The following is a 144,179-nucleotide window of genomic DNA, read 5'->3' as shown; positions in this document are numbered from 1 at the left end:
GCGCACGTGTATATATACACACAAACATCCATACACATATATGCACCCAATGCTGGAGTACTCAGATATATAAAGTAAATATTATTAGACCTAAAGAGAGAGATAGACCCAATATAATAACAGCTAAAGACTTAATAACCCCACTTTCACGTTGGATACATCATCCAGGCAAAAGATCAAGAACAAAGACACCAGATTTAATCTGCACTATGGACCAAATAGACCTAAAAGGTATTTAAATAATATTTTCCCAAACAGTTACAGAATACACATTATTATTCTCAGCACATTATTCATTTTTAAGGGCAGACTATATGTTAAGCCACAAAAAAAAAAAAAAAAAACTTAAAAAATTCAAAAAAAGTATCTTCTCTGACTACAATGGGAAAAAACTAGAAATAAACAAGAAGAGACATTTTTGAAATTATACAAACACATGGAAATTAAACAATATGCTCCTGAATGACCAATGGGTTAATAATTAAATTAAGAAAAAAAAAAATTAAAACTTCTTGAAATAAATGAAAATGGAAAGAGAGCATATGAAAGCCTATGGGATACAGAGAAAGTGGTACTAATAGGAAAGTTTATAGCAATAAACACCTACATCAAAAAATTAGATAAATTTCAAATAAACAACCTAGGGATACATCTTACAGAACTAGAAAAGAAAGAGAAAGCCAAGCCCAAAATTAATAAAATAAAATAAATATTAAAAATATTAAAAATCAGAGCAGAAATAAATAAAATTGAAGCAAAAACAATACGAAAGATCAATGAAATGAAAAGGTTATTTTTTTAAAAAGATAAAACTGACAATACTTGAACCAGATTAACAAAAAAAGGTAAATAAATAAAATCAGGATGAAAAACAGGAAATTACAGCTGATATTGCAAAATTCAAGAGATCACTAGAGACTACTTTGAGCACCTATATGCCAATGAATGGGAAAACTTAGAAGAAATAGATATATCTCTAGCCACATACAATCTACCAGGATTGAAACATGAAAAATTCAAGACCTGAACAGACCAGTAAGTAATGAGATAGAAGTTGTAAAAATAAATAAATTAATTAATTAATCCCCCAGAAAAGAAAAGCCTAGGACCCGATTGTTTCACTGCCAAACTTTATCAAACATATGAAGTAGAAATAATGCCAGTTCAACCCAAATATTTTTTAAACTGGGGAGAATAAGTAGTTTCAAACTTATTCTATGAGACCAGTTTTATACTGATAACAAAACCAGACAAAGACACATCAGAAAAAGAAAACTACAAGCCAATGTCCCTAGTGAACATTGCAAAAATCTTCAACAAAATACTAGCAAATGAAATTCAACAATACTATAAAAAGAAGTTCATCATGACCAAGTGAGGTTTATTCCAGGAATGCAAATGGGGTTTACCGTGCACAAGTCAGTCAGCATGATACATAATAGCAATAGAATGAAGGACAAAAACCATATAACTGTTTTAATTGATACTGAAAAAGTATTTTATAAAATTAAACATCTCTTTATTATAAAAACTTAAAAATGGTTATGGAAGAAACATACTTCACCACAATAAAGCCATGTATGACAAACCCACAGCTAGTGTTATACCAAAAAGAAAAAAACCTGAAAGCCTTTCTGCTAAGATCTGGAGCAATACCAAGATGCGCATAGTCACCACTGTAGTTTAACACAGTAGTGGAAATCCTAGGAAGAGCAGTCAGAGGAGAGAGAAATAAAAGACATCCAAATTGAACATGAAGAAGTCATTTAAGATTTACTGAGTTATACTTCACAAGCACCAGGCAACCAAAGCCAAATTGAACAAAAGGGGTCATATCACGTCAGAAAGCCTCTGCATGGCAAAGAAAATAATCCACACGGTGAAGTGATAACTCACAGAAAGGGAGAAAACATTTGCAAACTATCTATCTACAAGGGATTAATAACCGGAATATATAAGCAGCTCAAAAAATTCAATAGGAAAAACTCCAGTAATCCAATTAAAAAATAAGCAGAAGATCTGAATAGACATTTATCGAAAGAAGACATACAAATGGCTAACACATGTGTGAAAATAGGCTCAACATCACTGATCATCAGAGAAATGCAAATCAAAATACAATGAGACATCATTTTACCCTAGTAAAAATGGTTTTAATTCAAAAAACAGGCAATAGCAAATTCTGGTTAGGATGTGAAGAAAAGAAAACACTCATACATATTTGATGAGAATGTAAATTAGTACAGTCACTATGAAGAACAGTATGGCATTCCCTCAAAAAACTGAAAATAGGACTACAATATGATCCAGCAATCCCACTGCTAGGTATATACCCCAAGGAAAGGAAATCAATATATTGAACAGATATCGGCACTCCCTATTTATAATAATCGTATTGAAGCCCTACTCATAATATCCAGCCCTACTGATATATCCATAATATAAAATCATAATAGTCCAGATTTGTGAGCAACTTAAGTGTTCATCAACAAATCAATCAATAAAAAACTGTGGTGTATATACACAATGGAATACTATTTAGCTATAATGAAGAATGAGATATTGTCATTTGCAACATTATGGATTGGATTAAAGGTCATTATGTTAAGTGAATCAAGCCAGGAAGAAAAAGACAAACTTCATGTGTTCTCACTCCTTTATGGGGGTTGCATATTGTTTTAATATTTAATATTACAGTCATGAGGACAGAGAGTAGAATGATGGTTACCAGTATCTGGGAAGGGTAGTGGACCTGGGAGGAGTTAGTGGGGTTGGTTAATGGGTACAAAAATATAGTTAGAATGAATAATATCTAGTATTTGATAGCACCACAGGGTAATTACAGGCAAAACATATTGTACAATTTAAAATAACTGAAAGAGTATAATTGGAATGTTTGTAACACCAAGAAAGTATAAATGCTTGTGGTGATGAATAACCCACTTATCCTGATGTGATTATTATGTATTATATGCTGGTATCAAAATATCTCTTGTACTCTATAAATATATACACCTACTATATAACTATAAACATTTTTTAAAGGGCTAGGTGAAACAGCAAGCAGTGATATGGAAGCTACAGAAAATAATCCGTAATATCTAACTAAGATCATTGATGAATGTGTCTATACTATTCAATGGAGACAAAAGTGCCTTCTATTGGAAGAAGGTGTCATATAGGACTTTCCTGGCCATAGAGGGGAAGTCAATGTCTGGCTTTAAAGCTTCAAAGTTACTTGACACATAAACCCTCCCAGGACTAAACCAGGAAGAAACTGAATTGCTGAATAGACCAATAACAGGTTCTGAAATTGAGGCAATAATTAATAGCCTACCAACCAAAAAACGTCCAGGACCAGATGGATTCAGAGCTGAATTCTACCAGGGTACAAAGAGGAGCTGGTATCATTCCTTCTGAAACTATTCCAATCAATAGAAAAAGAGGCAATCCTCCCTCGTTCATGTTATGAGGCCAGCATCATCCTGATACCAAAGCCTGACAGAGACACAACCGCGAAAAACAGAATTTTAGACCAATAGCCCTGATGAACATCAATGCAAAAATCCTAAATAAAATACTGGCAAACTGAATCCAGCAGCACATCAAAAAGCTTATCCACCAACATCAAGTTGGCCTCATGCCTGGGATGCAAGGCTGGTTCAACATATGCAAATGAATAAATGTAATCCATCACATAAACAGAACCAAAGACAAAAACCATATGATTATCTCAATAGATGCAGAAAAGGCCTTTGACAAAATTCAATAGCCCTTCCTGCTGAAAACTCTCAATAAACTAGGTATTGATAGAACATCTCTCAAATAATAAGAGCTATTTATGACAAACATATAGCAGTATGATACAGCCAGTATCATACTGAATGGGCAAAAACAGGAAGCATTCTCTTTGAAAACTGGCACAAGACAAGGATGCCCTCTATCACTACTCCTATTCAACATAGTGTTGGAAGTTCTGACCAGGGCAATCAGGCAAGAGAAAGAAATAAAGGGTATTCAATTAGGAAAAGAGGAAGTCAAATCGTCTCTGTTTGCAGATGACATGATTGTATATTTAGAAAACCATATCGTCTCAGCCCCAAATCTCCTTAAGCTGATAAGCAACTTCAGCAAAGTCTTAGGATACAAAATCAATGTGCAAAAAATCACAAGCATTCTTATACACCAATAACAGACCAACTGAGAGCCAAATCATGAGTGAACTCCCATTCACAATTGCTACAAAGAGAATAAAATACCTAGGAATCCAATTTACAAGGAATGTGAAGGACCTCTTCAAGGAAAACTACAAACCACTGCTCAACGAAATAAAAGAGGACACAAACAAATGGAAGAACATTCCATGCTCACGAATAGGAAGAATCAGTATCGTGAAAATGGCCTTACTGTCCAAGGTAATTTATAGATTCAATGCCTTCCTCATCAAGCTACCAATGACTTTCTTCACAGAATTGGAGAAAACTACTTTAAAGTTCATATGGAACCAAAAAAGATGCCGCATTGCCAAGACAATCCTAAGCCAAAAGAACAAAGCTGGAGACATCATGCTACCTGACTTCAAACTATACTACAAAGCTACAGTAACCAAAACAAGATGGTACTGGAACCAAAACAGAGATATAGACCAATGGAACAGAACAGAGGCCTCAGAAATAACACCACACATCTACAACCATCTGATCTTTGACAAATCTGACAAAAATAAGCAATGATGAAAGAATTCCCTATTTAATAAATGGTGCTGGGAAAACTGGCTAGCCATGTGTAGAAAACTGGTTCCCTTCCTTACACTTTATACAAATATTCATTCAAGATGGATTAAAGCCTTAAATGTTAGACCTAAAACCATAAAAATCCTAGAAGAAAACCTGGGTAATACCATTCAGGACATAAACATGGGCAAGGACTTCATGACTAAAACACCAAAAGCAATGACAACAAAAGCCAAAATAGACAAATGGGATCTAATTCAACTAAAGAGCTTCTGCGCAGCAAAAGAAACTACCATCAGAGTGAACAGGCAACCTACAGAATGGGAGAAACTTTTTGCAATCTACCCATCCGACAAAGGACTAATAACCAGAATCTACAAAGAACTTAAACAAATTTACAAAAAAAAATCAAGTAACCCCATCAAAAAGTGGGAAATGATATGAACAGAGACTTTCCAAAAGAAGACATTTATGCAGCCAACGGACACATGAAAAAATGCTCATCATCACTGGTCATCAGAGAAATGCAAATCAAAGCCACAATGAGATATCATCTCACACCAGTTGGAATGGTGATCATTAAAAAGTCAGGAAACAACAGATGCTGGAGAGGATGTGGAGAAATAGGAATGCTTTTACCCTGTTGGTGGGAGTATAAACTAGTTCGACCGTTGTAGTGGTTCCTCAAGGATCTATAACTAGAAATAACTTTTGACCCAGCAATCCCATTACTGGGTATATATACCCAAACGATTATAAATCATGCAACTATAAAGACACATGCACACATATGTTTATTACAGCACTATTCACAATAGCAAAGACTTGGAACCAACCCAAATGTTCATCAATGATTGACTGGATTTAGGAAATGTGGCACATATACACCATGGAACACTATGCAGCCATAAAAAAGGATGAGTTCATGTCCTTTGTAGCAATATGGATGAAACTGGAAACCATCATTCTGAGCCAACTATCTCAAGAACCTAAAACACAACACCACATGTTCTCACTCATAGGTAGGAACTGAACAATGAGAACACTTGGACATAGGGTGGGGAATATCACACATGGGGACCTGTGATGGGGTGGGGTATTCGGGGAGGATAGCATTAGGAGAAATACCTAATGTAAATGATGAGTTAATGAGTGCAGCAAACTAACATGGCACATGTGTACATATGTAACAAACCAGCATGTTGTGCACATGTACCCTAGAATGTAAAGTATAATAATAATAAAAAAAGTTGACAAATCCAATCTTCATTTGACCCAAACTTTGGCCAGAAAACTGAAGGTTTGAGGATGGGTCATTTGGTCCATATGAAACAATAATATTTTATCATTTACTGTTGTTTTTTTTTTTTTATTCTTGTTTAGTCCTTTCATTAACTCTCCAATATTTTAGCATGAGGCCTAGAGGACTGTCAGGGGGAATTTTATTATCCCCTTGACCCTTTTTATCTCCTACTTTACCTCGAGTATTTTCTATTTTGAAAGCTGCAGAGGCCCAGTTCCTCATATTAGTGATTTCTTGCCCTCTCTTCTTTAGAGACTGTCTGAGGCTCAATCCCTCATATTAGGAATTTTCTGACTTCCCTTGTCTTAGAGGCTTAACCCACACAACTGGAGGTATCTTGCTGTCCCAAGCAAGGAATATTTTATTGCCCCCACGGCTTTTCTTGCCTTGAAACGTCCTGACCAAGGAATACTGCACAACCTCTGTGGCTTTTCTTACCTTGGTCCTCACCAATAAATATTGCACCACTCCTGTGGCTTTTCTTACCTTCATCTGTGCATAGAGTTACCAGGTCACTATGTTATATTTGTAGGCCTTCTCTTCCTGTGTTGCTGAGAGTCTGGGTTTATTTGTCATGCAGTTGGGTCTTGATCTCTTACCCCTATAGCCACCACAATGAGGCAGTGGGATGTGTCTCCTCATGAGAGATGATCAAAGATCCCACCCCAGAGGATAATGGGCTCCCAGGCAGGCCCCCAAAGTTGTTGGAAATAAAGCTCAGAGTCGCAAAGGAAACAAGCACTTAAATGAATTTCTCAGCAAGACAAATTTACTTCTGCAGAAGTGTGCTTCTCGCAGATCTGGTCACCCCAAGAGCACACCAAACAAAGGAGGGAAGGGGCTTTTATTTTTAATGCAGCTTGTCCCTTCTCCTGTGTCCTGCGTCCATTGGCTGGAGTTGGACTGTACAATTTAAGCTAAACTCGGTTGGCTAACTTGAAAACTGCAGGAATGTGGTTACATTGGTGTGAAGGACAGTTTCATGAGGGAAGGGCTATTGTGATAGAAAGGGTAATTTATAGCGTGGGTTGCAGATGTGGACTCCATAGATATGGACCGACGGAAGGGTCTTTTACTGAAACCAAGACAGGGAGGCACAAAAAGCAAGAACATTTTGCTTTGAAAGTAGAGAACAAATAACAAGAAAACTAAACAAGCTAAACCTTTGAAGAGGAACTTTTTCTTGTATCTGACAGGAGAGAAAAGAATAAAGCAGAATGAATGGATGTCCATAAACTATGAGACAACTTTAAAAGGTTTTACAGACCCATACCTAAAATACTAAAAAAAAAGAAGAAAGATTAAAAATGAAGCAATATTTTAAATAATATTAGGTAAAATTTTTTCAAAATTAATGACAGACAGCAAACTACAGATCTAAGAAGCTCCAAGGACACAAGCAGGTTAAAGAGATAATTTTGGCAAATTGATTATATCTATCCATCTATTAATATGTTTATATATTAATAATATTGGCAAAATATACTTCATACAGAATGAACAAGTTATTTTTTATGGTGAACTCAAGTGGTAGGAGACATCTTAGTTCCTAAGGAGACTCACTTAATATAAAACAGTGTGGTAATAGGAGTGTTTTTGTGACATTGAGGTCAAATTTGATTTGATTTAATTAGGACTTCTTGTTTGGTCAGTTAGTATAAAGAAAAATCTTTATAGTCACAAAAGCAAACAAACAAGTGTGCAATAAAACTTTTTAGTTTGCTGCTTTTTAATTTTATCTGTAACTTTTATCGTAACTTTTATGTATTATTTGAAAGCAAGCAAACTTGAAGATATTATGTCAAATGTTACACACTTTTATTCATCTATTAATACTTAAAAATAGACACTATTTAGTTTATAATCCTTTATATTTATACTATAAATAATTGTGTATAATTATTCAGATTTATACTACTTATAATACCACCTAAAACTATTTAAATACTAATAAAAATAAAACCAGTTAAGCCTTTGTACTGTGGCACGCACTTTTTAATCTCTTTGTCATTTTAAGAACAGAAGAGAATCAATTGTTCTCAGTGTTCACAGAAATCCGGGTAAAGTAAATCTTTACTTTTGACTTCACCCATGGGACATTTTTAAATTTCCCAGTTATTTTCATGTTTGCTAGTTACTCTGAAAGAAAACGAAGACTAATACATCTGAAACCCTTGTTGGGATGATTATTTCTCTTCCTGTGATTTCCAGCAATCCCTGTAGAGAGAACACACAGAATTATTTCATGCTTCACATGAAAGCCATTATCCACACCTAAATTGATATATTTTTTAAACTTCTTCATTCTGAGAAACACATTAGGGGAAACTGACATATTGAATAGTGTCAATAATTCCTTCTACTTTAATAGCTGTGATAACATGAGAGAAAGATGAAGCTTCTTTCCTTGAGGAAATAATAATTGAGTAAACATCTATTATTTTATTTTTCTCTATTTTTCATTGTCTTGTTTTCTCATTGGCTAAAACAAGTGCCAGCAGTAATTTTCACTAGTAGCAACTAGGGACACCAACAGGAATAAAAAAAAATATGAATAGCTGCCTAAAGGGCTTCCTTAGACTCCTTTCCACCTGGAAATCCGGATCCTGAGTATTCTGCCTCCAGGTTCCTTATCTTGATTCTTGTCATGAAGTGTTTCTGACATGAGACCATTTGAAACCTCACATGACCAATTAAAATAGCCTCAGCTGCCTATTTAGTGAGATTTGCTCAATATACTCAGAAGAGTTAATTCTGGTAACCAGAATAATACATTCTTTTGTCATATGCAATAGACAAGCCAGGACAGAGATGTGACAGTGCATATTGTCTGTAAAACTGACTTTTAGTTTTTATGTGTGAATTGTTCAGGCTCTAAAAGTGACACTGATACCACAAATAGGAGATAAGTGAAATGATTATGAAATAATATAATCAATAAGTAATGAACAGTAATTATTTATTGGACAGTAAATCAATAGAAACAGCTTGTGCACATTTTCATATTGTCACACACATAACAGATAACCAGGCATAATCAATAGAAAGCTAAATCCTATAGCACCAAATAAATGACTGATTTCATAAATATTTATGTGTTCAATGTATCAACTTGGCATGAACTCCTTCTGAATTAGTTAGTAATATCCTACATTGTCTATTCCTGATAATTTCCTATGGTCTATTTGTGAAGGTTTAAAAATTATACTATTTATTTCATACTAAATGTAAGCATCCTGGCATTGTTGTGAATATATCTTGTTCACTTATATGTGTTAAATTATTTACAGATTCAGAAAAACAATCAGTTGTCAGCAGACCTGCACGATCAGACATACCAGAAAAATCCTTCGGACTGGAAGAGAATTATTCCAAGTGAAAATTCAGATTTACAGGAAGATAAGACGAAAGGCAAAAATAATATGTGTGTATATGTAAAAACTATTTTTCTCTTTTTTGATTTCTTTAAAATCAAGAAATTGAGTTATTTAATAAAATATAATAAAAATGTGCTTTGAGATTTATAATAAACATTGACGTACAAGACAGTGGTAGAATAGAGATTGATGGATATCAACAGAGGTACTTGTTGTTTCTTATAAGTACATTATATGCATATGATAAGTAAAGTGGTATAATATTAATTCAAATTAGATTGGGAAAAGTTCATTTATATAGTGATTCCTAGAAAAGCAACTGATGGTGGGAGGCAAATAAATATAGTAGTATGTCCATACAAAGGATAAAAAAAATACTGAATTAGTTGAATTATTGATTTTTAAAACTTAATCATTCAAAATAAGCAGGAAAAGAGAACTGAAATTAAGTTAAGTATGTACCAAATACCATTATCCTCATTTTACAGATGAGGATACTGATACCAAGTGAAGTTAAAATATTTGCCCAAGATTAAATAATTATTTAGTATAAATTCTGTGATTTAGAGACCTGGCTTACCCCAATTATGCTTGATCCTTAAACTGAATAAACATTTTAATTACAATCATAACTGAAGAAAAATACAGGTTCTGAATGGATATGATTTGAGTGTAAAATTTCTGCTGAAAATAAAACTTGTATATAAAATGTGAAATAAAGTTGATTTAGGTAATCTCTTATTTTACTTTCTTTTTATTGCTGCCTTTTCTTTCGGATTGTTAATTTTAATTCAAAAAGCAGTCATTTAAACAGTATAATAAAGTCACATAACTATATGCCAATAGAAGAGAAAAAAATACCAAAAATTTTAAAATCATGCAAACCAAAAGTAATAGAAAATACAAGAAAACAAGGAATACAGGAAACAAGTAAAAAATAAATTACAGGAGTATAAATAGATCTAATCATATTAATAGTCACATTAAATGTAAATTTACTCCCAATTCAAAATTAGATGGCAAGATTGTCAGAGTAGATTAAAATATGCAAGACCCAACTCTGTGATATCTTCAACAGCTCCATTTTAAATATAAAGACACTGATACTTTAAAAGTAAAAGGATAGGGAAAATGTATGTAATAGAAACACTAGTTATAAAAAAGAAAATGTGACTATATTCATATTAGAAAAGGTATATTTAAAGACAAATGGTATCACTAGAGATAAAGAGAGTCATTTTCTTATTAAAGTGCCAATTTTTCTAAAAGACACAATAATCATGTAAGTAGATATGCCTAATAGAACTTTCAAACATAAAATAAAAAATGACAAAGTACAGGACTGAATAGATAAAACTTATAATTATCATTCAAGATTTTATCTTTCCATTTTAGGAATGAATAGTATAAGAGCAGATAAAATGTAAAGAGCATCTTTTTTCAGACATGACAGAATAATTATTATGCTAAATTTCCTACTAGCAACAACTACAAAAATAGCAAAATATATGAGGCACAGTGTTTAGTCATGGGAAACAGACATTTTAAGATGGCAATTGTTAAAAGAAAGCAAATTCATAAGGTGAATCCTATGATTACCCCAGTCAATGGCCTGTGAACAATTTCCCAAAGCAAAACTTTGCCATTCTGTTGAACTAAGGAGGCATGGATCAGAATTTGCGGCTGCTGAAGCGTTTGGAATTTGGGAGATAGGGCTCTTGGAAAACAACAAAGAATGAGACACAGGAAAGCAGTATGGGGGTTTCCCTCAATTCTTAGTTGAGGGGTAGGCTGTGTACTTGCAGAGCAAAACAATACAATGTTAATAAAAGCAGCTACTGTGAGGCTGTAAGCAGAAAAAATACCAGAGGGCACACATTATGAAACATTTGTTCTAGCAGGTAGTTACTACTCAAGATAGATCTCTTTGAATTACTTTTCTTACATTTCCAGTAGAGCTTGTCCACATTTCTTAGAGCAAATAATCAGACATGGAAAATGACTTAGTTTCTTTGCTGGCTTTTTTAAAAAAAATAACAAAGACCATAACTTCCTTGGGAATAAAATCAATTAAAGACACAGATGGCTTCTTCTAAAACTCGGTGTTTCTTGCAATCATCAGAGACAGTTGTCTTTTCAATGCATGCAGATTGTTCAGGAAGCAAACAACCCTTTGCATATTGCTATAGAAACACAATTAAATAAGGTTCTAGAGACACTTAAGATCTCCATCTACTGGGGCTTTTGAGATTAATTCCTCTGAAAAACTTTACATCTATGTTTCTTTAATGAGGTTTCTGTTACCACTAAAATGTAAGAGTTCTTTGACCATTCATAATCTAATACACTCATTACCATAGATTTGGCTTCTTCTCTTTGGCCCACATTCCCCCACTTCACGTCTAACAAAATGAGCATACAGACTAAATTCCTGTCTTAACAATCTGTAAAGCTTATTCTCTGATAGATAAATATTGTTACACGTAGTTGATCTCATTACTGCATACTTACTCCATTTATTATTCCCAGTTAAATCTCCCTTCCTTTTGGCAGATTCTTTACTCTGTGACTTCTCAGGACTGCTCCTAACCCACATTCCATGTACCTCAGTATCAATATGTGAGTTCACTCATACTCACTTTACAATACCACTCCATATAATCCTAATACTCTCTCTTTATATATATAATACTCTCTTTATAATCATGATACTCTCCATATATATATATAGTCTCTCTGTATATATATAGTCATCTAGTCATTATTGCTCCCTACCCAGCTTCAGACCTTTAGTTACAATCTGGTAGGCTGTAAATTAATTTAAATAAATTTATTTAATTTATCAAATATTTGTTCATTCTAATTTATTGAAAATATTGACACTGAACTCTTCCACACCAAGTCCTCCTATTATGATCAAGAATTTAAAATTGTAATGTGGATGAGCTAAGTAATAACTCATCATCTCTCTTTATTTACTCATGTTGGCCAGCCATCCGATTTCCATAGACATGTCTTGGAATTTATAGTTGGCTGTGTGTCATAACTATTTAACAGCCAGTTCTCAGAAAACAAACAAAAAAAATTCTGATTTGTAGATTTACATGTAATACATTCTTGCATTGAATGTAAGTTGGACGGAGATATACTTAATCTGCTCCAGCATCCCACTGTTTATAGCCCAGAACTTACATACTTTAAAATTTTCAGATAACAACTCACTAAATTTTACTTGCTTCCAACTTCGTCATTTGCAATTATACAACTTTCTTTATATATCTAATGTAGACTTCAAAATAAATCACCAGAACTTTTTCCTTACTGAAGTCACTACTTCCTTGGCCCATTATCCTATGTTTCAAAGTCTGGCAAAATTCTAACACTAGATCAGTCTATCTCCCTCTCTTTTCCGTATCTATTTTGAACTACTAAACAAAAATGGAAAATATAACTTTAGGCTTTACATCTTTATTTGGTATCAAGTTATCTGACCCCAGTTTAGCCCTCAACATTTTTCAGTTTTCTGTTTCCCTATACAATTAAGAATCTATTCTTATTTTTAGAGAAAGCGTCTCGTTATGTTGCTCAGGCGGGAATGTGGTACCTAGTCACAAGCGCAATCATAGGACACTACAGCCTCAAACTCCTGAGCTCAAGCAATCCTCCCACCTCAGCCTCCGGAGTGCTGGGACTATAGGTGCACACCACAGTGCCTGGTTTTAGAATGTCTTTTGGTCTACTTTACCTAAATTTCAAAATACACTGTCATCATTCTCATGTTTTGACAACCATCACAGAAATTTTTTCTCATACAGTCGATCAATGTAATTCCACCACTCTGGACCTCCTCATCCCTAGCTTTCTTAGAAACATAAATCTTACAATTTCTCCCTTTTTTGGCCAGTATTCCTACTCCCTCTCTGTGATCTTTTAATCTAGCATTAATATGTTTCAATGTCTCCTTTAAATAATTTTGAATCCTATGTTTTATAGGAATTCTTCCTGTAGCGGCTTGACGGAGAACTTATACTGTCTCTTCTTTCTGATGTAACACTTCTACCTCAATACATCGAAACTTGACCATGACCAGTATCACCCCAAAAAACTGGAAGGATTGTCATGCTAAAATCACTAGTAGACTGTTTTAGCATATGCTCTAAACAGCAGATGATATCATTGATCATTCTATACTCCTTATAATTATCTTTTCTGTTTTCTATTTCTTGATCCTTCACTGTCTTCCTCTTAGATGACTGTTTTTTGTTTTCCTCAAGAATGATCTGGCCGGGCACGGTGGTTCACGCCTGTAATTCCAGCACTTTGGGAGGTCGAGGCAGGTGGATCACGAGGTCAGGAGATTGAGACCATCCTGGCTAACAGGGTGAAACCCCGTCTCCACTAAAAATAAAAATTAGCCGGGCGTGGTGGCAGGCACCTGTGGTCCCAGCTACTCGGGAGGCTGAGGCAGGAGAATGGTGAGAACCCGGGAGGAGGAGCATGCAGTGAACTGAGATCACGCCACTGCACTCCAGCCTGTGGAGACTCCATCTCAAGAAAAAAAAAAAGCATGATCTTATGTGTTTTTCTTCTCGTTCATATCATTATTATTTTATTTATTCCTATGTACCGAATTAACATCAGAGTCTTTCAAATCTATATTTTCATAATAAGTTCCATAACCTGGATGATTATACATTTATGTGCCACAGACATGAAATTCAAAGTTAACATGTCTAAAGCTGAGCATATATTGTCTCCTCAAATATGCCTCTTCTGCCATGATCCCTTTTTGTGAGTAACTCCACCTCTACACATTTACCCGACTAGAAATTTGGTCAACACTCTTGAAATTGTATGTTTCTTTCCAATAATTTAATCCCAAATTTATTTTTGAATGTTCTATTTTTTAATCTATAAACTTCTTTTCCTTCCCACTGTATATCTCTTCTTTTAGAAACTCATCATTTTACTCAAGTTAGTATGAGAATATCCTTCCATCTGCAGTCTTACATACAGCAAATTTACACCATGGCCATAGCAAATTTTGTAAAATGCACAATTAGTAGTATAACTTTTCAAATTAAAATACTTCAATAGCTCAGTATTTTATTGAGGATAGGTAAATTTAAAAAAAAAGAAAAGATAAACATCACTTAAACTGACTTTTTTATTTGAGTGAGAAGTCTTTATACTTAGATTCTTTAAAATTTTGTTAAATGCTATAGTGATAAAGAAATTAACATACTGTATTAATTAATTAGCTATTACAAGAAGTCTCAAAATTTTAGTAACTTATACATACAATTTTCTTTATCATTAATTGTAAAATACGTGTTTCTAGTGGGTGGTAGAAAGTGTATTTCTAAACATTCAAGATCCAGGAGACTTCAGCATCTTCACTACATGACTTCTGAGTCACTTAGAGTCAACATCCAATGTCAGATGGAAAAATATAGTGGAGGGTGGTGTGCTGGCCAGTTCTGCAAACAAAACATATTACTTTATTTATTTAGGTCTGAGTTCATTTTAGAAATTCTAGAAAATAAGGTCAATGACCATCACGAAGATAAGGAATAGTTTATCAAATAGTAGCCTCTGTTTATGGTGTATAAGAAATAGCAGGATGGCACACCCAACCTATATATTCTTATGCTTGCCACTATTGTTGAGAATATGTTACCTAACCATTATCTCTCTCAATGTGCATGCCCATCTGTTCCAATTATTATTAGTGAACCATAACCCAAAGCTCCCTGGAATTTTTCTTATATCTTTTCCTTCCTCTTTTTTGTTAGATAGTTATATGATGGCTCAGTCTGTCCGAGCCATCTTACAACTCTGAAATTGATGCCGAAAGAATCACAGGTATGTTGTTTCTGATACCATTGCACTGTCAAACCAGTAAACCTCTACCTGTAGACTTGTAATACTAATAAATCCTAGAGAGTCCTATTTCTTTAAGAAAGTCTAGTCAGATGCTTCATAACTTGCAGCTAAAACATCCCTAATAGATACATCTAGCAACTAGCATCATGTAATTTAATATTTGTTTTGCTCATAGGCTCTATTATTTTGCCTCTTAATGTTCTACGTAAGAGGCAAATTCAGATTTCAGAGGGAAAAGGGGATGCATAAAAGAAATGTATTGCCTCATACGTTAATGTGCTTGCTACAAAATACAAGAAGTGTGGAACTAAGTCATACCTATCAAATTTATGGTTTAAAAATTGTAATCTCTAAAATTTGATACTATTGTTAGAAATTTAATGAATAACTTGAAGAAATTCATGTCTCAAATATAAAAGAACATTTTATTCTTCAAAGATTTCCTCTGAGTCCTTTTAAAATATTTATTTGTAAGAAATATTTTATATTTGTTGAATTTTAAAAACTTACTATCTTCCAGTGATTGATGCACAGTTACCTATTTATTGACAGAGGGAAATACATATATATATTTTTTTATATATATATGTATCTTTACTTTCAAACAGGTAATGTGTTGTTATATAAAATTAAGAAAGCACAAAATGAAGTGCACAATAAGTTTCCATTGTATCCTTTTAACTCTTTTACTCAAGCCACTTAATTCTCTTTCTCCAAGGCAAGCACTAATACTTGTTTTCTGTATTTTCTTCTTGAGTCTGCACAAATGCCAGGAATCTATACAAATTGTAAATGTATTATTATTCTGTCACTTTGGCAATTTTGTGTTTTCATCTGCATTACTATTTGTAGGCATTAGAAAATGTGTCAAGTTATTGTTTAAAAAAAATTTTCAAGCTTAGTCAGGCATTGATGTTTGCAAGTATGTAAATATGTGATATGTAAACAAATAAACTGGAAAGCAGGTGTTCTTTGGTTTTATTGTAACTGGTGATTGTAGAATGAAAACATCAAAGATACTTCATTCTGGTCTCATTATTTATTTTTAGACATAGTAAATCACCATTGTGGATCTCATAATTAAACATAATATTTTTATTTGCTTTCATAATTCTGATATGTTTATTTAAGAGGAAAAATAGCTTTACACATGGATACTTGAACTGTAATTGGTAACAGAGAATATAGTTTCATAATTTGACTGGGATGAGAAAAGTGGAATTCTGTAGCAGCTTGTTGTTCGTGATGTAGAAATTTAATGGACTCATAAATAGCCTTCAAGTAACCCCTGTTATTTTAGCCACCAATCCTTTATTGCCAGTTTCAAAGACACCTGTTTCTCATCCTCTTTAGGAATCTTTAGTTGGAATCATGAATTTTCTAATCTTTGCCCACTTTCGTTTAGGTTTCAGCTATCTCAGAGCTGCTTTCATTTATCTCTTTCCAACTGATAATTTTTTGTAGCTGTTGTCATATATCTCCTATAATCTCTATTATTGTAGTTAAAAGTTTAAAAATAGTATTCTTACAATAGCTGGAATAAACTTTCATAAGGACAAAAAAAAGTAAGTCTTTATCTTCTTAACCTGGAACCCCAAGTTAGGTTTTTTAAGGTACCTTCTGATTTCTAGTATTTAGGGTGGTACATGACCTCTATTTTTACAATAGTCACCAATAACTGAGAATTCGAAAGAAGTATCCTAACATTATGGATGTGAACATGGGTCTTTCCTTACATGAATTATAGGCCTAGCTATAAATATGTAAGCAAATAAATGAACTGAAAAGCAGATATCCTTTGGATTTATTGCAATTGATTTTAGTAGAATTTCAAAAACAACCAAAAATAAAATAAAATTATATTTTTATGCATGCAGCAAAGGGAACGAGAAAGAGAAATAAATTAGAAAATACAAGCACTTTGTTTTGAACAAATAATTAGTTTAATATATCCGTAACTTAATAAAATCTATATTTGAGTATAAAGTACTTGATCATTATATTGTTAAAATAGAAAAAAAAAAAACAATAAAATTGAGGGACATCTAATAAACCAAGATATTCAACTGGTTTGTGAATATGAAACACGATAGAAATACATCAAACAATGACATGTGTCTGTCAAATGATTTGAACTACATTAAAATCCTGTTTCCTAATATCCTGTTTTCTCTGGGTATTGGTGATTATGGAAACAGACATGCTATAACTGTCTTTTAAATGAATTTAAATGACACTAGTAACATCTATGAAGATAGTTAGCTCTTATTTTCGCCTGCTTGAGAAACTGAAAATGGGAACAACTTAAAATTATGGATGGCCTTTTTTTTTGGTCAAAGAGTAATTCAACTGAAAGAAAATTCTTGATAATTCATTAACTTTTGAGACTTTTTTGATTCTTCACTACTGATGAGCTTTGTGGGATTTCGTGAAGGGAAAAATACTACATATTTTAAACCTACTGCTATGAAATCATATCTCTATGAACTAAAATTTAAAGCCTTTTCAAGTGGACTTGTAAAAATCAAAGAGAAAAATGCAGTTTCCCAACTACATAATGTTTAATAAAGCATGTAATAAAATAATTCATTCAAAATCTAGCAGAAAGATCTCCTTTTAAATGTAAGAAAAAGCCACTTTTATAATAATTTAAAAAATAAAGAGTAAATCCATAGTGTGGCTTGTTTGGTAGAGTTTTAGGAATGTATGAGTGAGTAAAAGCCTTTGGAAATCAAAATCCTGCTAGTCATTATTATGAATTCTGCTTTTGGCCTAGCTAGTACCCTGTACTCTGTATTAAAGTTACTTGGGAAAGGCAACTATGCAAATTCTCCTATTTAATTTATCTCCAGGCAGAAATCTGCAGAAACTTGGAAACCCTGAAGAAAATTGTTGAAGGTTACTCTTGCTCAGATGACCTCAAAATTGAAACATAGATTTGTAATGCTTTTTTGGTTGACATGGACAGCAAATCAATGCAGCAGACCTTGCCAAAAATGACCTCACTGACTTAAGGACAAAGGGAATGATGCTTCATGAATTTTACTCAACAAGTCTTAGAGAAGTCTGTTGTTCTTTGACGCAAACTTACCCTTATTTATCACACTGAGCTATGTGCGTTTTGATTCTTTTTTCTATATGGATTTTTTATTGAGCATTTCAGCACTTATTGCCATAAAAATGGCAAGTGAAAAACTGATTGGAAATCAAAGACAGTCTTTGCTTTACAAAAAACTACTCAGTAATTTAAAATTATTTTTCAAGACAATCAAACATATTTTAATTATATATGTAAGTAGAAATAAATATGACTTTTTTATTGATGCTCACAATTGCCTTTTACCTAGAAGTGGAAGGCAGTTGATAGGCTGCTTCAACATCCTTAAAATCTTTTCTGGCTGTTCCCTGTAACGTTTAGCCTTAAAGCTGGTACTTCATTGGATTGCTTTCTTGAAATTGTCTCAAGCGGAATTTTGATACTTTATCAAATCCATATACAGTAACATGAGTGAAAATATCACTTTCCTCTTTATTTTCCTAAGCAATTTTTTTCTGAAAACGTTGTTCCTTCATGGTTTAAATTTAAAAATAAATAACTAAACACATAAAAATAAATAAGCAAGTCCATGTTACTCAAGCTTTATATATTTTGCTTATTTTGTCCTATAGCCACATTCATGTTTGCACATAGCAACATTCTGGTAAATCTCCATCATTCCTCAGTAACTTGGCAATTGCTTCACAATCCAGATTTTGACAAACTTTTTATCTTTGTGACTGATCCATTCAAAATCCTGGCCTCTTGCTTTCTTGACCAATTCTTCCAATGCTCTTCCTTTCCATTTTTTTTCAACCCTTTTTCTTTGGCCATATAATGACCTTTATTATTAATGTAAACTCTCCTGCCTTTGAATTGCAATTTCATAAATCCCAGTTACTCACCATTTCCAAATTTTTAGCTTTCTTATTTTGTAACACTTGCAATACATGTAATACAATTTTGTTGAATTGAATTACATTAAAAACTCAAGTGGCATAAGCATACTTCATTATCAAATATAGTATAAAATAGTTTAGCTAAAAAATTAGTTTACAAAACAAAAATCAAAATAGATCAAAATTTTATATAAATTTGATGTAATATTCAAATAATTCTGAAATGTAGTAATCTATTAAAATAACAGTCATTATTATGTGTATTATGTGTGTATACCTGTGTGTGTATGTATATACATATATTTATACGTATACCTACAGATAAATACAAACACGTATGCCACTATTTATAAATATGTTGATAATATAGATAAACACAAACATGTATGCCACTATTTATAAATATGTTGATAATTCCTTCAATTGAAAGTATAAAGGATATAAAATATTTATTCAAAGTATTGTTTCTTTCAGGTTTGTAATGATCAAGAGAGTAGGAGAGATTATTTCTGTTTTCCTGTATCCAACACATATCTATCCATAAAATACTCTATGCATAGAGTATTTTAGTTCTACTATAGCTCAATAGTAAAACTCCTAAATTTGTTTGCTTTACTTATTTTTTCTCCCCACTATGCAAATGTATATTTCATAAAGTTTGGTAAATTTGCTTATATTCTTCAACCTTATCCATAGCAACTGTGACACAGAATCCCAGGAGTACCTGTGGAACATTCAGCTTCTCGCATGTATAACAGAGCAAAACAGGGTAGATTCTGTTTAGCATCTATTCTACCATTAAAGTTGACATCACTAAATTTAAATATTTCTTTCTAGGTCCTACTTAGGTTTTGGAATGCAATATAATAAGCAATATAGGGAAAAAGGAAAAGTTTAGTCAATATATAATTATTTGAAGCAAAAAATAGCCCACCCGGCAATAACACTTGACAGCAAACAAGCAAAAGAATGTTTACCAGAGACAGTGAAAATAAAGGCAACAGCAGAAAGAGGAGAAAATATGAAATTGCCATAGTTAAAGTTGAAGAGAAAAATCAAGTCTTAACAAATTTCATGAAAGGTCTATTTGTGAGCCAGAAAAACATACAAGCAAACTAATGTTCATATAAAGCAGAGTTTCTTCATCTCTAGGCAATTATCATATTGGGATGGGTGATCCCTTGCTGTGGGGTCTGACCTGTGTATTACAAGATGCCTGGCCAGCATCCCCCAGTCCTCTACCCACTGTATATGCCAGTAACCACATCCTCCTGAAGTTGTAACAAAATTGTCTTTAGACATTTTTAAATATCCCCTGAGGGAGCAAAATCACCCTTACTGATTTAAGTAAGGGCACAATAAAGTATTTTGCACTTTGTGGTGGAATCCGACTTCTGTTTGTTGCTTCTGCTCTTGTGAAAAGAAGAGTAAAGTTCATATTTCCTTGGCTTTAATGTCCTATTGGGTGTCAGTGACACTTATGAGGCATAGGCCAGGAGATTTAAGGGAAAGATGTATAACACTAGCAATGAGAAAAAGAACAAATAAAGTAAAGAGAAAAAATGAAAATTTGTTTTTAATGAAGTAAATAATTGTTAAAATAAAAATCTACTATGAAATTATTGCACAGTATGACCCCCAAACTATAGAGGTACATTTATTTTATTTTATTCTTTTCATTTTCAAGTTAGTGCATACAATTTTAGTTGCTCCTCTTTTCAAGGAAAAAAAATCCTACCATTTTCTATAGTTTCTGAAATGTAAGGATTTATAGAAAGCATTACACAGCAAGCTTCACAATTTGCATTACAATGTATGATTGAGAATCATTGTATGACTCTGTTCCTGCTGTTTTGTATTGATTGTACACTGTATGTTTCATTAGACTACCTTCAAAACTATGCCAAATGTGTTACAGATTTGCTAATTTCAATAATCGCCCTGAGACTGTGACTATTGCTATAAGTGACTAAAAATATATGCTGCAGAAAGGCAATGCTAGTCATTCATTCAGGCCCTTTAACAGCTAAAATGTGAAGATTCAGTATGGTTTTAATGATTCATATTGATTGAGACCACTCTCTAAGTTGAACAATTGAGATAAAATTTTGGTTTGAATGTATGTTGGTTTACTTATTTTTTTCTCCCCACTATGCAAATGTATATTTCATAAAGTTTGGTAAATTTGCTTGTATTCTTCAACTTTATCCGTGGCAACTGTGACACAGAATCCCAGGAGTACATGTGGAACATTCAGCTTCTCGAGTGTATAACAGAGCAGAACAGGGTAGATTCTGTTTAGCGTCTATTCTACCATTAAAGTTGACATCACTCCCTTGTACGTTATGGAGTAATATTATTTGAATCCTTGAAAGAGGACCCAAAATAAAAACCTGAGTATAAGCCTGTAACAAGGCGTCATTTTTTTTCACAAATTTTAAGAAAAGAGAAAGACTTGCCTTGCCTCAGTTTTCAGGTTATTTTGTATTCTGTTTGATACATTTCTCATTCTGTCTTATATTTATAGACAGTCAAACTCTGATGTGAAAAACACATGTATTAATTATAATCTTATCACTTTATAAGTAAATATCACTTCCATATGGTGATATAATGGGTCTGTGGACTGACAGTTTGCAGTTTAAATATTACATCTTTAGTGATTTACATTCTATAATAATTTGCTTCACCTATTTAAAGCTGCAAATAGTTCAAATGTGTTTATTACTGCTTCCCTTTAAAAGTTACAAAATGGCATATTTCATTTCTGCTAACAAAGAAAGGGCAATTTTCTGACTGCCACATAATGAATGTAGCATAAAAATTCAGTGAAATCATTCAGAAGCAATTTGAAAAGAAGAAATCACAGAATTGTTTAGATTAATAATAATACATTTTGTTAAGTAGATAGTAATAGAATATCTAAAGCATCTCACACTTAAATTTCACAATCTTTTTCTATGTGAGTAGACTTCAAAATACAAAAATTAAGTTCACATTAGAAAATATTTTTTATTTAGCAATGATATATAATTGTAGTCTATATAATTTAGCCATTTAATTAAGCTATGAGTTCATTTAAATATCATAGAGAACACATGGATAATAAAATATTATCCAATAAGTTGAAGCTTTAGCTCAATTACTTTTCAGGTTGGTCACTTATATCAGCAGTCTCCCAACCTTTTTGGCACCAGTTTCCTGGAAGACAATTTTTCCATAGGACCAGCATGGGTGTTGGGGGTGGGCAATGATTTTGGAATGAAACTCTTTTACCTCAGATCATCAGGCATTAGATTCTCATAAGGAGCACACAACCTAGATCCCTTGCATGTGCAGTTCACAATAGGGTTTGCCCTCCTATGAGAATCTAATGGCATTGCTGATCTGACAGGAGGCAGAGCTCAGGTGATAATGCTTGCCCACTGCTCACCTCCTGCTGTGCAGCGTGGCTTCCAACAGGCCACAAACAACTGTCTGTGGCCTGGGGGTTGGGAACCCCAGGTGACATGATAGGGATTTGTATAAAATATATAATTACAAGAACTCTACCACATGAAATAATAGATTTCAAATTTTGTAGTCTTGTGAACATTGATGTGCCTCACTGCTAGCCATTATTTCTTTAATATTGGTTATGTTTTCAAATAAGTTTAATAGAAAAGAGAGAAAACTATGGGAGTTACTCTTCTAGTTACTTTAGTAGGTTAAGCTTCCTTGATTGAGCAGTTCTGTGTTTTTCATATGTAAATGGTAGAGAATGGTAAGCCACTGGCGTTCTTTTATGAATCTGATATCATACAGAGATTACAGTTTATGGATGCTTCCAGTGCTATTACTTAAAAAAGCTAATATGAGCTGTAAGAATAAGAATGTTGCAGATGACTGTAGACTATAGCTGGTAGCATCTCTGGTGTTTTCCTCCCCGATAATGCTTAGAAAGATAAGGTAGACGCAGTTTTCTGAGATTTCATATTAGTTTGAATTGAGTCATATAATTCACACATGCATTCTGAAAATACATTAATTAAATTATCTGTTCTGTATTATGGTTATGTCCTTCCCTAAATTGCTAATTGTTAAATTTGTCATATTTGAGGAGTTTTCTTTCTCTCCTGCTGTTTGTTTATGATCTCACAGTCTGTCGATTAAAGTGTCTACAGTATCAAAAGCAAGTATAGGCAAGACTTTCCAGAATAAACAAATAAGAAAAAATAGGGAAAAATAGCAAAAAAGGTAAGAATCTAGTTAATAGGCACACATATCTTATAATAACAAATTGCATTTATTACAACTGCTATTAATGTAAAACAGAATCAAGTTAACATTAACGCATTCAACAATGCATTGTTTACGTCAAATTTTCATAAAAGTTTTGGTTACAAGATAGTCAAGTTGCAGATATGTGAGACATAAACACTGGAGGAGATTGATTGAAGGATGTATTAGCTACTTTTGCAACTACTCTGTAAATCTAGCAGTAGATCAAAATTTTTTAAAAAATTAGAAGACAAGCATCTATGAGATTAGAACTTGTAGTCAACCAGTAGAATAATTATTTACCTAGAAAACTTTCCTGAATCTATCTAAAAATCACCCACAAAATTGCATAGGAATCAATGACGAGACCTACATTAATAGAACATTATTTCAGACTAGACCTATATTAATGAAACATTATCTCACGATATAAGTTACCAAATGGACAATGGAAGCATAATATTATATGCAATGAAATAGTTTTGTTATAAATATTTGTGTGTACACATATGTGAGTGTGTATATACACACAACTATTCATAAGTATGTTCATATGCATTAGTTGCCTTGGGCTTCCATAACAAAATATTATGGACTGAGTGTTTTAAAAAAATAACTCCTTGTCATTTTATAATGACAACATCGATCTGTTTTCAGTTATTTATTGTTTATTGGAGTCCATGATTAAATTGCTAGCAAATTTGATTTCTGGCGAGAGCCCTTTTTTGTTTGCAGACCGTTGCCTTCTTCCTGTGCCCTCACATAACCTTTCTTCTGTGTGTATTTGGCAAGCAGGAAACAACTCTTTAGTGTCTCTTCTTCTAATAAAGACACATTCCCATTAGGTAATGGTGTCTTTCTTATGACCTCATTTAACCTTCCTTACTTCTATTAAGGCTATATCACAAAATACAGTCATATTAAGGGTTAGAACTTCAACACATGAATTTTGGAGGGAGATAATTCAGTCCATAATATATATAAAATATATATTAACATATAATATACTAACATGTAATTAACGTTACTTTAATATTATATATTATATATGTTATATAGTTATATATTATTATATATAAATGTTATATATAGTATTTAAATATAGTTATTTATAATATATAATATATAAATTTATAACATATTTAATAATATATATTATAGTACAATTTAATATATAGCATATAAATTATAATATAACATAAATATATATTTATATGTTATATAAATTTTAATATATTGTATATGCTATATATTACTATTATGTTATATGTATTACTATTAGGTACTATTCATATATATGTTTTTATATATTACTATTGTTATATATGTGTATTATATATTACATATACATACACACACATACACACACACACACGTTCAACACAACTTTGAATGATGTCAGATGTAAAAAATAATCTCAGGACCAAAATAACTAAGCCAAGGGAAAATGTCAAGCTTGGTACTGCATCTGGCAAACCTGCCTCCATTTTATTTCTAAATAAGATTGCTGCAAAGATAAAAAAGCTACATACCTGCCTCACAATTTTCACCAAAGAAAATTTCCCATGGACAAAGGACAGAGAGAAGTGAATTCAGTCCTCTGTTCACCTGAGGCAAATGCGTTATCTGATTGCTTCATCTGCCCTTTTGTTTCACTAAACCAGACTAAGGCATAAGTGACTACTCCTCTGCCCTCCTGTCACATGTAAATTGTGTATTCAGTGAAAGGGTAATCAGAGACTCAAAAGAATGCAACCTTTGTTTCCTGTGACCTGGAAGCCCCCTCCCTTGCTTCAAGTAGTCCTGCCTTTCGGGACCAATGTACATCTTAAACATGCAGATTGATGTCTTATGTCTCCCTAAAATGTATAAAACTGACCTGTGCCCCGACCACCTTGGGCACATGTTGTCAGAACCTCCTGAGTCTGTGTCATAGGTGCATCCTTACACTTGGCAAAGTAAAGTTTCTAAATTGATTGAGACCTGCCTGTCTCAGATATTCTGTGTTCACACAACAAATTGGTACATAATTCAATCTCACACAGTTTTGGAGATGCCTCTAACGGTTGAGAAAGGGCTTTGGGACTTATACTGTGGAAATCTGTTAAGTAATCTACCTATCACTTATTCATGTTCACTATGTTCAGTTGTCCGTCAGGCCCGTGTCCCTTCAGTTAAAGATCAGTTCATTCTAGGTCACATCCGGAACACAGGACTCAAGGAGGGGCAAGGTGTTTTGTTTTGTTTTTATTTGTCCTTTATCCCCATCTGGAGCTCAGACTTTAAGCAAGTAGACATTAGAATGGAAAATGTCTCATATGCATATTCTGAGTTTTGCCCAGAGAGAGAAATTTGAACACTAAAAGAAGTCACAGAAAGGCTACAGTTCAGCAGCCACCTCTGATTCCTTCACGGATAGTCAAATAAGGAAACATAAAGACCTAGTATCCCTAATGAGTTCATATCCCCTCTCCCATCCTGAACCACCTACTTTTAATGTATGAGAAAAAAATGAAACTTTTGCCTTGAGCCATTGTTATTTTTTTTTTTTTCTGTTAGAGAAGAATTTAATCTTAACAAAAAGGGGAAAAAATACAGTGTCAAAAAGTGTGCAAAGCTGTGATAAGACATTCTCTTCTTAAAAGCTGTTGTATTTTACATTAATAATTGAATAGATTCAGGTCAGGTGTGGTGGCTCACACCTCTAATCCCAGCATTTTGGGAGGCCAAGGTGGGCAGATCATGAGGGCAGGAGTTTGAGACCAGCCTGACCAACACAGTGAAACCCATCGCTACTAAAAATACAAAAATTAGCTAGGCTTGGTGGCGCGTGCCTGTAATCCCAGTTACCCAGGAGGCTGAGGCAGGAGAATGACTTGAACCCAGGAGGCAGAGGTTGCAGTGAGCCAAGATTGTGCCACTGAACTCCAGCCTGGGCAACAGAGTGAGACTTCGTCTCAAAAAAAAAAAAAGAGAGAGAGAGAGAATTTCTGTAGATTCATTCCCAAATAATTCTGAAAAAAAAAAACCAAAAACAAAAAAACCATGAATAAACAAGCAAACATGAGTTTACTTGAGCACTTAAAAATAGCTTTTCATAGTATATTATTCAATATGAATTAGGGAGAAAAGACCAACTCTTCTTTTATGGCATTTTCTCAAATTAAGAGAGCTTTGAGGAAAAAAATACACCTGCACACATATCACAATAAGAATAGCAAAAATTTAAAGCATTTGTCACCTAACTTCCTATTTTGTGGAGCTAAGATATTTCTAACTTTAGAAGGATGTAATCTTGATAATGTTACATTAAATTTTCTTCATAAATACACATATTAGCATAGCATAGCATAGTGAAGCATATAAGTTAAGCTTAATTGTATCACCATTGTCTTATTTACAGCGAATGGAAAAAAATATTTTGAGTAACTAAAAAGTCATTATCTTTATTTTTAATTTCCCACCTCACATATTCTCAAAAGTATGCTTCTAAAGTAAGTGAATATATGCCTTGAGAAAATAAACAAACAAATAAAAGGGGAAACAAAAAACAAAAAGAAAAGAAAAGCAAGAAAAAAGAAGAAAAGAAGGAAATTTACATCACAGTTCTTCAGCTTTGTCTCCTGTAACATCTCGGTGTTATATATAGTACAAATGTTGTATGATTCTATTTTCTTACTATTTGATGTTTCATGGACAGATAATATGTTTTAAAATCCAGTACATTTGTGTACTTTGTATATGTGTCTGACTTTCTAACACTGCTGCCTAATATACTTTTATGCTCTGTTACTTGGTTCATAAAATTTTATAACTATGATATTTTCATTGTGCATAGTATCTTGCATCCATATGATAGGATGTTTTCTGTAACTTTGAATGCTTTTGGCCCTAATACTTTTTTCTTAAATTAATAGAGTCCAACCTTTAATTTTACTTATTTCTTTTTACATATTTGCCCATTCTTATGCCTTAAAACATCTTTATCAATTTGTTTTAGATATGTTTTAGGGAGTAGCAAATAATTTGTATTGTTTTATTATTATTATTATTTATTTTTATTTATTTATTTTTTTTTTGAGAAGGAGTCTTGCTGTGTCTCCCAGACTGGAGTGCAGTGGCGCGATCTCGGCTCACTGTAAACTCTGCCCGCCGGGTTCACACCATTCTCCTGCCTCAGCCTCCCAAGTAGCTGGGACTACAGGCACCCGCCACCACGCCCTGCTAATTTTTTGTATTTTTAGTAGAGACAGGGTTTCACCGTGTTAACCAGGATGGTCTCGATCTGCTGACCTCGTGATACACCCGCCTCGGCCTCCCAAAGTGCTGGGATTACAGGCGTGAGACACCACGTCCGGCCGTATTGTTCTATTATTATTAATTATTTCAATGAATCCTAATTTTCTTTCCATTTTAATAGAAGTAAAATACTGATATAATTTGTTATAACTGATATGGTTCATACTACTTGTTTGGTTTTTCATGATTTTATTTTGTTTATCTGCTATGTATTTTATGTTTCTTGTTATATGATTGTTTTTGTTTGAGTTTTGGGGGGTTTATTGGTTTCCTATTTGTTTTCCTTATAAACGAGTGATTTATACACTAGCTACATAGAAATAGGACATTCTCTTTTAATTTCATAAGCTCTCTTTATTATTATTTATCCTAGTTACTTTGCCACACATTTACTGTTGACTTTTCCATGCCCTGAGATACACTGCAAAGAATTATAGTGTATATATTCAACCTAATTTCACAATGTCTATGTTTAAGTAGAGATAATTGTTCCTATGCATTGCTTGTAACTGCAACTATATTTGAATTTATTTCTACCATTATAATTTACACTTTTGATTTACACGGTTTCTTTCTGTGCTTCATTTGTTTTACTCTCCTGCCTTCTTTCAGTATTTTCTTTTTTATTAGTATAGAAATTATTCTATACTAATATATTGTTAATATGTTATACTTACCACACCCCCAAAGAATATAGAAAAAAATGTTTCATCACAATTTCATCAACATTATGTTAATTTGAAACAAGATGACCTGAAAACAAATATACCATATAATTTTATTTATATAAAATGATAAAAGAGTATAATTTATTATTATAGGAATAATAATGAGGCTGACTGTGAAAATGCAAATGGACTAGAAAAGTGCAGAAGAGACACTTGTTTTCTAGATAATAGAAACACTATCTCATCCTATGTGTTGATTACACTGTGTATACAATACTCAGAAGCCATTGAACTGGACACATAAAACCTGTCTATTGTATTGTATTTACATTACATTCTCTTATTGTATTATGTCATATCATATTCCTAAACAAATTTTTTTTAAAAAGCAGCCCCACACTAGTAGAAAGTATACAAATCTGTGCCCAGATTATATAAGAAATATATACAAATCAATAATAAATTTAAAAGTTCTATAAAATATAGGCAAAATATTTAAAGGAATATTTCACACACAAAAAAGGCACCTTGAGCATTGAAAAGATGTTCAAGGCTAGGCGCGGTGGCTCACTCTTGTAATCCCAGCACTTTGGGAGGCCAAGGAGGGTGGTCACGAGGTCAGGAGACCAAGAATATCCTGGCTAACACGGTGAAACCGTGTCTCTACTGAAAATACAAAAAAAAAAAAAAAAAAAATTAGCGGGGCTTGGTGGTACATGCCTGCAGTCCCAGCTACTAAGGAGGCTGAGCAGGAGAATTGCTTGAACTTGGAAGGCGGAGCTTGCAGTGAGCCGAGATTATGCCACTGTACTCAAACCTGGGTGACAGAGCAAGGCTCTGTCTTAAAAAAAAAAAAAAAAAGAAAAAGAGAAAAGATACTCAAAATCATTAATCTCTGAGAAAGACAAATTACAAAAAGAATTCTTTTCACATGCACTAAAATGCTGAAATTAAATAGCCTGACAATATATAATATTGGCCAAGATGCAGAGGAGCTGGAATTTACCTTCGTTGTTATAGAAGTGTAAAATAGTACAAACACATTGGAATATTATTTTGCACATTTTAAAAAGTAAAATACTCATTTAATCTATGTTCTAGCAATTACACAATATTTACCAAGAAAAATGAAAATTTACAATCCACAATAGGTGGGTAAATTCATAATTATTTGCCCCAAACTAGAAACCATCCAAATGTCCATCAAATAATGAACAAATTGTGTTATATCCCTACAATAAAATATTAATAACAAAAGGGGAGAAGTTTGCTGATACAGTAAAAACATATTTGGAATCTCAATTTTATTTTGTTGAAAAAAAGAAGGCAAACCAAAGATAGTATATATTGCATGATTTCATAACATACAATTCTAAAACAAGCATAACTTATCTATCATGACTGAAAGCAGATTGGTGGTTGCATATTGCCAAGAGTTGGGAGGAGTCGACTAGAAAGAAGCTGAGATAACTTCCTGGAGTGACAGAAAATTCCACATATTATTTGAAGTAATGATTGCAAGGTTCATGAGTGTATTGGATTACCTGAGGTCAGGAGTTCTAGACCAGCCTGGCCAACATGTCAAAACCCCATCTCTACTAAAAATACAAAAAATGTGCTGGGTATAGTGGCGGGCACCTGTAACCCAGGCTACTTGGGAGGCTGAGGTAGGAGAATAGCTTGGACCCAGGAGGTGGAGGTTGCAGTGAGCTGAGATCACGCAAATGCACTCCAGCCTGGGCAACGAGAGCAAAACTCAGTCTATAAAAAAAAAAAAAAAAAGCTCATCCAATTTAAACATTGAAAGTTTGCATTTCACTATTTAATTTTAATTTATTAAAAATTGTCTGGAACAAGATGTTTTGACATTTTATAATTTATTGTTTATGGTAAACTGTATTGTATTGCATAGTAATAAAAGTTGCTTTTTACATAATATTTAGTCCTTTTGATGAAATTATTTTAATAAAAGTAGTGTAAATATTTGTGGTAAGTCAGTATACACTAATAAGAATAAGTATTTGCTGTTTGCTGATATGAGCCACTTAATCTTAACCTACTTAAATATATCAGTATAAAATGTATAAAAATCTGAATTCAACAATTTACTTTAAATATTTTCCATAAAACATAAAATCTGCTTGGAAGATATACATTTGTGTGAGTTTTTAAAGCTAATTATGTTAGTTTAGTAGTCTAGATAATGTATTTTATTACTTCATTAAGTAAAAAATACTTACAAATCAATTTTTTTGGCATTCATATTTCAATAATGGTGATGTATGTGATTGTATAACAAGTTGTTTTCAAAATTACCTAACATAGAAATATCTAATAGAAAACTATTGTCTAAAAAATAAAACAATATAATACAGTTGAAATTTCAACATAATCAAATGTAAGAGCTTCAAAATGAGAATGCATTTTTTAGCCAAATTAACCTAATTATAGTTGCCTGGAATGTAATCTTGCTGCCATCAAGATATGCATTACCTCAGGTTAGCTTTCTTCCAACTCTTCATAAGTATTAAACAGTATATTTTGGTAGCATTCACAGAGTTGTGAGTTTGATTTGGAGTTGGACCTAGCACTGTTTTAGCCATGTGCTAGATCCGTGTTTCAGTGACTCCAAAGGGACTTGAGGATATGCTGGAATAAGCTGTCACACAACAATCCGTCCTCATAGATGTACTCTATTAAAAGTTAAAGGTTTTAAATTGTATCCCAAATCGACACTTTGTAGTTGTATTATTTAATTGTCATTGAAAATGTGTCTCTTATAGGTGATTTTTCCTCTTCAAAAATGTAGTAAAAGTACATTAAGAACAAAGGATTTTATTTTGTGTAACTTCTAGTAATCCCTCAACTAACTTAAATAAAAATTTTGTTCTGAATGCTTTATTAGAAAATTCATATAATATAAATAATTGTTTTCACTTTTGATTAATAAGTACATTGCTAAAGAAGATAAACACTGCTGATTAACTTACACATACATAATATATTGTGTACTACATTAAATTACCCACATAAAAGGAAATAATAAATCTCAGCATTTAACATTATAAAAATATTACTCAATATTAATTTTAAGGTAAGTTAATAAAATGAGCTAGGTAATAAAACAGAGCCTATTGTTTGCCATTGTCATTTTTAGCAATGAAGTAGACTGATTATAGATTACAAGCTTAGCCGTTAGGATAATTTGTCATTTTTCAATTATGGAAAATATAGCAATATCATTAACATTCTTGGCATTCTGTTTGGCACAACATTAAAGAACTCATAAAAGGAGATTTCAAAATTCTTCAAAGATGAATGGAAAACATTTTTGGTATGAACAAAAGCCAAGGGTCAATATGCAATAAGGTAAGTATTTTGTGCTGAAAGCTAAAACCAAAATAGATCAACTTTGTATAAAACTAGAGTGTCAGCTAGATAGGAATTTGTCTGTGCATGTGTGTGTGTTTCCATCTGTGTGAGTCTTCACATATTTTCTGTGTATATGCTGAAAGTGGCATTACATTTCCTAGCCAAAGATATAAAAATGTTATATTCTATACTGATTCAAAAATATAAAATTTGTTATAATAGTAATGTGCCATTGATTTAATACAAAAATAGGTACTACAGTAACTTTTGTAACTATTATTAAATTCATTTGTCTAAGGTGTATTTTTGCTAACCAGGATGATTTAGGATGACCATAAGAATGAAAGAATACTCATCAATGGGAAATTCTGCATTTATTTTCAAAGTTAAGGAAGAAAAGGAAGTACCATGAGTACATTATTTTATAGTGCTTAACAAAAAATATTGTAAGAAATAAAGTAGGAAATAAAATTTGAGATAGGATAAAAGGATAAGCATTCCCATCTTCTGTGTTATCAGAAGAAAAATAATTCCTTTTATTGTGTGGTGGTATATGTCACTTGAGAAAGATTTCATATCAATATGGACATTGATTTGCCACATTTGATGTAATTTGGAGTGGATAGAATTCTAATACACAAAAGCTAAAATAAATAGGAAAAGAAAACATTAGTGTTAAAAGAGACTTTAGGAATTTTTTTTTTTGAGGTGGAGATGAAATGATTATTTTTAAATACTCTAGCATTAGTAACTTTTTCTTGCATATCTTTTATTAAATCAAAGAGAAGTTTTTGAATCTTTTAAAAACTGTCTTGATGGTAAAAGACAGGGTCAGATTTTGGGAATATCAGTTACTAAAGTTGCTCCTTTTGTTTTGTTTTCATTATAGAACTGGTACAAGTATACAATCAAGCTATAATTTTCTTTTCAAGTTATCCAGATATACCTCTGGCATCTCAGTATTTTTTCCAGAAGGGCTCTCAATGTCAAAATATGAAATGCAGCAAGAAATACCAATAGAAATGTGTGTATATTTTAGTAACTTTCAGTTTATGACAGTGTCCTCTTTCTCAATGCACTTGGTCCCTGAGGAAGCAAGAAGTGTTGGTGAATATTTTAACGAAGTAGCAAAGAGTGTGCAAAGTGCTAATCACTGTGGATGGAGGAAAGAGAATAAATTCGTATTTCAAACTAAATCTTAAAATGTGAATAAGGGAAATAAAATGCTGAGTAAAGTACATTAATCCTTTGGCATTTATGGTATATAGTGCTATAGGAAATCCTGCACTCAAACATAGGAAAGATAAGATAGTTTGGAATGAATGATCTTGATAACAAAATGCTATAAATTATAACCTACCTATAACCTTTAGTTGTTCCAAATGATAATTATTCTAGTTTTCTGAAATATACTAACATATTCAAACTCTATGAACAAACTCTAGAGATATTCAAATATAAGCCATACATATGTATATATAGATATATTTAAAAGATAGAAGAATAAACTAATTTGAATTTTCAGCATTTGATTTATTTCAGTAGCAATATATGTTTAAGGAAAGAACATGTAAGTTGATCTTAGATTCATTCTACATGAGTTAATTAAAACTTGCTATACATGTAGATGATGCCATTCAATGTACATGAGAGGAATTTATAGCATTCACATTATTTTATTTTGTTATTGATTATATTAACACTTTCAAATAGTATTCACCATATCTACAAATTTTTAGCTAGGACTGTATTTTTCTAATCTGTATTTGTATCTGTATTTGCAGTATTCTATCTGTTAACCTGGGTGATGATCTCCAAGATTAAAGACTGTAGTCCGTTAGTCATTCAGAATGTCTTTTGGTTAGTCAGAAGACAACTAATCATAAATATGTCTGAGCTTCCCCAATGGTTTCTTACCACTCAAAACTCTCAAAACGCAGTGAAACTCACTTAAATCCAGTGGGAAACCTAAGAGAATTACCATTAAAAGAAAAATGAGGATTACAGGAGTAACGGTGTTGGAGTTTGCTAATTGATGAGGGCAGGATGGCGATCACTGCTAAAGTGCAAAATTTCAAAATAATATTTTAAAAATATTGACAGGTGTACTAGTCAGTGTTCTCTAGAGGAAAGAACTAATCGGATAGATGTATATACAAAGGGGAATTTACTAAGGAGTATTAACTCACATGATCAAAGGTGAGGTCCCACAATAGAGCATCTGCAGGCTGACCAGCAAGAAAGCCAGTTCGTCATGAAGCTAAAGAACCTGGAGTCTGATGTTCGAAGGCAGGAAGCACACAGTACAGCAGAAATATGTAGGCTGGTAGATTAAACCAGTGTAGTCTTTCCAACATTCTTCTGCCTGCTTTTATTCTGGTTGCACTGGCAGCTGATTAGATAGTGTCCACCCAGATTGAGGGTAGGTCTGCCTTTCCCAGTCCACTGACTCAAATGTTAATCTTCCTTGGAAACACCATCACAGACACATCCAGGAACAATAGTTTGCATCTTTTAATCCAATTAAATTGACACTCAGTATTAACCATCACACCAGGCATGGCAGTTACTGCCTATGATTCCAGCCACTCCAGAGGCTGGTGCAAGAGGATCCCTTGGACTTAGGAGCTGGAGACCATCCTAGGCAATAAAGTGAGACCCCATTTCAAAATAAGTAAAAAAAAAAATCAATAATCTCACTGTTCATACCACTGCTTGGGCAAGTAATCATTGCTCTGAAAACTGATTTAAAAGAATGGAGGAGTACCAATTATTTATCCAAGATTTTCCGTAAATATTTTATCTTAATGACCAAATGTGCCAATGAAGGAAATTTCCACTTTGTAAAACAATTATAGCTAAAAGATGTGGAAAAATTATGCAAAAAAAACCTCATTAGTTTATATTTCCTAAATAAATAATAAGTCTAGGAAACACTCATCAATCTCTACCAAAGTGATTAGGTGAAAAATTGATGGGGAATTTAATAATGGATGGATTGAATCAAATAACATGGGAAGCCACTTATCATCTAGTAAGAGTAATAGTTACAGGAGACAGACAAATTCCTAGGCACACAGGGGCAGGTCCCCAGTGAAACCCAACCTTCAAGACAAAGACAGTTCAAATCCTGAAAACTGAGCTGTCAGTTCCAGTAGAGTCCTCGACCAGAGTGAGAACTTCCTCAATGTCTTTTAGCCAATCAAAAGATGCTTTCTTCAGGTCCACTCATGAACCAACCAGCACACACTCCCCCATTCTGAACCCATAAAATCCCCAGACTCAGCCTCACAAACTGCAACCTGCTTCGGGCCCCCTGTGACACAGAAAACTACCCGCTCTTGAGTCCCCTCTCCACTGAAAGCTTTCCTTCTGTCACCAATAAAATTATTATCTGCCCTACTCACTCTCTGGTGTCCACACACCTTTGTCCTCTTGGTTATGGGACAAGAACCTGGAACTCATGAAGCTTCAGGTGACAAGAATGAGCTGTATCATGCCCTTTTTCACTGAACTGCAGACAGGAATAAGAGAAAGCTGTAACATTTCTTGGGGGCTCAGACCTTGAGACTCCCCAGAAAAGAGCTATAAAACCCCTGGGGGCTCTGTGGTGGGTGGCATCTCTGAGTTTTTAGGCATCACCAATCTGAAGTAACTGTCTAGATGTCAGTGCCCAACATGGAAGCCACTCATGGCATGCCTGGTTCAGCTGTGGGGTAAGCACAGACCCTACAGTGGTTGCAAGATCTGGGCCATGGTATAAGCAGAGAGCAGCCTGCCAGGCTGAGTGGGTGGAGTGAGCCTGGTTGGCCCAAGCAAGTTCCCAGGCAGAGGTCACAGCAGCCAAACAGATTTCCAGCTGATGAAATGGCACTGAATGAATCCTGTAACACTGTAACCCTACCTCCCACAATGAAGGAGAAAAAGGAAAACCTACTGGGTGCCATTCCCTACCTCTCACCAAACTACAAAAGCTACAACAAGAGTAGGGCACTTAGGCATTATATGCCTCTGAATAAGTAACTGCCCTGAGACTGTTACTATTTCTACAAGTAACTAAAGTACAAAATAACAGCTAAGTCAGTAAGCCTCTGAGTCAAATGATTGATTTACAGGGAATACATAAGACAACAGAGCAAATAGTACAAAGATGCAATCAACTCAACCAAATATAGACAAGACAAAGCTTTATTTGTTTATTTTTGAGACAAGCTCTCACTTTGTTGCTCAGGCTATAGTGTAGAGGTGTCATCATATGTTATTGCGCCCTTGACCTGCTGGGCTCAAGCGATCCTCCCACCTCACTTGCCCACAAAGCTAGGATTACAAGTGTGTAAAATCAACACAGCTAATTTATTTTTTATTTTTTATTTTTTATTTTTTATTTTTGTAGATATAGGTTTTTGCCATGTTGCCCAGACTGGTCTCCAATTATTAAGTTTAAATAACCTGCCCTCCTCAGCTTCCTAAAGTGCTGGGATCACAGGCATGACCCATGGTGCCCAGCCTAAAATATAAAACATTTCAGAGGATAAACGACTGGGTTTCTCTTTCATCATATATGTTACAATGGAAAAAAGAGAGTAATGAGATAATAGTTATAGATTGAAAAGACTTATGAAACATATCAATCAAATGCTATGTGAAGACATTTTTGGAATACTTATTTTTACTAAACAATTCTAAAAATTCATATTTAGGACAATCAAGGGAACTTGGAAACAATAGATTATATTAAGGAAGGATTGCTAATTTTGCTGTACTAGTTGAATGGTGTTTATATAAAAAATAAAATTTTTTGGTTAGAGTTGCATTTATTTTAAGATACGCTAGACAGTAACAGCCAACAGATGGGGAAGAAGAAACAGAGAGAGAGAGAGAGAGAGAGAGAGAGAGAGAGAGAGAGAATATGTGTGAGATAATAGATGAGACAAGAATAGCAAAATAATAATAACTACTGAAGCTTTCTGAAGGATGAGTGAGAGCTTCTTATACTATCCTATCCTGTGCATGCTTAGAAATTAAAAATTCACTAATAACAATAATCTAGCATGATATTAGTCCTTTAAAAACATTTACCAAAAAAATTTAGAAATGAAGTTAATTTCAAACTTTAAAATTTTTCATGTTATACATAAAGAAGCCTTTACATTATAATGTCTGTTTGTCTTAGTCTGTTTGTCTCACAAAATTTATACACCACAGTGTTTTAACATGCTCTATATAAACTATTATGAATACCTTGTGAAATATGATCACATGATTTTTAATTTATTTATTTTAAAAAATATTTCCATACTCCCATTTGATAGTTTAGTTTAGAATTATAATTAGGAGCACTGAAGTTTAAGCTAGATTCAGAAGCTCATTTCTCCCTGCCAACTCCAAATTTGCCATGGAATTCTGCTTCCAATTTTATATGGAATTCAGCTTTAACTTTACATGTAAAACAAATGTTCAAGCAGCAATTAAGACTCAGGCATCTACATTAAGCTAATGCCTTATTCAATAAAATTCCCACTGATTTGTTTTTGGGTATTGTATATTGAGGGGAGGAGGAAATAATGTCTTTCTATAATAGAGTAACTGCCCCCTCTCCATGTCATATAAACATGTAAAGTGTTGTAAATTCTCAATAGATGTGCTTATTTCAGTGACTTCTTTAAAATTGTTGACAAGACATACATACCAGTAATTGAAGATGATTATAGAGTGACATTTCCAGCACTATAAAATAAATGCAATTCAAACAGCTGAAATGCACATGAAGATGCCTCTATAATAATTTTATCATATATATGTGTGTGTATATATGTATGTGTATATATGTATATATAGATTATATATATATTTGTTTGTTTGTTTGTTTGTTTGTTTGTTTTGTTTTGTTTTTGAGATAGAGTCTCAGTCTGTCACCCAGGCTGGAGTGTAGTGGTGCGATCTCAGCTCACTGCAGCGTCTGCCTCCCGATTCAAGAGATTCTCCTGCCTCAGCCTTCTGAATAAGTGGGAGCGTGCCATCACACCCAGCTATTTGTATGTGTGTGTGTGTGTGTGTGTGTGTGTGTGTGTGTGTGTGTTTAGTAGAGACGGGGTTTTACCGTGTTAGCCAGGATGTTCTTGATCTCTTGATCTTGTGATCTGCCCGCTTCGGCTTCCTAAAGTGTTGAAATTACAGACATGAGCTATAGTGCTCAGCCTATCATATTTTTTGTTGGCTTAAATTATGATATGTAAGAAAAAAAAAGCTCACCTGGCTTTTTAAAATAAAATTAAATAAATCTCTTATTCTTCAAAATGTTTTGTATATGGACTCTTCCAATCAACTTTGTTGTAATCTTCCAACTCCTTGATGTCCCAATGAATATCTCCTGAACCCCCATTAACAATAGAGGAAAATGTTATCGACTTTCAAAATACTCAACAGTATTAATTTTTATTAGCATTAACTAACACCATATAAAATACAATCATTTCATAAGAAAGCCGACTACTATCAAGATTTTGATTTAGGATTTTCATTCACTTAAAGGATCACTTAATGACTGTGGAGCAATATATATTTTTAAAATTATCATTATATACCCTGGGATGACTGTTAAAGTCAAATGGTGCAGGCCATCACATTCTTAAAATACCCCAATGCATCATTTCAGATCCTTTGTAACAAGGGCTTTGATTACTATGGGTCATTATATAATTAAATTTTGAGATCATTATTATCTGCCATTCACTCTGCACAAAAAGGTCATATCTCCATTGACAGCTTGGATACCCTTAAATCATTTCAAAGATTCTCTTATTTCAGTTGCTTTATATTTAAGGCTCTGTATGGTGATCATACTTATATAACTCTTACAGCTGACTTTTCTGTGATTATTTCAATGTGAATAGTCCCAGCATGACAAAATCTCTTTAAAGTTTAGGAATTTGTAATAGCTCCAGAATCAGAGATTTATTGCCTAAAAAAACTAATCAAACTATCTGGAAACCCCTGAAAAAAAATGGAAATTAAAGATATATTTTTAGTTTAAAACTGGGAAACTAAGACATACAGAATGCTTCTAAGCAAAGCCAGAAGACAAATTTTCTTTGCATTATTACAAATAATTTTGTGGGCCTGAACCTGTCTTCATCATGAGTAAGTTACCATGCCTTGAGAGAGATTTAAAAAGTTTAGAAGAATATTCCTTTATATCAGATTCTGTAGCTTGATATCTTTACAACTTTATTCAAATCACTTCTCTCAGTTCCTCTTCTACATCAAGGTGAAATAAGTTTTCTTGCACAGAAATAGACCATACAGCACACCCTTTGAAGAAAATCACATTGCCTTATGTTCTGGCCTTGCAGTTGACAAATAGCTTTCAGTTGGCCACAGAGACTGCCTCAATTTCAGCAAGATGGTTTACATGGGATCACCGTATTGGGGATGGCTCACATCTATGGAGAGACAGATACAAGAGGATAAAGGCCTTATTTTAATTGCAGTGTACTTGGAATGCTTCTAATGAGCTGTTTTAGCTCTTGAGCTTTCTGTAGGGTCAACTGAGAGTGTTACTGGTGACTGAACAACAACTAGACTTCTCACTTAGCCCAGTCTCCCTCCACCATGCTCCAAACCAGAGCTGGTGCCAGGAGTACTCTCACATAAACATAATAATAAGTGTAACACTCTTTGCTGAAAGACTCTTCCCAGTGGATTCAACCTGCAACAACAGTGAAAATCAATGAAGAAATCCTGTTTTACAGCTTTGATAAAGTAGGTACCACAGAAAACTAAGAAAAATTCTGACAAATCATCTCTCAATATGGTCTTTTGCCTCTGACTGGGAGCACATAAAGGAGTCATTTAAACATCTTCATGTTATTTTAATGGTATTTATAAAACTTAAAGGTTCGTTATATTTTCAAAGAAAATTTGTTTAATTTTCCCTGGTCATTTTACATGTTTAAAAATTTCAAAATAAAGTAATATATTTATCAATGAAGACAGCAATTTATTTTATTGTCAAAAAAATGGATTTGTGTCTATGAATATTATTATCATAATGCTTCATACCACTACAAATACACTACTGAAACATATCACTACTCGTATTTTTTGCAAATGTTTCATACTTTATAATAAAAGGAAATATAATTGTGATTATGATATATTCAGAAAGCAGATGAGGGAGGGTCTCCAGAGAACCTCTGACCTAACCCACAAGTGTTTACATCAAATGTGTTTGTGCAAATGAGGGAACCTGCCCAGGCCCTTGTTTGGGAATGCCTTCAATAAACAAGGGGGCCTGCTATACCCTGGGAGAATGAGGTAGAGTCACTAGGAAGTTTGTGCCTCATGCAGCAGGGAGGAACCTGGTCTCCTCAGCTTGTGTGGTGGCCTGGTATTCAATCTGTGAGGTGGGAGACTGTTGGTAGGACTCCTTTTTTTTCAGTGAGTGCTATCTTTTAATAAATTTTGCCCTCCTAACCTTTCAACAAGTCTGTATGTGTATTAGTCCATTTTCACACTGTTGATAAAGATATACCTGAGAATCAGTAATTTGTAAAGAAAAAGAAGTTTAATGGACTCACAGTTTAATATGGTTGGGGAGGTCTCACAGTCATGGTAGAAGGCAAAAGGCACATCTTACATGGTGGCAAGCAAGAGAGAATGAGAGCCAAGCAGAAGGGGAAAATCCTTATAAAAACCACTAGATCTCATGAAACTTATTAACTACGATGAGAACAGTATGGGAAAAACCACTCCAATGATTCAATTATCTTCAACTGGGTACCCCCCACAACATGTGGGAATTACGGGAGCTACAATTTGAAATGAGATTTGGGTGTGGACACAGCCAAACCATGTCATTCTGCCCCTGGCCCTTCCAAAATATCACATCTTCACATTTCAAAACCAATCATGCCACCCCAACAGTCACCCAAATTCTTAACTCATTTCATCATTATCTAAAAAGTCCAAAAATCCTCACCTGAGATAAGGCAAGTCCCTCCTGCTTATGCGCCTGTAAAATCAAAAGCAAGTTAGCTACTTTCTAGATACAATGGGGGTAGAGACAGTGGGTAAATATGGCCATTCCAAATGAATAAAATTGGTCAAAGCAAAGGGATTACAGGTCTCACACAAGTCCAGAATCAATCAGAGCAGTCATATCTTAAAGCTCCAAAATGATCTCCTTTGACTCCACGTCTCACATTCAAGCTGTGCTGATCAAGAGGTAGGTTCCCATGGCCTTGAACAGCTCTGCCCCTGTGGCTTTGCAGGATACAGTTCCCATATCTGCAGCCTTCATAGGCTGGCATGAGTGTCTGTGGCATTTCTGGGTGCATGGTGTAAGCTGTAGGTGGATCTACCATTCTGGGCTCTGGAGGACAGTGGGCCTCTTCTCATGGCTCCGCTATGCAGTGCTCCAGTAGGGACTCTGTATGAGGACTTCAACCCCACATTTCCCTTCTGCACTGCCCTAGCAGAGGTTCTCCATGAGGACTCAGTCCCTTCAGCAAACCTCTGCCTGAAAATCCAGGTCTTCCATACATCCTCTGAAATCTAGGTGGAGGTTCCAAAACCTCCATTTTTTACTTCTGTGCACCCACAGGCTCAACACCACATGGAAGCTGCCAAGGCTTGGGGCTTGCACTCTGAAGTCATGGCCCAAGCCTTACCTTGGTCCCTTTAAGCCATGGCTAGAGTGGCTGGGACATAGGGCACCAAGTCCCCAGGCTGCACATAGCAGGAAGGTCCTGGGCCTGATCTAAGAAACCACTTTTTCCTCCTAGGCCTCTGAGCCTGTGATGGGAGGGACTGCCCCAAGGTCTCCGACATGCCCTGGAGACATTTTCCCCATTGTCTTGGCAATTAACATTTGGCTCCCTGTTACTTTCGCAAATTTCTACAGCCAGCTTGAATTTTTTCTCAGAAAATGGGATCTTCTTTTCCATTGCACTGTCAGGCTGCAAATTTTCTGAATTATAAAAGTGAATGCTTTTGACAGCACCAAAGTCATGTCTTGAATGCTTTGTTGCTTAGAAATTTCTTTCACCAAAACCTTACATCATCTCTCTCCAGTTCAAAGTTCCACCATCTCTAGGGCAGGGGATAAATGCCTCCAGTCTCTTTGCTAAAACACAGTAAGACTCACCTTTACTGCACTTTCCAACAGGCTTCTCATCTCCATCTGAAACCACCTCGGCCTGAATTTTATTGTCCATATCATCATCAGCATTTTGGTCAAATCCATTCAAAAAATCTCTAGGAAGTTCTAAACTTTCCCATGTTATTCTGTATTCTTCTGAGACCTCAAAACTTTTCCAACCTCTGTCTGTTTGTTACCCAGTTCCAAAGTTGCTTCCACATTTTAAGGTGTCTCAGAGAAGCTCCCCACTCTGCAGTGCCAATTTACTTGATTAGATCATTTTCATGCTGCTGGTAAAGACATACCAAAGACTGGATAATTTATAAAGAAAAAGAGGTTTAATGGACTTACAGTTCCATGTGGCTGGGGAGGCCTCACGATCATGGCAGAAAGTGAAAAGCATATCTTACATGGTTGCAGGCAAGACAGAATGAGAGCCAAATGAAAGGGGGAACATCTTATAAAATCACCAGATCTCATGAGACTTACTCATTATCAGGAGAACAGTATGGGGAAAACTGCCCCCATGATTCAATTATCTCCCACCAAGACCCTTCCACAACACATGGGAATTATGAGAGCTACAATTCAACATGAGATTTGGGTGGGGTAACAGCCAAACCATATTGTCACATGTGTTAGTGTGAAGAGACCACCAATGGGCTTTGTGTGAGCAACAAGGCTGTTTATTTCACCTGCATGCAGGTGGGCTGAGTCCAAATTAGGAGTTCAGCAAAGAGTGGTGGGATTATCATTAGTTCTTATGGGTTTGGGATAGGTGTACAAAGTGCATTCTCAAGGGTGGGGAGAATATTACAAAGTACCTTCTTAAGGGTCAGGGAGACTATATGGTATCAGTTACAGTGGGATAGAAACAAATCACAATGGTGGAATGTCATCAATTAAGGCTATTTTCACTTCATTTGTGGATCTTCAGTTGCTTCAGGCCATCTGGATGTATATGTACAAGTCATGGGGATATGATGGCTTAGTTTGGGCTCAGAGACCTGACATTCCTGTCTTCTTATATTAATAAGAAAAACAAACCAAATAGTGATGAAGTGTTGGGAGGGTGAAAACTTTGGGGGGTGGTATGGAGAGATAATGGGTGATGTTTCTCAGGGCTGCTTTGGGCGGGATTGGGGTGGCATGGGAACCTACAGTGGAAGAGATTAAACTGAGGAAAGATTTTGGGGTAAGGGGTGATATAGTGGGAGTATTAGAAGGATCATTTGTCATATAGAATTATTGGTGATGACCTGGATGCAGTTTTGTATGAATTGAGAAATTAAATGGAAGACACAAGGTCCGAATAAAAGAAGGAGAAAAATAGGTATTAAAGGGCTAAGAATTGGGAGAACCCAGGGCATCCAATTAAACAGTGTCTAAGGGGGTCCAACATAATTATTCACTTGGTTGGTGAGTTTTTGGGCTCTACCCTTGAGTTGCTTTTTTTTTTTTTTTTTTTAATGTTGTCATATGCCAGGCCAGATTGACTTAGATAAAAACAACACTCTTCATTTAAAAATATACAGAGTCCCCCTTTTTTTAGCAATGAGTAAATTGGGGCCTTGGTGATTTGGGAGGAAAGAGAAATGCAAAGTCAGCAATTGTTTGTGAAAGAAGGATTAGAAATGGCTAGGAGAGAGTGAGTGAGATTGATAGCATGGTGGAGATAGCTGGGGAGAGATAGAGGGTGGCATAAGAATGGGAACGAGAATAAGAGTGAGTATTAAAGTAGAGAATAGGACTTCATTAGGGTGAAAGTATTGGAGTGTGTCCTGTCAGCAAAAATCACTTACCCACTTCAAGAGGGAGTCAAAAGGAGCGGTTTGAGGATAGATTTTCATGATGGAAAGGAAATGAGAGGTTTTAGGAGGTGTGCTAATGGCTTGTAACCTACATGGAAGAGGTTATGAAATGATGACAGAATAGAATAATAGAATGGGCCTTTGAGACTGGAAGGATTTTTTTTTTTTTTTTTTTTTTTTTTGGTCTAAGAACCATCTCCCTTGAGTGGAGAGGGATTGATAGGTGGAAACTTCGGTTGGAGAGTAAATAGTAGTGATCAACGAGGAGAAAAACTGGCCATGAGGGACAGAAGTTGGAATACTAGCTGCCTCTTTAGCTACCTTATCAGCATAAGCGTTGCCCTGAGCAATGGAATCTGATGCCTTTTGATGGCCCTTGCTGTGAAAGACTCCAGCTTCCTTTGGAAGTAAAGCAGCCTTGAGAAGAGTTTTTATTAAAGAGGCATTAATGATGGAGGACCCTTGCATAGTGAGGAAACCTCTTTCAGCCCATATAACAGCATGGTGGTGTAGGATATGGAAGGCATATTTAGAGTAAGTATAAATATTGACATGTAGTCCTTTTGCAAGAGTGAAGGCCTGAGTTAAGGCAATGAGTTTGGCTTTCTGAGAGGTAGTGGAGGACGGTAGAGCGGTAGCCTCAATGATAGATGTGGAAGATACTATAGTATAGCCTGCCTTTGCTGGTGAATGGCGATTAGGCCTGGAGGAACTGCCATCAATAAACCAAGTGTGATCAGGGTGAGGAACAGGAAAGAAAGAAATATGGGGAAATGGAATGAATGTCAGGTGGATCAGAGAGATACAGTCATGGGAGTCAGGTGTGGTATCCGGAATAATGTGGTGTCCAGCCTAAAACAGTAAGGTCAAGTTGTTTGAATAGAAAGGCTACAGGGCACGGTCCCTGCTCTTGTACAAGAATTCCAACCACACAGCCCTGCACTTCGGCTGTGTGTAATAAAAAAGGTTGGGAGAGCTAGTGTGGGAGCAGCTTTCAGGGTTTTTTTTTAAGGAATGGAAAGGGGAGTGGGGAAAGGATTTAGGATTTATGGGGTCAGTTAGGTTTATCTAACTGCATCCCTGCAGTGATCAGACACCAATGGAGCGTGGGTGAATAATCAGGCAGGCATCCTCGCAGTGATTAAACACCAAGGGAAGACTGTCTTCCTGAGTCCGTGACCGGTGCCGGAGTTTTGGGTCCACAGATAAAATGTGTCTCCTTGTCTCTACTAGAGAGGAAAAAGAACTGGAATTGGAAGGAAAGGGAGACTGAAGAAGAGCGAGAGAGGAAGATTGAAGGGTAGCAAGAGAGGCTGGAGAACAGTGAAAAGACCGCTTACCCAATTTGAAATTGGTGAGATGTTCCTTGGGTTGGTTGGTCTGAGGACCCAAGGTCTTAGGTGGATCTCCTCATAGAGTGAGGGCAAGGACAGGGGACGGGTCTCCTGAAAGAGTCCTCCTGTCCTGGGTCTTTGGCACCAAATGTCATGTGTGTCCATGTGAAGAGACCACCAACAGGCTTTGTGTGAGCAACAGGGCTGTTTATTTCACCTGCGTGCAGGTGGGCTGAGTCCGAAAAAGGAGTCAGCAAAGAGTGGTGGGATTATCATTAGTTCTTATAGGTTTGGGATAGGCATACAAAGTACATTCTTAAGGGCAGGGGAGGAAATTACAAAGTACCTTCTTAAGGGTGGGGGAGATTATATTGTATCAGTTAGGGTGGGGCAGGAACAAATCACAACGGTGGAATGTCATCAGTTAAGGCTATTTTCACTTCTTTTGTGGATCTTCCGTTGCTTCAGGCCATCTGGATGTATATGTGCAGGTCACAGGGGATATGATAGCTTAGCTTAGGCTCAGAGACCTGACACATATATCAGTTTTCTCAATGTTTTTCCGGCCATGGGACAATAACTGAGTTTTTGCTGAGCTAAGGAGCAAAAATCCTGCATCATTTTGTTAGCTTTTATGGGAACACGAGGAAAGGTGCATAAGACGCAGACCAAAAAGTCTTTTTCCCTTTCATTTCTGAGTCTTTCTGTTTGTGGACATTTTCTGAGGGTAGAGGAAATTGTGCCTCCAACCCAGTTGCTCTTGGGGGTTGTGAATGTCAGCCTCAGTCCAACCCAACCTTTATATGGACTTTTCCTTCTTCTTCTTCTTCTTCTTTTTTTTTTTTTTTTTTTTGAAACTAACAGGTGAGCAGCAGCTCTCCTCTCACATCCCCTCCCTGCTGAGACTGGGGCACATGGCCAAAAGGTCCCACAGAGCAGTCTGCAGGTGTTATCAGCCATGCCTCCACAGTATCTCCGCCTCTCATGGCCAAGGGGTCAAGCTCTGTCCAAGCCCCAGGGAATAAACAGCAATTAAAGGTTTCTCTCCCTGTTGAAATAATCCATTTACATATGAAGAAGTTCTTTCCAATTCTGCACTTTAAGCTCTTTTTTTGTTTTTTGTTTTTTTCTTTTCTCCACCTTGTCAGCTGTTAACACAGTCCTGCACTCTCATTTTTTTTTTTTCTTTACTCCACTAGGTTAGAAATTAACTATTAAGAAAGACACTTCTTTTCCTTTTACAAGATGTTTTACTAGACCAGGACCACAATTACCACTGTTCATATTTTTTGTAAAGTTTTCATTTCGAAAAATAATTTGTGCGGCTGGTCTTCAGCTGTAGCCAATTTGGTGTGCTTCGCATGGCTTTCTGTATGGTCAGTAGCAAACTTTGCTGCAGGCCTTCATTTTGTTTTACATCTCTGAGAGTGTGACCTGTAACCACATGGAAGTGTTTTTTTTTTTTTTAGCCTCTACCATTTTACAATGGCTGCTGGGGCTCAATTCTGGCTTAGTGAATGAGTTCTTTCTTGTTTGATATCTGTGAGACCTTTGCCATTTGTAGATTCTCTTCCCCGCATTGAACCACCTTGTATTTTCTTTTCTCTGAGACTCTAGTAAAGTCTAAAAAACAGAAATATTAGCCACTTTGCATGACTAAATTTGGGTAATAAAGGATTTAAAATTATTTTCTTAAAGAGTTCTCAGCTTAACTAAAAGTGGATATCCAAGTTGTAGGTATATTTAAAAGGCCTTTATATTTTTCCCTTCTTGGATCTTGTTTTGCTGGAAAATTATTTTTCTTCATTTTGCCTTGCTACACTTAATGCATACATATGAGGTCCTAAGATAATTTCTGATGGCTTGGAAAACCTTGAGAAAGACAGAAGAGGTGAGGAGAGAGAAAGGTGAGGGAGAGACAGTGAGTAGTTCATGCTAGTATCCATGGCATAAATGAGGTCAAGGGAATTTGAAGACTACTGACAACAGGGGAGATAAGGTGTATGTGGGTAAAAGTGGATATTTCCAACTGCTAGGGCCCCCTGTTAACATGGGTGAAAGTCATTTTGACACCCATGGGCAGTACCTTGTTGCGGTTGCTGGGATTCAGGGATATAAGGATGGAGGAAAGAACGAGATGCCTCACGTTCTCTCCCTCACTTACCTGGGCTATTTGCCAGGAAGGGAAGGGAATCTGGGATGCCTGCTTGCCTCCATATAGATAGGTAGCCACTCAACTTCAATCTGTACCCATTTTAAATGCATCCTGAAACCCTGGGACTCCTTTGGGAAAAAATTATCCTTTTTTTTCCTTTTTTCTCCTCTGTCCTCTCTTCAATGAGAGGTAATTATGTCTATGTATCATGAGACACTCCCCTTGGATGCATCGTCCAAACTGGGAAAAGTTTATTTTCCCAAACCTTTAACTATTTGGCTTAGGAAAGGGCTTGGAGGAAGGAAACCCAGAAGCTTGACGTGCTGGAAAAATGGTAGTGTTTTTTTTGTTTTTGTTTTTGTTTTTGTTTTTTACCAGTTTGGCTTTTGCCCTCCCTCTCCCTGTGTAAACTGGTAAAAATCCTCGGGATTTATGAGCTGCCCCAACCCTCCTCCTTCTTTTGATACATATTTTCTAATAACCCATTTTGTCTCTTCTCACCTTCAGGCAATTAAATTCCAAACGGTCATGCAACCAGCGCCTCGGAGGATAGTCCTTTTTGTTGGGAATCATTAGAGAGACCTCTCAGGGAGATCTGACTGTCATTTTCCCAAAACAGTATCCCATGTCAGCAGAAAGCAGCTAACATCAGGCTTTGTCCTCATTCCTATCCTTATTCTAATGGCAGTTAGATGTACTTCTTTAGAGAGAGGAATGATACATGTAGGAGACAGTTAAGGGGGAGGGTCCCTGAAGAATCTCTGACCTGCATCGCAAGTGTTTACATCAGATGCTTTTGTCTAGATGAGGGAACCCACCCAGGGCCTTGTTTGGGCACGCCCACAACGAACTGGGGGACCCACCTGCACACTGGGAGAGTGGGGTGGAGACACTGGGGAGATGGTACCTTGTGCAGTGGGAAGGAGTGTGGTCTCTTCAGCACGCGTGTGTGGTGACCTGGTATTCAATCTGGAAGGTGAGACCCTGTTGGCAGGACTCTTTTTTCACTAAGAGCTTTCTTTTAATAAATTTTGCTCTCCTCACCTTTTAATGTTTCTGTGTGCCTTTTTCTGCTCGTGCGACAAGAATCCCGGTTTTAGCTGAGCTAAGGAGCAAAAATCCTGCATCAATTATAAGAAAATATAGTATAATAATGATTTTAGTTATCTTAAGATTAAAAGGAAGATAATGAATTATGGTTCTTAGAACTGATCCCTCGTGAAATATAATTATGACAATAGACTCTATGGTAAGGCATTGATAAATACTGAGTTAAAATTTGAGACATAAAGAGATAATCAACAACAACAACCTGAGCAATTCAACTTTGCTACCTCAAGAATAAAATCAGAGACTGTCCATTATTTCTGGCTTCTACCCTCTGTGTATGATGTCCTCTGGGAACCATATTTCTGACGGTGCAGAAGATTTCAGGTTCGTCATCCATAAGTTACTTCTCCCTAAGGTTACCTCTCTATGTTGACAGGTAGAAGAGATTTTTTTTTTTTATTCTAGGAGGTTCAGTTTTCTTACTGACACAGAATTCCCATAGACTCAGTGATGTCTTCGGCAAGCTGCTGCCTGGATGTTAATATTTTGGTGAAGTGAAATAGTCAAAACTTTATAGTCAAATATGTCTGTACTAGAAACCTGGCTTTGCCACTTCTACAAACCCACATTACCTTGTCTGTAATGGGGGAGCTTAATGTCTATGTCTCGGGGCTATTAATTTAATTAATGGTGAGTTATATAAAGCATCAACATTTGAAGTGCACTAGAAAAATATTATTTACTCTCTCCCTCATTGGTCCTTGTTTGTTTCTGGTCTTGTTTCCAAGTCTTGAAATGCTGAGTGAATTCTGCTGTAAGACCTTTTCATCCTTTTTTCCTTTGAGAATGATTTCTTCTCCCTTTTCCCATCCTCTTAATCTATGATTATGGAGGAAATCTGAAAATAAGAGAGAAGATATGTAAGTGCCTTTAACACTTGCTGCATAACAAACCTGCTGAGACTTTAGTGGCATACAACAAAAAATATTTTATCTTCATGAATTCACAGGTGCAGAATTCAGAGAGAGCACAGTAGAGATGTTCATCTTTGGTTTAGTTACTTGAATATGGTTTCTTTTGTTTCTAGGAGAAAAGAGGCTGATAATCTTTCCCATACACATTTAACATACAATGGTAATCTGGGTATACAATAACTGTAATAGACACCTCTAAACTTGAAGGGGAAAAGCAAGCATTCAATCACCAGTCCTTCACATTCTAAAATAGTTGGGCATGTATTCCCAGTTTGTTCATTAGGGCCCCATCCCTAATGATAATTGTCCTTAGCTCTAAATTTCTTATCTGTAGGTTTATATTTCATTCCATTAGACAGAATCTATACCCACAATTATCTTGAAGATATGTCGTCTTCTTTTAGACCCCTGTAAAGAAGTGGAGTAACAATGCTTTTAAGAATTTAGAAGCATTGTTGTCTAGCCAAGAGAGTCAATGGGGCATGCTCTTAGATTCTTAGAGAATTTTTTTGCTGAACTTAAAAGGCATTTGAGAAACTGCTTCATATCTTTCTGAGGTCTTAACAAAGGCCTTTCTGCCATACTCTGGATTCCCACAGGCCATGTTTTACTGGCAGTATTCCGGATTTCTTTGATCTTTGTCCTGAGACCATCTATTACTTTGAAAATGTTTCCTTAGCAGAAAAGACTGCCCTAGTCCCAGATAGTTCCTAAAAATTCTAACTAAAACTAAAAAGTTATTTCTTTAAATCATCTATCTCTTTCCAAACTTTATCTAGAACAAAGGTTGTCAAGAGACTGGGATTCCATTTTTCTTTAATGGATATAGCAGCTTCCAAGGGAAGGGTTGAGGGGTACAGCTCACAAGAAACAGCATTATTACAGAAAGATGACTAGGGAAAAAGAGTGGAAAGAGGAGGACGTCCACAACAATGTACAGTAATAATAAAATATGCTCAGAAGGCACTGGACTCTAGTGTGACACACAGCATTCCATTCTCTTCTGTCTCGGGTTAATTTTTATGCTGATATTTATGCAAAATGTTAAGCTGTCTAAAATAGTCTGCAATTAAGTCTCTTTTCATGCATGGCTCATCAAAACATAAGTGCATTTTTATTATAGTACTCAGTATTAGATCCCAGGAAAAAATAAAATAAAATCCCCCTAAATTTTAAGTCTGTCTGAGAGACAATATTTTAGAAGCTGGCAGAATAAGAGAAACAGAAAAATATACAGAGCAGGAGTGTTTCCAGAATAAAAGAGTAACACAAAAAAGAAAAAAAATTATAAAAAACAAGTGTTTTTAAAAAATATATAGTTATTGGCATTACATTCGATAAAGAGATTGAATAAAATGTACATTCAAAAGAAACAATTGAATTTTGAATTCAGAAATTATTAAAGATTTAAAGGACCAGATAAAGTATAATACAGGGTTGATTGTCAGAAATGAGAATTCAACCGGTTAAGAACTGAATATTTTCAGAGGAAGAAGAGCAGTAAGTGTAGAAGAAAACCAAGGATGAAAAGTGATGGGTATCAGCGTGCTGGAGAAACAAGATTAAGTGAAGCATTTTGCTTTTGTTTTTATTCTGTTGGGGATCAACACTAAAAGACTGAAGATCAAAACAGAGAAAGTCAGGGAGACCAAAAGAATGCATATAAGTTCAGCTGCTCCCTGCTTGATGATATTCAAGTCATGATACTATAATATATATTAAAAAATGCCGTTTCTATTCTTTCAAGTAAAAAACATTTAATGAAAACGTTTTAGGCCATTTGGAACATGAACTTACTTTATTCCATTTCTTTAAGTTATAAGAAGTCCTTCCTACCATTTTGGAGTTTGGTAAAGGATTCATAAATACATGTAGAGATTATGAACAAGGTTCTAAATCAATATAGCTACAGGACAATGCACATAACAAAGGTTACATGTTCTTGTTTGCTAATTGTAGTAATGTTCAATGAGCTTTAGCTAAACCTTGTTTGATCTTCATGCAATAAAATACTCCAAGTTGCTAGTAGGACACCCAGCTGGTAGTACCCAACAGGAAATTGAAAATGCAGAATTAGTGAGGGAGTTGTTTAGACTAGACATGTATATTTGAAAGATATTTTCATAAAATTGAAAGCTGACACACTGGGAGCAGTTGTTATTGCCACAGAACATGAAAGAGAATAGCTTGGCAAAAAGAAATGGGAAATGCTTATATTTGTGGCATGATAGTAGGAAGAGGGTTTCTACTGTGGATATTAAGCAGAGAAAGTGATTAAAATAACGTGATTTATTTTTTTAAATTTAAAAGATTTAGAAATCCCAAAAATATCAAAAATATAACCAACATCAGTGGTCAAATCACTTGGCTTATTATTCACATATTTGTGTTTATATTTTATACAGTCAATATATATTAATATATTTCAAAAATAGGAATATTTACACACATTTAATTTTATACAATGGGTGTTTTGCTCTCTGTTTTTCTTTGTACATATGTATGTATGCATTTAGATATCCATTATGTTGTGAGAGTCATCCTGGCTGATAAACGTAGCTAATATTTACTTATTTTTGGATGTAAATGTGGCTAACATTTACTTATGCTGTCAGATTTATCCAGGTTGAAAAACGTAGTTAACATTTACTTATTTTCAATGCTGGATAGTATTCTGTTGTCTAAAATAAATCATTATCCTCTCATCAACAGACTTTTGGAATTTTTTCTAACATTTTTGCTAATATAGACACAGTCCAATGAACATTCTTTTGCAGGTGTTACTCAAGACTTATGAATAGAAACCTTTATGTTTATATGGTATGTGTATATTCATTTTCAACTTCACCTCATATTGCCAAATAGCACTCCATAAACCAAGGGCATAAATCTACTTGGCTATATTTGTTTCTAAAATTGAAAATTTAGCTTTTCACATATAATTTTTTACCTTATTTCAAAATACTTTTTGTGCATGGCTAGAAGTTAAGTTTTACATTTTGTTTTGTCATGTAATTGACCAATTTCTGCACCTGCATCTGCTGTTCATGTATTAAGCATTCGTCGGTGATTTTCATGTCACCTCAGATGTATTTCTTCTACAGAGTACTTAATTGTCTTTTATTGACCATTTGTTTATCCCCTCCTAATCCTTCCTGGTATTATTTATTATAACTTTACAATAAGGCTTGTTACCTGGTACAGTAAGTCCCTCCATTTGGCTCTTCTTTTAAGATGTCCTAATTTTAGTCCTTTATTCTTTTTCTTTTTCTTTTTCTTTTTTTTTTTTTTTTTTTTTTTGATGGAGTCTTGCACCGTTGCCTGGACTGGAGTGCAATGGCATGATCTTGGCTCAATGAACCTCTGCCTCCTGGGTTCAAGCGATTCTCCTGCCTCAGCCTCCTTAGTAGCTGGGATTACAGGTGCCTGTCACCATGTCCAGCTAATTTTTTGTATTTTTAGTAGATACAGTGTTTCACTATGTTGGCCAGGCTGGTCTCGAACTCCTGACCTCGTGGTCCGCCTGCCTTGGCCTTCCAAAGTGCTGGGATTACAGGCGTGAGCCACCGCACCTGGTCTATTCTTCTTTATAAAACTTAAGATCAATGTTGAAATTCTATGAAGGGCTCTATTGAAGTTTTCAATGGAATTGAATCAAATGTAAAGATTAATACGGAGGCAGCTGACATTAATCATATTTATTCTTCTTATTGATAAACACATTAGTTTTCTATTTCAGTCTTCTTAAAGTCATTCAATAAAGTATTAGAATTTATTTTGTTAGATCTTTATACAGTCCTTCCTTCTTTCCCTCCTTCCTTCCTTCCTTCCTTCCTTCCTTCCTTCCTTCCTTCCTTCCTTCCTTCCTTCCTTCCTTCCTTCCTTTTCTTCCTTTCTTTCTTCCTCCTTTCTTGCTTCTTTTTTCTTTATTTAGCTAGTATAAATCATACCACTTGCACCTTTTTCTCTCTTTCGCTTTAGAAAAGTTTTGAATTAGGACAACTCTTTCATGAGTCTAGGTAAGAGTCATTAACTTCACTGTGAGGATAATGATGACTAGGTCAAAAGCTAAGGCAAGAAACTTGGAAAATCTGAAACCTCCCGAATCAAATCTTCACATTCAAGCTCAATTATAATTTTCCTTACTCTTTTATTCTTATCTTTTCTCCCTATTTCATCCTTCCCTCCATTCTTCTTTTCTTCTTTAGTTCAATTAATTTCCAGGTTATCAATTTCACAGGCAGATGGAAACATACACGTTAATTCCAAATCAAAGGATCTTATAACTAAATTGTTATTTAATTTTTAAGTGTCATTCTGTCGGAATTTTTCCATTTGCACAAAAATCTGAACATATTTGAATGTTTTCATATTCACTTGAGATATTTATAAAATCAATTTCCAGGAATGTGAGTTGCCCAATGATCATAAGATTTTCATTGTTTTAAACATTTTACCATTTCAAAGGAAATAAGTCTTTATCTTCAATGGTCCATATCTTTTTAAAGCATATTGAATTTGTTTTACAATCTTTGATGAACATGTGAAGACATAATTAGAATGGAGCTTTACTCTAAAACTGATATTGGCAAACTATAGTGCACAAGCTAAATCTTACCCCCTTGCAGGACAAACATAATTCTGTCCATAAATTACATATTGTCTATGCCTATTTTCATCCTGCAATAGCAAATGTGACTACTAGCAACAGATACTGTATCTCCCACAAAGCTGCAGATCTTTACTATCTGGCCCTTTACAGAAATAATTTTCCATGATCTTCGTTGGCATACAATTTAGAAAAGAGCAGAGGTAGATTTACAAATTTTATTTAAACCAACTTCGAAAAATTGTAAACCTGAAATGGCTATGATTTCACACAGAAAAATATCTGTACCAATTTTTAAACACTTAGATTCACAACAGCATACATTATGAATTAGACATTGAAACAATGATGATCTAAACTTTTTTCTGATTTTATATATGGATATGGTGATTTTGGGTCCAACCTGAAAATTATGGTGATTTTAGGTCCAACCTGAAAATTCTTTTTTTTTTTTTTTTTTTGAGACGGAGTCTCACGCTGTTGCCCAGGCTGGAGTGCAGTGGCGCGATCTCGGCTCACTGCAAGCTCCGCCTCCCGGGTTCCCGCCATTCTCCTGCCTCAGCCTCCTGAGTAGCTGGGACTACAGGCGCCAGCCACCGCGCCCGGCCAATTTTTTGTATTTTTAGTAGAGACGGGGTTTCACTGTGGTCTCGATCTCCTGACCTTGTGATCCGCCCGCCTCGGCCTCCCAAAGTGCTGGGATTACAGGCTTGAGCCACCGCGCCCGGCCAACCTGAAAATTCTTACTTTCCTGGTTTGAACTTCAGTCAGTCAGGTATCCAGGAAGTCTCCAGCTTCCTGAGGAGTGGCTCAGAATCCTGGCTTCAGGCAAACAGTCTCCTCAGTTGTATCCTTCTAGGGTTGTGTGTGGAGAAGGCAGAGGCTTCTTGTTCTTGCCACAGTCTGGTTTGCCTCACCTTCCTGTGTGGATTCCAATTTTGACATTCTCTAAATAACTAACTCCTCATCTAGCATTTATTTATTTTAAGAGAAATCTCTGTCCTTTGTTGTTTAATTTTAGAAATTGGTTGTTTACTGATATACTTTGGGGGAAAATCTGAAAATGGTTTTGAACCAGTATGTGTGTTGAGGAGGTGTTGGCTACCTGCCAGGCAAAAGATAATTGGAAGTGGCAGTGAGTTATTATTGAAGTGGTCATGCCATTCTGGTGAGGAGTTATTTTCTCTCACCACCATGAAAATACCATTCCACTGGCTTTTTGCTAAGAAGTCTGATGTTAATCTCAGAGACTTTTTTTAAAAAAATGCATTTTTCCATGACTTGCTTTTGAGATCTTTGTTTTTCTTTAGTGGTCTACAGCTGTACTACAATATTTGAAGGTAAGTTTCTATCTATTAATCCTAATGAGAGAAGCTGTAGTTTCTGAATATAAATCTTCACATCATTCATCAATTAAACAAAAATCTCAATTCAATTATATGCATTCATTCTTTTATTCACATTCCCCACTCTCTGCATGAAGCAAAAGAACTGAAGAACTATTCATACATTTCAAAATGTATTATTCTTTTTGGTCAATATAAGGAACCTTTCTTGTTTCTTCTTGCTTTAATTATCCCTAATTATTCAGTTTGCAATAACATTTTTATAAAATAAAAGTCTAAATCATATTTTATATAAAAATATCTTTCTAATATATAAACTATTTTTTGTATATGCAGATAATTTATCTGCAAGGAATCTTTACTTATATAAATGACATTAAATTATATAACCTTATTTTTTTTTTTAGTTTTCATTCACTCTTTAAATTACCCTTATATGTGATCTAGATAGTTCATTTATTTCTGATACATTATAGTTTTCCAGATATGCATATATCACATTGTACTTAGACAATCTCCTTGTGATTGTCTTCAATGAATAATTTCTACAAAATATTTACTCAATATCTATTTTATATTCTCCTAATAGACCTCTGAGAAATTTTTTTTTAAATAATGTACACTCAGAGTACCAGATTGCACTCTTACAGTTTAGAGCAGGCGGCACTGCTACCAAAACTGCATGAAGCTTTCTATTTCCCTGTATTTCCACAAAATTTTGGCATTATCAGGTTTTTGAATGTTTTCCAGGAAAAAATATGTCAAGTTGTTATTTTATTGTTGTTTCAATTTGCATTTTAAAATTAATAATGTCTGAGAACTTATTCCTACCTTTGTGAGTCTTTGGGGTTTCCTTTTGTGCTAATTTCTAACTAATATTATTTTTTGACTTTTGAGATTGTTGGCTTTTTCTTGTGGCTATTCTGAAGTGTTTTATTATTTATATATTAAATGTATTATTAGGAAAATGTAGGCCTAAGATAAAACTTATCTCTACAGTTTAGGCCTTGGCATTTAGGTGGTGGCCTAGACAGATTCAAATGCTATTTCAAAAACCCAGATGCTTTGACTTTAGAATACTTAGGTCGAAAGTAAGATTTAAATAGCTATTTGTTTTTTAAAGTAAATATTGTTACTAATGTTTGGCTGATTACTGAAGTGTATAAATAGATTGATATAGTTTTGGTTCCATTTGGACTTTAGGACTTTACTTTCTTTTATTTATATGCAGCTATTATTAATCTCATAATGTGGTAAGGAGGAACCATAATTTAAAAGGAATGATCATGATATTAAGTTTCCTTACTAATTATTATGATGGTAATTCTCAATTACAGGCTTATGAAAATGGAGCCAGAGGGAAATATTCAGAAATCACATACACACAAATAAGCACAAATATAAACATAATGTTTAATCTTGTCTTATTTTCATTTTTAATTTTGTAATTTTGAAGTTTGGATAGTTTCCTTAAATTTAAAAAAAAATATTGAACCACTGTACTTGGTCTAATTTGGAGAGAAGCATATGATGACAAACTCAGCAACTATTTGTACTCAAGTATGTCAACAAACTGTTCAGAGAAATATAATATTTTATGTAATTTAGATATAGCATAAATATATTTCAAAATTAACGTATGGCTTTGGTTTTAAATAGAAACATTTTAACAGATCTCACAATTATTTTTAAATTACATTTTGCCTCCTTGATTAAATTTTCAAATTCCATGCAATCCTGTGAAAAATATTCTACATTTGCCAGAAGCGGTGGCTCATGCTTGTAATCCTAGCACTGTGGTAGGCCGAGGCGAGTGGATCACCTGAGATCAGGAGTTCGAGACCAGCCTGGCCAACACGGTGAAGCCTGGTCTCTACTAAAAATACAAAAATTAGCCAGGCATGTTGGCAAGTGCCTGTAATCCCAGGTACTCAGGAGTCTGAGGCACAAGAATCGCTTGAACCTGGGGGTAGAGGTTGCAGTGAGCCAAGATCCTGCCACTTCACTGGAATTCCAGCCTGGGCGAAAAAGTGAAATTCTGTCTCAAAAAAAAAAATAAAAATAAATAAAAATAAATAAATAAATAAATAAATAAAATAGTACAAAATAAAAAGAAAAGATGAGCAAGTGGCCGTAGGAAAATTATATTACAAAACTACACATAAAAAGGATTTATTCATAAAGATAGTGATCCCATGATTACTAGTCCTAGGAGAGAGTGAAAACTTGACATAGCTAGTATTATTTAACATAATAAAATGGGCAAACTACATAAAGTTTGTATGCTACAATTGCCATTATTTTTCAAGATACCATTTATCTACTATGAGACTCAGTGCTCTACTTGCTCTTTATGATTTTCAGTAATAATTGTGAAAACAATTATGAGATAATCATTCTATAGCATTTTCCACATGTCATGTCTCTGTAATCAAATCATAAAATATATTTATTTTTAGGTAGAAGATTTGGCATAAACTTGTTCTCTTCAGCTTGAACAAAGTTTTAGAGAACGTAACTGCATTATCTATCCATCAGTAAGTCTTTAATGCCAACATGGAAATAGTAACAGGAACATTTAGGCAAATGTTAAGACAGTAAACCTGGATAATATTGAATACTTCATAAGTCAAATTAAAATAAATGGATTCCATTATTCATTTTTGGTATTCAATTTTCCAAATTCAATGTTTCTCATAGCCTAAAAGATATTTCCAGATTGATCCAAAAGGCAAATATAAAATTTTAGAAATAATGCCATTAAATTTGTTTTATAGATTTGCTCTTCTTATGCATGTGTGATATTTTTGAGAGCTGGTTATAATCATATTTGAATGAATTTTTAGAAATATCAAAACCATTTGCAATATGTATTAGAAAGGGAGAAGATATTATGCTTTTAAAGGCTTCAAATATTTTATTGCTTCAAATACAAGACAGGTATAGCCATTTAAAAATAACATTTGTCTTTTTCATGACAGTGTGGTGGCTCACACCTAATTCCAACATTTTGGGATGCCGAGGCAGGTGGATCATCTGAGCTCAGGAATTTGAGACCTGCCTGTGAAACATGGTGAAACCCCATCTTTATCAAAAATACAAAAAATTGGCCATGTGTGGTGGTGCACACTTGTGGTCCCAGCTACTTGGGAGGCTGAGGTCAGAGGATCTCCTGAGCCTGTGAGGCAGAGGTTGCAGTGGGCCGAGATCACGCCACTGAACTCCAACCTGGGTGACAGAGTGTGACCCTGTCTCAAAATAATGATAATAATAATAACAATAACAGTTGACTTTTAAAAAAGTAGTTTAAATTTAAACTATGAATGGACAATAACAAATGTCTTAGAATAGTAAAAAAATGTTATTCTTTAAAAATGTGAAGAGACATGATGTATTGTTACATTTTATAACCTATAAACTTTCATCAAGTAAAACTCACTCATCTTTGTATCAACTAAAAAATTCTGTTAATAGGCATCTTCATGACCCTATAGCACAATAAAATTCATCTGTATAGCTACAAGCATAAAGACATAAAACAATTCTGATTTCACATCCTTCCAGTTACTTATTGGAATAACTTGGGCAATTCAATAAACATTTGAGCTTCCACGGTTTTGAATGAAGTTCACCTAATCAGCAAGCACCTTACATCCTGCTAAAAACTCAAGGCTAATTCCAAGTTAAATCTTATTCCTGAACCTGTCTGGACAGGCAAAGGAGAGAGAGAGAAGAATGAGAATGAAGAGAGAACTGAAAAATGTACAAATATGGGCAGTATATGTAAAGTCCAGTAACCCAAACAGCTGCCTAGACAAATAAAGCAAGCCTGCCTCTCCTTGTCCATTATAGGCAGAAGAAGAGCTGAGAATAACTCAGTTGTATGCCCCATGCCTAGCTAAAAGTTGACCTAGGACATTCAGTTAATTGGTTAGTAATCGTAACAGAATCCTGACACAGGCTGCCACTCTGTGGTGCCCAGACATCCTTAAACCCTCAAAAAGCTTTGGCTCTCTTCCTGAATCAGGGAATAGAAGCCTGTGCATTTCTCTCTGACTGCCAACAAACAGATCCTAGCACATAATAAACGCAACCTTGATGAATATCAAGCTTGCAAATATTTGATTGCCAAATCCTCTCCCCTTGGATAAAAGATAGCATGAAGGAGCAAAAATATAATATCCAAGGTTCTCTTGAAAACTTAAAAAAAAAAAAAAAAAAAAAAAATTGTATTTGTTGAAGTTCTCTCCTTAGTTCTCTCTGCAAGAGTTCTCCCCCTTGTTGGTGGATATTTAGGTTTTTTCCCATGTTGGCTATTAAAAGAATGTTGTTAATGAACATTCATATATGATGTTTTGTATCAGCATATGTTTTTATTTATCCTGTGTAAACACTTAGTGGTAGAAGAGTTGAATCACATGGTAAATATACCATTAACATTATAAGAAATGAACAGTTTCCCAAAACGTGATGCTATTCTGCATTCCCACTAGGAATGCACAAGACTTTCATTTGCTCCACTTTCTTGTCAATGATCTGTCTTTTTAAAAACATTTTAATAAAATATACTGTGATTTTAATTTACATTGACATTCACCTAATAGGTAATGATATTAGCAACTTTTTATGCAGGTATTTGTGATCTGCATATTTTCTTAGAAAAGTATCTGCTCAAATCTGCCCATTCTGTTCATGGTTTTTGTTTTCTTATTATTGTTTTGAGAATGTGTTATAAATTCTGGATAGAAGTTCTTTATTAGATATATTATAAATCTCCCGGTCTGTGACTTGTATTTTGATTCTCTTAACAGAGTTTTTGGAAGAGCCCAAGTTTTTAATAGTGCTTATTTATTTAATTTTTGTAATGAATTATGCCAGAGTCACAAAGATTTTTTTCCTATGTTTTGTTATAAACTTTTTCGGTTTTAGGCTTTACATTTAGGCCTATGACCTATTTTCAGATACTTTTTGTTATGCTGTGACATATGGATTTAAGATTCTTAATTGTTTAGTATATAGATATATCTATTTCAGTACCATTTATTGAGAAATATTTTATTTTCCCACTGAATTCCTTTTGTACTTTTGTCAAAAATCAATTGATTCAGTATGCATGGGTATAAGAAATACACCTTCCAGACTATTCCATTGATTTATTTGTACATATTGAGGTCAATATCACACTGTATTAATTACTGTAATTTTATAATAATGTTTTAAGTAGTGTAAGTCTTTAACTTTGTTCTTTTTTTTCAAAGCTGTTCTGGATATTCTAAGTTTTTTCATTTTCATAAAAATTTTTAAATCAGCTGATTATACAAAAAAAAAAGGGGGCTTCTGAGATTTTTTCATTGGTATTTTGTTGAATTTATAGATCAGTTTTGGAAGAACTGACATTAACCATATTATGAACATAGTATATTTGTACATGAATTTAGGCCTGACAATCTCTTTCTGTGCAATAGCTATTTAAATCATTTAAATTTAATGTGACTTTCTTATGAATGGATTTATTTACATCATGCATTTTGGTATTGGTTTTATATTTGTTTCTTCCATTTTTTGTCCTTTTCTTCCTCTTTTACTACCTACTTCTAAATTAATTTATTTTTTTATCATTATTATTATTATTATATTGTGAGACAGGGTCTCACCCTGTTGCCCAGGTTGGAGTGCTGTAGTGTGATCACAGCTCACTGTAGCTTCTACCTCCCAGGATCAGTTGATCCTCCCACTTCAGCCTACCAAGTAGCTGGGACTATAGGCATGCCATTATGCTTGGCTAAGTTTTGTATTTTTGGTAGAGCTGGAATTTTGTCTGTTGCCCAGACTGGTCTGAAAGTCCTGGGCTCAAGTAATCCATCTGCCTTGGCCTCTCAAAATGTTGAGATCACAGGCATGAACCAACACATCTGACCCAATTTAATATTTTTATTATCTCATATTATCTCTTTTTTGATTAATTAGCTGTGCAATAATTTATGTAATGTAAGCACTTGTTTTAGGATTTACCATATATACTTATAATTTGTTAGTCTGCTGGCAAATGATATTATATCATTTCAACTAGGTCAAGTCTTACAATATTATATTTCATCTTTACCTTCCCGGTTTTAGGAGGTGGGTATCATACATTTTATTACTAATGTGTTACGAACTCCACAAGATATTGTTTTTATTATTGCTTTAAACATAAATTATATTTTAAAGAGATTCAAAGAGTAAGACAAAATATCTTTTTTGTTACCCTGCGTTATCATTTCTTGTACTTAATACCATTTTCTTTCTCTTTGAGAACACAAAGTTTATTCTCCAAATTCCACTGCTATTGTTTGCCTTTGCCTCCATAACAAATATAACATCTTTAATATTGCATATTCTCCTGACCTTGCTCAGGTTTCAGATAGTTTTTATTGTTCTCTGATCATAGATATATATTTTCCTTAAGTTTTCTAGCTCCAATCATATCTTTGAAGCAATGTGATTTTTTTAAATTGTTGTATTTTTGTGGGTTGCTCTATTGCAGTGGAATGGAATATTTGTTTTTATCTTGTTTTCATCATTAGTTTATTCAAGATCTAGTTGAATTATACCAGAAAGTCCCATAATGGTGAAAACAAACACAAAGCAGGATTTACAATTGCATAATTTATATATTTTTTCTTTGTACTTAAAATTTATAATATAATTGATCTTTAGTTTTGTATGAATGTAACTCGTTTGTCTGAGCATAGATTTGTGCTTTTCAATAGTTCTCAGTCATGCTATTTCAGATGTTTGCCCATTATATAGAATTTCAGTTTTTCTTTGGATTCTCCCCTAGAATAGTTTGGTTATTTTCTAACCTATTTATCTTAATTGGTGAGTTTATGATACATAATCATCTAACATAAATGTTCAATTTTAATTGTATTATTGTATTCTGGATTTTTATTAACTCTTTTCTCTTTGCTATATGTATAGCCTGTGTTGAATTTTCATTTTGTTAACCCTTAAAAGACTAGATATTAACTGAACATTACTGAATTAAGCTATAATAGAACATACCTTGTATCTTCAAATGTCTTTGAAAATGCCTAGCATATTTAAGTTCTTATAGATATTAATTTTCTAATGTAATTATTAGTTTTGCTACCATTGTTAATTAGATTCTGTGTTAAGGCATTTTCTTACTTTGCCTGTCAAACTGTTGGTTCTATACTATAAGGTAAATACATGTTAAACTCTTTCAAAAAAATTGAATAAGCCTAGGCAATAACAAACAATTGGCCATATAATGCTTTTTAATTTTATGGAGTCAACATACATGACTATAAAAATAAAATGATTTCTGAGAATATATTGAGTGTTTATTTTGCATAATATTTATATGACATGGGGGCAATGTAGGGAATTTTTAACTACATGCTTTACATCAATACTCTAGCATATTTCTCTAAAGATAGAGGAGGAGGTGTTTGACACATTACAGATTTTTTTGTGGATGATTATTCTTTCTGTACTTTCAGAAACATTGTCTTTCAGTTTACAATGAATTAGGCAGTGGCAAAAATTTGAAATACAAAAATTTTTAAATTCATCTACATGCAATAAAAATTGACTAAAGAAGGAAAATAGAAATACATATTACTATTATATGCCATTGGTTCTACATGAGCTTATTAATCTAACTTTCTGTTTTTTAAGAAGGAGAAAAATACACTTCTACAGATATAAAAATAGTGTTATCATTGACAATATGAATTAAAACATAAATATATTAGTACATTTATTAGACAAGACTATTTGATATTTTTCTCTAACAAATCTATATTCTTTTTTTACTAGCTTAATATCATTGGCATGCTATTTTGTTGTACAGTTTAAGAAGATAAAAGCCAGTAAAAGCTATGTGTAAATAAAACCACTGTTATGGCATATGTCAAGTCACAAAAGGTGTATTTACTCCCAGCAGTGATATTTATGTGCTATAATATAGAAATCTCTCAACATTAACTCTGTATGTAGAACTCCAGGTACTTTGCATGTCTCACGACATTAAGAATAGATCACCGAATCTCCCAACTTAAAAGGCTTTGTGGAATTCATACTCTATAAGAACAAAACATTAGCATTTGACATTTTAGACTAATGATTTTGGAAGAGAAGTGTACAATTATTTGATATTTCTTTATGTATTCTCCAATTCAGCAATCACATGGCCTTCAGTCACAAGATTCTGGTTTTATGGGGATAGAAATATTGAAAGGAACAATTTTAAAAAATACTAGATGCCATAATCTGAAAGTAATCTTCATAACTCTTATAGTAATAATCATTAAGTATTTACAGTGAACTGCTTCTTTTACCATTCTTTGTTGGTGTTTTCTTTTTCTTTTTTTTATTTTTTTTTTAATGACTCTGGAAGTTTGCCAAGCATAGCAAATGGACAAGCAACAGGAGATTGTTGTCAACACATGACCCGGCGGAGATACTAATACCTTTGAGCCAATGCCAACTGTCTTGCCATGAACACCGTTGGTTTTCTAATATATGAGAATAAATAAAAGTTACTGATAGATCTGTTTTAAATGTCACTTTGGATCTTCAGCATACACTTAGATCATTTAAACTATTATCTGAAAGCAAAAATGTTACCATTCAACTCTTCTTCTGTAACTAATATTTCAATCCTTTAAATTGAATTCTGTTAAAAAATCCTGTACTCTAAATGAGATATGCTAAGTTTGGGTTAAAAGCTTGCAATTTTTTTTCAGTTCTTAGATGTGATATTTACAGTGATGTTTTGTGTTTCAATCTGTTTGGGCAGTTATAATTGAATAGATTAGGTGACTTATAAACAAAAAAATATTAATTTTACAGGTTGAGGTGTTGGGAAGTCCCAGACCAAAGTGCTGGTGGATTCGTTGTCTGTCGAGGATCAACTCCCTGATTCATAGATGGCTTTATTCTTCCTTTAACTTTGATGGGAGGGAGAATGAACTCTCTGGGGTTCTTTTATATGGGCACCAATGCAATTTATGAGGGTTATGCCATCATGACTTAATCACCTCTCAAAGGCCCCACATCCTAATACCATCACCTTGAGAGTTAGGATTTCAACATTAATTTTGGTGGGACAAAAATATTCAGTACATAGCAGTTTATAAAACACTGATGATAGTAGATAAATGGTGATTTATATTTTGTCCCTTTTTATTCACTAGCTAGCTAACTTTTTATAACTACAGTAACTTAAATCAAGTTTTCACCTAGAAATGCCTTTTACAATTAAATGAAAATTTTAATTATCAGTTAGTATTTATTTTTAACTTATACTTAATATTATCTAGTGTTAGAAATTAGAAATCTAGCTGGTTCTTCCTTAACTGATGCCTAAATAATTTCTATAATGTCCGGAATAGAGTATTACATAGAAAAACAAAACAAATTAGTGGTTGCTTGAAGGCTGTGAAGTAGAGTGAGAGGATAAGGAGGTGATAACTAATGTGTATGGGGTTTATTTTTGTAGCCATAAAAAGAGTTATAACATTGACTAGCATGATGACTGCACATGTCTATGATACACTAAAAATTATTAAATTCAATGCCATAAATAGGTGTTATATGGCATTTGAATAATAGCTCAATAAAGCTGTAAAAACAAACAAGCAACTATTTCTTGGCCATATTTGAATAAAGAATGGTTACATAATCTTCAACATTTTCTTAGTCTATTTTGTGCTGCTATAACAAAATTTGTGAGACTGGGTAATTTGTAAAGAATAGAAATGTACTTCTTACAGTTGTGAAGTCTGGAACATCCAAGATTGAGATGCCAGCATATGGTGTCCAATGAAGGATTTTGGCAGATGGCAGAAGATCAAAAAGGGTGATAACCTTTCTGCAAGCCCTCCCATTCATAGGGGTGGAGCCCTCATTACTCAGTCACCTTCCAAAGGCCACACTTCTCAATTCTGTTGCAATAGGAATTAAATTTCAACATGAATTATAGAGGGAAAAAAACATTCAAACGATAGCAACTATAAGCTCAACTAGATCATTCAGTAGATCAGAAGTTGGGTGGTGTCCTCCTATTGGGACATTAGTTCAATGATGAAAGTTAAATGCTTTGAGAGAAAAGAGAGAAACAAGGAACTCCCAAATGGAAATGTGCCAGAAAATAAGACATTGTGTTAAATTTATTTATTTTTTATGATGCAAATAGATTTGTACAATATCTTAATGTATATTTGTTCAGAGTGTTTTGTAAAATTAATATTATTTGGAGGGTGAGATGGAGGATGAGAAGAAGTTTTAAGAGAGGAAACAGAGAGGTTGATGATAAATTGACAATACTTATTATTTTTAGTTTAGAATAGAACAGAATATTTTATATACAACATTTTACTATTGTAGTTTTTTCTAAGTGGTGAGATTACAGAAAACTTTGTTTTTTAGTTTGGTTTATCTGTGATTTTAATGATTTTTCTAATGAATACGTGTAAATTGGGAAATGAAAATAAACACACTTAATACTTATTTTGTATTAAACTCCCTAATAGTTTTTAAACATATTACCTTCTTTAGACTACAGAAGTAGAAAAATCCCTAGGGGAAATGATTTTTTGGAAAGAGGTGACATGGAATGCCATACTTAACTCAGAGTAAGGAACCATAATGTGGATTGTAATAATGTGGATTGTAATTTGACTAGTGATAAAATGAAGGGTGATTAAGCCTTTCTGTGCCTCCTCTTTGTCTTCTAAAAGCATTATCTACCTTATAGGGTAGAAATACATGACGTGATTCAGATAAAGCCCTAGGAATCATGCCTGACATTTAGTAAGTACTCAGTATTAGCTATTATTTTGAACAGCAATTTTCAAATATGTGATGGGGCTGTCATGTAAAAAAGAAAATACTTACTCTATTTGGATTGGAGAAAGAAAATTATCAGAAACATACCATGTTAGAACCGTACAAAAATATTAATATCTAACTATATCAGCACCAAATTAGTATTTGATGTCTCAGTATCTTAATGTGATGGTATTAAGACGTTCAAGAGATTATTGTAGTAAATTTGTGTCAGATAAATTTTAGGCTTGATAAATTCTAAGATTCCTTGTAAATCTTGAGTTTTTTGCAGATACTATTCTCCAGTATCTTGCCTTCTATTCTATAGATGTTTGGTTAAAGGCATTTTCATTCCAGACTGATTTGATTTTAGGAAATTAGATCTCCTAGCTTGATAAATGGAGTGTGAGCAAGAAACTTGACCTATTACACATATTCACAGTATGTAAGATATTTCTGCTATATTGTAAAATATTTAATAGTAATTCATCTGTTACACCTGTAAAAGGTTTCCTTGTGGGAGTGGGTGTTCAGTTTAAACCAGATTCTAATTAACTTTAAAAAATCCATTAAGTCTTTAGTTCAACTGTTTTAGAATAAGGGGGTCAATAAAGAGTCAAGATTTTAAATTCAAATTAAATTAACTGTGTTCTGTGAAAAGATTTCTATTCATAACCTCCTACAAGATGTGAAAAGGCTTCACCTTCCTTGAATTATTCCCCCACTGCTTGATAACTGTTTAGGGAAATTAATTTTTAAATTTCTGATTACTTTCTGATTACTACTATACACCTTAGACAGGAAACACATTTAGGAGACATTGTACGTATTAGCTTAACAATAATTAGTGTACTGTTTTGTATTTAAGGGAGAAGGACTCAAATTTACATTGGGGTCAAATAAAATGGTTTTGAGAAAAATGCTAATATTTATTTTGTTAATTCAAGAAATTATATGTATTGCACAACACACACACACACACACACACACACACACACATTCTTTATATGTACAATTGACCCTTGAACAATGGAGGGGTATGAAAACTGACTCCCATGCAGTCAAAAATCTGCACTTAACTTTTGACTCCTCAGAAATATAACTATGAATAGTCTTTTATTTGGCCAGAATCCCTACTGATAACATAAATAATTGCTTAACACATATTTTGTATGTGTATTACATTCTGTGTTCACAAGACAACATATGCTAGAGAAAAATGTTTTAAGAAAAATCAGAAGTACTAGTACTAGTTGGCTTTAAGAAAAATGCTAGTTAGCTTTAAGAAATGTGTTTTAATTTTTATTTTTATCTCAATAAAACCCAAGTAGATTAAAAATACATAAAGCACTATTAAAAATATGGATAACTATTTATCTGATCCTACTGTTAGCAAAACCTTTATCAACTTTAAAACAAAGAAAGTGTTCAGAATTAACATTGGTGAGGACCAGGGTTAGGAAGCTCCATAGACTGATGGAGTCATTACTCCAGGAATGTCACAGAACATTTGTATAAATAAAATGGCTATATGGTTAGGGAGAGAAGAGAATTCACTACTACAATAGATCTAAAGAGGGAAAAGTTGCGACATATTGTAGTGAATACAATAGTCTTTTCTCAGAAAAAAATTTTCCAAGAAAATTAGTTTTCTTAGTTCATATTCTCTAGAAAAATATGTCCTGAGGCAAGAGTTACATGCTATAACTTTATTGGGAAGTGAGGTCACAAGGAAACAATATAAGGGGATTAGGGAAGTGAGGCCAGAAAGGAAATTGGGAAAATACAAGGATACAAAGAGATGCATTGCTGAAATAGCTTCAGTTCCTGACAAGCACAGTTGGTGGTTCACACAGTTCTCACTAGGAAACCTCAGAGAACTGTATGAAATAGTGAGTCTCTGAACAAATCTGTTGTGCAAGGAAAGAGATGAGACTTCATCTGCCTGAACCTCGCCTGTACTTTTATTTCCCACTGATCCAAAGTTCATGCCATAGGCTATCAACTCTTCCCTAAATTTGAGTGTAGCTGCTGGGACTGTCTGGGATGCTATCACATAGTTAGAAGCCAAGAGAGCAGTAGCAGCATCATGGTGCAGACCACACACAGTGCAAGAAGGTCACCAAATCCCTGCCTGTCCTCCTGTAGTCACACAGCCAATGAATCCATGTGTATGTTATAGCTATAAAATTTGAACAGCTTAAAAAAAATAGCTGCTATCAGCACATGTCAGTTGTAGACTCTATGGGATACATACTAAACATCAATCAACATCTTTTCTTAAAAATAACTAGCAGTTTAGTTATAACTGCAAGAAACAGAAAGCCTTAATGTTGCCTCTTAGAAAATCAAGGTGCTTTTTTTAATAAATAATACAATCAGGCAAAACCAGTGGCTGCTACTGATTGAGTAACTCGACGATATTGTGGCTAACATTTCTATGATTATTTTCCTCATATTTGCTATCTCCTTGTTTCCTAAAAGCTGCTTCAGTCAGGCATCAGGTTTACCTTAAGTTAGAAAGGGGAGAGGATAAGGGAAAATTCATGTCATTTCCTTTCTATCAGGAAAACACAGCTTAAGAAGAAACCTCAGCAGATTTCTAACGGTGTGATGGCAATGTATACCGTATATGTAAGGCAATTAGAAAGGTGTACATAGCTCGTCTCTCAAACTCCGGGTTGTCAAGGAAAAAAGCAAGAAGGAACATTAAGATACCCAGATGACAGTGTGTGCCACAAAAATAGATTGATTTACATCTTTTTACATATCTTTTTAAGATAAATGAATATCCATGCTTAATCATGTATTTTAAGACAAAGCTATATATTTTTAAATACTCATCATCCTTATAATTTAGAAAACATAGAACAAAGCAAATTATTAAGAATATTATTAATAGTCTTCAGGCTTAACATTCTCCAAGGACTCTAACACTATTTAAAGACGATAGGCATAAATCACTAGACCGTACAATACTAAGTTACTAGACTTATTTAATAAGCCTTAGATCAATAAAAGCAAGTAAATGTTAAGACTCCGATGGAAACAGCAATAACCCATTTGAACTCTATATTCCTCAGCTATTTTCCCTAAGAGCCTTGAGGGGCAGACTATTTTAACTGTAGCAGCCAGCATCAGTTCTCCATTTTAACAGCAATTTCCCCTTTCAAAGAAACAAGAGCTTCAAGAGAGATTGAATCAAATATTTCAATTGGCTGGCACGGATCACTTGTTCAGAAATACCCCTCAACGTCGTGTTCTCCATCTCCCTCTTCCTTCCACTCACTCTAATCGGGTAGGCACATGCCTATAAATGATTTAAATGTCCTATAAAATTTAAGCAAAAAAAGGCAGCTAAGTAAAATAAAGCTATTATGTCACTTTAGACAGAAATAAACTGGCATTCAATCTGTTTTCTTGAACTATAAAATATTTGTAAGTAATTGTTACTGTTTAAAAGATTTTGGCCTCTTACGTTACTCAAAATGGATAATGAGCAGAATGGCTATGAAACTAGAAAACACCTGGCTTAAGAAAATAATTTTAAGCACCTTTTGTTAAAATTCTATTATCATGTGTTTAGAGAGCAGTTATGGTTTTTTTTTTTTTTTTTTTTGAGACGGAGTCTCGCTCTGTCACCCGGGCTGGAGTGCAGTGGCCGGATCTCAGCTCACTGCAAGCTCCGCCTCCCAGGTTTACGCCATTCTCCTGCCTCAGCCTCCCGAGTAGCTGAGACTACAGGCGCCCGCCACCTCGCCCGGCTAGTTGTTTTTTTTTTTTTTTTGTATTTTTTAGTAGAGACGGGGTTTCACTGTGTTAGCCAGGATGGTCTCGATCACCTGACCTCGTGATCCACCCCTCTCGGCCTCCCAAAGTGCTGGGATTACAGGCTTGAGCCACCGCGCCCGGCCTAGTTATGGTTTTTAACCAGGCACATTTCTGAAAAAGAAGAAAAGAAACTCCTTAATGTATCCATAAACATAATGCTGAAGATTGGTAGCTCATGTTTAGAAAACATGTGTGGTCCACATGCTTCTGTGGTTGTCCATATTGCCAATCTTGAAAATGTAGACCAAGGTTACTTTTAACAAAATAGCATTTACTATCTGATTATGCTGTTTTTCTAAAAAAAAATTTATATATGCTTTCCTTTTAAGTGGGTACCAATGTAGCATTTCCTATTTTTCTACAAAACAATTCTAATCTGGATATATTGTTTGTTTTATTAAGTTATCGGTAAGGATTTCATTATGCTTCTTTATATATATTATATCCTGCATTATATTCAATTACTATTTAGCTGTCAAAGAAATTGGGTCTTAAATTAAGTTTACCTCAGTAAGTTTCTATTGCAAATGATTTTCTAAGAGGGGATTTCTTTTTTAAAATAGACATTTAATAATTTCTTCTTTTTATTGCAACGAGAATCTGTTTCTTTATTTTAGCAATGCAAATTTGAAGAGTTAGGTGGATTTTTAAGTTGGTATTTTAATATTCCTTGGATATTATGAAGTTCCAAAGAAAATAAGAAGACCAGAATTTGTATCTCATATTATTTAAAAATTGAATATAAAAGTGCTTTTGGTATACTCAGGACATATACACCTATGTATAGGTTCATATACAGCGTTACTGATGTTATTATTATGAACTTTAAAGGTATAAAATGAAGTATTTATATTCATGACAAGAGTTTTAAAGGAATCATAATGTAAAATGAAAATGTGATGTTCAACAATCTAGTTAAAAAATAAAGTAAATCAAGATCCTATATTATCTTTAAGTTCAAAGAAAAAGATCCCCTTTGAAATTTGACTTTCATTTTTTCCAGGTTTTTTAATACAAAAAAGCAAATAGTCACTGGGTTGTTTAATACCTTTTGGTGAATGGTCATATATTCACAAAAGTTATGAATATAAAAGATATTTCTTTCTGCTCTCATTTGAGATCTTTCCATCTTACTCCAAAATAAAATGTTATAATTTCTGTTTTGAAAATTAGTGAGAAAAAAATCTTAATTTTTACTCATAACTGATAAAATGTTCTTGTAAATTATCATTGAGTATAAGTGATCATGACAATGTTTGCTATAAATATTGGATACAATTTAATATATATGTACATATATAACACAGTGATTAATATTATAAGCACAAGCAGGACATTTTTTCCGCTTTAAAGTCTGGCTTCATCTTTTAGCTGTGTGTACTAAAATATGCTGCCTGACCTTTTTTGTGTCTTTGATTCCATATGTGTGAAATAAGGATAATAAGTGGACCCGCCTCATAAGATTATCATAAAAATCCAAGGATCTAATATATGTTAAGCATTTAGAACTATTTGTGACACCAATCACTCAACAAATATTTGCTATTAGTTTCCCCTGTGGCATAGAACATGCATATATGCTTTGACGAAATTACTGCTTAACGTTCGAATACTGGTATTAGTGCTTTTCATGTGTTCTGTTATATTCCACATGCCATCACCATTTCTGTGCAGATTGGAGGGCATCTTTAGAGCAGTGTCCTTTAGTTTCGTTCTGCTTTACTTGGCACAGCAGTAATCATTAACATATTAAATTCATCTCAACTGTTTTCTTACCCGCTTGTTTGTGCCAGCTTTATTGCAAATACAAACACAAATTCAAGTACCTCTTGATCTTGTAACAATAACATACTAAAGAAGTTTTGCTATCTCTATAGTCTATGTTGATGTCCTGTAAGATTGTCCCAAAATAAAACATAGTAATAAAATAAAATATCAGAGAATATTCTCTGAGGCTTCCAAAATTGTTTCATAAAATTCACTTCTGAAAAATATTTCAACAGGAATTTCTGTTTTGAAATGTTTGTACAGGTTGCCTAAGTCTGCATTATTTATTATTATTATTATTGCATGTCAAACTATTTAGATCATGGTATAACCAATTAACTTGTGTATGCTACACTTGAAATAAAGCAAATTGTTGACACCAAACTGACATAGTATCTCCACAACTGATAACTCAAACAAAATGTTTCTTTTTTGATGCTAAGTTTTTAATTCTGAGTATTTTGATAAAACATTGATTCTATATAAGAATTTCTATAATGATAATTGTTTCTGCAGCGATGGAGTCTTCCTGTGCTGCCCAGGCTGGTCCCAAACTCCTGGGCTTAAGCGATCCTCCCTCCTCAGCCTCCCAAAGTGTTGGAATTACAGGCATGAGCCACCATACCTGGCCAAAAATTTCCATAACTTTTCTCATTACTGCAATGATTTAAACAATTCACTTATATCTCATATATATGGCCCAGAATTTAAGTATTTTTAAAATTTTAACAGTAATACAAATATGAGAAAAAATAAGATCCAAAATGAAAATAATCACTTAAAATTTATTTAATAAATGTTATTTATAAGTACATAAGCTAAAATGTATTTACTTAATGACATATAATAACCTAGACTGCTTTAAATGAGATACTGTTTGTCAATCATTATATAAATGGTTGTCACTCCTTTAAGGATATCAAGAAGGGAATTTTTTTTTTTCTTTTTTTATTTTTTGAGATGGAGTTTTGCTCTTTTTGCCCAGGCTGGAGTGCAATGGCACAATCTTGGCTTACTGCAACCTTCGCCTCCCGTGTTCAAGTGATTCTCTTGCCTCAGCCTTGTGATTAGCTGGGATTACAGGCCTGCACCACTCTGCTAATTTTGTATTTTTAGTAAAGACAGCGTTTCACCATCTTGGCCAGGCTGGTCTCAAACTCCTGATCTCAGGTGATCCGCCCACCTTGGCATTCCAAAGTGCTGGGATTACAGGCGTGAGCCACTGCACCTGGTCAACATATTTTTATATAATGAAGCTTTAAGAGCTGGAGGAGAAATAGATTCACTACCTTTATTTGGCATAATGAAATAATCCTATATAAATGTATAATTATTTCTTCTTAATTATCTTGGCATAGAAAAAACAGAAGGTTATGTGCGTAATAAACTCCTGCATATTAAGTTGGAATCCACTGCTTATCTTGCTTGCTATCTCATCATCATTCTCTTACTCAGTTTCTGCCTTTCAGTCAACATTATCTGCTAGGAGTAAACTCTTCATTCTCAAGTAGAGTACTCTCAAAATGTTGTCTGTCTTTTTTACAAATAATATGCAATTTTTTAGAACTTAAAAGATAATCTAAATATCTGTGTTCTTTATTTGTTCTTAATCCCCCCCGCCAATAACCTACCATACAAAGTAACCTGTCAAAATTCTCAGTTCAAAAAGTAAAGTTCACTAGGTTTTTAAGAAGTTGTTTTTGATGCATTCGAGGCTTTCAAAAACTATTTTATTTCCCCCTTTCCCTCAGATGAATGGTTCCTTTACATTTTAGCTTTCTCAGAATCTCCCACAGAACTTATAAAAGCACAGATAATTGTTCCTCTATCTAGAAGTTCTAATTCAGTAGCTCTAGGACAGAGCCTGGTAACTTACCTTTCTAACAAGTTCCCAGGTGATATGAATGGTCTGGGTGCACACTTTTGAGAGACACTTCTCTAAACAAATTGTGAGTTACAACTAGTTTCTCTGAATTGTCACACTTAACATTCCTTTGTCCTAAAGCTATTTCAAGAGTTAAAAAATAATAATTTTATGTATGTGTTCCATATTTATACCTTTATAATCTTAGCGTTTAATTTTTAGGGCCAACTTTGTAAATATCTCTTATTGTTAGGATCAAAAAGTATCATACACAAATTAGATACAAAGCAAATAATTGCTATTCTTGTTAACGGTGGTGGTTATTGAGCTATTTAAAAATATTTGGCAGGCAAAATACAAATCTTTCAGCATTTTTACCTTACTAATATATCAAATTATTCTTCAAATGACTATAAAAATGTTTTCTAGAATATTTTATTTATTTCTAAAGCCAATGAATTTTTCATTAAAAATTAATCATGTTTTAATTTATTTCCGCTTATACTGTAAAACTGATGTTTTTAATAGCTTTTTGCTGTGTTAATGCCCTAATGCCAATGAAGCTCTGTGAAGCCTTTAACCTTTTGGACATCACAACTTCTAAGCAAAAGGAAAACAAAAGCAAATGGAAAACATGGGTTTCAAAAAATTGTTGTTAGCTTACATTAACTTGTGAATGGAATGGCTAAAATAAAATGCAAATTTTGAAAATTGCTTTCTCTATTATAAAGGCCTATGTAGTATTTGGGAGCACAGTTGATAAATGGATGCAAGAACTTAAATCTCTAAAACTAAGTAATGTAGACTAACAGATGAAATAAAGAGAAGCAGGTACAAACATCATCTCCGTCTCTTCACTAACACATTGTATAAGCCTGGAAAAGTCGATTAATTTTTCAGGGGCCCAGATTTATTTTGATAAAATGAGCTAGAGGGTGAGTTTCATAATAAGTTGATAGTACTAACTGAATCTTAAGATCTCTAGAATAAGATTAAAAAGTAGCTTAATATTTAGTAAGATTAATCTCTGAAATCATGGCATTTTTCTTAGTGGCATATAGTCAGAATAGGAAAAATTATACTTGTGAAATGTAAAATGAAAATGTGAATTATACTGCAAATTGCTCCATTACTTTAAGGAAGTAAATGAAGCTTGATATCTCTAAAAAATGCAATTAGTTAATTAATACCACAGGCTATAACTACAAATTCAAAACATGTCCGTTTGTAGTCATCACTATTTGTTAAATTTGCTTCCATAAATCTTATGGCAAATGACATAGGCAACCGATCAGTTTCCTTTGTATTCACAATGCGAATGGTTTGCTGACTCTTTATTAATATATTAACTTAAATAACACAATTAAAAGATTTTCTTTTTGTGATAGGTAGAATTCCTAAGATGCCTTTACCACTTTCAAGTTTCTCAACTGCGAGTTCTTCAATCAAACACAAATCTGGACTCTGTTATGAAGGGCCTTTGCAGATGTAATTTTATTTACCAATCAACTGACCTTAAATTTAGAGAAATTATTCTGAATTATCAGGTGTGCTCAATGTCATCACAGGAGCACTTAAAAGCAGAAAAGAAAGAAAATTTAAAGAGATGCAACAGAGGAGGAAGGCAGAAAATAGATGAGGTAGAAGAGGACATCATAGATTTTTCATGCATAAGGAGGAGCTGACTAATCATTGCTGCTATTAAAGCTGAAAGAATATCATAAACCTTGAAATGTAGGTTGCCTCTTAAAGCTTGGAGTGTTCCCAACCAGTAGCCAGTAACCAAGGGGCACTCTAGTCCCACAGCCAAAATGGGACTGAATCATGCAAACACCTCTAATGAGTCTGGAAGTAGATTCATGCCCAGATCTTCCAGAAAGAAACACAGGCTGCTGGCACCTTGAGGGCGTTGTGACAAATTACCAACTGAGAAATGATATCCCTGGATTTTTGATGTACCAGACTGTGGAATAATAAATGGGTGTTTTAAGCTGCTAAGTTTGTGATAATTTGTTGTGGCAGCAACAGGAAACTAATGCTCCATCCTATTTGCCTAGGGATTATTGTCAAGATTTTCATTGATAAGTATTTATCAATGATGTGTGCATATATATATATACACACACACACGCACGGACATACACATACACACACATACTTAAGTCCTCACTTAATGTCATTGATAGGTTCTTGGAAACTGTCACTTTAAGTGTAATGATGTATAATGAAACCAATTTTACCATAGGCTAATTGATATAAATGATAGTTAAATTCCTATCATATATTTCTGCACACAAAAACACCATCAAACTTTACAATAAACAACAAAATTCTTCTAATTTTAAACATTGAAATAAATGTGAGCTATGCATATGTTTTAAAACATTAATAAAAATAAGTAAGATAATTTACCCAATAATTCCAGTTCAGAGTCACAGGTGGATGAAGCCTATGCTGGCAGCTCAGGACATAAGGCAGGAACAAAGTCTCGACAGGATGCATCCCATCCAGGGTGCTCACACACACACTCACATGCAGACAATGTAGACAAGTCAATTCCCCTAATGTACACATCTTTGGGACGTGGGAGAAAACTGGTACATCCAAAGAAAAAACATTTGCAGAGATGGAGAGAACATCCAAGCTCTACACGGACAGTGGCACTGATGGGAATCTGTTGCTGTTGCTGTTGTTCTTTTTATTCCTCATCAATGTTGTGATGAAACTACATTGAAGAAAATGATGTTATTGAGTCACTTGCTCTGTCTCTCTCTCTCTGTGTGTTTTTTTTTAATTTTTTTATGTATTTATGTATTTTTTTGTGTTTATGTATTTCTACAGTTTTCTGATTTTTTTACTCAGATACTTAGAATAAGTAAGTGGAGACAATGAATATTAAATTATTATGACAATATTTTTCTATTAATTTAATATGTACTGCAAGCATGTTATAAAGATAATTCAATAAAAATAACTCACAGGAATATGGGTTTCTATAAGAGGTGTTATTAAATGACAAAATATAATTTACTACGAAAGTTACAACCACAAAAACTTGGTTATATATATATATATATACACACACACACATATATATATACATACACACACACACACACATATATTTGAAAGAATATTCAAGATCTCTGGATAATTATGAAATTATGAAAGACAAATATAGATGATACATGGATGACAAAATGTTGATAAGCTGAGAGAGTACTAAAAAATTATCAAATGAATCTTAAGCAACAACAAAGATTTCCATGAATTACAGAGCACTTACTTTGGCCAAGAATATGTAAGTATCACAACAGTTCCATGTTATTGATACTACTCACCTAATTTTTAACTGGTCAAATTTTGAACTAATTTTAAACTATTATTTCCATTGTGCTTCAGAGACTGAATGTTGATCCCCATGTGTCAAACACTACTAGTTATCCTCCAAAATTCACATATCCTCTTCCAGTCTAAGAACATCATAGCTGTGTACATGGTGTTCAATTGAAGATGACACAAAATACAATGTAGAATTGTACAAACCTACATATTGTCTCTAGAATATATATATAAAATATACATATATATATCTATACACATATATATAATATCATAGCAGTCTTAGCCTAAAATTATTATAATACAAGATAATCTAGTTTGAATTTCAGAGGTCTTGAAAATTATTTATGTTTTATAAGGATCCTTACTATCTTGGGCTATCAGGGAGTATCCAACAAATTTTAACCACTTTTTTTTTTTCCATGAAGCCATAAGAAAAAAATAAAAATCAACAGGTTACTGTGGGCTGATTCGGACTCCTTAAATTGAGCAGGAATTTTATGTTAAGTCATTAAGACAATTGACTATATAGTTTAAAACAAAGAGACAAGCAAACCTTAGTATGCACATCAACAAATATGCATAGTTATAGTAATATGGACACTTCTATATAAGTACTATTGTTTTACCCTCAACATGCGATTTTATTGCTCAATGATAAATACTTGATTTGGAAAAATATCAATTATAGATAATCAGTAACACAGCAGCTTTTTCACTGAACCTCAACAACAAAGAAAACATACCAAATAGCAACCAAATTGTTATGTGATTTTAAGCAGATGTTTTGCAATGTCAGTTTCTGAAACTATGCTATCTTTGCCCTAACCTTATCTTCCAATTCATGAACTCACTGATGAGAAAATAACTACCTCAAATATCTCTGTGTCTGACCTGGATCATTGCTGTTGTGCACACATACACAAAATACACGTACTAACACATACTACACCTCTCACAGCTCTCAAGATGTCAAAGAAGTTGTGCATTAAACAAATACCTAAATTTTTCCTGAAATCCCAAGACAGTATCACATTACTTACTACACACAGTAAAACAAGTAATGAGATATTTTCTATTTCTCCCTTTTTGTCAGCATATAATGCTTATTCATTTATGGTGATTCTGGGATGATAACAATAAACTATAATATGAACAGCAAAATTTTTACAGAAAACTCTTAAAATAAAATATAGACATGGATCTTAATCTAATTGAGGAAATATATCCCTTTCAATGTTTTCTCTCATCATCTATTTGAAAGTATTTTTATATAATGCTTGGGATTTCTCACTCCAGAATTATTTGGTCTCCTGTGAATCATGGAGAGATTTTATGCCAGAAGAACATAGACAGTAGGAAGACATTACTCCTGGGCCAAGTACCATTCTGAATCTTTCTCTTTGTTTCCTGGTAACAAAGCTGAGCCAAATGAGGCACAGAAGTCTTACACAAAATACTAAAATATCTTTCTCTTCAGTAACCAAAGACTAAAATTGAAGAAACAACCTCCAAAAAATCTCAATATTCCCTACTGTTAGACTTTCTATATGGAATAACATCTGACCTTCTCAGTTTACACACTCAATTAGCAATCAAAAATAGAAGGGGAGACTTGTTTTACTATGGCGGGCAAAAAGGTATGCTCAATGGACTAGATATTGTTTTCTTCATCGTGAAGTTTAAGAATCCATTATGGAACTTCTAAAGGTGCTATGTCTTCTTTTCAGTCTTTTCTACCAATATATTCTCTATTTTAAGGCTCAAGATTATTCCCAGAAGCATTAATGAGACAGAATATGAGTGTTCATTTGTAAGAAATAGTCATGCAAAAAAAGCAAAATTTTTAGTTTGGGAGGAAAAACACAATTTGATTATATGCTTATGTTTTCAGTATTCATTCTTCACTTTTTTTTTTTTAGTTATTTATTTTTTATTTGGGATGGAGTCTCACTCTGTCGCCCAGGCTGGAGTGCAGAGGCATGATCTCAGATCACTGAAACCTCCACCTCCCAGGTTCAAGTAATTCTCCTGCCTCAGCCTCCTGAGTAGCTGAGATTATAGGTGTACATCATCACGCCTGGCTAATTTTTGTATTTTTAGTAGAGACAGGGTTTCACCATGCTGACCAGGCTGGTCTCGAACTCCTGACCTTGTGATCCACCTGCCTCGGCCTCCCAAAGTGCTAGGAGTATAGGCATGAGCCACCACGCCCGACCTTTCACTTTTATAATCTGTATAGTTATTGAAATGATAATTTATCGAATAATTCTAGAGAGTCAATTTTTTTCATCAGCTAGTAATTCAAGCAAAACAAGCATTGTTCATTAGATTAGCAAAATGAATTATTCAGTATATACATTGACACCAAAGGAAGAAAGGTAAGAAATACTGATCTTAAATGTGCTCTCACATTTCCTTCATGCTACAATATATAATGTATTATAATGGCTTATTATTCTATAAAAAGTAATTCAGGTCAATGCCTATTTGTTTTATCCAAAAGTTTGCCAACTTTTGGAACAAATATACACCTAATATTTTTATCTACTTCAAATATACTCAATCTTATTTTAAAACATCAATTAAGAATTATATAAAAAAATCACTTGTTAATACATTTTCCTCACAAACAAAGATCAATTGTGACTAAAACTTCTGACTAATTAATACTCGACACATAGGGAGTGGCAATGAGCTGACAGATTAGTAGCATAGATATTCCCAATAACTATTCAATTTGAAGTATCTCAATTTATCTGCAGCAAATTCTCAATTTAAGAATACTGGACATATTATTAAAAACGAAAATCATATAATTGTTATACTCTGAACCACTTCATGTATCCATATATCATAAATCTTATTTGCCTTTTTTTAATGAAGAGTATTTGCTCTCAGTTCTTTAAAAAGTTATACTAAATAAAAATTTGTGTGCAAAATGACCTTCTATAAAATAGCATGGAAAGTGAATGGCTTATTGATGTTCTTATCAAATATACCTGCATTTTCCTCTATTTTCTAAATTACATGGGAATAACAATATTAAAATAGAATGAAAGTACATTAAAATTAAATACAAAGTAGTGCATAGTACAAGTAATAATATAAAGGTTATGTTGTTTAGTATAACCAGCAAAAGTGTTCTTGAAATATTATGGAAAAATAAAGACTTTCCAATACAAACAAAAACTGAGGCTACTACAAGAATTGCTAACCGGAGTTCTTTCATTTGAAATAGAAGAACACTAACGAGGAAATGAGCAATCATCTGAAGGTACAAAACTCAATGGTCATAGTAAGTCTAGAGAAAAAGACAGAATATTAAAAACTACTCTTATCTTGCAGAGAAAAACTAAAAGACGAAGTGATCAAAATAAAAGCTATACCAACTTTTCATGACACAAACAGTACAATAAGATAAATATAGAAACCACAGAACTTAAAATGCGGGAGGATAAAGTTAAAGTGCAGAGTTTTTATTAGTATTCTCTTTGCTTGTTTGCTAGGTTGTGTGTGGATGCAATCACTGTTAAGCTGTCATAAGTTTAAAATGGTGGGTTTTAAGATATCCATAAGCCTCACGGTAACATCAAATCAAAAAATATACAACAGATATCTAAAAAATAAGAAGCAACAAATTAAAACATACCATCAGAGAAAAATCACTTTAACTAAAAGAAAGAAAGGAAAAAATAATGGGAAAAGAAGACCACAAAACAACCAGAAAACAAATGAAATGATAGGAGTAAGTCCTTACTTATCAATTATACTTATAATACTGACTGTAAATGGATGAAAACCCTCCAACTGAAAGACATACAGTCGTTTAATGTATTTTAAAAGCAAGACACAATGATCTATTGCCTAAAATTGCCACACTTCACCTATAAAGACTCACTGAAACTGAAAATAAAAGGATGAAAAAATATATCATGGAAACCAAAAAGAGAGCAGGATTAGCTATACTTATATCACACAAAATAGATACTAATACAGAAACTATCAAAAGATCATCAAAACAGATAGACCACTAGCAAGACTAATAAAGAAGAAAAAAGAATCAAAGAGATGCAATAAAAAATGATAAAGGGGATATCACCACCGACCCCACAGAAATATAAACTACCATCAGAGAATATTATAAACACCTCTATGCAAATAAACTAGAAAACTTAGAAGAAATGGATAAATTCCTGGACACATACATTCTACCAAGATTAAACCAGGAAGAATTTGAATTCCTGAATAGACCAATAACAGGCTCTGAAATTGAGGCAATAATTAATAGTCTACCAACCAAAAAAAGACCAGGATCAGATGAATTCACAGCTGAATTCTACCAGAGGTATAAAGAGGAGCTGGCACCATTCCTTCTGAAACTATTCCAATCAATAGAAAAAGAGGGAATCCTCCCCAACTCATTTTATGAGGCCAGCATCATCCTGATACCAAAGCCTGACAGAGACACAACAAAAAAAAGAGAATTTTAGACCAATATCCCTGATGAACATCGATGCAAAAATGTTAAATAAAATACTGGCAAACCAAATCCAGCAGCACATCAAAAAGTTTACCCACCACGATCAAGTTGTCTTCATCCCTGGGATGCAAGGCTGGTTCAACATATGCAAATCAATAAATGTAATCTGTCACATAAACAGAACCAATGACAAAAACCACATGATTATCTCAATAGATGCAGAAAAGGCCTTCAACAAAATTCAACAGACCTTCATGCTAAAAACTCTCAATAAACTAGGTATTGAAGGAATGTATCTCAAAATAATAAGAGCTATTTATGATTAACCCACAGCCAATATCATACTGAATGGGCAAAAACTGGAAGCATTCCCTTTGAAAAGTGACAGAAGACAGGGATGCCTTCTCTCACCACTCCTATTCAACATAGTATTGGAAGTTCTGGCCAGGACAATCAGGCAAGAGAAAGAAATAAAGGGTAATCAATTAGAAAAAGATGAAGTCAAGTTATCCCTGTTTGCAGATGACATGATTGTATATTTAGAAAACCCCATCATCTCAGCCCAAAATCTCCTGAAGCTGATAAGCAACTTCAGCAAAGTCTCAGGATGCATAAATCAATGTGCAAAAATCACAAGCATTCCTGTACACTAATAACAGACAAACAGAGAACGAAATCATGAGTGAACTCCCATTCACAACTGGTACAAAGAGAATAAAATACCTAGCAATACAACTTAGAAGGGATGTGAAGGAGAACTACAAACCACTGCTCAACCAAATAAAAGAGGACACAAACAAATGGAAGAACATTCCAAGTTCATGGATAGGAAGACTCAGTATCATGAAAATGGTCATACTGCCCAAGGTAATTTATAGATTCAATGCTGTCCCTACCAAGCTACCAATGACTTTCTTCACAGAATTGGAAAAAAAACTACTTTAAAGTTCATATGGAACCAAAAAAAGAGCCTGCATTTCCAAGACAATCCTAAGAAAAAAAAAAAAAAAAGCTGGGGTCATCGCGCTACCTGACTTCAAACTATACTACAAGGTTACATTAACCAAAACAGCATGGTACTGGTACCAAAACAGAGATAGACCCAATGGAACACAACAGAGGCCTCAGAAATAACAGCACACATCTACAACCATCTGATCTTTGACAAACCTGACAAAAACAAGAAATGGGGAAAGGATTCCCTATTTAATAAATTGTGCTAGGAAAACTGACTAGCCATATGTAGAAAGCTGAAACCGGATCCCTTCCTTATGCCTTATACAAAAATTAATTCAAGATGGATTAAAGACTTAAATTGTAGACCAAAAACCATAAAAACCCTAGAAGAAAACCTAAGCAATACCATTCAGGATATAGGCATGGGTAAGGACTTCATGACTAAAACACCAAAAGCAATGGCAACAAAAGCCAAAATAGACATATGGGATCTAATTAAACTAAAGAGGTTCTGCACAGCAAAATAAACTATCATCACAATGAGCAGGCAACCTACAAAATGGGAGAAAATTTTTGCAATCTATCCATCTGACAAAGGGCTAACATCCAGAATCTACGGAGAACTTAAACAAATCTACAAGAAATAAAAACAACCCATCAAAAAGTGGGAAAAGAATATGAACAGACACTTCTCAAAAGAAGACATTTATATGCAGCCAATAGATACATTCCTAGACACATACAACCTACCAAGATTGAACTACGAGGAAATCTAAAACCTGAATAGACAATAACACTTAAACAGTTCAAAACCATAGTAAAGTCTCCCAACAACAAAAAAAACCCTGTACCAATAGCTTCACTGCTGAATTTTAACAAACATTTAAAGAAGAACTAATACCAATCTCACTCAAACTCTCTAAAACCTAGAAGAGGAGGGAATACATCCAAACTCATTCTATGATGCCTGTATTAGTACATTTTCATGCTGCTGATAAAGACATACCCAAGAATGGCAATTTGCAAAAAAAGAGGTTTAATGGACTTACAGTTCCATACGGCTGGGGAGGCTTCACAATCATCACAGAAGGCAAGGAGGAGGAAGTCACATCTAATGTGGATGGCAGCAGGCAAAGAGAGAACTTGTGCAGGGAAATTCCCATTTTTAAAACCATCAGAACTGCTGAGACTCATTCACTATCATGAGAACAGTGCAGGAAAGATCTGTCCCCATAATTAAATCACCTCTCACTGGGTTTCTCCCACAACACATGGGAATTGTGAGAATTACAATTCAAGATGAGATTTGGATGGGAACACAACCAAACCAAAGTCTTAACTCATTTCAGCATTAACTCAAAAGTTCACAGTCCAATGTCTCATCTGAGACAAGGCAAGTCGCTTCTGCCTATGAGCCTGTAAAATCAAAAGCAAGCTAGTTACTTCCTAGATTCAATGGGGGTACAGGCATTGGGTAAATACAGCCATTGGGATAAATTAAAAACAAAGGGGCTACAGCCCCCATGCAAGTCTAAAATCCAGTGGGGCAGTCAAATCTTAAAGCTCCAAAATGATCTCCTTTAACACCATGTCTAACATTTGGGTGATGCTGATGTAAGAGGTGGGTTCCTATGCTCTTGGTCATCTTTGCCTCTGTGACTTTGCATTGTACAGCCTCCCTCCTGGCTGCTTTCATGGGCTGGCATTGAGTGTCTGTGGCTTCTCCAGGTGCATGGTGCAAGCTGTCATGAATCTACCATGCTGGGGTGTGGAGGACAGTGGCCTTCTTCTCACAGTTCCACTAGGTGGTGCCTGAGTAGGCACTCTGTGTGGGGGCTCTCACCCTACATTTCCCTTCCACACTGCCCTAGCAAAGGTTCTCTATGAGAGCCCTGCTCCTGCAGCAAACTTATGCCTGGACATCAAGATGTTTCTATACATCCTCTGAAATCTTCTTATTTTTTATGTCCTCCTCAATTTCCTTCATTACTATTTTAAAACTTTTATGACAGAGATCTTTCTCTTCATTGGTTAACTTAAATCCTAGGTATTTTATTTTGTTTGTAGTATTGTATATGAGATTATTGTCTTGATTTTATTCTCAGATTCTAGTCTATTGGCATATAGAAATGCTACTGATTTTTGTTGCTGATTTTGTATCCTACAAGTTTACTAAATTTATCATGTGTAATAATTTTTTCATAGAGACTTTAGGTTTTTCCAAAAATAAAATTATATAACCTGCAAACAAGGATAATTTAACAACTTTCTTTCCAATTTGGATGACCTATATTTCTTTCTCTAGTGTGATTGCTCTAGCAATACTTCCAGTATTATGTTGAACAACAGCAGTGAAAGTGGGCATCCTTGTTGAGTTACCTATCTTAGAGGGAAGGCTTTCAGTTTTTGCGTTTTGTATGATACTAGCTGTGGGTCGGTTACATATGGCTTTATTGTGTAGAGGTATGTTCCTTCTACCCACAATTTTTTGAGCACTTTATACATGAAGGGACTTAGAATTTTACAAATACTTTTTCAACATCAATTGAAATGATTGTATGGTTTTTGTCCTTCATTCTCATTTATTAATTTATATTTGTTGATTATCCTTGAATTCCAGGGATAAATCCCACATGGTCATAATGAATGATCTTTCTAATGTGTTGCTGAATTCTGTTTGCTGGAACTTTGTTTAGAATTTTTGTGTCAAGGTACATCTGAGATATTGACTTGTAGTTTTTTGGGTTTTTTTTGTTTTTATGTGTCTCTGGTTTTGATATCGGGGTAATACTGGCATTGATATGGTTTGGGTGTGTTCCCACCGAAAGCTTATATTGAATTTAACTCCCACAATTCTCATGTGTCATGGGAGGAATCCAGTGGGAAATGACTGAATTATGGGGGTGGGTCTTTCCTGCACTGTTCCCCTGATAGTGAATGAGTCTCAGGAGATATGATGGTTTTAAAAATGGGAGTTTCCCTCCACAAGTTCTCTCTTTGCCTGCTCTCATCCACATAAAATGTGACTTGCTCCTCCTTGCCTTCCATGATAATTGTGAGACCTCCCCAGTTATGTAGAATTGTAAGTCCACTAAACCCCTTTCTTTTTTAGATTACCCACTTTGGGGTATGTCTTTATCAGCAGCATGAAAATGGACTAATTGAATAAATTAGTACCAATAGAGTGGGGCACTGCAGAATAAATGACTGAAAATGTGGAAACGACTTCACAATCGGGTTGAAACAATTTGGAAGGCCCAGAAGAAGACAGAAAATCATGGGAAAGTTTGAAACTACCTAGAGACTTCTTGAATGTATTTGATCAAAATGCTGATAATGATTTGGACAATGAAATCCAGGATGAGGTGGTCTCAGATGAAGATGAGGAACTTGTTGTGAACTGGAGCAAAGGTGACTATTGTTATATTTTAGCAAAGAGACTGGCAACGTTTTGCCTCTGCCCTAGAGGTTTGTGGAACTTTGAACTTGAGAAAGATGATTTAGGATATCTGGCAACTGCACACATTTGCACATGTAATGATGAGCTGAATGTTAATCTCCAAGACAATGGGAGAAATGTCTCCAGGGCATGTCAGAGGTCTTCATGGCAGCTCCTCCAAACACAGACCCAGAGGCCTAGGAGGAAAAAGTGGTTTTGTGGGCTGGGCCCAGGGTCCCTGTGCTGTATGCTGCAACTTAGTTTCTTGCTTCACATACCAGCCATGACTGAAAGAGGCAAGCATAGAGCTTGGGCCGTGGCATCAGAGGGTGCAAGCCTCAGGTGTTGGCAGCTTCCATGTGGTGATGATCCTGCGAGTGCACAGAAGTCAACAGTTGAGTTTTGGAAACCACCACCAGGATTTCAGAAGATGTATAGAAACACCTTGATGTCCAGGCATAAGTTTGCTGCAGGGGCAGGGCTCTCATAGAGAACCTTTGCTAGGGCAGTGTGGAAGGGAAATGTGGAGTGAGAGCCCCCACACAGAGTGCCTACTCAGGCACCACCTAGTGGAGCTGTGAGAGGAAGGCCACTGTCCTTCACACCCCAGCATGGTATTTATGGACTGGAGGAATATGTATGGTTAAAATGTCCGTACTGCCAAAAGTGGTCTGCACATTCAATGCAATCCTTATCAAAATACCCATTATATTATTCACAGAAATAGGAAAAAAAAAACTCTAAAATTTATGTGGAACCACAAAAGACCCAGAAAGAGTCAAAACTATTCTGAGCAAAAAGGAAGAAAAAAAATGAAAGAATCACATTACCTGACTTCAAATTATACTATGGAGCTATAGTAACCAAAACAGCATGGTATTGGCCTAAAATCAGACACACAGACCAATGGAACAGAATAGAGAATCCAGTGACAAATATATATATATAGATAGATAGATAGATAGATAGATAGATAGATAGATTTATATTATATATATTTATATTTATATATATTTATATTATATCATATATAAATATATAGTTATATATTATATATATTTATATTATATCATATATAAATATATAGTTATATATTATATATATTTATATTATACCATATATAAATATATATATTTATACAGTAAGCTTATTTTTGACAATGGTGCTAGTAACATACATTGGGAAAGGAACACTTCATTCAATAAATGGTATTGGGGAATCTGGATATACATATGCAAAAGAATGAAACTAGACCCCTGTCTTTCACCATATGCAAAAATAAAATCTAAATGAATTACAAAGACTTTAGTCTCAGACCTCAAACTAACTAAAGGAAAACATTGGGGGAACTCTACAGGACACTGAACTGGGCAACAGTTTCTTGAGTAATACCCCATGAGAACAGGTAACCAAAGCCAAAATGGACAAATGGGATTATATCAAGTTAATAAGCCTCTGCATGACAAAGGAAACAATTCACACAGTGAAGTGATAACCCACAGATTGGAAGAAAATTGCAAACTATTCATCTGATATGGGATTAATAATCAGAATATATACGGAGCTCAAAAAACTCAACTGGAAAAAATATAATAATCCCATTTAAAAATAGGCAAAATACCTGAATAGGCATTTCTCAAAAGAAGACATACAAATGACTAAAAGGTGTATGAAAAGGTGCTTAATATTATTCATCATCAGAGAAATGCAAATCAAAACCATAATGAGATATCATCCTACCCTAGTTGAAATGGCTTTTATCCAAAATAGTGGTGATCCCAAATGCTGTCAATGTCACTGAGAAAAGGGAATACTCATACACGTTGATGGGAGTATAAATTATTACAGCCACTAGGGAGAACACTTTGTGGGTTCCTCAAAAAGCTAAATATAGAGCTACCATATGATCCAGAAATCAAACTGTTAGGTATATACCCAAAGGAAAAGAAATCAGCATATAGAAGAGATATTTGCATTCCCATGGTTATTGCAGTGCTGTTCACAATAGCCAAGATTTGGAAGCAACGGACAGACAAACAAATAAATAAAATGTGTTACATATGCACAATGGAGTACAATTCGGCCGTATAAATGAATGAGATCCTGTCATTTGCAACAACATGAATGGAGTTGGAGATGATTATATTAAGTGAATTCAGCCTGGCATGGGAACACAAACTTTGCATGTTCTCACTTATTTGTGGGAGCTACAAATTAAAACAACTAAACTCCTGGAGATAAAGTGTAGAAGGGTGGTTACCAGAGGCTAGAAAGGGTTAGATGGGGTGGACATGGTGACAGTTAATGGGTACCAAAATAAAATTAGAGAGAGTGAATAATCTGATATTCACAGCAAGGTGACTATAGTGAACAATAATTTTTATACATTTAAAAATAATTAAAATAGTATAATTGAATTCTTTGTAACATAATGAAAGAATAAATGCTTGAGGTGACAGATATCTCATTTACCCTGATGTGGTTATTATATATTTTATTCCTGTATCAAAATATTTAGGTACCCCATAAATATGTACACATAAACATACTATGTACCCACAAAAATTTAAAATAAAAATATAATTTTCAATCCCATGTTTATGAAGACAAGCTTCCTAATTTTTTCTAAATTTGAATTATTTTACATTTACATGTAGTTTTGGCATTACTCTCAAATAGATATCTGCTCAATTCTGCTCAATTTTTTAAATGAAGGGAATGACTATAGTACTATTTATTAAAATGATTATCTAAATCCACTAAATTCTGGCCGAAGTGTTCATTTAATTAAAGTAACTATCTTTGTTTGCACTGCTATAGCAAAATACATGAGACTAGGTAAACTTTAAAGAGCAGTATCTTGTTTTCTAACAGTTATGAAAGTTGGGAAGCCCAAGATCAAAGTGCCAGCAGGCTCAGTGTCTGGTGAAATCCTGTTTCTCATAGATGGCACTTTCTAGCTGACCTCATGTGGTGGAAAGGAAGGAAAGTCAAAAAGAATGCTAACACTTCGTTCTCACATGGCACAAAAAAGGAAGCGAGCAAACCCACTGCCGCAAATCCTTTAACCAAGGGCTCTAATTTTATCCAGGAGGACTACACTCTCATTACTTAATTACTCCCAAAAATATTCATTTCTTAAGACTTCCACATTGTCAATTAAGTGTCAATGTATGAATTTTGAGAGATACATTCAGGCCATAGCAGTAATCAGATATAAATGGGTCTATTTCAGCACCCTCTATCCTTTACTTTGCTCATTGCCTACCCATGCAACACCACCACACAGTCTATGTTACTGTTATGGATCTTAACATAATTCAACATGCCAATTTATTATTATAGTATAGCTCTCAGTTTATCTAAGTCTCTTTAAATATACCTCACTGGTAAAGTATACAGTACAGATGTCTTTAAAACTTTAATGATATGAAGTCATGCGTTTTGTATGATTTTTTCTGCTATTTTCATTTTACTAATTTGTTTTATTTTCTAATTTTTGATACTAATATATAAAAATACAATTACTTTTTATGTTGTATTTACCTTGGGAAAACTTGATAAATTCACTTAGTAATTATGTTTTAAAATTAAAAAAAAAAAAATCTATGTACACAGTCATGCCACTTGCAAATAATAAAGGTTGTACTTTTTTCCAATCTTTAAATTTTATTGCAGTTTTGTTTTTTGTTTTTTATTCAATTGCTAAAATATCAAAACAATGTTGAATAGAAGTGGCAATATTGGAGACATACTCTTCCTGATCTTTGGGAGACAATATTCAATATTTTGTCATTAAATATATTGTTTTCTGTAGTTGTTGTTTTTTTTTTTTTTTTTTTTTTTTTTTTTTTTAAGATGTTTGCTTTGTTTTGTTTTGAGATACACTTTACCAGGCAAGCTGGAGTGCAGTGGCCTGACCTCAGCTTACTGAAACTTCTGCCTCCTGAGTTCAAGTGATTCTCCTGCCTTAGTCTCCCAAATTGTTGACATTACAGGTTCCTGCCACCACCCCCGGATACCTTTTGTAGTTTTAGTAGAGAGATTAGTTTCACTGTTAGATATGAGTTCTAAATTTCTCTTCAAATAATCAATATGTCAGTATCTTCAATTCTTTGCCTTCTACTTTTAAACTTAACACCCTTGTAATCTTTTTCAATTATCTGCTCCACCCTGACTCATTCCAATTACCCACCCCACCTCAACCCATTCTGATTATCTGCTCTACCCTGACACATTCTGACTACCTGCTCATTCTCCACCCTGACTCATTCCAATTTCCTGCTCTGCCATAATCTTTTTTCCCACCAAACCACTCACCCCATCACTCTCTTTAAATTAGCCAATCAGAATTAGCTTAACCTGTGAAGTCTAACCCTAGACAATAGGGGAATGACACAGCAGCAGGAGCCACGTGTGTCAGGGATAAGAACCTCTTCCTCTCCCTTGTCCAAGTGTGTGATCACCATTGCTCCATCTGCAAAGGTACACACTTCTATAGAAGTACGTTGCCTTGCTGAAAATTAAAAGAAAATTCGGTACTGGATATTTCTTTATATTTATATATACAAAACTTTGTTTATAACAATTGGGGGCTAGTCCAGGATTACATTCCCCTCCAGGGGTGGTCTCTAGTTCTCTCTTCTGAGGAGGTGAACCCCGCCCACTTGTAGCAGCCTCAGAAGTGAGAAATCAGGACTCACCCAGTGCAAGAAATAACTTGAGCTCTCAGCAATGCGGAAAGAAACTGGCCAGAAACCTTGCTGTGACAACAACTCTGTGCACAGACCAAGAAAGGAGAAACCATGGGAGCTGGTAAAGTATTTCCTTGGTAGTCAAATTCTGGAAGGCTAAATGTGTGTGTGCGTGAATGATCACAAACAACCCTACTTGTGGTGGTGTTTGTGTGAATGGTGACAAGTCCTACTGCTGGATGGAGGGAGTAGGTCCTCTCCGCAGTTCCATAGCTACTTCATACAGCTTAGGGCATATCCGGCTGTGGGATTTATACTGGCATGCTAACACTAAGAGGTGCTTAATTCTCCTTTGGGGGAGCAACCAGAGAGGACAACACGAGTGGGAAGTGTGCAAGGTACCTTCAGAGGGGGAAAGGGAGGAAGCAGGTCAACCTTCCAGAGCAGCAGGGTGAGACATCACGGGTTTGAGGGCTGACCCTTCCAGGGCAGGCAAGGCAAGACATCCCTTGTTTGAATGATTGAGGCTTCTGGGGCAAGCAAGACGAGACATCCCTGGATGGAGGGGTTGACCCTTCCACAAATTTCACACAAACCTCTGGTAGTAAGAAAAATATTCAGAACTCCCTTTTCCTTTCTTCTTGGGGGAAGAAAGAGTAGCTCCACTCCCACCACTCCCTACCCTAGAGGAAGGGGAAGGAGAGGGGAGAGCAGCAGCATAAGTGGCTGGCAGAGGCAGAGAAAGACCAGCAAAGAGGAAAGAGAAACTGGGGGAGGAAGTCAGAAAGAAAGAGAAAGAGACAGAGAGTCAAAGAGAGAGAAAGAGACAGAAAGACAAAGAGGGAATCAAAGAGACAGAGAGTCAAAGAGAGAGAGAGAGCTAGAAGTAGTAAAAAGAGTGTATCCTATTTCTTTAAAAGCCAGGATAAATTTAAAACCTATAATTAATAATTGAAGATCTTCTCTGTGACCCTATAACACTCCAATACCACCTTGTTGTCAGTGTAAACAAGGGAGTAGCCCGAAAGCACTGAGGCCACTGACAACCCGTAGTCTTCCTAATCAAAAATCCTTAAACCAGTAACCCGTGGATGGCCCAAATGCATTCAATCTGTAGCGGCAAAGGCTTTGCTAACAGAAGAAAGTAGAAAAGTAACGTTTAGAGGAAACCTCATTGTGAGCAGCCCTCATCTGGTCAAAACTATCCTAAGTCAAAAAAAAAAAAAAAAAAAAGCAAAAAGGTAGCTCATTGACTGAAGAACCTTCAAGTACTTAAAGTGTAATATTATTCTGTTAGAAAAAGATCATTTGACATTTACCACTGAAAATTCTTTAACCCAGCAGGTTTCCTAACAGGGGATCTAAATCTTAATTACCATACAAAGGTCCAACCAGACCTAGGAGGAACTCCCTTCAGGACAGGACAGTAGATGGTTCCTCCTGGGTGATTGGGGTGATTGAGGGAAAAAGACACAATGGGTATTCAGTAAGTGATAAGGAAACTCTTGTAGAAGCATTCTTAGGAAAATTGCCTAATAATTGGTCTGTTCAAATGTGTGAGCTGTTTGCACTTAGCCAAGACTTAAAATACTTACAGAATCAGGAACAAGCCATCTATACTGATTCTAAGTTAATATGGACTGAACGAGGTTTTATTAATAGCAAAGAATAATTGAAATCCCCAACTTACAAGTTTTTCAACAAAAGTAAAGTTTGCTAAAAGTTAACAGCCTAGTCCACAGACATGAAGGAAGTTCACTTTGGAAAAGAATGATTATCGTCTTAAAAAAAAAAAAAAAAAAGCAGGGGGAGAATTTACATAAAAAGGAATGTTATATAGTAAATGCTTGCTCTAAAACAAATTAACTGGTTGTTTAAAGAAAGAGATGTTTGCAACAAGTCAGCAAGTTGAGACATGTCAAAGAATTGTCTATGAAAGTCATGAAAAAAGTTATAAAAGGGAATTTATGCAAGAAATGTTGTATAATTTAAAAGTAATTAGGACTCCTGAATGTAAAACTGTTCAAGAAACAGTTTATATGTAACGTGTATAAAGAAAATAAAATACAACTTTTGTAAAAGGATTATAAGGAGGCATAAGAATGTGGATTTTTACCTACATTAAAAGGTTAAAAAATATTTTGTTTTAAAGGTTTAAACAAGTTTTGAAACACTAACTGTAAAGGAAATTCTGTGTGTAAACATATTAGCTAAAGTTAAAGTGCTATCATCCAGTTTTTCAGTGAGCTGAATATTAAAATAAAAGCACAACAGTTTTTTCTCAAAGCATTAACCTGCTCTTTAACAAAAATTATAAAAGGTTAAAAAGAGTCTATATAAAAATCTTACCTTACAGTCAGATCTTAAAAATTGAATAAATATGTCAACAAGGTTTTATTAAAATTAAATTTAACATTAATAACACACTAATATAAAGGTGAAATTTAGCTTATCTGGTATAAAAATCATATGGAAAGAATCATTGTCAAATATAAAATGGTATTTGGCTTTCTTTTGTTCTAAAAACTAATAAAAATAGATGTTAAAGGAAATTTCTCAGTAAGAAGGCACCAAGGACTACAAAGTCCACTGCTGATGTCCCCACATTTAAAACAAAAGGTTAGTTTCTTAGAAATTATATACTGGGCTTATCTTCCACTTTCCTTTCCCTCAAAACTAAAAGTCTTTTAGCACAGGTACCACCTATAGAATTTCTGGTAAACCAGCACCAACCTGAGGATCATGTTCTCATCAAAGGGTGGAAAGAAGGAAAACTCAAGCCAGCCTGGGAAAGACCCTACCTTGTGCTGCTAACCACTCAGACTGCTGTTTGTACAGCAAAAAGGGGATGGACTTATCACACCCGAGTCAAGAAAGCGCCAGCCCCTGGAAAAACCTGCGCCATAGTACCAGGGGAAAACTCTACCAAACTAAAGTTAGAAAAATTTAACTCTCTTTCATCTATTCTATTACTCTTTCTTCTTTCCTTGCTCTATTGCTGACCATCCAGTCATTAACATACCAAATCAATTTTGCCTCAAACTATTGCACGTAATGCTTGCCTTGTTATACCTTGTGGGGATTTGCCAAGTCAAAGACAGCTCTCTACTTCAGAAAAGTACCTCTGTCCCTCCTGACTCTCCTCAGACTGGGCATTAGTGAATTGGGACCATTTAACCCTGGGAGATTTTGATAAAGACCACAGTGTCAACCAGGAGTCTTGCTCCCCCATGTAGAGCTATTATGCCATAGTTGGTCCAATGTTCTGTGGACCACTAATGAACAAGGATGGACTGCCCCAACCAGTTTTTGTAATTTCCTAAAACTATACATTCATTTTACTAGAGGGACAGCCCCCCCACCAACTATCAGCTAAACCAGTGCAATCCTATACACGTTATTACCTCAAGCCCTCAAAATTCTTCCCATTTTCTAAGTCGGTTCCCTTCTTTAAGCCGGTTTTATGGTATGGGGGCTGAGGTTTCAGGGACAGACCATATTGGATTCTTTGAAATGCATTTCTTTGATCCCCTGCCACCTGCCCCTTCTTCTAAGTCTTCTTCCAAAACCTCTCACAAGGGAACAGTTGTTCCTCCTCTATCTAATGACAAGACCAAGATAGCTATTATAGAAGTTAAAGACTTAAAACAAACTTTGGCAATTAAGACAGGATACCAAGATGCAAATTCCTGGTTGGAATGGATCAAATATTCCATCGTTATGTTAAACAAAAGCAATTGTTATGCTTGTGTGCATGCAGGCCATAGGCCCAGATTGTCCCCTTTTCACTAGGGTGGTCCTCCAGTCGACCAGGCCTGGGCTGCCTGGTAGCTCTTTTCCACGATTCTACAGCCTGGAGTAACAAGTCGTGCCACACTCTCTCTCTCTGCTATATCCTGTAGTCCGGCACCCGCAGGTCAGCCCCCGAGGGCCATCCAGCTTCTGTCTCCCAACACTAAGTTCCCATCGTGTCTCTCATGACAGGGAGGAAATTCAGTATTCCTTGAAGACCTGAAGGAATGCAGTGAGCCAACTTATCAATCAGTCAGACCTTGTTCATCCCTGAGCAGACGTGTGGTGGTATTGTGGTGGACCATTAGTGGACGCTCTGCTGAATAACTGGAGTGGCACTAGTGCTTTAGTCTAGTTGGCTATCCCTTTCACCGTAGCATTTCATCAACCAGAGGAAGGAAAAATAAGACATCGTAAAGTGAGAGAAGTGTCTTACGGGTCTTTCGACTCCCACATCTATTTAAACACAATTGGAGTTTGATGGGAAATGCCAAATCAATTTAAAGCCCAAAATCAAATAGCTGCAAGATTTGAGTCAATATTATGGTGGGTGACAATTTATAAAAATTTAGATTGGATAAACTACATCTATTACAACCAACAGCGAATTATTAGCTACACAAGAGATGCTGTTAAGGGAATAGCTGAGCAATTAGGGGCTACTAGCCAGATGACTTGGGAAAACAGAATAGCCTTAGACATGATATTAGCAGAAAGAGGAGGAGTTTGTCGTGATTAAAACTCAATGTTGCACCTTCATCCCAAACAACACCGCCCCAATGGATGTATAACAGAGGCATTGAAAGGTCTGACTGTGCTATTCAATGAGTTAGCCAGCAACTCAGGGGTAAATGACCCCTTTACAGAATGGCTAGAAAAGTGGTTGGATAAATGGAAAGATTATTAGCCTCAATTCTTACTTCACTCACAGCCGTAATGGGTGTACTTATTCTTATCTTAGCTGTGTCACACCATTCATCCGTGGGTTGGTGAAGAGGCTTATAAAAATGGCACTACTGAAACCTCCCTTAACTATCTTCCACCTTATCTGGAGAAGCTGCTTCTTTTGGAAAATGAAGCAGAACAACTAAGCCAAGACAAGTTAGAAAGTTTGAAAAGAAAGAGCTGTAAGGAAATGCAAGAGGAGGAGTTGTTAGATATGAGTTCTAAATTTCTTTTCAAGGAATCAATATGTCAGGATGTTCAATTCTTTACCTTCTACTTTTAAACTTAACTTCCTCATAAAGCAGCCTTTTCAATTACCTGCTCCACCCTGTCCCATTCTGATTACCTGCTCCACCCTGATTCATTCCGATTACCTACTCCACCCTGACTCATTCTGATTACCTGCTCCACTCTGACTCATTCCAATTACCTGCTTCACCCTGACTCATTCCAGTTACCTGCTCTGTCATAACCATTTTTCCTGCCAAACCATTCACCCTGTCACTCTCTTTAAATTAGCCAATCAGAATTATTTTAGCCTGTGCAGTCTAACCCTAGCCAATAGTAGAATGACACAGCATCAGGGGCCTTGTGCATCAGGAATAAGAACCCCTTCCCCTCCCTTGTCCAAGTGTGTGCTCACCATTGCTCCATCTGTAAGGGTGCACCCTTCTGTAGAAGTAACTTGCCTTGCTGAGAATTAAAAAGAAAATTTTATATTCGAGTGCTATTTCTTTTGCTGCACCAAAACTTTATTTATAACATTATTGTATTTTTAATGTCTGTCATCTCTGTAATAATATCTCCTTTTCACTGATGATATTGTAAATTGTGTTTTATTTTATTATTTTATTTTCAAAGAATCAACTTTTGACTTTATTGTTTTTCTCTTATATCACCAAGAGCACTGTTGGAACTGACATCATCTGCACATCAGCTTTTGATGACATTGATTGCTGATCTTAGCTTTAGGGATTCTTTCTTTCTACTTCATTTGGATTTAATTTGCTGTTTTTTATATGTGTTCTCAGGGCACCCCAGAACATTAATTTTAAAGGTTCTTATTTTATAACTTATATGACTTAATGCAATAAATTTGTCATCAAATACTACTTTTCCGGCATCACACAGGTTCTGATAAGTCATATTTCCACTATCATCCAGTTCAAAATACTTCATAATTTTTACTTAATTTTTTTGACCAATTGGTTACACAGGAATGTACCATTTAATTTCCAAACATCCAGGAATTTTTCTTTTACCTTTGTTTTATTGATTTATGTTTAGTTTCACTGTGATCAGAGATCTTTCATGGTTTCAGTCCCTTGGAATTTGTTAGGTTTTGTTTTCAGCTCAACATATAGTCATTTTGTTCCATATCTATTTTTTTAAATGTGTATTTTGCAGTTGTTAGTCTTATATAGCATAAATCTGTTGATTACATTGTAGGATATCTCTATATATTCTTGTTGTTTAACTGCTTGCCATAGCAGTTAATATTTCCAAATGTGCCTGTGGATTCATCTATTTTTCTTTCCTTTACTCCTGTAACTATTTGCTTTATATATATTCAGCATTCTTAGTAGTTGCATAAAATTCTAAAATATCATATTTTTCTATTGAATTCATCTGTTTATTAAATGAGATAACCTTCTTATCACTTTGAATAGCTCTTGGCTTACAGAATACTTTGCTTTTACTAATATGTCACATCAACTTCTTAAAGTTATTGTTAAGTGATACTTTTTTCAACTTTTTATTTTTAATCTATTTTGCCCTTAAAGTGTAACTTTAAGAGTCAGAAGTTATTGAGTCTTATTTTTGTTTGAAATATTGGTTGACAATCTGTTTCTAATTCAGTGTACTTAATCTAACTTTATGTAATGGCTGGCATAGCTACATTAACATCTATTATCTGGTTACATGTTTTCTAATTGCTTCAGCTGTTGTTAGTTATTTTCATTTTTTGTACTGTTTTGGGCATTAATTAAATCATTTTGTAATAATTTTTAACCTATTTTCCTCCTTAGACACACTGCAATCCTCTCCCTCCTGGGGAGAAGCTTCAGGTTCTGCAAATTCTCCCAACCTTGCAAAGTTGTTCTTGCTGTAGCAAGTCACTAGCCTCTTTCTTTTGTTTTTAGTCACTCCCAGGTGTCCAAACTATGCAAGTTCCAACAGTGCTCTTGGTGATACAAGACAGCAACCCATCTCCTTCAGTGTATTAAAATGTTGGGGATAATGGACACATGTCCCTTTCTCTCTTGCCCCGAAGCAGAAATTGCCATCCAAGATGCCCTCTAATTATTTGAATGTGTCCTCCAACAAGTATCTTTTGGAAACTTAATATTCAATGCAACAGTGTTTGGAGGTGGTGCCTAATAAGAAATTATTAGGCCATGAGGGACAGGTGAATGAATTCATGACATTATTACCAGAGGGGTTTCATTATGAAATATGGAGTTCAGCGCCCTTTTAATTCTCTCTCTGTTACTTTCTCTCTCCTTCTACCATGGATGATGCAACAGAAAGCCTCACCAGATACTACCCTCTTCTATCTTGAACTTCCCAGCCTCCATAACTGTGAGAAATCAATTTCTGTTCACTATAAATTACTCAATCTGTGGCATTCTGTTATAGCCACACAAAATGGATTAAGACGTCTTTCCTGGTACTTACGCTTTCTTGGATGAGGAGGTAATGTGGGTAAGTAAAAATTGATATTTATACCTATTTCAATGCTATGTTCTTGGTTTTATATTTTCTGCACTACTATAACGTTTTAACTAGATTCTGGAGTTCCCATAAAGGTTTTTTGGTCTGTATACCATTCTAAAATCAATATTATTGCTCAGGGAACAAGAGCTTAAACTTCACATTTTCCCATCTTGCTGATGTCACTCACATTTGTAATTTTAATTTAAAATGTTGCGTGTATATATATATATGCACATGTAGTATATGTATATATACACACATATATATGACATGTGCATATATATGTGTCTGTATATATATGCACATGTAGTATATGTGCATATATATGTAGACACATATATATGCACTTGTCATATATGTGTGTGTGTGTGTGTGTGTATTCACACAAAATATTGTATGTGAAATACGCATCCCTCATTGTGTCAGGAAGCAGGGAAATGTTCTGTTTTAGTATGACTTAGTTTATTTTTCATTCATCACTAGTTTTGCGCCCTCTCAGCCTATTAAGAATCTGGCCAGTCTTTCTCAGAAGACCTGAAAGATTTCAGAATATTAGTTGTACCATCCAGTAATTTTCATGTTCATTCTTTATCCTACAAAACCCATATGGCTTCAACATCTGTATAACTTGAGAGGGTGACCAATACTGTGTTTTTTCAAAGCACCTTTTCTTAGCAGGATTTTGTTTTTCCAAAACAGATACAGAACATTTCACTCTGACCTTTAAAAGCTTTAACCCAGGGTCTTCAGCCTTTCAAGCTGTAAACTTAGTAAATGCCCCACAAAGAGAGCTGGCGGTGCATGTGTGCTCTTCTGTACATTAATACCTCATGCCTTCCTGGACCAACATCAAAAGCACTGCTGGTTTCTCTTTTCCATCAGTAGAGTCCTTCTGAATATTCTAAGCTCAGTTCTTAGCCTACATCTGAAATTGATTTAAAATTATACAAAGAAAGTGACTAAAGATCATCAGTTCACCTGGGAAAGGCTGCAAGTTGTATACAATTTTTGCCCATACATTTCTTCTTCCCTCCATACTAGTATGATGTTTTTCAAAATGTGATTATTATAATTTATCTGTTTTATCCAGTTGTTTTAATAGAAGTGTTGGATTCTCATGATAAGCTAATCCTCTCTAGAGACATAAATCTTACACTAGTTAATTTTACATATTTTTATAGTCTCAAGCTTAAGTCTAGGAGTTGTATGTTATAGGGGCCAAAAAATATTTCTTAAGAACGTTTAGGGATATTAAAATTGTAATCACTGATGATCCCACTGAAGTAATGTAACACTCAAATATTACCCTAAAAGACACATATATAAGATATAATGAAATGTGAAATAAATTAAGAATAATTTCAAATATTTCTTCACAAATATGATCTAAAAATATTGAATTGGTGACATATAACAATTCACATGCATTGACTAAATACTATGTGTTCGGCATTAAATATCTATTTTAGATAAATTATATCATTTTTGTTTCTGACAATGATGTAATGACATTGGATCTATGATGTAGTTAACATATTTGACATCACAACAGTAGAAAATAAAGAATATAGAACTTAAATCCAGGTTCTGGCATTCCCAGTTTGGATTTTTAACCTCTAAGCTCCAGTTTATTCTAAGACAAAGGCATGAAATACATTTTTTATTAGATCTTTCAGAGAGACCATGACCTCGCTGAAACCTTGATTTGGACCTCTAGCTTTCAGAACCATGAGATAATAATTTTATATTGTTTTAAGCTATCTAGTTTGTAATACTGTGTAACAGCAGCCATAGAAAACTGGTAAAGATTTTTGCAATGGAAGGTGGGTTGCTGCTGTAACAAATATATAAAAATGTAGAACTGGCTTTGGAATGAGTAATGGGTACAGGTTTGAATTTTGAAGGCTTTGATAGAAAAAGTATAGATGTCTTTGTAATATTTCAAAAGTACTGCATTAATCTTATTTTGAGATTATGGCTAAAAAGCTCTTAATTTCCCCTGTGTGGACAATTTGCTAAACTCATACCTCAACTATTTCCTTTATCAGATACTAACAATTCTAGATTATAACACATACATCCAACTGCCAAAAACCCTGATACCAAACATCTAAGATGACCTCTTTTTCTTTGGGCTCATGGAATTACTGAAACGATCTACAAGAAGCATGTTAAACCTAGCTAAGCTCAACCTACTTCCTATACATAAACCTCTTCTTACAGTTTCAGATTGCTGTTACCCTTTTCTTGGATGCAATTCCCTGTGTGGTTCTGTGTGGCAGCCTTCTCTATTAATTAGTCCTTATTTGCAGACTACATTATTTTACATTTAAAACTCCCCTAAAGAATCCATGAAAAACTCAAAACTGATAAATAAATGTAATAAAGTTACAGGATACAAAAATCAACATACAAAAATCAGTAGAATTTCTACATGCTAACAGTCATCATCCAAAAAAAATAAATTAAGAAAGCAATCCCATTTACAATAGCTACAATAAGTAAGATATCTTGGAACAAATTTAACCAAAGAAGTGGATGATGATCTTTATTTAAAAAAAAAAAAAAAAAAAAGCTATTAAGGCCAGGGACAGTGGCTCACACCTGTAATCCCAGCACTCTGGGAGGCCTGGGAGGCCTAGACAGGTGGATTGCTCGAGTCCAGGAGTTTGAGACAAGCCCGGGCAAAATAGCAAACCCTGTCTCTGTGAAAAGGATAACAACAAAATAAATTAGCCCATTATAGTAGTGCATGTCTCTAATCCCAGCTACTCAGGAGGCTGAGGTGGGAGAATCACCTGAGCCTGGGAGGTTCAGGCTGCAGTAGTCTGAGATAGTACCACTGTGCTGTAGCCTGGGGAACAAGAGTGAGACCCTGTCTCAAAAACAAAGAAACCAAAAAACAAAAACTGAAAAAAGAAATTGAATAGGCCACAAAAAAAAAAAAAAGGAACAGAAGAGTTAATATTGTTAAATGTTTAGACTATCTAAAGCAATCTACAGATTTAACGCAATTCCTATCAAAATACCAATGACATTCTTCACAGAAAAAAAAAAACAAAAAACAAAAAACAAAAAACCTTAAAATTTGTTTGAATCCACAAAAGACCCCACATAACTAAAGGAATTCTGAACAAAAAGAATAAAGCTATGGACATCACACTACCTAATTTTAAATTCTACTACAAAGCTATAGTAGTCAAAACGTTATGGTGCTGGCATAAAAACAGATGCATAGACCAACAGAACAAAATAGAGAAGCCAAAATTAAATCCATGCACTTACAGCCAACTAGTTTCCAACAAGGTGCCAGGAATATACACTGGGGAAAGGACAGTCTTTTTAACAAATGATGCTGAGAAATTTAAATATCCATATCACAAAAGAATAAGACTAGATCTTTATCTTTCACTACATATAAAAATAAAAATAAACTCAAAATGGACTGAGTACTTACATGTGAGTCATGAGAACATGAATCTATTAGAAGAAAACATTGGAAAATGCCATAGGACATTGGTCTGGGAAAAGATTTTTTGGAGAAAACCTCAAAAGCATAGGCAAAAAAAAAAAAAAAAAAAAAGCAAAAATAGACAAAAGATATTTTATCAACTAAAAAGCTCCTGCACAGTAAAGGAAACACTTCAAGTGAAAAGATGACCTTCAGAATGTAAGAAAATATTTGCAAACTATCCATCTCACAAAGAATTAATAATCAGTATATATAAAGAACTCAGCCGAATCAATAGCAAAAAACAATCTGATTTTAAATTGAACAAAGATCTGAATAGATGTTTCTCAAAAGAAGCTACAAATGGCCAGCAGGTTTATTAAAAAACATTCAACATTATTAATCAACAGAGAAATCTAAATACAAACCACAGGGAAATATCATCTTATTCCAGTTAGAATGGCTATTTTCATCAAAATGACAAAAAATAACAAATGCTGGCAAAGGATGAAGAGAAAGGGGAACTGTCATACACTGTTGGTGGGAATGCAAAGTAGTACAGCAACTGTGGAAAATAGTATGAAAGTTTCTCAAAACAAAACAAAACAAAAACAAAAAATAACGACAAATAAAACTACCATATAACCTAGCAATTCCACTTCTGGGTATATATTCAAAAGAAAGGAAATCGGTATATTACAGATACCCACACACTCATGTTTATTACAGCAGTATTCACAGTCGCCAAGATATAGAATGATCTAAGAGACCGTCAACAAATGAATGGATAAAGAAAATGTGATATAAATACACAAAGGAATAATATTCAGCTATGAAAAAGTGATATTCTGTCATTTGCAGCAACCTGGGTGGAACTGGAGGTCATTAAGTGAAGGGAAATAAGCCAGGCACAGAAAGACAAATTAGTGCGTATTTTCACTAATATGTGGGAGCTAAGTAAAGTGGATCTCATGGAGGTAGATTGTAGAATGGTGGTTACTAGAAGGTGGAAAGACAAGGAGGGAAGGAGGATGAAGAGAAGTTGGTTAATGGGCACAGTTAGAAGAAATAAGTTCTAGTATTCAATAATAATATCCCAATTACCCAGATTTTATCATTATACATAGAATAAAGTATCAAAATACCACATGTGTTTCAAAAATATGTACAACTATGATATATAATTTTAAAAATATATATCTTTAAGAGATCGTTTGTAGATATATGAATGTTACTACCAATTCTGTTGAAGGATCGGAAATAAGAGATGAGAGCAGTAGAGAAAACTCGAATTACCATAAATAATACATATACTGTGGTGAACAGAATGTTTGGCTAAAAATATTTCCAAGGGAAATTTGTAAGGTACACTCTAATTTTTTTTCTTGTTGCTTATATTTCATACAAGAGAAATGAAAAAAAAAATTAAAGCAATTTTTTAAGCAAAAAGGAATCAACAACTGATGATTTGGAAAACCATCAGCCCATCTAGATAGCATAGCCTCAAAACAAAGTCTAAGGTGTGGCTGGAAAATTAGTTATTAAAAATATAAGGTGCTTGACTCATGGACAAGATCAACAATCTCAGCTGAAGCTAGGAACAGAAATGCAGTCATCCAGGAAAGATCTGTGTAGGACCCTTTTTTCTGATGGCATGAACCCATGTAAATTGTATGAATGACCAAGAATTTTGCAAATCTTCCATCAGCAGAAAAACTGCCAGCTTAGACTGGAAATGTCAGAGATGAGATAAAATGGAAAAATAATTACTCCAGGGACAGAACCATAGCCGCAGAGGCCTAGGCTGATGGTAACTCCTTGGGGTCAGAGGGTGAGACCACTGCTCCAGTGGGTCCAGAAAACAGATTATGAAGCCACAGAGGATTATTCTCAGGCCTTAAAAATCTAATGAAATGTGTCCTATGACTTTTGGCCCTGACTGGTACATATTATCCCTTTTTTCTTTCCAACATTTCTTTTTTTAAATAAAAATGTTCATTCTATGACTTTCTCATAATTGTAATTTAGAAGGCAATAACTTGTTTTATGGTGTCACAAATCCACAAATTGAGAGAAATTTTTCTCTAGGATGATCCACACCCTTCATGTCTCATTCATAATAAATGTTTTACATATAAAACATAATTCCATAATATATAATATATAAATATTAATATAGCCAATATATTAATACATGATATAACCAATATGTTGGTATATAATTCAATTAACATAAATTTAAATAATTCTATTGTCAATATATAAGGCAAAGTTTGCTTTCATTTTATTATATGTGTTTTGGCTGTTGACATATTGACACAATACAGAGTAATGTAAATTACACTGTGATTAGAATTAGAAGACCTCAGCTTCCAACCTAGTCATGTCATATATTGATCTCTGTTTCTTTCATAATAAAACATATCTACAACTTGCATCACAATGATGTCATGAATGCATAGCACTCTGTCTGATACATGGTAAGTATCCCTTATTCAAAACACATGGGAACAGAAGTGCTTCAAATCTGTTTTTCTTTTAAATTTTGGAATATTTGCATGTATATAAGGGGACATATTGGAGATAGAACTAAAATCTAAGCACAAAATATGTTATGTAAAATATATATCTTATACACATATGCAGGAATTGTAATTTTATACAATATTTTAAATAATTTTCTGCATGAAACAGTTTTGACTGCATTTTGACTGTGGCCCATCACATGAGGTCAGACACGTGTGAAATTTTCTACTTGTGGCATCATGTCACAAGTAGTTTCAATTTATAGAACATAAATTGTTTCAAAAAGTTTCAAATTATGTAACATTTCAGATTTGAGATTTCTAGATTATAGGCGATTATAGACGGTCAACATGTAAAAAAATAATACATCTGTAAATAAATGGTGTATGACATTGAATGTTTGTAAAAGATCTTGTCCTAATGGAGACCACTGTAGCTGGAGAAACAGTGTGATAATGAGCTATGGTGGAAAAAAATCTGAAAATTAAAGGTAGAATAAAAAATATCTCCATTTTTAGAGAAGGTGACTTATATAAGCATTACAAAGAAGATAACATTATATTGAACTAATTGAAATTTTCTGATAAATTATGCTAAATTACTATAAAGTTTCTGGGTAACAGCAGGATAGGCAATGTGGTTAATGGAAGGCTAGTAAGAAATTTATTTAGAATTAAATTTTCAGGGCACAGGTCAAGAAGAAACAGAGTGTTATAGTTGATTGTATTTAATTTCTCACTCTTCTATTTACTAGCTGTGTGACCTGGGAAAGTTATTTAATCTCAGTGCTTCAACTTTTATATATATATCATCTATATATGTATACACACACACACATATTATGGATGTGTGTATATATATACACATATCCTCTGTGGATATATACACACACATATATACATATCCTCTATGGATATATATAAATACACACACACACATATATCCTCCATGAATATATATGGAGATATATATATGGATATATAGGGATATATAAACCCACACACACATACACATATCCTCCATGAATATATATGGAGATATTATATATGGATATATAGGGATATATATATGTATATGTACACATAGAGTTGCTATGAGGATTAAATCATTAATATGCACAAAATAACCTTATGGTTTCTGTTTCATAGTAAATCCTCACTAAAAGTTATTTTGTATTTGTTTTTTGTTTTTAGTAGTGGCTTTATTGAGATGTAATTCACATTCCATATACTTTACACATTTTAAAGTATAAAATTCAATGTTTTTTGTTTATTTCTGATTAATTAGCTTGATTGTGGTGATTATTCTTCAATGTATATGTAGATGAGAAAATCAAAATATACACTTTAAATATATACAACTTTTAATTGTCATTATTCCTCAATAATGATGAAAAATGTGATTTATTGTTATCATCCCCATTTCTTACCTCTATGACACTTAAAGATGATCAGGTATAATCTCTAATCTTCAGCTTACATTTCTAAAAAAAAATCTGGAGGCCGGGCGCGGTGGCTCAAGCCTGTAATCCCAGCACTTTGGGAGGCCGAGACGGGCGGATCACGAAGTCAGGAGATCGAGACCATCCTGGCTAACACGGTGAAACCCCGTCTCTACTAAAAATATGAAAAAAAACCTAGCCGGGCTTGGTGGTGGGCGCCTGTAGTCCCAGCTACTCCAGAGGCTGAGGCAGGAGAATGGCGTGAACCCGGGAGGCGGAGCTTGCAGTGAGCTGAGATCCGGCCACTGCACTCCAGCCTGGGCGACAGAGCTAGACTCCGTCTCAAAAAAAAAAAAAAAAAAAAAAAAAAAAAAATCTGGAAACAAATGAGCTGCATTATATATTCTAGTAATTGAGGTAAATTAAAGATGAAGTAAATAAAATATTGGCACTCCTCCCACTTGGATGTGGGGCTAGGTTATTTTGTCTTACATTTCAGCAGCCTGTGCAACTATTTGGATCAATTAAATATGGCTAAATTGAGGCTCTTCTTCTTTCCAGGTCTGGACCTTAAGAAAATAGGACCTTCCATTTTCTAGCTCCTGGAACACTTCCACTTGGCACCCAGCCATTAGACTGTGTACGAGGAGAAGAACTGAGGCCTGAAGACCAACAACCTAAGCTGAACTCCCAGCTGAAAGCTAACCCATCTCTAATGGACACTCTATTCAAAATAGTGAACCAAATAAATGATTGTTGTTTTTAAGCCATTATGTTTTAGCGTGGTACGTTACACACCAATAAATAACTAAAACTATTATCTTACCATCTCAACATCCTCTTCATATTTTCTAAATAATAAAATATGCCATTTGATTTTACAAGAAACAAATGTTAGATGGCAGGCTGAAGTTAAATAGGAACCTCACGCTCACAGAATTGTAAACTGGGCTTATATTTCTACATCAAAGTTCTCAATCTTTATTTATGCTATAGTTTAAAGCATGACTATACTTTTCAGCATACTCTCTTGAAAAGTGGAGTATAATTAATTAATATATTGATACCTGGATATATTATATTTAATTCATGATTCCATTTAGTGGTGAAAAATAGAAGGCATTGTTGTTTTACTTTTATAGACATCTCCTTGATAGATTTGTGTTAGAGTTAACTCAAATATTTTTTTAATGTAAGATTTAACTCTATGACACTAACAACCTGGCATCAGTCACTGAATATAGTTCAATATCATTTGAGTCACCAAGGCTAAGACATACCAGAAAACTGTTTCGGTACAGGTGGTTTGCATTTATCATCTAAGTGCTTATAAGAATCTCCTCTAACTAAAACATCAGAGGTCTAACTTTTACCCCTTTACTCACATCAAAAGCATAAAACTCTGAGTTATCTAAAGAGGGGATTTCAGAGAGTTTGAGAACTTACTCAAATGATGTAACTCATTTGGGAAATGACTTGCTTCATGCATCTTTTAGATAGCTAAGTCCAATTAGCTAAAATTGCAGTTGAATTGAATATGTAAATATCTATAAAGTTGGCCTAATTAGATCCATAGGGTGGTGTAGCATCTGTGTTTAAAGCCCAGCAATTGTGAAGAGGTTTTGGTTGCACGCTTAGGGGAGGCTGTGAAGACTGACAAGTCTAGTCCTCCGGTGGAATCTGAGATTTCACAGGCAGTATCTGAGGATGGGTGTGAGATTACTGCTCAAACCAGAAAGATAACAACTTCCTCAATGGGAACAAGAGTCACCAGGAAATGGGATTCTATTATTCCTGAATCCAAGGTGGCGTTAACAAAGTTATTATGCAAGAAAGCAGCCTCTGTTACTAATCTAAGCTCTACTTTTTTTCTCGTTATGCCTATGAACCAGAACATAAGAAGTAGAAGAACAAATGACATGAATCTACAAATTATGCCACTTATTTTAATTCTTCACTATTTAAATAATTAAAAACTAAGTTTTCTTCTAAATGTGTCACATAGTATAGATTTTCTAGGGTGCACATAATAAATTTTGTCTACTCAAGATGATCAACCTGTATCAAAATAAACTTTGATTTTTTTAAGATTCTTCTGTTAAATTGGCCTTTGACCATTATTGACACTTATTTTGACCTTATAATACCATAAATATGTACCCTTGATCAAGACTCCAGCTGATAGACCCTTAGTGTAGATGTATAAGAATAATAAACCTTATCTGAAAATCTGTTTTAGGTCAGCTTTTGCTGTGGAAGCTGTTACAGTTACAAGTTATTTCCATTTGATTTTACTGAAATTCAATTAACTTCGAGCAAAAATTAGCAACACTAATTTTTAAATAAGGATGGGGTGAAAGTGATAGTTATTATGGAGCATTGATATAATAGAAGCAGTGAGGGTAGAAAATGTGTGAACATTAAATGCCTTTATTACTCATTTTACATTTCATCAGGCATCACATGGCATGAAAATATGCTGTCTTGGTCTATTTTCTTGCTACCACCCCTAAGATATTACATACTTGGCTGTTTCTTCTTCTAAAAGCCACAGTCCCTTGGGGGCTAGCTATTATTTTAATGATCAGAGTGATGATCAGTCTCTGAATACCTTAAAGTTTGTATACTAAGGATTATCTAAATGTAGTTAACATAAGCTCTATGAATGTGTTGCATATAAAATCATTTTATCTAAGGCCACATATTCTCTAAAGGTGTATTATGCTGTATTTCATACCTGATGCATTTACAGTTACCACTAACAAGCAAGAAAAAATCTCCTTTATAGATTTTAAAGTATATATTTTTAAATTATTGTTGCTTCTAAAAATACAAATACAGATTTGGAGGTTGCTATTTTTGGCAGGGGCTCTGAGTATTTTCATGTGGAAGTCAACAACCTAATAAGCCTGACTTACTGAGCGGATCAGTGGGTTGTAATTCTGGTAACTTATTTTTCAACTAGCTTGAGGCTAGGTCTATCTCAATTATGCTTCAGGTTGTATAACAGATTATATGGTATATTCAATCAAGTTGATATTGTATTAAACACCTTAGAGACAATTAATGAATATTTTTTCCTGTGGGTTGATATAAAAAAGAGTCAATTATGTAGAATTTTTTGAAAGGCTTTATTCAATAGGACTCAACACTAGTCTGATCATCATCCTATGATAATGGGATATGGGTCACAGCAGGGAGAAAATCAGTAGTGTTGATGGGCTATTTTATTTAAATCTCAAGCAATTTCCTCTTCATAATAAGAAAGCATTTTCCAATTAAGTTGTAAATTTGAACTAATATATTGTTTTCTATAAGATACTTTATAGCTTAACCAAAGCATTAAAAAATGTATCTCATCAATGATAGAGAGAAAGTTATTACCACATTTAAGAAATTAGTTTATAAAATTAATAACCATACGGATTTAATAGAATGCATCTGAATTTTCTTAGGAGAAACAGATTATTATTTTTCAATGTCTTGTGTGCACCTGCATCATGCATTGCCTGACAGCTGAAGGTTACTGACAGCCACTTCACTCTGCATTTTATCCCCCAGGGGTGATTTGGCACTCTAGGCTAAAGCATTGCAGGACATCCTGTTCCAGGAGGAGCAAGAACAGAGTCTCGACTGTTCTACACAGTTTCTTTTTGTCTCAGGGTGTTGCATTCCCAGCACATTCTACAGTTATTTTTGAGAACTACAAGCAAGCAAGAAAGGAAGAGCTAGGTTGGCAAAGGCTATTCAGGGATTTGCCCCACAGAGACAGTAGCAAAACAAGTCTCTGAAAGCTTTTTAGATGGGTATCAAGAAAGTTATTCTGCTACACTTTTCACCTGTTCTTGACATTAGATAGAAATAATATTTCACTTTCTACATTCATTAAGACATTATTTCATAAGAATATCAGGAATAAATGCTACAATAAATTAGACTACATATAAATAAGCCACTTTATAAAACTTCAGTCATCAAATTTTACTAATGTAGTTGTTATCAGTCTAACCTTACAAATAATCAATTTTTATACACAATCTACCGAAAGTTCATGTAGGTGATGAGAGAAAATTCTGTCTTCCAAGTGCTTAATTTAAAATTAGAAGAAAAAGACAAATGTATTAAAAAGTTTCATCACCAGTAAACAATGCAAATAATAGTTCAAAATTATCATATGAGAAATGATTTAGACCATATGTGTTGTAGGAATATAATAGATTAATGAAAATGGAATAAAATGGTCTTTGAATAAAGCAGGACAGAATGACTTGACAATTACAAAATCAGCATTTGTATAGATAGGCAGAAAGTGAGCTTTATTGGCAAGCAATTCACACAACTATACAGTGAAAAAATATGTTTAAAATGTGGAACAGACTGCAGAAAGCATTTTTGTTTTGACAATTCTGTATTTTTTTAAACTTTAGGTTCATGTATACATGTGCAGATTTGCTATATAGAAAAATTGTGTGTCATGGGGGTTTGGAGTACAGATTTTTTTATTACCTTATCCAGGTAATAAACATAGTACCTGTATTCGTCCGTCTTCACACGGCTATAAAGAACTGCCTGAGACAGGATAATTTATAATGGAAAGAAGTTTAATTGACTCACAGTTCCACATGGCTGGGGAGGCCTCAGAGAACTTACAATCATGGCGGAAAGGGAAGCAAACACGTGCTTCTTCACAAGGAGCCAGGAGAGAGGAGTGACATAGCGAAGAGGGAAGAACCCCTTATAAAACCATCAGATCTCACGAGAATTCATTCACTGTCATGAGAACAACATGGGGTAAACTGAGCCCCATGATCCAATCACCTCCCACTAGGACCCACCCTCAACATGTAGGGATTATGGATATTACAATTTGAGATGACATTTGGATGGGGACACAGAATCAAACTATATCAGTACTGTATAGGCAGTGTTTCCATCACCTTCCACCTAGTACACTTCACCCTTAAGTAGGCCCTAGGGTCTGTTTATTCCTTCTTTGTGTCCATGTGTACTCAGTGTTTGGCTCCCACTTATAAGTGAGAACATGTGGTGTTTGGTTTTGAGTTCCTTAGTTCTTTTAGCATTATGGCCTCCAGCTACATCCATGTTTCTGAAAAAACATGATCTCCTTCTTTTTAATGGATGCATAGTATTCCATGGGTTATATGTACCACATTTTCTTTATCCAGTCTACCATTGATGGACATTTAGGATGATTCTATGACTTTGCTATTGTGAATGTGCAATGAATATTATGTGTGCTTTATGGTGGAATGATTTATATTCTTATGACAATTTTCTGATGAGTGTATTGATTCTTCACCTGTTTACCTGAAATAATACTACTAATAATTTAATAATATTTATTACAGCCCACATTACTCTGTGCTGAGCACACACTCCATTAGTTTACAGATATTGATCCATCAATGTGAGTGTTTATAGTTTTATCTTACTGATATGGTTTAGTTCTGTGTCCCCAGACAGACAAATCTCTTAAATTATACTCCCATATAATTTCCACATGTTGATGGAGGGACCTGGTGGGAGATAACTGAATCATGGGGGCAGTTTCGTCCATACTGTTCTCATGGTAATGAATAAGTCTCACAAGACCTGATGGTTTTTTTTTTTTTTTTTTTTTTTTTTTTTTTTTTTTTGAGAGGGAGTCTCGCTCTGCCACCCAGGCTGGAGTGCAGTGGCGGGATCTCAGCTCACTGCAAGCTCCGCCTCCCGGGTTCACGCCATTCTCCTGCCTCAGCCTCCCGAGTAGCTGGGACTACAGGCGCCCGCCACCTCGCCCAGCTAGTTTTTTTGTAGTTTTTTTTAGTAGAGACGGGGTTTCACAGTGTCAGCCAGGATGGTCTCGATCTCCTGACCTCGTGATCCGCCCGTCTCGGCCTCCCAAAGTGCTGGGATTACAGGCTTGAGCCACCGCGCCCGGCCAACCTGATGGTTTTATAAGGGATTTTTGCTTTGGGGTGTCTCTCTCATTCTTTCTTGCTGCCACCATGTAATAAGTGACTTTGACCTTCTGCCATGATTGTGAGGCCTCCTTAGCCATGTGGAATTGTGAGTCCATTTAACTTATTTTTCTTCCCAGTCTCAGGTATGTCTTTATCAGCAGCATGAAAATGAACTTATGCAGTAAATTGTTACCAGTAGAGTGGGGTGGTGCTGAAAAGATACCCAAAAGTGAGGAAGTAACTTTGGAACTGGGTAACAAGCTGAAGTAGGAACAGTTTGGAGGGCTCAGAAGGAGACAGGAAAATGTAGAAAAGTTTGAAACTACCTACAGACTTCTTGAATGGCATTGAACAAAATGCCGATAATAATATGGACAGTGAAATCCAGGCTGAGGTGGTCTCAGATAGAGATGAGAAACCTGTTGGGAACTGGAGCAAAGGCAACTCTTGTTACGTTTTGGCAAAGAGACTGGTGACATTTTGCCCCTGTCCTAAAGATTTGTGGAACTTTGAGCTTGAGAGAGATGATTTAGGTTATCTGGTGGAAGAAATTTCTAAGCAGCAAAACATTCAAGAGGTGATTTGGGTGCTGTTAAAAGTATTCAGTTTTAAAAAGGAAATAGAGCATAAAAGTTCAGAAAATGTTCTGCCTGACAATGCAATAGAAAAGAAAAACTCATTTTCTTATGAAAAATTCAAGCCAGCTGCAGAAATTTGCAAAAGTAACAATGAATCAAATGTTAATCCCCAAGACAATGGGGAAAATAACCCCAGGGCACATCATAGACCCTTGCAGCAGCCCCTCCCATCAGAGGTCTGGAGACCTAGGGGGAAGAAATGGTTTTGTGGGCTGTGCCCAGAGTCTCTGTGCGTGTGCACTCTAGGGACTTGGTGCTCTGTGTTACAGCTGCTTCAGTCATTACTAAAAGGGGCCAAGGTTTAGTTCAGGCTGTGGCTTTAGAAGATGCAAGCCCCAAGCCTTGGCAACTTTTACATGGTGTTAAGCTTGCGGGTGCACAGAAGTCAAGAATTGAAGTTTGGGAACCCCCGCCTAGATTTCAGAGGATGTACTGAAACACCTGTATGCCCAGGTAGAAGTTTGCTGTAGAAGCGATGCCCTCATGGGGAACCTCTGCTAGGGCAGTCAATAAGGGAAATGTGGGGTCAGATCCCCCACACAGAGTCCCTACTGAGGCACCACCTAGTAAAACTATGAGAAGAGGGCCACCACCATTCTCTGAACCCCAGAATTGTAGATCCACCCACAGCTTGGATTGTGTGCAGACACTCAATACTAGCCAGTGAAAGCAGCAGCCTAAGGCAGTGGGAGCCCATCTTTTGCATCTCAAGTCAGTGGAGCTGCCAAAGGCAGTGGGAGCATACCTTTTGAATCAGCATGACATAGATGTGAGACAGAATCAAAGATTATTTTTGAGCTTTAAGATTTGACTGCCTCGCTGGATTTTGGACTTGCGTGGGACCTGTAGAACCTTTGTTTTGGCTAATTTCTCCTATTTGGAATGGCTGTATTTACCCAATACTTGTACTCCCATTGTATCTAGGAAATAACTAACTTGATTTTGAATTTACAAGCTCCTAGCTAGAAGGGAGTTGCCTTGTCTCAGATGAGACTTTGGACTGTGGACTTTTGAGTTAATTATGGAGTGAGTTAAGAATTTGGAGTACTTTGGGGAAGGCATAATTGGTTTTGAAATGTGAGAACATGAGATTTGGCAAGAAGAGCCAAGGGTGGAATAATATGGTTTGGCTCTGTGTCCCTATCCAGATCTCATCTTGAATTGTATTCCCACAATTCCCATGTGTTATGGGAGGGACTTGGTGGGAGATAATTGAATCATGGGGGCAGTTTTCCACATACTTTTCTCATGGTAGTGAGTAAGTCTCACAAGATCTGATGGTTGTATAAGGGGTTTCCACTTTTACTTCTCTCTTATTCTTTCTTGCTACTGTCATGTAAGAAGTGCCTTTCACCTTCAGCCATAATTATGAGACCTCCTCAGCCACGTGGAACTCTTGAGTCCATGAAACCAATTTTTCTTCCCAGTCTCGAATATGTCTTTATCAGCAGTTTCAAAAGGAACTAATACACTTATTTAATCCTCAAGCAAGACATCTGAGGCACAGAAGTAAATTGCCCTACCCTAGATCACCAGACTACGAACTAGTAGACCATGTTTGCTAAGTCAGGATATCTGGTTCCAGGGACCACATATTGGCCATATATATTCCATCTATCCTAAGTTCACTTTGAAACACTACAGATTATTTAGAGGCAAACAAGAACACATCCTTTTTTATTTTCCCTGTCAAAATTCACATTTCAGTATATTATAACAGGTAATCTCATAGACCTGTAGTTGCTGAGATCCAGGTTAGAAATCTGGCTTTGCCATGTATGACATTAAATAAGTTCACATGTTCACAAGTTCTTTCTGTTCCTCAGTTTCCTAATATAGATAATAATGTACACCCTCCCTAGTTGCTGTAAAGATAATTGATCCATTACATGTAAAGCACTTAGCATAGTACAGGGTAGGACATATTATAAGTATTTAATAAATAATCTTAATAAAGAATTAGGAAATGAAGAAGCAACAGCAGAATAAATGGGAAAAAGAATAACATTGAGGTAGCAACATAGAATTAGCATATAGTTATGCTCTCATTGTATACTAAGGATTATTTTAAGCATTTGGTATTTCTGAACTCATTTAATACTCAAAACACTCAAAGACTTTGGTGGTATTACTATGCCCATTTGTAGATCAGAAATCTAAGGGACAGAGAAATTAAATAAAATTTCCTCACTTCTCACAATTCTAAAGTCTAGACACATAAATATTGCACTAAATTGCTTTTCATTAAATATGCATATGTTTCTGTGTAAATCAGTAATTCTCAGGTAGATGAGGCATAGCCTTCTAGGGTTCAAGTCAGAGTGAACCATGCAGTCTATTTTCAGATCATACCCATTCCTCCTTGCCAAGAACATGACTTCTTACCATTGATGTTAACCCTGATCACCTGGCAGAGGTAGTGTTTCAAAGTTGCTCCACTGTGGCAGGGCACAGGGGCTCACGCCTATAATCCCAGCACTTTGGGAGGCCCATGTGAGCAGATTGCTTGAGCTCAGGAGTTTGAGACCAGCCTGTGCAACAGGGTGAAAACCCATCTTTACTAAAATACAAAAAATTAGCCAGACATGGTGGAGTGTGCCTGTGGTCCCAGCCACTCAGGAGGCTAAGGCAGGAGAATTGCTCGAACCTGGGAGGCAGAGGTTGCAGTGAACTGAGATCATGCACTCTGCACTCCAGCCCGGGTGACACAGTGAGACTCCATTTCAAAAAAAAAAAAAAAAAAAAAAAAGTTGCTCCACTGTGAAATTACTCTTTTGTTCTTTTCTGTACTATACTGTTTGGAAAGAGGTCAACGTGCACAACTGACACTTGAAGAGTGGAAGGTTGTGTTGTGCTTCCTTCAGGGGAGATGTATGCATAAATTATTTGGGATTTTTCCACATGGAAGATTTGTCTCCTCTCTCTTTTAAAATTTGTTTATTTGTTCATTTTTAAAGTAACAATATAAACTAATGGACATTTTATTTTGTTGTCCAAATTGTTCCAGCTTTGGCCATTGGTGTGGTTTGGCTGTGTCCCGAACCAAATCTCATCATAAATTGTAGTTGTCATAATCTCCACATGTTGTGGAAGAGACCCAGTCGGGGTAATTGAATCATTGGGTCAGTTACCCTCATGCAGCTCTCATTATAGTGAGTGAGTTCTCACAAGATCTCATGGTTTTATAAGGGACATTTCCCCTTTAGCTCAGCAGTTCTCTCTCCTTCTGCCATGTGAGAAGGATGTGATTACTTCCGCCATGATTGTAGGTTTCCTGAGGCCTTGCAAGCCGTGCTTAACTGTGAGTCAATTAAATCTCTTTCCTTTATAAATTACCTAGTCTTGGGTATTTCTTCATAGCAGTGTGAGAACAGACTAACACAATGAATTGGTACCCCAGCGAATGAAGCACTGCGATAAGGATACACAAAAATGAAGTGACTTTGGAACTTGGTAACAGGTAGAGGTTGGAACAGTTTGGAGGACTCAGAAGAAGGCAGAAAAATGTGAGAAATTTTGGAACTTCATAGAGACTTGGAGGGCTCAGAAGACAGGAAGATGAGAAAAAGTTTGGAACTTCCTAGGACCTATTGAATAACTTTGACGGAAATGCTGATTGTGATAAGGACATTGAAGTCCAGGCTGAGGCGGTCTTAGATGGAGATGAGGAACTTGGGAACTGGAGCAAAGTTGATGATTGTTGTGTTTTAGCAAATAGACTGGTGTGTGGTAATTGAATCATGGGGGTGGTTACCTCCATGCTGTTCTTGTGACAGTGAGTGCATTCTCGCGAGATCTGATGATTTTATAAGGAGCTCTTCTGCCCTTCGCTCTGCACTTTTCTGTCCTGCTGCCATGTGAAGAAGTATGTGTTTTCTTTCCCTTTCTGCCATGATTGTATGTTTTCTGAGGCCTCCCCAGCCATGCAAAACTGTGAGTCGGTTAAAACTCTTTCCTTTATAAATGACCCAGTCTCAGATATTTCTCCAGAGCAGCATGAGAACAGACTAATATAGCCATGTAGAGGTTTTATTCATTTGGCTCCCATCTGTGTACTTTTGATATACTCCCATTATTGTGTGTGTATTTGTGTGTAAGTGTGTGTGTCTGTACTTCTGTTTTGCTTTCTGACACTGCAATATACTCTAATCATTTTTTATGTGTTTCCTGCCTTAATCTTACAATCAGCTATTCCTCCAAGGAGCCACAGTTTATTTTGTTGAAACATATATTGAAAACAGTCCTGGGTGCTAGGTGTGGTCATGATTAGTGGGGTGTTGTTGCTTCCAAGTGTTTTAGCTGAGAGGGTATGGAAATAGATGTATATATATTAATTCATGTATCTATATATATAACTATAAATATTGCTGTATGTAACTATGTATATAGTTATGTATATTTATATTTCTATAGGAAACAATATATATAGTTAGAACTATAGATAAAATATATCCTACATTTCTATATATTTTTAAGCAGGTTGGGCAAGTTCCCATGTATTTCTAGTTTGCTCTAAGTATAAAACAAATAATTATTGAATTTTGTCAAAGCTTTTTCATATCCTGAGCCAGCCTTGCATGCCTGAATTAAAGCCCACTTGATTTTGACATATAATTTTTTATACATTGTTACATATGATTTGCTAACAGTTTGTTTAGAATTTCTAATATGTGCATTTAGTTAGCTACATTTCCATTTAGGCACTGATTAACATTTTATGTATTTGATGAGTTATATTTTGTTTTCATATAGTTCAAACTATTCTAAAAATTTATCTTGAGACTTCTTTGACCCATGTGTTATTTAGAAATGAATTGCTTAATTATCAAATATTTAAGGGTCCTGTAGCCATATTTCTGTTGTTTATAGTTAATTTTTCTGTAGTTTGAGAGCATGCTTTCCATGATATCTACTTTTTAAATTAGTTAAGACCCAGAATATGGTCTATCATAATGAATGTTTTATGAGAGCTTGAAGAGAATGTAAATTTTGCCATTGTCGGGTGGAGTATTTTAAAAATTAAAGTTGATTAATAGTACTGTTCAACTTATCTGTATCTTTACTGATTTTATGCATGCTTGATCTGTCAATTCCTGACACAGGGAAATTAAAGTCTAGATTAATAGTAATTGAACAGTCTACTTCTACTTTAAACTCTATTGTTTTTTGTCTCATATATTTTGACACACTGTTGTTAGGCACATCCATGTTTTAAATTTGTATGTTTCCTCAAATTTAAATTTATTTACATTTAGATAATTTATTAAATTTAAATTATAATTGCATAATGGCTCTTTATTATTGCACAATGGCTTTCTTTATTACTGATAATCTTTCTTTCTCTGAAGCCTGCTTTATCTTAAATTTATATGCTTAGTCCAGATTTCTTTGGATTAATGTTGGTATGGTTTATCGGTCTCCGTTCCTTACTATTAACCTATCTGGATCTTCAAGATTTTTTTGTCTTTTCTTTTCTTTTTTTTTTTAGACAATCTATAATGGAGTCTTTAAAAAAAATTCACAATGAGAGTTTCCTACTTTTAAGTGGCATTTTAAAATTAATATATTTAGACCATTCACATTTAAACTTATTGAGGTAGTTTTATCAATATCTACCACATTTGTAACTGTTTCCTGCACATCACTTTTGCTCTTTGTTTCTTTTTCTTTCCCTCTTTTGCCATCTCTGATTTTAATTACACATTTCATTACCATTTACCCTCACAACTACTGTAACAGTGATACTTCTTCTTTGGTATTTTTTAGTGGCTGTTTTACATTTGAATGTAAATTTTTACTTATCTAAATCAATCACCAAATAATAATCTTCTGCTTCACATATTGTTTAAGTATCTTATAGCAGAATATTTCTAATTCCTGTCTCCTGTTTTCTTGTGACATTGCTGTCATTCATTTCATTTCTGTATGCTAGAATTAGCTACTACCTTGTTTTTTTTTGTTGTTTGTTTGTTTTGTTTTTTTTTAATTTATTTATTATTATTATACTTTAAGTTCTAGGGTACATGTGCATAACGTGCAGGTTTGTTACATATGTATACTTGTGCCATGTTGGTGTGCTGCACCCATCAACTCATCAGCACCCATCAACTCGTCATTTACATCAGGTATAACTCCCAATGCAATCTCTCCCCCCTCCCCCCTCCCCATGATAGGCCCTGGTGTGTGATGTTCCCCTTCCCGAGTCCAAGTGATCTCATTGTTCAGTTCCCACCTATGAGTAAGAACATGCGGTGTTTGGTTTTCTGTTCTTGTGATAGTTTGCTAAGAATGATGGTTTCCAGCTGCATCCATGTCCCTACAAAGGACACAAACTCATCCTTTTTGATGGCTGCATAGTATTCCATGATGTATATGTGCCACATTTTCTTAATCCAATCTGTCACTGATGGACATTTGGGTTGATTCCAAGTCTTTGCTATTGTGAATAGTGCCGCAATAAACATACGTGTGCATGTGTCTTTATAGCAGCATGATTTATAATCCTTTGGGTATATACCCAGTAATGGGATGGCTGGGTCATATGGTACATCTAGTTCTAGATCCTTTAGGAATCGCCATATTGTTTTCCATAATGGTTGAACTAGTTTACAATCCCACCAACAGTGTAAAAGTGTTCCTATTTCTCCACATCCTCTCCAGCACCTGTTGTTTCCTGACTTTTTAATGATCGCCATTCTAACTGGTGTGAGATGGTATCTCATTGTGGTTTTGATTTGCATTTTTCTGATGGCCAGTGGTGATGAGCATTTTTTCATGTGTCTGTTGGCTGTATGAATGTCTTCTTTTGAGAAATGTCTGTTCATATCCTTTGCCCACTTTTTGATGGGGTTGTTTGTTTTTTTCTTGTAAATTTGTTTGAGTTCTTTGTAGGTTCTGGATATTAGCCCTTTGTCAGATGAGTAGATTGCAAAAATTTTCTCCCATTCTATAGGTTGCCTGTTTACTCTGATGGTAGTTTCTTTTGCTGTGCAGAAGCTCTTTAGTTTAATTAGATCCCATTTGTCAATTTTGACATTTGCTGCCGTTGCTTTTGGTGTTTTAGACATGAAGTCTTTGCCCATGCCTATGTCCTGAATGGTACTACCTAGGTTTTCCTCTAGGATTTTTATGGTATTAGGTCTAACATTTAAGTCTCTAATCCATCTGGAATTAATTTTCGTATAAGGAGTAAGGAAAGGATCCAGTTTCAGCTTTCTACTTATGGCTAGCCAATTTTCCCAGCACCATTTATTAAATAGGGAATCCTTTCCCCATTTCTTGTTTCTCTCAGGTTTGTCAAAGATCAGATGGCTGTAGATGTGTGGTATTATTTCTGAGGACTCTTTTCTGTTCCATTGGTCTATATCTCTGTTTTGGTACCAGTACCATGCTGTTTTGGTTACTGTAACCTTGTAGTATAGTTTGAAGTCAGGTAGCGTGATGCCTCCAGCTTTGTTCTTTTGACTTAGGATTGTCTTGGAGATGCGGGCTCTTTTTTGGTTCCATATGAACTTTAAAGCAGTTTTTTTCCAATTCTGTGAAGAAACTCATTGGTAGCTGGATGGGGATGGCATTAAATCTATAAATAACCTTGGGCAGTATGGCCATTTTCACGATATTGATTCTTCCTATCCATGAGCATGGCATGTTCTTCCATTTGTTTGTGTCCTCTTTTATTTCACTGAGCAGTGATTTGTAGTTCTCCTTGAAGAGGTCCTTTACATCCCTTGTCAGTTGGATTCCTAGGTATTTTATTCTCTTTGAAGCAATTGTGAATGGAAGTTCATTCATGATTTGGCTCTGTGTTTGTCTATTACTGGTGTATAAGAATGCTTGTGATTTTTGCACATTAATTTTGTATCCTGAGACTTTGCTGGTTTCTTATCAGCTTAAGGAGATTTTGGGCTGAGACAATGGGGTTTTCTAAATATACAATCATGTCATCTGCAAACAGGGACAGTTTGACTTCTTCTTTTCCTAACTGAATACCCTTGATTTCTTTCTCTTGCCTGATTGCCCTAGCCAGAACTTCCAACACTATGTTGAATAGGAGTGGTGAGAGAGGGCATCCCTGTCTTGTGCCAGTTTTCAAAGGGAATTTTTCCAGTTTTTGCCCATTCAGTATGATATTGGCTGTGGGTTTGTCATAAATAGCTCTTATTATTTTGAGGTACGTTCCATCAGTACCGAATTTATTGAGCGTTTTTAGCATGAAGGGCTATTGAATTTTGTCAAAAGCCTTTTCTGCATCTATTGAGATAATCATGTGGTTCTTGTCTTTGGTTCTGTTTATATGCTGGATTATGTTTATTGATTTGTGAATGTTGAACCAGCCTTGCATCCCAGGGATGAAGCCCACTTGATCATGGTGGATAAGCTTTTTGATGTGTTGCTGAATCTGGTTTGCCAGTATTTTATTGAGGATTTTTGCATAGATGTTCATCAGGGATATTGGTCTAAAATTCTCTTTTTTTGTTGTGTCTCTGCCAGGCTTTGGTATCAGGATGATGTTGGCCTCATAAAATGAGTTAGGGAGGATTCCCTCTTTTTCTATTGATTGGAATAGTTTCAGAAGGAATAGTACCAACTCCTCCTTGTACCTCTGGTAGAATTCAGCTGTGAATCCATCTGGTCCTGGACTTTTTTTGGTTGGTAGGCTATTAATTATTGCCTCAATTTCAGAGCCTGCTATTGGTCTATTCAGGGATTCAACTTCTTCCTGGTTTAGTCTTGGAAGAGTGTAAGTGTCCAGGAAATTATCCATTTCTTCTAGATTTTCCAGTTTATTTGCGTAGAGGTGTTTATAGTATTCTCTGATGGTAGCTTGTATTTCTGTGGGGTCGGTGGTGATATCCCCTTTATCATTTTTAATTGCGTCGATTTGATTCTTCTCTCTTTTCTTCTTTATTAGTCTTGCTAGTGGTCTGTCAATTTTGTTGATGTTTTCAAAAAAACAGCTCCTGGATTCATTGATTTTTTGGAGGGTTTTTTGTGTCTCTATCTCCTTCAGTTCTGCTTTGATCTTAGTTATTTCTTGCCTTCTGCTAGCTTTCGAGTGTGTTTGCTCTTGCTTCTCTAGTTCTTTTAATTGTGATGTTAGAGTGTCAATTTTAGATCTTTCCTGCTTTCTCTTGTGGGCATTTAGTGCTATAAATTTCCCTCTACACACTGCTTTAAATGTGTCCCAGAGATTCTGGTATGTTGTATCTTTGTTCTCATTGGTTTCAAAGAACATCTTTATTTCTGCCTTCATTTCGTTATGTACCCAGTAGTCTTTCAGGAGCAGGTTGTTCAGTTTCCATGTAGTTGAGTGGTTTTGATTGAGTTTCTTAGTCCTGAGTTCTAGTTTGATTGCACTGTGGTCTGAGAGACAGTTTGTTATAATTTCTGTTCTTGTACATTTGCTGAGGAGTGCTTACTTCCGATTATGTGGTCAATTTTGGAGTAAGTACGATGTGGTGCTGAGAAGAATGTATATTCTGTTGATTTGGGGTGGAGAGTTCTATAGATGTCTATTAGGTCTGCTTGCTGCAGAGATGAGTTCAATTCCTGGATATCCTTGTTGATCTGTCTAATGTTGACAGTGGAGTGTTGAAGTCTCCCATTATTATTGTCTGGGAGTCTAAGTCTCTTTGTAAGTCTCTAAGGACTTGGTTTATGAATCTGGGTGTTCCTGTATTGGGTGCATATATATTTAGGATAGTTAGCTCTTCCTGTTGAATTGATCCCTTTACCATTATGTAATGGCCTTCTTTGTCTCTTTTGATCTTTGATGGTTTAAAGTCTGTTTTATCAGAGACTAGTATTGCAACCCCTGTTTTTTTTTGCTCTCCATTTGCTTGGTAAATCTTCCTCCATCCCTTTATTTTGAGCCTATGTATGTCTCTGCGTGTGAGATGGGTCTCCTGAATACAGCAGACTGATGGGTCTTGACTCTTGATCCAGTTTGCCAGTCTGTGTCTTTTAATTGGAGCATTTAGTCCATTTACATTTAAGGTTAATATTGTTATGTGTGAACTTGATCCTGCCATTATGATATTACCTGGTTATTTTGCTCGTTAGTTGATGCAGTTTCTTCCTGGCCTCGATGGTCTTTACATTTTGGCATGTTTTTGCAATGGCTGGTACCGGTTGTTCCTTTCCATGTTTAGTGCTTCCTTCAGGGTCTCTTGTAAGGCAGGCCTAGTGGTGACAAAATCTCTAAGCATTTACTTATCTCTAAAAGAGTTTATTTCTCCTTCACTTATGAAACTTAGTTTTGCTGGATATGAAATTCTGGGTTGAAAATTCTTTTCTTTAAGAATGTTGAATATTGGCCCCCACTCTCTTCTGGCTTGGAGAGTTTCTGCAGAGAGGTCTGCTGTTAGTCTGATGTGCTTCCCTTTGTCGGTAACCTGACCTTTCTCTCTGGCTGCCCTTAAGAGTTTTTCCTTCATTTCAACTTTGGTGAATCTGGCAATTATGTGTCTTGGAGTTGCTCTTCTTGAGGAGTATCTTTGTGGCGTTCTCTGTATTTCCTGGATTTGAATGTTGGCCTGCCCTACTAGGTTGGGGAAGTTCTCCTGGATGATATCCTGCAGAGTGTTTTCCAACTTGGTTCCATTTTCCCCCTCACTTTCAGGCACCCCAATCAGATGTAGATTTGGTGTTTTTACATAATCCCATACTTCTTGCAGGCTTTGTTCATTTCTTTTTCTTTTTTCTTTTGGTTTCTCTTCTCACTTCATTTCATTCATTTGATCCTCAATCGCTGATACTCTTTCTTCCACTTGATCGAGTCGGTTACTGAAGCTTGTGCATTTGTCACGTATTTCTCGTGTCATGGTTTTCATCTCTTTCATTTTGTTTAGGACCTTCTCTGCATTAATTACTCTAGCCATCCATTCTTCCACTTTTTTTTTCAAGATTTTTAGTTTCTTTGCGCTGGGTACATAATTCCTCCTTTAGCTCTGAGAAATTTGATGGACTGAAGCCTTCTTCTCTCATCTCATCAAAGTCATTCTCCGTCCAGCTTTGATCCGTTGCTGGCGATGAGCTGCGCTCCTTTGCTGGGGGAGATGCGCTCTTATTTTTTGAATTTCCAGTTTTTCTGCCCTGCTTTTTCCCCATCTTTGTGGTTTTATCTGCCTCTGGTCTTTGATGATGGTGATGTACTGATGGGGTTTTGGTGTAGGTGTCCTTCCTGTTTGATAGTTTTCCTTCTAGCAGTCAGGATCCTCAGCTGTAGGTCTGTTGGAGATTGCTTGAGGTCCACTCCAGACCCCGTTTGCCTGGGTATCAGCAGCAGAGGCTGCAGAAGATAGAATATTTCTGAACAGCGAGTGTACCTGTCTGATTCTTGCTTTGGAAGCTTCCTCTCAGGGGTGTACTCCACCCTGTGAGGTGTGGGGTGTCAGACTGCCCCTAGTGGGGGATGTCTCCCAGTTAGGCTACTCAGGGGTCAGGGACCCACTTGAGCAGGGAGTCTGTCCCTTCTCAGATCCCAAACTCTGTGTTGGGAGATCCACTGCTCTCTTCAAAGCTGTCAGACAGAGTCGTTTGCGTCTCCAGAGGTTTCTGCTGCTTTTGTTATTGTTTACTGTGCCCTGTCCCCAGAGGTGGAGTGTACAGAGACAGGCAGGTTTCCTTGAGCTGCTGTGAACTCCACCCAGTTCGAGCTTCCCAGCAGCTTTGTTTACCTACTTAAGCCTCAGCAATGGCGGGCGCCCCTCCCCCAGCCTTGCTGCTGCCTTGCCAGTAGATAACAGACTGCTGTGCTAGCAATGAGGGAGGCCCTGTGGGCGTGGGACCCTCCCGGCCAGGTGTGGGATATGATCTCCTGATGTGCCTGTTTGCTTAAAGTGCAGTAATGGGGTGGGAGTTACCCGATTTTCCAGGTGTTGTGTGTCTCAGTTCCCCTGGCTAGGAAAAGGGATTCCCTTCCCCCTTGCACTTCCCAGGTGAGGCGATGCCTCGCCCTGCTTCAGCTCTCGCTGGTCGGGCTGCAGCAGCTGACCAGCACCGATCGTCCGGCACTCCCCAGTGAGATGAACCCAGTACCTCAGTTGAAAATGCAGAAATCACCGATCTTCTGTGTCGCTCGCGCTGGGAGTTGGAGACTGGAGCTGTTCCTATTCAGCCATCTTGCTCCGCCCCCCTCCGCTACTACCTTGTTTTTAACATTATTTTAAATAAGCAGTTGTCTTCTAGTCAATTAAAAATTTTTAAAGGTTGCATATATGTATATATATTTATGTGCATGTATATTTACTTTTATTTTATTTATTTATTTATTTACTTTCTTTATGTATTTACCTTTATTTATTATGATCTTTGTTTTTACATAGATTAAAAATCAGGAGTTTCTCCTCTATATTATTTACTGTCTGTCTAAGGAAATTATTTTAACATTTGGTGTTGCTCAGGTCTGTTTTGCTGGTAATAAATTCTGTCAAGTTTTGTCTCAGAAGCCTTTTACTTTTGCTTTATGCTTTAAGGTTAATTTTGCTGGATACAGGATTCTAGATTACTACATTTTTTTCTTTCTTCTATGCATAAATAAACAAAATATTGCATATTACAGTCATCTAGAATTTCTCCTATCAAACTTTTTTAATGTGTTTAGAGATGTATGTACATATGCTCAAATTATATTTTAGTTCTTAGTTCTTTCCTGTGTGGGTCCCCAAGGAACTCATTCATTTGACTATGTTAGTTATTTTCTCAGAATAAAATAAGAAATATAGAAACACATATAGGTACAAAAATTAGCATAACCCTGAAAAACAATTTTAAGCTTAATTATTAAATAAATGAGATTCATAAAAGATGTTAGAGTCATTATGGAATATTTCTCTGTATGTTTGGAGTAAGAAGCAGCACAAAGAATAAATAGGAAATGCTTAGATTTGAATATATACTTTTAACAAATGATAGAAAAATACAGTGGTATAAATACTCAATTTCTCTTTCATCTGTCTTTTCTAGGAAGAATAATTCTTCAGTCTCTCAATGGTCATTAAACTTGTTTTTATACATCTTTAGATACTACCCTTGTGCAGTAAACTTTAGTCTTTATTGGTTGCTTGTTAGACCATACATTCCTGAGAATATGAGAATAGAAGCTGTCAGAGTTCTTTAGATAAACAGAACCAATAGGATATATGATAGATAAATAGACTATAAGTATAAAGATGTTTATTACAAGGAAATCACTCTGATAATTATGGAACCTTAGCAGTTTCAAGATCTGTAGTTGCAGAAAGTATGTTACACTCTGAGTCCAAGTCTAAGGGCGGAAAAAGAACAATGACACAGCTTGAAGACAGGCAGGAAAACTGAATTCTCCTTATTCAACCTTTTGATTGTATTCAAATCTTAAACTTATTGAATGAGGCCTACCCACACTTGGGAGTTGGAGGTTGCCTTCCTGGTTTTCAAGGGGTTCTGGGTGCTAAGTCTTCCGGCTCAAGGCTAGAAACTGATTGAGGGGCCATGACTTTCTGTTTTATTGATTCAAGCTAGACTTTTGTTTATTTGACCTAGAAGTTTTTGTTTATACAAATGAAGTATTATGTGATAGGTTTTCTATCTATATCCATATGGCAATGCTGTACATCTGTTTGAGTCAGACTATTCTGATTGCTGCTTTGACTATGCTGTCCCATTATAGTAACTACACACACCTCGCCTTTGGTTACTGAAAACTGTCCCTTTATCTGACTCCTACCACCCTAGAATCCAATTGTTCTCACTTCATTTAGGTTTATCAGTTCAGTGACTTATTTACTACTGTAAATTCCAATTTACAGAGAGTAGTGATTTTTCTCTAAATAACTTATAGCTTCTTCAAGGTCTTCCCATAATGAGATTTACAGGTTCCCATTGTTTCCCAATTAATGTCCTCATTTAACAGGAGACACCCTGCCAGGCTGGGAATTAAAGTTACTTTGTTATTCAGTCAGTCATAAGATGAGATTTGGCATTTGATTTTCAGTCATTTTAGCCCTCTGGCTATAAGGATCTCCTTTCAGGGCATGCAAATAAACTTTCGGGTTACTTATGGAAGGTTTGAGCTGGGAATTCAAATCTCTTAGCTTGTTCTCTTATTTGACCATTTTGTTCAATGACAATATGATCAATTGACAAACTGTATTTATTCATTTTCCAAAAATATTCACAAGTATCATGTATGCAGACATCAAGCTCCAAGCTTATAAGGGTGGATTAAGAATGTTCCGTGGAAATATTTTGCATATCTCTATTCCTCTATTGCCAGATTGTGTTATGGACTATCACTGCTTTTTTTTTTTTCACTGTTTGAAATAGAGTAATTGGTATCTTTCAATCTAGTCACATTAAAGAACCAATTCCAGAAACCACAGAACCAATTAAGAAAATTTATTTTAACATTATATTCCTATAGAACCACTCTCAGTACCAAAACATATATAGAGATATTTATTATAAAGAATTGCTGTATGAAATTATACGGGCTGAGAAGTCCTAAGGCCTTTAGTCAGTAAGCTGGAGACCTAGGACAGCTGATGGCATAGTTCCAACTGAATCTGAAGACCCTGAGTAAAAAGAGAAGTGATTATATATGTTCCACTCCAAGTCCAAAGGCTTAAGAACCAGAGGAGCTGATGGGGTAAATAGAAAGCTGGGTCTGAGACTGAAGGCAGTAGAAGATTGATGTCTTGACTAAGAGACAAGTAGAGAGAGCAAATTCTTTCTTACTCAGCATTTTATTTTAATTCATAATTTGAACAGATTGGATTGGGCCAACTTATATTTGGGAGGACAATCTGCTTTATTCAGTCTATCAATTTGAATGTTAATTTCATCTACAAACATCTTCAAAGATATGCACATAATCATATTAATCAAATATGTGGTTACCTTGTGGCCCAATCAAGTTGACACATAAAACTTATCATCACCCAGAGCAATAAAAGAATTGTTATCCAGGAGGATTATACTGTATATCACTTTATGTCTTCTGTCTCCAAAGAGTGGTATTAATAATAAAATACAGTCAAATATTAGGCAACACCAGAAATAGATTGTCAAGAAGGAAAGATGAATTAAAACACTTTTATAAAAGTTTTGTAAATAACTTTTTTTTTTTTTTTTTTGAGGCGGAGTCTCGCTTTGTCGCCCAGGCTGGAGTGCAGCAGCCAGATCTCAGCTCACTGCAAGCTCCGCCTCCCAGGTTTACGCCATTCTCCTGCCTCAGCCTCCCGAGTAGCTGGAACTACAGGCGCCCGCCACCTCGCCCGGCTAGTTTTTTATATTTTTTTAGTGGAGACGGTGTTTCACCATGTTAGCCAGGATGGTCTCGATCTCCTGACCTCGTGATCCGCCCGTCTCGGCCTCCCAAAGTGCTGAGATTACAGGCTTGAGCCACCGTGCCCGGCCGTAAATAACTTTTTATCACAAGATTATGCAAACTTTCTTCTATTACTCAAAATGAAAAAAAAAAATTAATGAACTTGATGCTAATATCTGGCAAAATTATATGGTGTGATAATAATTTAAAAATTAGAAACATTCTGATAAGATGACATTTAAAATTAAAACCAGCACAAGATCTGTTAAACAAATTTATTGTATTATAAAACAATGTTACCAAGTATTTTATAAGGTTACTTTTACATTGTATGTCTTAATTTTTTAAAAAAGGATGTCTACAAAGACATTATTATTATTATATTTTTAAAATATTGGTAGAATTTCAATATGATTTGATAGTTTCATTTTGTTGTATTAAAACTCTGAAAAGCTATATTATTAATAATGTAAATTGGATTTTCAGGGCAGCCTATGGTCCAAAGCCATAAGGATTTTATCTTGAGAACAAAATTAGGTCATGATTTTACATGTACAGACATATGTGTGGGTATAAATTTGTAATTTTTAGTCAGTACTGCAGCAAAGACATACAACATAAATTTTAATATAAAATACTGGTGAAAACATTTTAAAGAAGAAAATTTTCCCTTAAAATTACAAAAGAAAATGAAATATATTTAAACTTGGAAAGGTTTGACTTGGAAACAGTTATTTAAATAAGATGGGAAATGAGAGGATTTTGTCTTAATTATTAGGGAAAACATGATACACTTGCAGCCACACTAGAGAAAAAGAAAAGAAGAACGTACTTAATTTTTGCATATTCATGATATGCCAAGCACAAATGCAGGTATTATGAAATCAGTACGTGCTCCATGCAATGTTGTTGTACTTGCTGTTTTCCAGATGAAGCCAATTCACTTGCTGATCTTTTACGTGTTATTTTTGCTGAAAAATGTTTCAAATCAAGTCTAACGGAAATCATGCCTATACACTTACTCCCATAACACTTACCTCTGGTTATATGCCCTCTCAACATCAATCATTAACTCTTGTTCGGATTCCTGCCTACAGTTATGCCTAAATCAGACACCAGCAAAAGAAAACGTGTCCAGAAGAAGTAGCTGCATTGGAAAAAAAAAAAAAAAAGTCCTTAAAGTCGTAACAGAAATGACTGTAGAAATGGAGATGTAACCTGCCGGAAAGAAAATTGAGACTGATATTAGATAAACTATGTTCCTCCAAATTTCACAGGGTGAAGTTCAAATCCAAGTACTTCAAGATATAATAACATTTGTATATGGGTTCACTAAAAAGGTGATTAACTTAAAATGAGACTCCTTGGTGGGGATATAATCCAATATGAGAAGAGAGGTGTCCTTAGAAGAGGAAGAGGTGTCAGGGATTCTCACACACCGAGGAACAACCATATGAGTACAAAGCAGCAAGAAGGTAACTACATGCAAGCCAAGAGACTAGGCTTCAGAGGAAACAAAATCTTCTAATACTTTGATGTTGGACTTCCCGTCTCCAGAACTGAAAGAAAATAAATTTCCGGTATTTAAGCCATCCAGTATATGATATTTTGTTAAGGCAGCCCTGGCAAACTACCAAACTAATATAGGGAGACAAAGATACTGAGTATGTGAAGTAGTATCATCTTAAGAGGTACACATACTTGTGAATTATCCCATAAGAAAAAATGAGAATTAAGAGCTTCCAGGGACAAATTTTATTAAATCTACAAACTGACTTTTTCAATTAAATTAGATGTTTTTTTAAAAAGTGAATACCTGTTTCTTTTATGATGCTTAAAAGGAAAAATAATTTCTGGGGAGTAGTAAGGAAGAAAAAAAGTAAGAACAGTTTTAATTTCCCTTTTGCCTATATAATTCTCATCTTTAGAGGTTAACTTAGATAACACTCTAGGAAATCGTTTGCTAATTAGACATCCTGTAACATTCATTACATTGTCTTGAATGTGCTTGATTTATTTTGTATCTTGCATCCTAAAATACAAGGCACTATAAACCAGATAAGTTTTTATCTTCATATTTAATTTTTAGTCACTTTCTGAAAGAGAGGGCAGTCAATATACATTTGCAGAAATAATACATAAGAAAGAATGAAAAAAGGAGAAAGGAAAAAATGAACAAACTAACAGATAAATGAAGAGATGAGACTGTAATCCCACTTAACGGAGTTATTCACAAAATTAAATGACTGTCAGGAGTTCTGAAGAAGACGTTCTCAATAGTGAGGTTGTTAGAGGCTAAATGTCCTCTACATTCCTTTAGGATTCAAAATTCTATCAACTTATAATCAGTTACATTGAGAAATACTTAAAATATCAACATATCCTTCAAAGCTCCTTCAATTTACTAGTAAATAATAAACTGATACACGGTATCTACAACATTTAAAATGAAATAACAGTTGATTATAGTCTGATTAATTGCTTGTTAGAATAATCATGCTCTCCACCTTCCCCAGGGAGTACTCAAATTAAGTGACATCCTTTGTAATACATTATGTGCTTCCTCTTTTGAATTAAGAATCTTTTTAAAATAGCCATATAATAAGAAATGAATTAGTAAACATCAATTTGCCCTTATTTTGTGGATAATTGTTAGGTAATTTAAAAGCTACTTTTAAGCACTTGAAATTTCTCTTTGGGGATAGTTCTAATAGTTTTTTATTGTTGTTGTTAACCATTTTTTTGTTTTGTCTTAGATAAACGTATTTTTAAAAGTTGTTTGGCTGTGAAAAATTGAAGCAATATCCATATTATTTAGGGCCCACTTCGCACTCAGCTAAAACAAATCTCTTTCTCCAGTAACAACATATACACCGAGATACTTTTAGTGAACCATTCAATTATTTGTTCTTTTGTAAAATTTACATTACTAATTTAGAACTGAGTGCCTTTGTGTAGGATTTACATACTTAACAGACACTTTTTCCAAGAGATTTGTGTATTCACATTCAGCCACAAAACCAAATAATTATAATAATGCAATGATAATCATAATAATAGTAAAACAAGTATAGGCAATTAAACGTTTTCTCTACATTTGTAGCTCATATCTTCTTTTTTCTTATGGGAAGGTTTTTCATAGCATTCTCTTTAATAATTGAGAAAAGTTTTGTACTGAAATTAGAAATGTACATATATGCTACACAAATTAGTATAATAAATGTAGTTTCTTATTTTTAATATCTGATGTGTTTTTTTATAGAGCTACAGTATTTTAGATAATTCAATCTTTTTTTAGTTAAAATTCTCAATATTCAGTGACTGAAGAGAGTAGGACTAGAAAGTGACTTCGTAGTCCTTAGTGTTCTGCTTATTGGGTTGATAACTCTTGCATGAGGTGCTTAGATTTCACTCATGGGTTTTCTTCTGGTGGCTGAAGTCAAATTGCATAATTAGAAGATATTCATCTTGTCTTTCTCTCAGCTCTTCCATGATCTATTGGCGATCATCTGGGACATGATGGAACTTCTTCAGCTTTAACTGATCTTGACATGTAATGGACTTTTATTTGTTTTTTGGCCTTGGGTGGTATACTCAACTGGCCTAGGCTACAGGGTCACTTAGCTGCCACTGTGACAATCAGCTCTACTGCAATGTTCTCAGCATAGTTCCTTCAAGCACATAGAACATGTAAATGTGTTTTGCTCTATTTGGAAAATGAAGGAAAAACAAACAAACAAACAAAAAACTCAGGCTTTCCTGTGTAATCTCTCTCTCTCTCCTCTCTCTCTTTTCCTTGGTTTCTCCCCCCTACCTCTCTCTCTCTCTCTCACACACACACACACACACACATACAGCATACTATAGGTGTTTGTCTACCACTGAAGAAGTGAAGGGGAAGCCTTCAATAAAGTTGCCTAAAGATTCTTAAATGAGAATCCAGACAAAAACTTGTCCAGTTCCCTCCCTCTTTCTCACTTGTGTCTCTGGGATCTCCTCCTATAGCATGTAGCCATATATGTACCCCTGACTTATTGCCTCAATTTTTATTTCCATCCCCATTTCACTGTCCCACAGAACTGGGTGGGAGAGGTAATTTATTTAGTTAAATCATATTTTTTTCTTGTGTCATAAAATGTTATATCAAGCTAGGCAGAACTAGCTTACAGCATGCTAAATTGAAACTGTAGTAATACTATTCAGAAAATGCTGTTCTTTTAATAAGGCTTCACTTTCAAAGAGATTGCTGTTTCTACACTAATACACTCTTTTAGTAAACAAAAGCCGAACACTAATTCTTATTTTGCTTAGTGTTTTAGTTACATCAGGACTAATCACTCACACTCCCAATGTCATTTCTGTCACCAAAAACTCTACATCCTAAGGCACATAGGTATCTTGGCTGAGAAAGACAAATACATTATATGGTGAAATATGAAAGAGAAAAGTCAACTGAATAATTTTAGAAAGTGTTACCCTCATTTTATTCTAATTAATCAGAAAGTTTGAGAGTTCAGGAAAAGACCCAGCAATAATTTGAAATTAATTGGTATATTAGTTAGCTAGGACTTCCATAACAGAGTATCACAGAATGGGTGGCTTACTTAACATAAATATATTATTTCCCAAATCTGGAGACTGGAAGACCAACATTAAGGTGCAAGTGCGGTATGATTCCTAAGAGGCCTTTCACCTTGGCTTGCAGATTGCTGCCTTCTGTCTACTTTGGCCCCATTTAGCCATTCATCTGCGAATGAGCTCCTGGCGTCTTTTCATCTTCCTATAAAAACACCAGTCCTATTAATTGATTGAGGTTCAACCCTTATGACCTCATTTAACCTTAATTATTATTTAAAGGCCCTATATGCAAACATAGTCCCATTGGGAGTTAGGTCTTCAACATACAAATTTGTGGGGATACAATTGAGACCATAACAAGTAGTTGAAGAAAATATATTTTAAATTAATTTATGCTTGTTTTTTGTTCTCATCGCATTTTTCTCATTGTCTTTTTATTTCACCCCCCTCAACTCTAGCAAATTGCTCTGATTTAATGTTGTCCAGTTGAACTTCAGATGAAGAAAGTTAAGTTAATTAGATCACTCAGTTAATGACCTAATTTTATCACTGGTCTGCATAATTTGTTCTGTTATTTTATTGATTGATTGGCTAATGGATTGATCAATTCTATTTTCTCCCCCTCCCACCTCTACCCCATAAATAATTATTCTAATATCTTAATGGATGTCTATTTGCATGTCTTTTTCTGTCTTCTGTAAAATAGGTATTGTTTAATACGGATCAATCTCTAAATATTATTTTACTATTGTCTGTTTATCTTGTTTTTTTCTGTTCTGTTTTCAACAACTGTGTTTTTAAGATCTGCTCATCTTTCCGTGCATTACCCCTAATCTTTGTTTCTATAACTGAAAACATTCTCTGGTGTGTGTCCACCACATTGCATTTACATTCGATGCAATTATCAGTACTATTTTTAGTTACATAGTTGAAATACAGACCAAATAACATACCCACAGTTTTTACAACTCTTACTGAGAATTAACTCTATAATTTAAATAACCTACAAATTAAAAATAACAAAATATATAAGTGCAAATAAAACACAATAACAATACCAATGGCAATAGAATGTATTGATAACGATCAACTGTCAGGTAAACCTCTTTAAGCAAGTCCTAAAACATAAGTAATAAAATCTGAACCTTCAAAGTCTTCAGAAAGTTTGTAGTCCAGAGGCTTGATGAGATTAAGCTATTTGTTATAAATAAGTGAAAGAGATAAATGAATGAATATAAAGTATGGTGACTAAGTTCAAATTGCTCAGAAGCAAAGCTTAAGACAAGTGTCATGTAACTGACTTATTAGATAAATTACCTTAAGAAAAGCTGTTGAAGAATGGAAAAAGTAGAGTAAAAGGAGGAAGACAAAAAGCAAGGGTTCCATTTCAGTTAAAATATCAACTTCAGTCTATCTTTGTAGGAAAATCTTTCCTTAAGGTTTGTTCCTATAGAGATGTAGCAGAATGACTATCATATCAGTTATTGATTGGTCAATGACTGAATACACGTTTACTGGATTGCTGCAGGGAGAATAATAAACCTTCCAGGTTCTGGTCTTTGTTGGCTAAGTGGCTACAGGAGCATAGGAATAGTTCTCTGAAAAGAATCTCAGCTCAAGAACAGTAACGACAGCATACTTAAGCTGGGGAATGAGTCTGAGAAAATGGTAAACGGGATTAGATGTGATCTGAGCAGGGCACTGATAATGTCTGCCACATGTAAAAAATTGCAGAGACTTTTGTCTAGTCACTTGATTTCTAACAAGTGGTACCATGCAGGAAGAACAGTAAACTGAAAGATTTATGATTAATCAAAGATTGATAGATAGCATTTAATTTACTTACTGATAATTTAATGCTATTTAAAATTGTTAAAAATGTGTCTTCTAAAGAATTGACAGTGTCTCTTCTGTTCTAAGCCAACACTTTCCTTTTACATTTGAGAGAATCTGAAACCTGGAGGAGTTAAATGACTTGTGTTGTCATGACAAGTTCCAGCATAATATCTGGGGGTCAAGATCTCTGAACTGCATATTTAATTATGAATATTGAAAAACCATTTGTAAGATGCCGTTTATAGTCACAAAATACAGTAGTCAGTAAGTGCTGTAAAATTAAATCCTTGAAAATTTAGATATTGTTGGAGTCAATAAAAGTTAGTGGTATAGAAATGCTCAGGATCAAAAGCAAAACTGACAGAGAAGTGAGTAACAAATTATTCAATAAATGAGGTGATACAAAGAGAGACGTAGGTGCAGCACAGCTGAGAGTATAATTGATGTCTGGATTATTTTGTTTATGGATAGGTATATTTTTAAAGAATGCTTGTTCAATATATTTAATTTTTGAAAGACTTCTTTGATTGCTCTGTGTGCCATAGTTTGAAATCTTCCAATGAAAGCACATTCTTAAAAAAGAATTGTTATCTTTATTTAATGTCCTATTCTTGACCTATTTTCATATTTTTAAATTATCCCTTACAACTCCTCTGATAAAACCTTCTTGAACTTAATAGTACTTTTAAATGTAATGCTTCTCTCTGCCGGATAGGTGTATTTTTTTATAGTTCTTTCTTCAAGTTGATGTCATAAGTAGGTCAGCATAATGAAATATATATGGAACAATAGAAATGAGCAATTTTTGGTAAGTTGCAGATTCAGTTTTGAATTGTTAACCCTTCTAAGTCTTAGTTGTGAGAAAATTAGACCCCTTTACTCATAGCTTAAGCCATTTTTACTATCAAGTGAGCTGCTTCTTCAGGTTTCATAGAAAATAAAAGAAATTAAACAATTAGACATTGCTTTTCACATTAAGAATAGAGAAAAATATTTTATTGGAAGCATGAAAATGATAATAATTTATACTTGATTATAAAATAAAAAGCCCAGTATAGTATGAAAAAATAATCTATTCAACCTTTTATAATTCAAGCATTTTAACTTTTTAATATTCTACCTGCTTAATATATATATAATATTTCTTTAACTTTTAAATAGAGTATTTTTCTAGGGATCATTCAATAGTAACCAATACTATGATTTACATAATTTTTCTGAATTAAGATCAAGCTAAAGACCCATACATAATTCAGATAAATTACACAAAAAGTTGTATGTGTTTCTCTTTTATTTTCATTCTATGATTGCTTTTCTCCTTAGCATTTTAGAAAAATAATGATCAGATCTCTCAAATGAATTAATAGCCATTTGATATGCAAATACTTTAACATCTCTTAACCATCTGGGGTTACTATAAGCTTTTTATTCACTATTTTAATAGAACCAACATGTCAGTCAAATTTACAAAAACAATTTTATAAATACCAGATAGAAAACATATATAATTGGCAGAGACAGATTAAGATTTTGTGGAACTACAGCTAATGTAATTTGTGGGAGTTCTTTTAGAGTAAAATGGGCCAGGTGCAGTGGCTCATGCTTGTAATTTTAACACTTCAGGAGGTCAAAGCAGGAGGGTCACTTGAGACCAGGAATTTGAGACCAGTCTCAGCAACATAGCGAGAATATAACTCTACAAAACATCAACAAATTAGCTGGGCATGGCAGCACACACCTGTTGTCCCAGCTACTTAGGAGGCTGAGTGGTGAGGATCGCTTAAGGGAAGTTGAGGCTGCAGTGAGCCATCATCCTGCCACTGCAATGTAGCCTGAGTGACAGAGTAAGACCTTATCTCAAACAACAATAACACACACACACACACACACACAGAATAAAAAAAAAGGAAAGGAAAATAGAATAAAATGCTTCAAAATTTAAAATATAAAAGTAGTCTATTTATGAATGCTTATTTTATGGTGTGAAAGGAATTCAAAAAAATAAGAATATTTCAAAGATGAAAAATACCATAAGATTTTCTTTACATTTAGATGTATTTATTTGCCACTCATATACTTCATTTTGCTGATATTTGAATTCTGAAAATAATTCTGAAAAGGCATACAAAATTAATTATAAATTAATTAAAAGGAACAATGGTAATGAATCTTAAAATTAAACTGAATTGTATTAAGTTATTGAGAGTAAATTCTTCTTCTATTTTTTGAGACAGAGTCTAGCTCTGTCACCCAGGCTGGAGTGCAGTGGAATGATTTCTGCTCACTGCCCCCTCTGCCTCCCAGGTTCAAGCAATTGTCCCTGCCTCAGCTTCCTGAGTAGCTGGGATTACAAGAAGTTATTTATTTATTTATTATATTTTGAGATGGAGTCTTGCTCTGTCACCAGGCTGGAGTGCAGGGGCACAATCTTGGCTTACTGCAACTTCTGCCTCCCTGATTCAAGTGATTCTCCTGCTTCAGCCTCCCGAGTAGCTGGAACTACAGGCATGCACCACCACACACACCCAGCTATTTTTTGTATTTTTAGTAGAGATGGGGTTTCACCATGTTGACCAGGATGGTCTTAATCTCTTGACATGGTGATCTTCCCGCCTGAGCCACAATGCCCAGTCGTAAATAAATATTATAATGTATTGAATTCCTGGTAATTATGCATAGAAGTTTTCTTGTGGGTGGAACACTTATTATTTGGATCATTTTGATGTCTCAATGACAGTTTGAGTGTGTCTTCTATAATCATCCTAGTTAATCAGGAAAAAAAATTTCTCAGACACTGTAAAATAATCCTCAAACCTTGGGTTACATAAAATATGTAACTTTACACACCAACATAATCACTATGTGATATTTTGCTCCATATGTAACCTAACATGGGAAATGTACCCATTTTATTTCAGGAAATTCGAATAAAAAGAAAAGAAATATGTGGTGTGTTCACAGTACTATATACTGCATTTCTGATTTTTTTTTTTTTTTTTTTTTTTTAAGACAGAGTCTTGCTCTGTCACCCAGGCTGGAGTGCAGAGGCATGATTTCGGCTCACTGCAAGCTCCGCCTCCCGGGTTCACATCACTCTCCTTCCTCAGCCTCCCCAGCAGCTGGGACTACAAGCGCCCGCCACCACGCCCAGCTAATTTCTTTTGTATTTTTAGTAGAGATGGGGTTTCACCGTGTTAGCCAGGATGGTCTCGATCTCCTGACCTTGTGATCCACCCGCCTCGGCCTCCCAAACTGCTGGGATTACAGGCGTGAGCCACTGCACACAGCCTTTGAGTTGTATTTTTCTATCAGGAGAGAACTTCCAATTTGTCTAGGTCTTGATGGGAACCTAATCTTGTTACAGCTTTATATGCCTGATGATTGGAAAAAAGTTTCCATAGGCTAGTTATTGACTCTGTACCTTTCAGATCTTGTTTATTCTACAACTCACAAATACTTAAAATGAAATTTAGAACATATTGAGATTAAAAAAAAAAACGTGTATTCTCTGCTACCTTTTTAGAAGATACTGAGTAAGCTGATTCGATGAGTGGCAAGGGTATTCTGGAAGCCATCTCACTAGCAGTAGCAGTAACTTCATTGAAGTGACAGTGACAGTAACTACTCATTGAAGTGACCACGAGCTACATAAGGATATCCCACTAAAATCATCAAAATGTACCCCCAACATAAATTATCTTTAGCCGTATCCCTAAAAAACGTGATCTTTTCCAATTCTAAGGAGAAATTAGATAATGAGGACATACGGATGGAAAGACACAGCAATGTTGATCAACCGGGGCTTTTAAATATATAGTCCTTTACACCCATTTCAAGGATTCTCATACATTGACAAGAGCCCCATTTAGATAAAGTTTGCTGAACTTTAACCTTCACAAATTTTCTATAAACCCAACTCTAATAAATAAAACACATTTAGCAGTTTTTAATGATTATTACTGAATTTTGTACTGAAACAAGGCAAACAAAACACTGCTTTCTCACATTGAAGCTTCTGAAGGGTAATGAAGACATACAGGGCTGGTCCTGATGTTATGAGTTCCAGGCTGTAGGAAGAAACTCTGCTCATTCCCTTAAAGTACTTCTCAGTTTCTCTCTCAAAGTTGTCTTTCTTAGGCTAACTGACCTCTGGAAGAGCAATGTAATCAATTTAGATTACCTTTGGGCTGAGTCCTATTATATAGATTACATTCCACACGTGGCATAATTTACTTATAAAACAGAAATTGATATTTGAAAATAATATTATGGCAAATTTTTCAAAGAAATACAGTATTGTTTTAAATCATTTTGTGTTCCTATATGTAGAAAGTAAAAGTTCCTCTTCGAAGTTTCCCTTCTTGTTAAGGAATAAATGGTAAGTGTTAGAAATAATTGTTTCTTTTAAAGACGAACTTTATGCCAGACATGCTCACAGGCGCATAATACATTCTATGTCCTTCTACTTTAATCAAGATATCTGTGCTGGATGTGCTCACAGGCATGTCCCAGCTCTCAGCCTATGCCCCATCCTTATTTGGGAATGTTATTACTTTTCTAAGTCTTTTCATAAGCAACTTCCTCCTTTGTTCTTCTCAGCTATTATCTCTTTAAGAAAAGTTTTAAACCTTTAGCCAACCAGGTACAGCTTAGACTCTGAGGTCCTATTCCAGCCAATGGAATCAGGACACAGCAGTATGGTCCGGATGTGTCAGATATAAATATTTTTACCCCCTTTGTTTGGTGTGCTCTTGTGGCAAGACTGCTGGCGAGGAACACGGGATTGCCTTGCTGGGAGATCTTTGTCTCCCTGCTGACTTTTCTTGGCGACACCAATTATCTGCTTCTAACACTGTAACAGAATACCTGAAGATTGGGTAATTTATAAAGAGAAGAGGTTTATCTAGCTCACGGTTCTACAGGCTAAAATCTTTGAGGACATGTCCCTGGCTTCTGGTGAGGGCTTTCATGTTGAGACATAACACGGCAGAGAAAGTCAAAGGGGAAACAGATACATGCAAAGAGAGAAAACCCAAGGAGTATCCTGGGTTTAGAACAACTCATTCTTGCAGGAGCTAATCCATTTCTGAGAAAGCTAATCTGTTCTCCCCTGAGCAAGAACTAATTCACTACTGCAAGAACAGTGCCAAGTCATCCATGAGGAATCTGCTCTCATGTTTCAAACACCTACCACTAGACCCAACTTCCAACACTGCCACCTTAGGGTTCAAATTTCAACATGAGTTTTGGTGGAGACAAGTAAATCATATCCAAACAATAGCCATTATTAAATCTTTTTTGAGCCAGTAATAGATACAAGGAGCTTTGCTATTTCCAAAATACAAGTAGGAGGATAGACAAGTGGTACCACATGTTAAAAGGTTATATAAACACCATAAACACCAAACCACAAGAGATCAACATAGGCAGAGTATTTATTGGATTGATAACATGAAAAAAGCACCTGAGGTAAGTATTACTTGATATATAAATTACAAGAAAAAGCATTCCCCACTAATCTGTCTGTCACCACTTTGCTTGCTTTCTAAACTAGAATTATCACTTACTACTTAGCTTAAGTGTTAGCTAGTCTAATAAGCCTTCTTCACCCCTTCCTTCCCCTCTAGGAAAATTAGGGCATTTCTTTTTCTCTGTATTTTTTTTTCCCACCATTATATACTTATATGATGGCAATTATTCCTACAAATAATAACTGCTTTCACAAATATCTTGTAATTGGATAGTTACCTCGTTTGTGGCAACATATTTGTACTGTTTATTTTGTATTCCCAGCAGTATGTACCACTTTGTTTGCATTCAAACATTTCTTGGTTGTAAAAATAAACTTTGGAGCAATAGCAATAACAAAGATAATGATGAGAAAAACAAAACAAAAACATGAGCCATATCTCATGAACAGCATGATTATTTTGACTAGCAAGTGTGAAATATACACCTGAAGAGAAGTCCATGAACCTGTGTGGTGGCAATATTGTAGAGAGTCCTAAGCAGCAGACAGAGTAATTTATACTCAACTTGATCAATAGCAGATAGTCTTTAGAGATATTTTAGCTAGAAGGTGGCATTCTTGAATTCTGACAAATGATAGTGTTATAAGAGCATAGGCAATGAAAAAAATTAAGAATATATTTCCTAGTGCAAGTTATCCTAGGGCAACTATAGTATTCCCTGTTGATATAATTCAGGACTGGTAGTGTTTAACTGAAGATCATAGACTTGAAAAAAAAGAAGAATGAAATTTTTAGGAAAAAATCTCAAGAAATAAAATTTCAGCCGGAGAAGAAAGGTACTTTCCTGAAAGATGTGATACAGTGATTTGCCAGACATTGATAATTTTGTAGGTGCTGGGGAGGAAAATTTGAGTTCATTTCTGATAACCATTTTTCATTTAGAAAGTAACAATCAAGGTCATTTTTCTGTTGTTGTTGAATTGAAAGTAGGGTTGAGGAAAATGTCCATACAATTTAATAATGTATAAAGGAAACAACAACTTCTGTGGGTTTGTGGAAAGATAAATGAGGCCAGTGATATAAAGGTGACGGGCACACAGTGAAGTTTAGACACCATACATGCCACACAAACTATGTCATCGGATGTTTCTTCCTGCAGTGCACAGTGCACAGCTATCACTGCATAAGGTAGTAAAACAGAAAATTGAGTATGTTAACGTTTGTATCGTATCAGTTTAGATAAGTAGAAACTACTCTTTCCCCACATTTCCTTCTGCCAATAATTTTGTGTTAACATGAACCACAGATACATTTTGGACAAAATTTTAAAGGTAGAATGAAAACGGTTATACATCAGAAGGTCAGTGTACTACTCACACACTGACACTTATATGTCAATTTCCTTTATTGGTGTGACGTAGCATCTAGGCCTGTATCTTCCTCAGAACCTGCTAAATCTTTCTTAATCTTCTTTTACTTCTGGGGCAACAATGCCTTTATCTCCATGAAGAGTATCATGAGTTTCTTTTGAAGGATACCCCCATCATCAAAGTTAGAGGTCCGGAGGAAAACAGAAACCCATATGGTTCCTATCTTTTCCTCTTTGTTTCCAGCTTATCTTTACAGTGCAGTTTTTTTTTTCTTTGTCTTGCCTCATGTCCATCTTCTCTTCCTGATCACTTGCTTTGCCAGTACTCATTTCCCACACCAGAAATAGAAGCAGTAGTATATGCAGACTCACATAACCAGCTGGAACATCTGTGCAAAGTCCAGTTACTAAATGAGCCACAAGTTACTCTGTTTCTCTTATTGAACTCTGACAAAGATAATACTCATGTCATGTTGCTAGTTTCCATCATTTCTGTTTGCAAGCGTGACCGCAAAGAGATTTGATGGCTCTGGTAGCAAAGTAATGGAAATGACACATCCAGGTGTCTGAGCTAGACAGAGAATGAATACAGCTTTTTACCTGTAATTATGATTCATGTAAAATCACCTTTGCGAAGAATTTTCATATTTGCTAAAAATAGTTGCTTTAGTTTTTGACTGTAATAAACTCCAGTTGTATGTAATTTTAAATTATTTTTATCGCACATATACTATGTGTATATGCTTACATTAAAAAAAAATTTTTTTTTTGCTTCTACTGTTCCACTTCACTCTAGCCCTGCCCCACCAAAGTGCATAGCGTAAACCTGTTTGGGGATTGGCTAATTAACAGATTCATGAATAATGAATTAGGTTTGTGCATGCTATTGTACTCTTTATGTATTTGTGCACTGACAGTATGTGGTTCATATAGTGAAACAGTATCTAGAAGTTTGAAAAGGTAAAATGTTTATATTATATTAAAACTTCATAGAAATATTAGTAAAAGTAAATGAGATATAATATACATGTTCTATTTACCTTTTTGTTAATTATTTACAAAAGATATAAAGGAAGAAAGATTTACAATGATTCCATGGATGAGTGTGATAATGATTGTGTGCGTATGTGTAGATATTGTAATAAATTATTTAGATTTACATTATGTTATCTGATGGCACCGATCTTTTCAAATGTTTACATACACCTCAATATAGTGGAAATGTAAATCTAAATGTCCTGTTTAAAGAGAGTAGAGGCAAGTTATAGTTACTGAGTAGAGGGGAGAAATTAACAATTCACAAGGACCTGTCATGTTATTTAAAATAATTGCATTCTATTAAGTAATGGCAAGAAATGTATCTAGAGGCAATTAAGGTGAACTAGTCAATCTTTTACTTTAAAATTCTAAATTTAGAATTCTTTATGCTTTGAAATAGGAAATCTATTAAACACCGTTTATTTTGTTTTACAGAATATACCTGTTACAGGGAAATATTGAAAAACTATATTTCAGGCCCAGCACAGTGGCTCACATCTATGATACCAGCACTTTTGGAGGCTGAGGTGGGTGGATCACTTGAGGTCAGGAGTTCGATACCAGTCTGGCCAATATGGGTGAAACCCCATCTCTACTAAAAATATACAAAAATTAGCCAGGTGTGGTGGCACGTGCCTGTAGTCCCAGCTACTCAGACGGCTGACGCAGGAGAATTGCTTGAACCTGGGAGACAGAGGTTGCAGTGAACTGAGATTGTGCCACTGTGCTCCAGCCTGGGCAACAAAGCAAGACTCTTTCTCAAAACAAACAAACAAACAAACAACAAAAAACAAAAACTGTATTTCAGTTACTGTGAGAGCACTCCAGTTTTGTTTCACAAATAATGAAAAGTTGCAAGCCAGATGGAAGTGGCTGCTGCAGTATTGTAAATTTCTGCTTCCAGTTTTTTCTTTGATTTTGTCTCATTTCCTTTCATAGAGGAAGTCTTCCTGTATTTGTAGATATATTTGGTAACTCCAGCATTATAAATTCAACTTAGTTTTGTGAATTTTAGAGGAACATGCATTTTTGTTGTTTGTCTTTTGAGACAGGGTCTCACTCTGTTGACCAGGCTGGAGGGCAGTGGCGTTATTATATCTCACTGCAGCCTGGAACTCCTGGGTTTAAGCAATTCTCCTGCCTCAGCCTCCCAAGTAGCTAGGACTACAGAAGTATGCCACCATGCCCAGCTAGTTTTTAATCTTTTTGTAGAGATGAGGTCTCACTATGTTGCCTAGGGTGAACTCCTGGCTTCAGGCAGTCCTTCCACTGAAGCATCCTAAAGTTCTGGGATTACTGGGATGTGCCTCACCATGACGACCAGAGCATGCATTCTTTTTTTTTTTCACTGATTTTCTTTAAAGCAATATTTAGAAACAAGTTGGCTACAAGAAGGCAGAATATAAATGTGATTATGGGGAGAATTTAGAGATATGTAATTGAGTTTGAATGGCAGCTTTTTATTATTTGTGTTACTTTGGACACATTATAGACCTTCCTTGAACCTCAGTTATTTATTGTCTTAGTCCTCCTATTATTATGGAAATTGTAGGAGTCCTGAGCTCATCTTCAGGTTGGATAGGAAACTGATAATCTAATGAGAAGGTATTTATGTGTGATTTACTTCAGGAATGACAACTTTCACAAGCTGAACTTGTCCACTACTATGATAGATACTAACATACAGTTTAAGATACACACTTTATTAAGTCATTCAGAAACTACCCTTGGCCATATTTTGCTATGGTTACAAAGTAGATTATTCTCAAATATCTGAAAAAAGCTTTTTTTTTTTCTAATTGCATAAGATGGTAAACCCAGATATTCTTCACATACGTCCAACAAAACAACACACAGAAACTTTTTAAATGCAGAAGCCGATATAAAAATTCCACTGCCTTCTATTAAGCTAGACATTAAATAGACCAGAAACATTAAAACTAGTTTGGATTTTTTGCTTGTTTGGGAAAACATTTTTCATAAGAATGCTGCTGATAATATTATAGATTTAATTTTGTTATTTAAAAATACATTTTAAATTTAAATTTTACTTTTTAATTTTATTTTGAAATTAGCAACTAATTATTTCTATTTTTTCTAATTTAATTTAAACTGTAGTAAATATAGAAGTAAAAATAAAGCCCCTCGACTTCCTCAATAACGTCCTAAAATTATAAATCAATCTTGGAATCAAAAAGTTTGAGGACCTTTTTTCTATTTTATTTTATTGCTTATTTGGTCTCTTTTGACCTACGTGGAAAACTGTCAACTACCAGAGCTTTAAAACCAATGTTGATGTGTAGTAAAACTAGTCCTTTCTCTTTCTTTTTGTTCTTGATAAGTTACTTGTGGAATTGGGAAATAAGGTAAGGGAGGGAAATTTTACCATATATTTTGAATAGTAACATATTATTTGAATTTGTATTTCTATATGCACATGTATTATTTATATAAGCAAACAAGTAAAAATATATAAATGTTTAATAAATACAACTTAATGACATAAGACTGAATTAATATTAAAAATATTATAGCCTAAATCATTTAAAAGTTCAAATTTCAGACTCATTAAAACATCAACAGTAGAATTTGGTCATGATTCATGAAAAGAAAATGAAGCAGCCAGAAATCAG

The sequence above is a fragment of the Macaca fascicularis genome, chromosome 4 (assembly GCF_037993035.2).
Source record: "Macaca fascicularis isolate 582-1 chromosome 4, T2T-MFA8v1.1".
NCBI classification, from domain to species: Eukaryota; Metazoa; Chordata; class Mammalia; order Primates; family Cercopithecidae; genus Macaca; species Macaca fascicularis.
This window is presented reverse-complemented; position numbering follows the sequence as displayed.